General features: G+C 40.5%; 1 protein-coding gene across 1 annotated transcript; it reads right to left on the bottom strand.

Annotated features, from left to right (window-relative positions):
• Positions 1-45,527: 45,527 nt before the first annotated feature.
• On the bottom strand, positions 45,528-118,294 carry RNF144B (ring finger protein 144B). Its single transcript, XM_063451689.1, has 8 exons — positions 118,035-118,294; positions 95,431-95,630; positions 83,820-83,924; positions 81,020-81,080; positions 79,434-79,638; positions 67,109-67,253; positions 46,874-46,963; positions 45,528-46,103 (listed from the first exon to the last, which is right to left on the bottom strand). The coding sequence occupies exons 2-8, from the start codon at positions 95,596-95,598 to the stop codon at positions 45,960-45,962; spliced, it is 918 nt and encodes a 305-aa protein (XP_063307759.1). The 5' UTR covers positions 95,599-95,630; positions 118,035-118,294; the 3' UTR covers positions 45,528-45,959.
• Between the last annotated feature and the right edge of the window lie 16,807 nt (positions 118,295-135,101).

Here is a 135,101-nt window from a genome sequence, read left to right on the forward strand (position 1 = left end):
TAGTGAGATTGAAAGCACTATTAGCTTCTTCACCTTTTGTCACCCTTCTCAACTGTGACGGACCACCTGGCACCCTACCAGGTACCTCTGTAAATCGCTGCTTCCTAGTACTGACGAGTACCATAAGCACTGCGCTGGAGCACCATAACCACTGCAAACCCCACGAACCGCTGCAGCTTGGTTGGGGTCTCGCCGTCTCCTACCCACCGTGGACCTGCAACAAGGCTCCAGGTTCCAGTGGGTGAACCTCTCTCGCTCCAGAGAGTCAAGCAGAAACAGCTCTTACAAGAGCTTAGTGATTATACTCAGGGAAGTATAGTGATTATAGCAATCCCCAGAGTGTAGTTCTCCAATCCCCCAAACATGAGCCGAAACATCATGAAGGTGCAAGATGATCTGATAGTTTAATGGTACAGGTTGGATTTTTATACAACTTTTCAGGCCAGAGGAACACCCACTGGACCTGATGGGGCACAGGAAGACAAAGGACACAAACCAATCAGAACAAACATACAGTCTGTGACACGCCCATGTACAGCACACAATCCCTCCCCTCTGCTTGGGAGATAATTGAGTAAAGTCCTGTAAGTAACTCAATTATCTCCAGGCAGAAAAAACACATTTTTCCAAAGTTCAGAAAGTACCTCAAACATAACATATCCCCAAAAATGTTACATCACGGATAGCCCTGATCTGGGTGAACAACATATCCAAAAATCACCCAGCAGGGGTTCAAAAGTTTCATGGAAGTCTCTTTTTGACCGGCCGCAAGCATGGCTTCATGCCCAAAATAGTTCCAGAGAATTAGGCTGTGCAGCCGGTCTATTTCCAATGATAAAAGTGCATTTTCAAATAGTCAAACAGGTCCGTTTGTGCACAAAGTCAGGGTTGAAGTGTGTTTGGTATATTATTTCTACAGAACAGCGCTCTGTTCGTGCATGTTTAGCCGAACATAGATGGAGGCGGAAGTCCCAGCGGTGTTTGTGCTGTTGAGTGTCTGATTTCATTTCAATGAACTCGACGGCAAACCACCACTGACCACGTTCAATTAAACAAGATGGCCACCACCACGTGTTCGATTATACGAACGGCGACCACCCAGCCGTTTGTCAATTTGCCTGTGGTTAGCTCCCAGCGTGGGGGGTAAATGGGATGCACACACCATAAGTAGAATCCATTCGGTAGCCCCATATACCGAACCACAGAGGGGAAAAAGGCATGAACAAAGCCTGTCCACAGTGCTGAAACCAGGTCTAATACATGGGCCATAGTCCTGGGGCAAGAGGCTGGCAAACAAGCCCCTCCAAAAACTTGTGGCAAAATCACAGGAAAAGGGGAGTTTGTCACATCAACATATATGGATATCGGAGAAGTATGAAGACTACCTTCTCCTGGCTCCAAAAGACCTCACTCAATAATCATATATATATATATATAAAACCTATATATCTACACTCTACTCATTTACTGTGGTGCAGCCCTACCCTACCTTTGTGTTACCCATCTTGTGTCACTGTAAGTTCATTTGAGCAGGGTCCTCATATACCTATTGTTCCTGTGTCACTGTGTAATTATCTCATGTATTGTAAATCCCCCCCCCTTTATAATATTGTAAAGCACTGCGTAATTAGTTGGTGCTATATATATATATATATATATATATATATATATATACCAATAATAACGATAATGCTAAACCCAATTCTAAACCCAACCCTAATCCTAACTCTAAACATAGGTATTTTAGCCTCCAATGTTCAATTTAGGATTTAATTCTATTAAATTCTTTATTTATTGTCTCAGTATTCACAAGCAGCGTGTTTTGCTTAGAATGAAGGTTGGCATCCAGCAAAATGACATTAAGGGAAATTAAAAATGTATAAAGAAAACTCAACAATAGTCACATATGGAGTTGACTGTTTGCTAATAATCTCTAAGCAAACTTTGTACATACCACCTAATGTTCCAGCTAATTTCTCCTTGTGTCTGTGTGCCTTTTTTAGTTACTCTCTAACCTGACCTCCAGTTCTTCTCCTATCAGACTGTATTTCTCCCTGTCAGTAGCACTTACTGTCTCAATTTCAAACTCAACACTCTCCATACTCTGACTTTCAGACACAATTTCTTAATTAGCACTCTCATCCACACCAACTCCAACACTTGCATACCGCCCAACTGTTCAAATTTAGGTAGGACAGGAGCCTAAAATAAGGACTGCCCCACCTTGAGACCTGTGGACACAACAGAACTTTTCCCAGGCCAGTGTTGGACTGACAAATTATGTGACCCCCCAAGCAGAAGAAGGTCTAGGGGCACCCTTGTAACAAGCCACACCCATAAAAGACTTGTCCACATATATAAACTGCACACATGTACATCCTTGTGTTACAGAAAGGCAATGGTCTTCAAACCAAAAATATGTGATTACCCCTCCTACATTGAACCGTAAGCCGATGCTCCACTCAAGCGCTACACATTACCCTGCCCCAAGCTCCATCATGGCATATTATACAAATTTAACATCCCTAGTGATTCCCTGTGTGGTGCCCCTGAAACCATCTCTGCATGCTAGGAATCAGAAGAAAATAATGTGCCACACATTAATGAATATTGGGAACTGGTGCTGATCATCAGAAATGCAGATAAGGACCTTCAGCAGTGCTCTCTGTATGGTCTTCCACAAATGGGCTCACTTTGAGGAGGTCTGTTAGCCTGGCATTCTTGACATGCCCCTTAAGTGGTCAGATCAGCCTCCACAAGTTGTGTCACTGCCAATGCTGCACAGGGCTCGCCCACCCACATCGCAATCTCTTGCAGTTTCACTCATAACGCCCCATCTCACTCACACCACCAGACACTATCTATACTCCTTCCCTTTTTCACTGACATTCCCCATTCTGAAATAATTTAAAGAATACCACTAGCACCATAGCCATTATGGCTCCCTGTAGAGGTCATGGTGCCAGAAGTGCCCTCCATCCCCAATGTTATTAGTCAAATTGTTTAGTAACAGTTTTAATTATTAACTGGGGTGCTCTGGGCACCACTTCCTGTCTCGTCTCAGCTTGAAGGTAAAGATGGAAGCGCTTGCTAGGAGTTTCCATTAGTTTCCCTGAACTAAACTCTGCAGTGCATGGGCCACTGATTGGCTGAAAGAAATTGCTGATTGTTCTCAGACAATGAGCTGAGCCCTGCACCGTCATTCCTAGCTCAGAGTGGAGAATTTCTGGCTGAGAGGAGGCAGAGAACTTCACCTGGCAGACCACAGGTAATAAGTCAAGTTATTACTAAATGTAATTGTTATTAAATAAAATTATGATCACTTACATTAGGAGGATTACTGGGATTTACAGTCCCAAGTGGCAGCTGTGCAGAAAAGAGAGAGTGTGTGTGTGTGTATTTTTTGTTTTTTTCTGTTTTTAAACATTAAATTACATATTTATAACCAACCTTACTGTTTTATAATGATTACAAACTAGTATTACCAGCTGTATTGTTTATTCTTCAATTGGTTTACTTACAGTAATCCATTTACAAAGCGAAGTAAGGAATGAAACACATTTACACACAATAACAGCCACCCACAACGTCTTTGATCTGCATCCTCAGCAACACAATTCAGGCAAAGGATGGAGTGCAATTGATTTACAGCTGGCATTGAGGAACCAACTGGTAGAAGGGACATAACTGAAGAGACAAGGGAAGTCATTGTTTGGAATCTCATAATTAACTGCCCTGACACTCATAACTGTTTTTTCCAAAGTTTGGTGTTTACTGGTGTTTGCTGTGTTTCTCTTGTCTTTGGCTAATGAGCTGCAGCTGTTGCTAATCTGTGTTTCTGATTTCTTTTGATTACTATGTGTATTGATGCCTGTGGTAAACAGGCTTCTGCCAGGTGGCAGCTTAATCAAAAGAAAATATAAACGTCCCCTGTTTCAAATTCAGTGTGACACTGTCTGTGTTTGTAGAGGCAGCAGCTTGATTGTTAAGGATGTACAAGGATTATTAATGGCTTCCTGAGGTAGACATTCTTTGGGAGGGTGGGGGCACAGTTAGTGATAAAAAAAAGCACCATTTAAGACAAGTTCTGAATCAGATTTAAGATGGTAAAACTTTGACAGATTGAGTTGGATTGCCAACATTAAAACAGATCCATACGTTTTTTTAGAGTAATTTGTCTTGTTGCAGGGGAAGCCATGTTTGCCATCATGTATTACCATTGAATTCCGTAGTAAATCTGTACTATCAGACCAAAACATCATGCCAATGAGCTTGTTTGAGAATAATACAGGGAGTGCAGAATTATTAGGCAAGTTGTATTTTTGAGGATTAATTTTATTATTGAACAACAACCATGTTCTCAATGAACCCAAAAAACTCATTAATATCAAAGCTGAATATTTTTGGAAGTAGTTTTTAGTTTGTTTTTAGTTTTAGCTATTTTAGGGGGATATCTGTGTGTGCAGGTGACTATTACTGTGCATAATTATTAGGCAACTTAACAAAAAACAAATATATACCCATTTCAATTATTTATTTTTACCAGTGAAACCAATATAACATCTCAACATTCACAAATATACATTTCTGACATTCAAAAACATAACAAAAACAAATCAGTGACCAATATAGCCACCTTTCTTTGCAAGGACACTCAAAAGCCTGCCATCCATGGATTCTGTCAGTGTTTTGATCTGTTCACCATCAACATTGCGTGCAGCAGCAACCACAGCCTCCCAGACACTGTTCAGAGAGGTGTACTGTTTTCCCTCCTTGTAAATCTCACATTTGATGATGGACCACAGGTTCTCAATGGGGTTCAGATCAGGTGAACAAGGAGGCCATGTCATTAGATTTTCTTCTTTTATACCCTTTCTTGCCAGCCACACTGTGGAGTACTTGGACGCGTGTAATGGAGCATTGTCCTGCATGAAAATCATGCTTTTCTTGAAGGATGCAGACTTCTTCCTGTACCACTGCTTGAAGAAGGTGTCTTCCAGAAACTGGGAGTTGAGCTTGACTCCATCCTCAACCCGAAAAGGCCCCACAAGATCATCTTTGATGATACCAGCCCAAACCAGTACTCTACCTCCACCTTGCTGGCGTCTGAGTCGGACTGGAGCTCTATGCCCTTTACCAATCCATCCATCTGGCCCATCAAGACTCACTCTCATTTCATCAGTCCATAAAACCTTAGAAAAATCAGTCTTGAGATATTTCTTGGCCCAGTCTTGACGTTTCAGCTTGTGTGTCTTGTTCAGTGGTGGTCGTCTTTCAGCCTTTCTTACCTTGGCCATGTCTCTGAGTATTGCACACCTTGTGCTTTTGGGCACTCCAGTGATGTTGCAGCTCTGAAATATGGCCAAACTGGTGGCAAGTGGCATCTTGGCAGCTGCACGCTTGACTTTTCTCAGTTCATGGGCAGTTATTTTGCGCCTTGGTTTCTCCACACGCTTCTTGCGACCCTGTTGACTATTTTGAATGAAACGCTTGATTGTTCGATGATCACGCTTCAGAAGCTTTGCAATTTTAAGAGTGCTGCATCCCTCTGCAAGATATCTCACTATTTTTGACTTTTCTGAGCCTGTCAAGTCCTTCTTTTGACCCATTTTGCCAAAGGAAAGGAAGTTGCCTAATAATTATGCACACCTGATATAGGGTGTTGATGTCATTAGACCACACCCCTTCTCATTACAGAGATGCACATCACCTAATATGCTTAATTGGTAGTAGGCTTTCGAGCCTATACAGCTTGGAGTAAGACAACATGCATAAAGAGGATGATGTGGTCAAAATACTCATTTGCCTAATAATTCTGCACACAGTGTAGTGTGCTTACCAATGTTGCCAAAGCTTTTTAAAAACCTGTTACCCATCATTTGCAATAAAGTGCTCTATCAAAGTGTTTTAGGTCTAGTTGCTATAAGTCTCAGAAAATCATGTAAGTCTAGGAAAAATGTTCAGCTCAGTAAACTTTTCCCAGAGCCCATAATATGCAACATATTGGCTTACAGCATTATATTGTGATATAATTGGGCAAATTACTATTTGTGCACTTTGTTCGTGGCAGTTGGGATGACCATGGCTGTAGAAGTCATGGGCCAACTGGGGGGATCAGTTGATTCTGCCCAGTATAGTTTTATTTAGCTATAGTTGCCTCCTTCATCCCATGATTTGAAGGTCCCCCATGCAGATAAGATGGTACTGTAAGGTGGTCAACCAAGATTCCACCAGCATATTCTCTCTGCCAAGAGGATCCATCACAAATTCTATTTTATTCACTGTGGCCTATATCCACCTCCTATATACATAGAACATATGCAGGACCTAGTAAGTGTTGGCAGAGAGAGAATGAAGACAGTCAGCAGCATCCCAGTCAGTTCAACATAGCAGAGGTTTAACCATTTACCGAAAGCATCAGCATGGAAGGATAGACACAAGTATATGAGAGATGGAAGTGGAATATATGTGAGCGGGGGATAGAAAGGGAATATATAACTAGGGCTGGGTCAAAAAAAAGAGAGATACAACTGGAGGGCTGGAGTACAGGGGACAAAATATCAATGTTGAACCAAATGTTTTCACTGATACTCAGTACTATACAGGATATGGTATGGAAGTTGCTAATCATTGTATAATCTAATGCTAAATGAAACAAATGTTCCCTGACAATCATCAGAAAAGTACAACGTGTTCAAGAAATCTTAAACAGTTGAAATAGCACAGTGCATCACAATACAACACTGTTAAGTTTAACTGTAATATTAATTCTTGTAATTACCTTTTACCAACATCCCATCGAAACCAAACACTTATTCCTAAATCCTGATTTTGGAGAAGACAATTTCTGCAACTCTAGTTGTAGGACATTTACGCACCAAATATGCTGTTATGATGATGGAAAAAAAATATGATAAAATTACAGACGTGTCAAAATATACCCCCACTACCCCCAAAAAAACACACTAAAAATAAATATAACTAATTTTTTATTTAGCTGCAAATACTTCTCATCACAGCTCTACTTTTCCCCAGAAAGAGTGTACATGACAACATTGTCCCTATCTGTCCAAAGAAAGTAAGCAAAAACAAGGTGATTACAGCCAGTCAAATGTGGCGATTACCCAATAGAATGTTCCCCTATGGAGGAGTGGAAGCTCTGCAATTCCACTGGAACAATCACTCAAGTGGAGTGAACCACGCACTTTTATTAACTGGAAAAAGGGGGGCACACAGTTAATCTCTAACGCAAGCTAAAGTGTTTAGGGATATAAAGTGCCACTTTAAATTTATCATTGCTAGTATCCACAGTCTAACTAACTTTTAAATTTGGTTTCCAACTTTTACTCTAAATCTAATCTTTTTAACATTTACAATTTATATTAAGATGATCAACTTGACATTATAAAATAATATAATGTAAATAATGTAAGGTACAGGAAAAGAATGACCACAAATTTAAGCATTGCATCAATTATGCACAATAGAAATATGTTAGGCAGACATGCATCACATCAGCTTTCTACTAGACTCACAACTATTTCAATTTTACTTATCAAGTCATACCTCAAAGCCATTAAGGATATAAATGGCAAACTAAATAAAAAGTTGAAGCCCACTGTTCACAAAGGTTTGTGAGACATTGGCGAAATGCTATCCCATGTCGGTAGGCCCAAAATGGAGCACGTGGACAATCTCAGAGGAACTCGCCTTGGATACACTTGATAAGTTTCCACCTCACGTTGGATTATCAGTCATAGAGAACGACAACAGAGGTGCACCGACAACAAAGGGAGATATCCAGCATCTGTTGACAAAATCGAACTTCTGCGGCTTTGGCAGTGCTTAGGGAGGAATTACATACTTCGTATGAAGGCTACACAGGAGGATGCCACTGACTTGTGTCTGCAACAGACTGAATACACCTCGACCCTGACTTCCTCGCTCAAGCAACAACAGAGCCTCTCAATATAGATAGATACCCTGGAGGATGCTGCCAGACGACGAAACCTCAAGTTTAGAATTATTCCCGAGACATTACTACAAGGAAACTTCCTCAATATATTAATACTTATTATTTTGTCTCACAAGAAATCAAAGGCCTTGCATAACGATTTAGCATACCGCATTAGCAAGTCTCCCACAGCACTGCCTATTGTACCAAGGGATGTCATAGTCATCTGCAGCGCAATTATGGATAAAAATAAGGTCATGGCTGCACTGCAGGGGAAAACTCCTCTTACTTTTTTCTGTTACTCTCTGGTGGAGACCATCTTTAAGAGAGATTACAAAGTGGGTCCAGGTGATGGGCCTTTCCTACTGAAGGGGTACCCTTAGAGCTCTTTTATGAGGGCCAAATTATATATTTCATTGCAAGCAGATACCAGGGGGTGCTAGAGCTTTCCCCTCAACAGCTGGAATTGTCAACACACCTGGACACCCCTCCAGCGCCCTGGGACTTTGACTCTATAGTTCCTTTTGTGCCCTGAGCTGGCCCACATTGAATATGTTTTTTGGGACTCTGCCATTGAGTCTTTGTACTAATTAGCTTCAGAGATATTGGGCTTACATATTAGCACATACCTGTTTAGCATAATTCTCAGTAAGCCTTTATTATGATTTTTCAAGTAGATTTTTATTTTCAAGTAGATACCCCTACCCTTCCCTTGACCATAGAGGGATTGGGATCATTAACAGATGAGGGGGAAAGGGCTGGTTGGCTGAAAGGAGTCTGACACTCCTAAGAGGTATTTTTAAATAAAGCTTTGGTCCTCAGAATGAATATAGCACTTGATCTGTGTACTACTTCATCCTTTACTCCTGAAGAAGTCTAGAATACTAGGCGAAACGCGTAGAGTTTATTTTATATTTTTTTTATATTTTGTTTTGTATATTTATGGTTTTTCTGCCTATTATACCTGTGAAGATCCTTTTTATTCTACACTATTAAGACCGGGGAACGCAGAGTTGTATTGATGGGCTTTTGAAATTCTTGTATACTGTAAGTGTAACTATTAAAGCGTGTGATTATATTTTATATTAGTGCTGTACTATGTTTATTTATATCTTTCACATGCATCATTGGATATCTGAATAATGATGGATCCGTGGGATTCTCTACACTATTGATGAGCCCGAATACTCCTCCAATTTGTGAGTGCAACATTGAAATAGGGATTTTACTGTGATTAACGTTATTACCCTATGAGTTTTTCCTTTCTCTGTTTATATGTTTAGGCATATCATGTTTTTCCATAGAGGGATTGGCTTAAATAGTTTTTTGGTTTTTTTTAATACAGAAGATATATCTGGGTCACTGTTTGGGTCACACTATTAATGTTCGTTCATCGATTGAATCTCATAGCCTGATATATACGGTACTTACCTTTCACAATCAAACATGTTTATACGGCTATTTAGCAGCATCTGAAGTAAACCTGTTTTGTGTTTCACGCAAAAATAAAGAATATAAAAAAAGAAACATGTGTATCAAAATTGTGTGCATATACTACATAACATGGCATTGAACTGTCCAACACCAAAATATCTGGAGTGGCACAAATCTGGTTTAGAGGTGCTTGTGAATGTTCAGCTAAAGGGTGCACAGGAGATGTGAAGCTGTAATAAAGTGGGAAGAATTCCCAATGTGACCAAGAGGCAGTTACAGGGAGATTCTGAATATATTTGGCAGTTACTTACTGCAGTGGTGTATTTTGGATTTGTGCTGCCCTTGGCAGGATGGTGCTCAGGAACCCCCTTCGCCCTCCCCAACCCCAATTAAAATTTTCCCCACCCCTTCCTGTCAAGGACGCACTTTGACTGACAGACGCTCATTCACTGACAGACGCTCACTCACTGACAGACGCACACTCTTATATACACTGACAAACAATGACATACACACACAATCACTGATTTGCACACTGATAGACAGACACACACTATTACTCGGGGACACACTGCCAGACGCACTCACTGACAGACGCACTCACTGACAAACGCACTCACTGACAGACACACACACTTACAGACACATACACACACACATTTTCCCAACACTCACAAATTATTATTATTTTTTTTAATTTTAATTAAAATCCACTCCAGCCTCCCTGGGAGAGCTTTAGTGGATTACTTACCTGCGGTCCAGTGGGGCAGCTGGGCGGGCAGGCAGGGACAGACAGACTGAGTAGGCAGCGAGGGAGCGCTTCCTGCTCAGCTCCCTCGCATGCCACTTAGTGATGCCAGGAGTTGGAGTGACGTTATATTCCAGCTCCCGGCTCCCTCGCTGCCTGACGCCCATCGCCCGCCTGGGGGGAGGAAGGCTCAAAAGTGGCAAATTCTTGAGCCCCCCCAGGACACGAGGCAAACAAGGGATCTGCCTGGGCGTTTGGGGCGGCTTTTTTTGCCACTCCCTGCAAAGTGCTGCCCAAGGCAAATGCCTTGCTTGCCTCGTGATAGATACATCACTGACTTACTGGCCTTTGGTAACTCTGTATCTAAGCAAAACGCTTTTTTTTTTTTTATGAAGTGTATAGACTAAATGACCAGGGTCTCCTGAAAATAAAATTAGGGTTTATTCACTGAATTGAGAACTGCAGGGAATTCAGAATACATTTAAAATTTAAGGACAAATTAGTCAAACTGAAACAGAATTTAATTTTTCCAATTCTGTATTTTGGCTTAAAATTAGAAATTCACTTTCATTCACTTTGAATTCTTTAGTGAATAGCTGTGATTGTGTTTGATAGTAGAATTGCTATTTATTATGCTAAGTGCCTGTAAGAAGGGTAAGCTGGTTCTCAATGCATGCCATATCCCTTCTATTAGAATGCACATAAGTGGGGCTAGCTGCAACATTGCCGCTTCTAACCATCTACAATGCAGGTGCAAGATTTTGGGCAGAGTAAGTAGCCCCTCATCATCATTTGGCATTTTTGAAAGGTGGCTTGGTGAATGATTGGTTGGAATATTGTTCATCAGTAATTTAGCATTCCTAAGCTATTTGTTGGTGATGATTGCATTTTAGAGTTCTCATTTTAAGATTAACTTAATTAAGAACTAAGTTTTGATGATATTTTTATTTTTTGCCATTGATATATTTTCATAGTTCTATTTATTATTTTTAAAAAACCAAGGCAGGTTGGAATGCACCATCTGAAAAATTGCTTAGGAAATACTTCTGCACCATCACACTAATTAGGTCATTACACAATAGCCTTTAATAACAAGGAGTGAGTCAGGATTGGTTGCACCTTCTTCCATAAGTAGAGGATTAGAGCTGGGGTCTTAAACAGGGTATTGGTCTTGTCAACTTTATTTTGCGTGATGAAATACTTTACTGCCAGAAGATGGCACTAAAAGAACATTTTATAATTTTAGAATGCATATATACATACTATATAGTGCATGTGTATATGGGTTTTTCTTTTCATGTTTTATTCTATGTTTAAAAATACTCTACAGATTCAGCCAAATAATTATAATTAAAAACATAGATAAGAAAACTGTCATAAATTATAAAATGACTCCATAGCCTGCAACCATGTTGTCTGAGAGCAATTTTAAATGATAAGCCGCTCTGGACATTTAAAAATATTATTCTAGAGCCATCAAAATAATTTATATTTTTTTCTATGTGTTTAATAAAATTACGAGGGTATCACAAATAATAGGGCAGCAATAGGGTGAATGATATCGAAGGTGTGAATCTGTGGAGGCACGTCCAGAGGGCCACCTGGTGCAGTGCACCACCAGTTTTTTTATTAGGGGGATAACATTATTTGCAGTAGTTTAGAAACACTAAGATTATTTTTCTGGAGAAGAGGGTGGCAAGCCAAAATTATGGGGGGAAATGTGTGTCTCTTTAACGCTGTAATATGTTTCAGTTCTGCAGGACCCATACCTCTCATTGGTAGTTGTTTGAGAAAAGCTTGTTTGAGAGCATCTAGGCATGTAAAAAATATTCAGATTGAGACAGACAAGTAAGTACTGGTCAACCAACCTGACATCATGGTGGTAGACAAGGAACAGAAGACTGCAGTGGTGGTGGATGTGGCAATATAACATCAGGAAGAAAGAACATGAGAAGATGGACAAATACCAAGAACTGAAAGAAAAGCTAGAAAGGATGTGGACAGTGAAGGCAGTAAAGGTCCCAGTTTTGATAGGAGCACTCGGGGTAGTGACTCCAAAGTTGGGGGGAGTGGCTTCAACAGATTCCAGGAGGGACATTTGAGATAGTTTTTTAGAAAAATGCAATTATAGTAACAGCTAAGAAGAGGACCTGAGAATGAGGAATAAATATACCACCCAGGAGGGGTGAGAACATCAATTGTATTTATGTAGCACTTAGAATTCTAAACTTTTAAATGATCAAACAAGGTGTTTCAGACAAATCTAAGGGTGGAGATTTTCAAACAAGTTAATACAAAGTGAGAATTCAAAGTGAATTTCTAATTTAAGGTCAAAATAGCTAAACTGGAAAAAAATCACTGAGTTAGCTTTGCTTTCCATTCAGCAACTCTGGCTTTAAGTTTGAAATTTGCTATGAATTCACCCAGGGGGTGGATCCAGAACTGAATCTCAGGAGGGGCAATTGGAGATTATTACAGGGACAATCCAGGCACAATAACCACTACAGCTTTCTGTAGTAGTTATGGTTCCAGGAGCACTGTGTCACCCTCCCTGAGTAAGTAGTCAAACCGTCTAAGAACAGTTTGACAACTTACCTTAGTTGTGTGTGTGTGAAGTGTGTGAGAGATACAATGTGTGTGAGCAGTGAAGATTGTGTGTGAGGAGTGCAGTGTCTGTGTGTGTGGGTGCAGTGTGTGTGTGAGGGGCACAGTGTGTGTATTGTGGGGTAGTGCGTATGTATGGGGGGCAGTGTGTTTGAGGGGTGCAGTCCAATTCTTATGGGCAATGTCCAAATAGGCATGTAAAACCAAGGCAATATAATTACCAGGGTATCATAATAAAAACGATTAGAAAAAAAGACACTCACCTGTCGCAGTATGCTGCAGTATAATTCCAAGTTAGCTTGTTTCAACTGGAATGCTAACAGCAATGGGATTTGTAATACTCTGCCACTATTAAGGTAAAAATAGCTTTCATATTCCTCTCTAAGAAAAAAGAAATAAGCCCTATTTTGAAGAGTAACTTTAAAGATTAAATCATTCTCTAAAAATAATAATCATCAATGGGACAATAAAATATCCTAGGAAATGGCTAAAAAGTTAGGTCCAAAGTGTTCGCTCTGCACAAAGCTCTTAAGGTAGAAAAGAGAAGAAAGGTATTGCTGTTTGCATTCCAGCAGCAACATGTATTGTACATGTAATGTATTTGTCTTAAAAGCTCTAGAGCAGCGTTTCCCAAACTAATCCTCAAGACCCACCAACAGTCCAGGTTTTGTTTGTATCCCCATTGGAATAAAACAGGGAAATACATAAATCCTGGACTGTTGGTGTGCCATGAGGACTGGTTTGGGAACCACTGCTCTAGAGTGTAATAAAAATTATTTTATAGCTTTTGCTATAGTCTGTACTACTAAAATGTAGTCCTTAGATGGCGCCATACCCACAAAATCAAGACTTTTTCTTAGCATGGAAATGGAAAGATGGTCAGATATCCAAAAAATGTGCTTACTGATTGAAAGAGAAAACTATGATAATATCTTAATCAAGATAAAGCAATGAGTAGAAAAAGGTAAAGAAAGTATTTGCAAAGAGAACAGACTCCCAAATCCCACGTAGAATCATAAAATGTGATGGCAGATAAGAACCATTTGGCCCATCTAGTCTGCCCAATATTTCAAAATATTTTTAATTAGTCCCTGGCCTAATCTTATAGTTAGGATAGCCTTATGCCTATCCCACGCATTCTTAAACTCCCTCACTGTGTTAACCTTTACCACTTTAGCTGGAAGGCTATTCCATGCATCCACTACCCTCTCAGTAAAGTAATACTTCCTGATATTATTTTTAAACCTTTGCCCCTCTTGTTGTGGTAGTTTTGCTTCTTTTAAATATGGTCTCCTCCTTTACTGTGTTGATTCCCTTTATGTATTTAAATGTTTCTATCATATCCCCCTGTCTCGTCTTTCCTCCAAGCTATACATGTTAAGTTCCTTTAACCTTTCCTGGTAAGTTTTATCCTGCAATCCATGAACCAGTTTAGTAGCCCTTCTCTGAACTCTTTCTAGAGTATCACATGCATGAAAAAAAACTTTAAGGTAACTCTAGAGACATAGAGACCAGTTGTTAGGAACATCCTACATAACCTAAATCAGCAAATACAATTTTAATCTACTTCTAGTTAAGTATATACTAACAGAGTTGTGGTGGGGAAAAAAGTGTGGATGAAAACCCCTTCCACCTGAAGTAAGTGGATAGTTAATACATTGCTAAACACAAATACACACACCAGTCAAGCCATAAGACTTGCTTTGCCCACAGAAATCTCACTTTAACAGCCAAACACAAAGAACCACACGTTTACCTCATAATTCCACTTTATACATGGATTCTTTGGAGTATGTGTCTGCTGTATCCAACAGCTTTGAAACACAACTCAGGAAGAGGAGCAAAGCCAGTGAACCACCCACGGACAGCTGTTTCGTTGTTAATGCAACTCATCAGCATGAGGTTGGTTACCAGCAAATATGGTTCTTTGTTGAGCTAATTTGCATGCGCCTACCCAGAATCCCTTGCAGTAGTGAGAGCACTGTTAAAGTGAGATTTCTGTGGGAAAAGCAAGTCGTATGGCTTGACTGGTGTGTGTATTTGTGTTTAACAATCTATCTAGTTAAGTTAAGAATCATGCACCCAATGCAAGTTTCACCTCACTAGGCTCACCAGACAGGATACAATAGTTATGTTAGTGGTCTGTCATGATGTCAAGTCTATGTTGTTCCTTGTTTTTCCAAAGATGCCAGGGCATATAACCATGTTCCCCAAGTGCTTTATGTACAAAGCATAATTCTAATGATAAGCAGAATCTGCAGGGTTACATTGTGTCACAGAAAATGAGTCCAGCACAATATGTGATATTTTACCCCCTTCAGTTTAGGCACACCCTCTGTACACAATTAGGGAGACAAAGTGGGGTCTTTGAATTGTATACTTGCGCCTACCCTCATCTTGAATTACCTGTATCTGAAGTATTCTGTTAATTAGAGTTTAATATTTTTAATAACAGTACCTGTTGTCTGATGTACTTGTACCTGTAATTAAAATACCTGTTTTAAATTAGGCTCTATTGTTTGTGATTTACAATGTTATAATTGATTGAATTGTCCAATGAGCCTCTCATATCCCTGATTTTACTTTGGCTATATATTCTGTCTTAGAACCAGAATAAAATGAGTTTGTGATTTACCAAGAATGAGGTTGTCTCTTGCAGCATCCAGGTATATTGCTGTTTGTCATCCACTATAGAATAGTCACTCATAAAGAATTACCAGTGGACTAGATAGATAGTATATCCTATACAAACCAGAGATATCAGTACAGTGTATCCTGCATTGCGGCTGGATACAGGATTTAAAGTACCGGGTCTTAGTGCTTAGTATAGTGGTTAGCTGTGCAGGTTAGCAAAATAAATTCACAGATGATAACATGCTTGAACTGCTACACCTTCCGTAGCAGAGATTCCAGGGCTGAATCATCACACAGTAATACTGGATTTAAACCAATGTCATAGGATCTAGTTGCAGCAGTTTTTTTTTTTTTTTTTTTTTATAATCACTTCAGGCTTAGGTAGATCCCTTGTTACCAGCACAACGTAAAAATGTCAGTGGGCAGAAAAAAAGAGGATATGTGAATATCATTTGACTATTTTGTATTTGGTAAGTTGAAATTATTGAATACAACCCTACATGTTTACATATATTTAGGCGTATGAGAGGTAGCCATGGAGAATGTAAATGTTGACTTTTATCTTTTTAATTTTCATTATATTTTTATCATTTGTCAAAACAGAGTAACTGAAATGGATCACTCGGTAGCCAATCAGCATCTGGCATAGTCTATATAGTGCATGATCCCTCCTGCCTAAAACATTGAAGAGTGAGCTCCAAACACTGAAATATCAATACCTGCCATAGACATAGTTTGTCTTACGCATCTGGCTAAAGATGTAGAGGAGACAGGCAGAAAAGGTTTACGAAAAGAGATTAGCAATTGAGAGAAATTAGAATTTCTTATAGATGAGGTTTTAAGCTCATATGTTTGAAGACAACTGACAACACATAGAAGAAGATGGTCAGAAAAAGGATAGAACACAGAGCGGAGACTAGTTTTGGTACGTCTAACAATAGAAAAATTAACACCATCAGGAGAATTTTGTCTATTATTTAAGTCTAAAGCCTTAGCATCAGAACTCTTTTAAATGAAATAAGGCTTAGTAATGTAGTAAGCTTAAACAAAAGCAATTTTAAAGGATAATGAGTCATTGTCATCCCACGATTCTATTAACTGGAGTACCAGAGTAACATCCCAAGTAAAATTATATTTAGGGCATGCAGGGCGCTTAAATCTGATACCCTTCATAAGTCTGCAGACTAAGGGATGTTTGCCCACAGGGAAAAATTCAATAGGGTCGTGACTTGTGGAGATAGCTGATCGATAGACATTAATGGCGTGATGAGCCTTGTCTGAGTCAAACGAGGCTGACAAAAAATTTAGATTGTTTGCTAAATAAATGTACGGGATCCACAACCCGTTCCACGCACAGATTAAGCCAACTTTTCCAGGCTGATCTGTAATTTGCACGGGTACTTGGTGCCCATGCTTCGGAGAATGTCTCTAGTTGAGTTGAAAATTCACTACAAGATTCGTATGACCCGAAATGAGAGATGCTATTAAAAAGGTAGTTGGCCTGACAGTACTAGAGGATGAAAATTTCCCTCCAGATCGCGAAAAGCATCCCGACGCATCTGTATGAGTTGTGGGTAGCATGCTGAGAGAACCATGGTTGTGATGGCCAGAAAGGGGTTATTACCACTAGGGTTGATTTCTGAGACCATGCTTTCAGAAGTACTCGGAATATCATCGCAAATGGGGGGAAATGCATTATTGACTCCGTCTTTCCAGCATTGGAGGAATGCATCCTGATCTGCTGCCTCTGGATCCGGACGCAAGCTGAAAAATGTTTCTAATTGGCGATTGAGTCGTGATGCAAAGAGGTCATGTTGAAATGGACTCCACAGGGAAAATAGTCGTTGGAAGATGTTGGGATCCAACATCAAGTTGCTGTAATCCACTAGGAAACAGGAATTCCAATCTTCTACTGTATTGAAAAGGCCGGGAAGATATTCTGCTCGTAAAACTATGTTTAGATCGAAGCAAAAGTGCCAAAAATCTTTGGCAATGTCCTCCAGTTGCTTGGATTTTGTACCTCCTAAGCGATTTATGTATTGGACTGTTGATATGTTGTTCATCTTGAGAAGAATACAACAATGGGATTTTTTTTGCATAGAGTGAAAAATACTACCATGAGTTCCGGGCAGTTTATATGCATACTTGTCTCTTCTAGAGACCTTTGCCTACTGTGGAATTGACTCCACAATGGGTTCCCCAGCCTACTCGACTCATGTTGGATTCTATAATCAGACCTGGGAATGAAGTGAAAATGGCTTTCCCGTTCCAAATTTGAATGTGATCTAACCACCAGAATAGTTCTGTTATTGTCTCTGGAGTCAAAGAATGTAGTGAATGCAGAGTATGTATAATGAATGTAGTGTGTTTGTAGTAAGTGCAGAGTTTGCATAATGAATGTAGTGTGTTTGTAGTGAGTGCAGAGTGTGCATAATGAATATAGCATGTTTGTAGTGAGTGCAGTGTGTATAATAAATGTACTGTGTTTGTAGTGAGTGCAGAGTGTGTATAATGAATGTAGTGTGTGTGTAGTGAGTGCAGAGTGTGCATAGTGAATGTAGTGTGTTTGTAGTGAGTGAGGAGTGTGTATAGTGAAAGTAATGTGTTTGTAGTAAGTGCAGATTGTGTATAGTGTATGTAGTGTTTGTAGTGAGTGCAGAGCGTGTATAATGAATGCAGTGTGTGTAGTGAGTGCAGAGTAAGTATAGTAAATGTAGTGTGTGTGTAGTGAGTGCAGAGGGTGTATAGTAAATGTAGTGTGTTTGTAGTGAGTGCAGGGTGTGTATAGTGAATGTAGTGTGTTTGTAGTGAGTGCAGGGTGTGTATAATGAATACAGTGTGTGTAGTGAATGTAGTGTGTTTGTAGTAAGTGCAGATTGTGTATAGTGTATGTAGTGAGTGCAGTGTGTGTATAATGAATGCAGTGTGTGTTCTGGATGATTGTGTGTGTGCTGGATGATTGTGTGTGTGTGCTGGATGATTGTGTGTGTGTGTGTGTGTGTGTGTGCTGGATGATTGTGTGCGTGTGTTCTGGATGGTGTGTGTGTGTGTGTGTGTGCTGGATGATGTGTGTGTGTGTGCTGGATGATGTGTGTGTGTGTGCGTGTGCTGGATGGTGTGTGTGTGCGTGTGCTGGATGATGTTATGTGTGATGTGTGTTGGATGGTGTGTGTGTGTGTTGAGGGCAAGCATTTTTTTTTTAATTTATGTGTGTATAATTTTAATTTTATTCCCCCCTTCCTGTCAGGGAGTGGGGAGATCACATTCCCTTGTGGTCCGGTGGTATGGCGGAGGGAGCTCGCCGCTGCACACGGGGGCCCAGCACACTCTGTGTTCCCTCTCCAACTCCCTCTGTCTAACTCTCGTGAGACTCGCCTGCGTACTATGCGGAGCGTTGCCATGGTAACCCGTGGCAACGCTCTGACAGCCGCAGGACTTGCGAATGTGAGCTGCAGCTGGAGAGGGAACACAGTGTTCTGGGACCCCGTGTGCAGGTAGCAGGGCAGGTCCTGCAGGAATACTAGCGGGAACGGTGTTCCTGCTTTGGAAAAAGTGCAGGAACTCCGTTCCCATGAGTTCCTGCAGGACTCGAGCCCTGACTTTTTCAGCATCAGGGTTTTTTTTTTCAAAGAAAAACAAGTTACCTGCGCTCTCTCCTTAATCCCCATGTATTTTTATACAAATTGAGGTTTTTTAGTTACCTCCAATGGCCATGAGAGGTTAAGCCCACCTGCAAACGTCAAGGCAGACCCCCCTAGGTAGGTCCTAACTCTAACCATTCACCTTGCTTCCTTGAGCCTCTGGCTAATGAGACAGAAAGGGGTATTTTTTATATACACCCCTATATATTTATTAACCTTTAATAGGGAATACATGGGATGGGCGGCATCATTGTAACAAAGCTGTGTGATACAAAAAGTGGATACAAATGCAGAAAGATAGGTCCTGCGCTCACTCCCATCACTACTGGGCGGCAGCAAAGACTACAGTACACATCAGCCCCAATATATAGTAAAAACCAAAGAAAAACAAGTTACCTTCGCTCTCTCCTTAATCCCTATGTATTTAAACAAATGGAGTTTTTTTTTTTTTGTTACCTCCAATGACCATGAGAGGATAAGAAGGTTTTTTTTTTTCGTTTAATTTTTTTATGATCTCTGGGTTTTTTTTCAAAGTGCGACGGGTATTATGGTTATTTATTTGGCCTTTTTGGGGGCTGAAAAAAAGAAGATTTTAGAAAAAAGAAGACATCAAATGATAAGTTTTATTTCTTTTTTTACAGATACTTAGTTTTTGTTCCCCCCCCTCACTATTTTTAGGGTGAGGGGGGTAGGTAGGGGTTTATTATTTTTTTTAGGAGGGGGGTGATTAGGGGTTTGGGGGCCCCTAGTCACCTGGGGATAACATTTTTATTTAGCCCCCCCCCCCCCATATTGGTATTTAAGGTCCCCACCCGTCACTCAGGGGTGGGGGCTAGGGGGAAGGACAATAGGTCCCCCCCCCAATATTGGTATTTAAGGCCCCCACCTGCCACTCAGGGGTGGGGGTCAGAGGGGATGACAATCGGTCTCCCCCCCATATTGGTATTTAGGGCCCCCACCTGCCGCCCCAGGGTGGGGGCCCGGGGGACAATAGGTCCCCCCCTTTGAAGTAATGACAGGTTTTTTTTTTAGACATGCCCCTACTCGCAGTATAGCGAGTAGGGGGAGAATTTACTAATACTAAGTAATCTTTAGTTAGTATTAGTAAATTTGACTGAAAGACCAATCAAGGTCTTTCAGCCTTTTGGTAGATAACTCCCTAATACCATGGGAATTAGGGAGTTATCTACTAAGCGGCTGCAAGAGAACATATCTGAAGGGTCGAAGTTCCGAAGTTCTGTACTGAACCGAAGTCCCAAACTGATCCGAAGTCCCGAATTTCGGAATGCCAAACCGAACCGAATATTTTGCCCATGCACACCCCTAGCTAACACTAATACTGTTTTTATGCAACGGCTTACTCTTCATACTGTTTCTATACGATGAAAAAAAAAAGTGCAGAATTATTGTAATATTGCAATATGTAAACACCTATGCTTGACGATTACTGTTCATTAGTGATGCACCGAACTGTTCGAAGGCGAATAGTTCCTGGCGAACATAGCGTGTCCGCATTCGCCCCCTATTCGTCATCATTGACTAAACTTTGACCCTCTGCCTCACAGTCAGCAGACACATTCCGGCCAATCAGCAGCAGACCCTCCCTTCCAGACCCTCCCACCTCCTGTACAGCATCCATTTTAGATTAATTCTGAAGCTGCATTCTTAGATGGAGGGAAAGTGTAGCTGCTGCTCATTTGATAGGGAAATGTATAGCTAGGCTAGTGTATTAAGTGTCCACTACAGTCCTGAAGGACTCGTCTGATCTCTGCTGTAAGGACAGCAGACAGCACCCCAAAAAGCCCTTTTTAGGGCTAGAACATCAGTCTGCTTTTTTTTTTTTGTAATCTAATTGCAGTTGCCTGCCTGCCTGCCAGCTTCTGTGTAAGGCTCACAGTGGATACTGTGCCCACTTGCCCAGTGCCACCACTCATATCTGGTGTCACAATAGCTTGTATTTAAAAACAAAAAACATGTTTTCACTGTAATAGATTAATTAGCAGTTAGTTGTCTGCAAGCGTCTGTGTGTCAGGCCAACAGCGTGTACTCTGCCAGTGTGCACAGTGCCACTCATATCTGGTGGCACAATAGCGTGCATTTAAAAACCCACAAACTTTTTTTCACTGTAATAGACTGAATAGCAGTTAGTTGTCTGCAAGCGTCTGTGTGTCAGGCTCACAGGGGATACAGTGCCCACTTGCCCAGTGCCACCACTCATATCTGGTGTCACATTAGCGTGCATTTAAAAACAAAAATCTTTTTTCACTGTAATAGATTAATTAGCAGTTAGTTGTCTGCAAGCGTTTGTGTGTCTGCTGAGTCACACCGGACAAGCACTCCTGTCCGCCCTGAATGCACAGGTGGAAAAGTGGCTGACTCCGCAGCAACTGGATATCGGCAAAGTGGTTTGTGACAACGGAACAAATATGTTGGCGGCATTGAAGTTGGGCAAGTTGACACATGTGCCGTGCATGGCACATGTGTGTAATCTGATCGTACAACGCTTTGTGCATAAGTACACAGGCTTACAGGACGTCCTGAAGCAGGCCAGGAAGGTGTGTGGCCATTTCAGGCGTTCCTACACGGCCATGGCACACTTTGCAGATATCCAGCGGCGAAACAACATGCCAGTGAGGCGCTTGATTTGCGACAGCCCGACACGTTGGAATTCAACACACCTAATGTTCGACCGCCTGCTCCAATAAGAAAAAGCCGTTAATGAATATTTGTAGGACCGGGGTGCTAGGACAGCCTCTGGGGAGCTGGGATTTTTTTTGCCACGTTACTGGACGCTCATGCGCAATGCCTGTAGGCTCATGCGTCCTTTTGAGGAGGTGACAAACCTAGTCAGTCGCACCGAAGGCACCATCAGCGACATCATACCATTTGTTTTCTTCCTGGAGCATGCCCTGCGAAGAGTGCTGGATCAGGCCGTAGATGAGCGTGAAGAGGAAGAGTTGTGGTCACCATCACCACCAGAAACAGCCTTATCAGCATCGCTTGCTGGACCTGCGGCAACGCTGGAAGAGGATTGTGAGGAAGAGGAGTCAGAGGAGGAATGTGGCTTTGAGGAGGAGGAGGAAGACCAACCACAACAGGCATCCCAGGGTGCTCGTTGTCACCTATCTGGTACCCGTGGTGTTGTACGTGGCTGGGGGAAGAACATACCTTCATTGAGATCACTGAGGAGGAGGAACGGGAAATGAGTAGCTCGGCATCCAACCTTGTGCAAATGGGGTCTTTCATGCTGTCGTGCCTGTTGAGGGACCCTCGTATAAAAAGGCTGAAGGAGAACGACCTGTACTGGGTGTACACGCTACTAGACCCCCGGTATAAGCAGAAAGTGGCTGAAATGTTACTAAATTACAACAAGTCGGAAAGGATGCAGCATTTGCAAAATAAATTAAAAAGTATGCTTTACACAGCGTATAAGGGTGATGTCACAGCACAACGGGAATCTAATAGGGGAAGAGGTGAAAGTAATCCTCCTCCTTCCACAACCACGCTGGCAAGGACAGGACGCTTTAAAGACGTGTTGTTGATGGAGGACATGCGGAGCTTTTTAAGTCCTACACATCGCCACAGCCCTTCGGGATCCACCCTCAGAGAACGACTCGACCGACAGGTAGCAGACTACCTCGCCTTAACTGCAGATATCGACACTCTGAGGAGCGATGAACCCCTTGACTACTGGGTGTGCAGGCTTGACCTGTGGCCTGAGCTATCCCAATTTGCGATAGAACTTGCTATCCCCGCGTCAAGTGTCCTGTCAGAAAGGACCTTCAGTGCAGCAGGAGGTATTGTCACTGAGAAGAGAAGTCGCCTAGGTCAAAAAAGTCTAGATTACCTCACCTTTATTATGATGAATGAGGGATGGAACCCGAAGGGACTGACAGTGGGCGATACATTCGACTAAAAAAGGCCTGATGAGATGAGCTGCCTTGGGCTAAAAATGGTGACCCTATGTAGGAGGAACAGTCCCTATTCTGCTCTATGTCTATGTGTATCAGGGTCCCTGAGGACAGGTGTCAATCAATATCTGCCAAGTGACCCTATGTAGGGGGAACAGTCCCTATTCTGCTCTGTGTCAGTGTGTATCAGGGTCCCTGAGGACACGTGTCAATACATATCTGCCAAGTGACCCTATGTAGGGGGAACAGTCCCTATTCTGCTCTGTGTCAGTGTGTATCAGGGTCCCTGAGGACAGGTGTTAATCCATATATGCCAAGTGACCCTATGTAGGGGGAACAGTCCCTATTCTAGTCTGTGTCAGTGTGTATCAGGGTCCCTGAGGACAGATGTCAATCCATATCTGCCAAGTGACCCTATGTAGGGGGAACAGTCCCTATTCTGCTCTGTGTCAGTGTGTATCAGGGTCCCTGAGGACACGTGTCAATACATATCTGCCAAGTGACCCTATGTAGGGGGAACAGTCCCTATTCTGCTCTGTGTCAGTGTGTATCAGGGTCCCTGAGGACAGGTGTCAATACATATCTGCCAAGTGACTCTATGTAGGGGGAACAGTACCTATTCTGCTCTGTGTCAGTGTGTATCAGGGTCTCTGAGGACAGGTGTTAATCCATATATGCCAAGTGACCCTATGTAAGGGGAACAGTCCCTATTCTAGTCTGTGTCAGTGTGTATCAGGGTCCCTGAGGACAGGTGTCAATCCATATCTGCCAAGTGACCCTATGTAGGAGGAACAGTCCCTATTCTGCTCTGTGTCAGTGTGTATCAGGGATCCTTAGGATAGGTGTCAATCCATATCTGCCAAGTGACCCTATGTAGGGGGAACAGTCCCTATTCTGCTCTGTGTCAGTGTGTATCAGGGTCCTTGAAGACAGGTGTCAATCCATATCTGCCAAGTGACCCTATGTAGGGGGAACAGTCCCTATTCTGCTCTGTGTCAGTGTGTATCAGGGTCCCTGAGGACAGGTGTCAATCCATATCTGCCAAGTGACCCTATGTAAGGGGAACAGTCCCTATTCTAGTCTGTGTCAGTGTGTATCAGGGTCCCTGAGGACAGGTGTCAATCCATATCTGCCAAGTGACCCTATGTAGGAGGAACAGTCCCTATTCTGCTCTGTGTCAGTGTGTATCAGGGATCCTTAGGATAGGTGTCAATCCATATCTGCCAAGTGACCCTATGTAGGAGGAACAGTCCCTATTCTGCTCTGTGTCAGTGTGTATCAGGGTCCCTGAGGACAGGTGTCAATCCATATCTGCCAAGTGACCCTATGTAGGGGGAACAGTCCCTATTCTGCTCTGTGTCAGTGTGTATCAGGGTCCTTGAAGACAGGTGTCAATCCATATCTGCCAAGTGACCCTATGTAGGGGGAACAGTCCCTATTCTGCTCTGTGTCAGTGTGTATCAGGGATCCTTAAGATAGGTGTCAATCCATATCTGACAAGTGACCCTATGTAGGGGGAACAGTCCCTATTCTGCTCTGTGTCAGTGTGTATCAGGGTCCCTGAGGACAGGTGTCAATCCATATCTGCCAAGTGACCCTATGTAGGGGGAACAGTCCCTATTCTGCTCTGTGTCAGTGTGTATCAGGGTCCCTGAGGACAGGTGTCAATCCATATCTGCCAAGTGACCCTATGTAGGGGGAACAGTCCCTATTCTGCTCTGTGTCAGTGTGTATCAGGGTCTCTGAGGACAGGTGTCAATCCATATGTCAAGGTGTCAATATGTCATATGTCAGGTGTCAATCCATATCCATTGTGATTTAGGAATGTTAGGTGATTTATGCCCTTTATGGATTAAAACCAGACTCTGCATCAACTGTGTAATTTTCCATGGGAGTTTTGCCATGGATCCCCCTCCGGCATGCCACAGTCCAGGTGTTAGTCCCCTTGAAACAACTTTTCCATCACTATTGTGGCCAGAAAGAGTCCCTGTGGGTTTTAAAATTCGCCTGCCCATTGAAGTCAATGGCGGTTCGCCCGGTTCGCTGGTTCACGAACGTTTGAGGAAGTTCACGTTCGCCGATCGCGAACCGAAAATGTTATGTTCGCGACATCACTACTGTTCATGCAAAATGTATTATTAAACTCGCTTGTTCTACCTTGCACCACAGAAATAAAGAATATAAAAAAATAAAAAAGTATCATTATCATTAAAAAATATATTCACTGCTTAATTATTGAACCATATTAAGAGAAATTATCTCATACTTATCATGAATATGGGAAATATCTACTAAAATGTGTATTTACACTCAACTACATACAAAACATATAAAATATCATTGTTACTAATTAATCTAATAACCTATATTAAAATAATATTTAAAAAGAATAGGAAAAATATACATATATTTTATATTTTTCATAATTCCTGCAAGAAATGGCAAATTTCAAACTCTCCATTTATTTCTCTTGGGTAGAGCATTTTTCATTTAAAAATCTACCTCATCTTGCAATGACAACTTCTTATCAAAATCTTCATCCTTTAATTCCTAACTACTCTTTCTATCCCCCAAAAATCCAATTTATTGGGATTACTATGATGTTTATTTTAAAAGTGTGAAGATAATGGGTGTTCTTTAAAACCTCTCCTGATGTTCCAAATATGCACTTCAATACGGGTAGGTAAACTCTCTTGATGTTCCAAATATGCTCTTCAATACAGATATGTACTTGTCTTGTAGTTTTTTCCATGTATTGAAATTTTCATGGGCAACTTAAAACATAGGTAATATTGGTAGTTTGACAAGTTATCATTTGTTTAATCTTATATACGTTTCCCATGGATACACCAAATTTCTATGTCACATTCTTTTGTGCTGCTGTCAAACTACAGGCCAGTCAGAGTAATATTTTTATCTCAAATCCCTCATAAGTTACTTTGCTTGTTTCTCATATATAGTTAACACAGAGCATGATCGGGAATAGCAGAACCCGAAAGATACTGCATATGTTTGGCGATTTTCAACAATACTTTAGTGAGATTGTGGGTACCCTGTTGGAATACTCAGCACTTACTAAGTAAGCTGTTTTCATTGTATTTTATTGAGCAAAGAAGTTGGATATTGTACCATTGGGTTCCTGGTTTAGGTCACTTGGCAGATATGGATTGACACCTGTCTTCAAGGACCCTGATACACACTGACACAGAGCATGATCGGGAATAGCAGAACCCGAAAGATACTGCATATGTTTGGCGATTTTCAACAATACTTTAGTGAGATTGTGGGTACCCTGTTGGAATACTCAGCACTTACTAAGTAAACTGTTTTCATTGTATTTTATTGAGCAAAGAAGTTGGATATTGTACCATTGGGTTCCTGGTTTCTCTTGTGTTTTCCTGTTAAGTGCACAAGTTTAACATTCTATGTTCAAGCTGTGGGGCATATCCCCTCTAAAGTGGAGCCATTCATAACTAGAGGGTTGATATGTGACAGGACGATGTATGACCCAACAAGCAGAATTAAGTTAAATAAAAGAAATATATTACCGGGCCTTAGAATGGCCAGATTTAAGGTAAAGAGAATGGTCAGGAACAAGCCAAAGTAGGGGACACAGAAAGAGACTATAACGATAATACAATACACAAGATCCAGCGCACTCACCTATCCACTAAACAGCAACTTCCCATTAACCCACTTACTTGGGGAAAAAATTCCATCTGGGGCTCTCTGCAGTACAAGGCTAAATAGGGCCCTGGGATGAGGCACAGGGATGACGTTTTATATATATATACCCAGGCCCGGACTGGCCATCGGGCAAACCGGGCAAATGCCCGGTGGGCCGCGATGGCCATGGGCCGAGGCCGGCAGGAAAGATCAAGAGATCTCCCCTGCCGGCCCATGCGCAGCAGCACCGGCCCCAGGATGGAGTTCTATCCCATCATGGGCCGATGGGGAGATCGGGAAGGGAGCCGGTCTCCCTCCGCGCACGGCGAGCAACTTCCGTTCTCTCCTTCTCGCGAGCTCCGAGATTATCAGAGCGTTGCCATGGTAACCCGCGGCAACGCTCTGAAAAAACGGCGCTCGCGAGAGGGAGATGGTCTGTACCCTGCGGGGTACAGACTGAATTACCTGCCGCTGGACCGCCAGGGATGTGTGTGTGGCGTAGCCCCCCCCCCCTCACTGGACCACCAGGTATGTGAATGTTCCCTCCCCCACATAAAAGTTAAAAGGGGGAATAAATTGATTTTTTTTTTTTTTACTTTTTAATAATAATAATAATTTAAGGCCATATACACACACAAACACATTACACACATACAAACACACTACACACACTGCACCCCTGCACTAACACTCACTGCACCACTAACACACACACATTCTGCTCCCCTGCATTAACACACAAACACACACTGCACTAACACACAAACACACACTGCACTAACACTCACTGCACCACTAACACACACACATTCTGCTCCCCTGCATTAACACACAAACACACACTGCACTAACACACAAACACACACTGCACTAACACTCACTGCACCACTAACACACACACATTCTGCTCCCCTGCATTAACACACAAACACATACTGCACTAACACTCACTGCACCACTAACACACACACATTCTGCTCCCCTGCATTAACACACACTGCACTAACACACTGCACTAACGCTCACTGCAGTAACACACAAACACACTCTGCAGTAACACTCACTGCACCACTAACACACACACATTCTGCTCCCCTGCACTAACACACACTGCACTAACACACACTGCAGTAACACACAAACACACACTGCACTAATACACACTGCAGTAACACACACTGCACTAACACGCACTGCAGTAACACACAAACACACACTGCAGTAACACACAAACACACACTGCACTAAAACACACTGCACTAACTCACAAACATACTGCTCCCCTGCACTAACACACACTGCACTAACACACAATGCAGTAACACACAAACACACACTGCACTAACACGCACTGCACTAACACGCACTGCACTAACACACTAACACACAAACATACTGCTCCCCTGCACTAACACACTACACACACAGCACCCCCTGCACTAACACACTACACACACAGCACCCCCTGCACTAACACACAAACACACTACACCCCCTGCATTAACACACTGCATACACTCTATACCCCTACATACACACTACAGCCCCTGCATTAACACACAATACACACTCTATACCCCTATATCCACACTGCACCTCCTGCACTTACACACAAACACACTACACACACTACCCCTTATATACACACTATTCCCCTGACACTCACATACACACACTAAACACACTCTATACCCCATAAACCTACACTACACTCCCTGCACTCTCATACGTTATACCCCTATAAACACACACATCACACCCCCTGTATGCACCCACACTAATTTATATCCCCTATAAATACATATTCTGCACCCCTTGTACACACTACACCACCTATGCATACATTATCCCCCCTATACACATGTGCTCTACAGCTCCCATATGCATGCACACACTAGAGCCCCTAAATACACTCACAAACACACAGTACAGCTCCTTACATGCACACACTCCACAGGCCCTATATAAATACACACACACAAACACACATACTTTACAACCCAGAGACACACACACACACTACAGCCACTAGCCACATGTAGTACGCCACAAACAGACCTCTTCACACACACAATTGCTCTACACACATGCAACGTCCAAACATTTACAACAACACAAGGAACATCCCCACACATGCACAACACTCTTTAACAGTCCGGTTCCTGTTTTGATCTCTGGTATCCCACTATCGTGGACACCAGAGACAAATCGCCAGCAAACGCAGCACAAACCCACCCCCCCTTCCCCCCCCAAAAAAATCCTGGCATTTATTTTAGCCAGGAGCACTGGATGCTCTGGAGCAGTCACATTAACATACTCATTTAGTGGGGGGGGGAAGGGGGTGTGCGTGTCAATGGTGGTGACATGACATGCCCCCTTTCTGGCCCCGCCCCTAATGGTGGGCTGCTCTGCCTTTAATTGCCCGGGCTGAATTTTTGTCCCAGTCCGGCCCTGTATATACCGTGTATACTCGAGTACAAGTCGAGTTTTTCAGCACATTTTTTGTGCTGAAAAACCCCAACTCGACTTATACTCGAGTCAATGTCTGTATTATGGCAATTTACATTGCCATAATACAGACAAGGGGCTGTGTGCGTTTACTTACCTCTCCTGCAGCTCCTGTCAGCTCCCTTCTCCTCCACGCCGGTCCGGTCAGCTCCCCTGTCAGCTCCCACTGTAAGTCTTGCGAGAGCCGCGGGGTCATAGCACGGCTCTCGCGAGACTTACAGTGGGACTTGCAGAGGGAGCTAACCGGACCGGCGCAGAGGAGAAGGGAGCTGACAGGAGCTGCAGGAGAAGTGCTTCCTGCCAGCCCCCCTCCACTGAACTGCCAATGCCACTGGACCACCAGGGAGTGAGAGCCCCCCTCCCTGCCCTGTATCAAGCAAAAATAATATTAATAAAATAAATAAAATAAAATAAAATAAATAAAATAATAATAAAATAAATACAATAATAATATTAAAAATAATAAACAGTTTTGGGAGAAGAATCAAAGATGATAAACTTAGTATGACTAATAACTAATGAATATAGAGACAGATTAGAAAAATGTCTTAATAATTTTACATCTTAGAGAGCTAACACTGTTGATATATTCATAAGGTTGTAATGTTTCTATATTTTGCATCTCTATATAAAGCTGTCTTTTGGCTATTAATAGCGTAAATTTTATTTAAAAAAAAAAAGGGAGAAGAAAAGAGAGAAAGTAGCAGAAAAGGGAAAAGAAAAGGGGAAAATATCAAGCCCTATAGTAAGGCACTATCTGTCAGGATTTATAGATCTCGGCACAGTTGACTTTATATTTGTTTGTTTTTATGTTTTTATGGTTTGTCATAGACAGTGAATAGCTATTTAAGGTTCTTTCAAGTCGAAGTGAAGATACTAAATTTGGTATGTCGTCTAATTTATAAATAAGGTGATAATTAAGGGTAATAAATACAAAAAATTGGTATCTTAGAGTGCTAGAACTGTCAGATTGTATTTATTGTTCTATTGTCTTTTGTTTATATTTTTAAATGTAAGTCTCTTATTGTCTATTGTGATCCATTTTCGAAAAATAATAAATAATGAAATGAAAAAAAAAAATAAAAATAATAATATAACATAACGAAAAAAATTCTATTAAAATAATAATTTAAAAAAATAATAATAATAATAATACAAATGCCCACCCCCCACCAAGGCTCTGGAACACAAACACACACTGCATTCATACACTCACACTGCATTCATACACTCACACTGCACTCATATACACATACTGCACTCATACACACTGCACTCATACACACTGCACTCATATACACACTGCACTCATACACACACACTGCACTCATACACACACACACTGCACTCATACACACACACTGCACTCATACACACACACACTGCATTCATATACACACACTGCACTCATACACACACATACTGCACTCATACACACACACTGCACTCATACACACACACTGCACTCATACACACACTGCATTCATATACACACACACTGCATTCATACACACACTGCATTCCTACACACACTGCACTCATACACACACTGCATTCATTATATACACACACTGTAAATAAATATTCAATTAATGTAATTTTTTTAGGATCTAATTTTATTTAGAAATTTACCAGTAGCTGCTGCATTTCCCATCCTAGTCTTATACTCGAGTCAATACGTTTTTCCAGTTTTGGGGGGTAAAATTAGGGGCCTCGGCTTATATTCGGGTCGGCTTATACTCGAGTATATACGGTATATAAATTTGGGAGTCTAGCCAACTCCTTGGTTTTGCAACCCTCCCTGTCACAGGTGCCTCATCCCAGGGCCCTATTTAGCCTTGTACTGCAGAGAGCCACAGATGGAATTTTTTTTACACAAGTAAATGGGTTAATCTCATAAGAGCAGACATTAGGCTGTTAGAGTAGGACCTGCCAAAGATGGGGTACATTGACGTTGTGGCAGGCTTATGCAATGTATGACCCCCTTATGTTTGCCTAGAGTAGGTGTTTTTTAAAAAAAAACTAATAAAATCTGTCAACATTGAAGTTGCTGTTTAGTGGATAGGTGACTGCGCTGGATCTTGTGTATTGTATAAATTGGCCCCAGCAGCACCCCATTTATGCACGTTTAGGTGAGTGCAGCCCATATATATATATAATGATAATACAAGCCAAAAGGTCAAGGATGCTGGAGTATGGCATAGTCAAGTACAAGCCACAGTCAAAATATCAATAGAAAAAAACAAGATAAATGCACTCTCTGATAACCACATGTGGAAACCACGACATGGCACTGAAAAACTGACAGAAGAAGTTTAAATACCTTAATGATGGTTGTGATAAGTAGGTTCAGGTCACCTGATGTCGGAATGTGTGTGCGTGATGTAAACGTGATGACGCACACACATCCGTGTAATTTTCTAAATTAGGATCCACCGTGTGTTTAAAGATTCCTGGCGTACAGCAGCCAGCATCATACGCAGGCAGGCCGCAAGGGCTAGAGGCTGCCGGAGTTCCAGACTGCCACAATATGTCGTGACAATAGGGCTCTGGCACATGTAAGTGAGACCCCAAGACAGATGTTTTTTCACAATATTTATAAGTATTAGAATCATATGTCTGCACTATATATGTTTGTGTTATTATTCACATATTCTAATTTAAAGAAGACTATCTGTTGAGTATATTTCTGAGTGCACCATTGTTTTTTGGTTTAGCTGCATATCACTTGGTGAAGGGTGCTCTAGGATTACATATACTTGTTTTATTGAGTTTGTACATGTTTTTGCACATTTGCATACATTTCTTTTTGCATTTGAGCACTTTCCACTTTTTGGTTATTTGTTTTAGCCTTCTTCCATTACTCCATAGTTCAGTTTTGATGCTCACTTCTCCTTCAAAGGCGCTTTTTGCGATGGACAGGTATCATCATGGGCACTCTTACCAATCTGCCACTACGCAGCCCCATACACAGCAAAATGTGATGCACTGTGTATTCTGTCATTTTCTATCACAGCTAGCATTTTTGGTAGGTTCTAACAACTGCATATTGGGAACACCCTACAAGACTTGCTGTTTTGGAGATCTGATCCAACCGTCTAGCCATCACTATTTGGTCCTTGCCAAAGTCACTCAGATCTTTCTACTTGCCCCTTTTTTCTGACTGCTTGTTCACTTCCTGCCTATTATTTCCCACCCTTTGACAGGTGTCATTGTATTGATGTAATCAATGTTATTCACTTCACCTGTGAGAAGTTTTAATGATGTGGCTGATCATTGTGAATGCTAGTATTTTTTTTTTTTAGTTGTATTCAAATTCCACCTATCAATGCTTCCCTTCCCTCCACACTCTAGTGAGCCAGCCGATCACCAGTCATGTGACTGACACTTTTGTTTTGGGGCCACTTTGGAAAAGTCTTTTCTCCCAAATTCCAGAGCATCCTCATCCTTGTTTCTACTCTTCTAAGAGACAAACAACATCACCATCCCTTGCCTTTTTAATATATACAGTTTTCATAGTGTTTTTTCTATTCATTCATGCCGAACTGAGAGTCATGTGACCTGCACTTCGGCGCTATATGGTACACCTCCAGCTTTTCTTTTGTTCATTTGGTGGGGTCTCTAATGCTGTAAGACCTATTTTTACTTGTTCTTTTGTAATCTGTTGACGTTTGTTGACATCTTATTTTTACCGCAAAATTTTAATTTGTTCTCCTGTTATATAAGCAGTAAGCATCAAGTTACTGTACTGTAACTGCGAAAGCCCTGTTAGTGGTGAAATGTGTTGTTATAAGTAATGCTTTACTTTGTTTTAATACATTTTAAGATAGATTTTGGACTATCCTGCTTTATTCAATTGCTTTCTGGACACTATTTTTATTGGTGGGGAACTTACCACCCAAGCTTTGTGGATTGAGCAAAACCATTTTGGGTTCTGGATCAGTAAGACCATTTCCATTTGTTTGCACTAATTTACTGTAGAATGTGTACTATATCTTTGTTTTTGTTCTCTTTCACATAACACGACAGAGAGGACTCCAGCAAGATACTACTCCACACTGTAAATTAGGAGCCATTGGTGGGCTTCACTACATGAGTGCAATTTCATTTATTTACTTACTCCATATATGTTGTCATAATATACTATTTCGGTGTCTATTCTGTTTTTTATGACATACTCCCTGGCTTGCCAAATCTAGGTCAAGAGTTACACCATAGACTCCTAAGCTGGGATTATTCCGGCTCACAGAGTAGCTCCAAAAATTGTAAGTGCATCTCTTCTTTTACATGCCATACTATATGTATACTACCCTATATACTCCTCATTTGTTCATTTCTCTCATTCTGTATTATCATCTGAGGACACTCCAAGGCCCTACTTCCACTTCTTGTATGCATTCCTTATCTGACCAGAAAAGATAGACTCTAAACTGGGTTGTTGTGCTGCCTTTCCCATGACACTAGCACTTCCCATGGACTAAAGCGATTGTATTTTTGTGATTAGAAATTCACCAATGGTCAACGTATCATAGATCCTTCTTGCCTGCAGTGGCAAATAACTTTATAGACCTATTTAGTAATGTAGGGCTTCAAATTTTCAATTATAGATATGGTATAAAAAGAAACTCACAGGGGTGGAGTTAGCGACAGAGCTGAAAAGTGCAAAATTCAGGCGAAAACTGCAAATTACGTTTATTCCTATTGCTCTACTGGTGGCTGCTGAAATGGGGAAGCACATTAAACTTAATTGAAGCAGAGTGGTCACATGATATTGGAAATCTGTTGCACTCACCTCCACAGCCAAGGACTTCCAAGATGCCACCTATACAGTTCACACTTGATAAGTGTGATATTAATGACAGGTGTCCCTCTACAGTCTCTATAGCCTATAACACCCCTTTTGAGAAGCAATGCTATTCTGCACTGCTGTGGTCCAAGGCAGAAACTGACAGTCGTCCATGATGGACAGCGAGTTCAACTTACCGATATGTCAGGAGCCAACATGTTTGCCAATACCTGGAAACTAGCATTATCATTTACTTCTCAAAAGCGAAACGTACCACTCTAGTGTGGAATGTCCCTAAAGTTAAGCTTTACTACCTATGATCAGTCTAAACAGCAGACAGTCACTTAATACATTTCTATAGGGGCACACCTTGCGGCAGCTTATGGTTCTTGGAATATCTGGCTTTAGATTGATATCCTTTGAATTTAGTTGCATGTATTCTTTGATGTGAAACCTTTCCTTTACCATTTTATTAAGCTTGCTGCCTATACTCATGTAAGTATATTTTGACTCTTATATAATGCTAATTTTTTCTCTCGAAACCTATACCCCAACCCCCTCCCAAGCATAGCATATGGATTCTCACAGTTCATGGATAAAGCTGCATATAACATATAATTGTGCAGTATGTTGTCTTGGCAGTTGAATTACCTTAAAGGGACACTATAGTCACCTGAACAACTTTAGCTTAATGAAGCAGTTGTGGTGTATAGATCATGCCCCTGCAGCCTCACTGCTCAATCCTCTGCCATTTAGGAGTTAAATCCCTTTGTTTATGAACCCTAGTCACACCTCCCTGCATGTGACTTGCACAGCCTTCCATAAACACGTCCTGTAAAGAGAGCCCTATTTAGGCTTTCTTAATTGCAAGTTCTGTTTAATTAAGATTTTCTTATCCCCTGCTATGTTAATAGCTTGCTAGACTCTGCAAGTATGTGATTAAAGTTCAATTTAGAGATTGAGATACAATTATTTAAGGTAAATTACATCTGTTTGAAAGTGAAACCAGTTTTTTTTTTCATGCAGGCTCTGTCAATCATAGCCAGGGGAGGTGTGGCTAGGGCTGCATAAACAGAAACAAAGTGATTTAACTCCTAAATGACAGTGAATTGAGCAGTGAAATTGCAGGGGAATGATCTATACACTAAAATTGCTTTATTTAGCTAAAGTAATTTAGGTGACTATAGTTTTCCTTTAACCCCTTAAGGACACATGACATGTGTGACATGTCATGATTCCCTTTTATTCCAGAAGTTTGGTCCTTAAGGGGTTAAAGGGACACTATAGTCACCAAAACAACTTTAGCTTAATGAAACAGTTTTGGTGTATAGATCATGCCCCTGCAGTCCCACTGCTCGATTTTCTGCCATTTATGAGTTAAATCACTTTGTTTAATAACCCTAGTCACACCCCCCTGCATATGACTTGCACAGCCTTCATAAACACTTCCTGTAAAGAGTCATCTAATATTTATCCTTCCTTTATTGCAAGTTCTGTTTAATGTAGATTGTTTTATCCCCTGCTATCCTAATAGCTTGCTATACCATGCTAGAGCCTCATGTATGTGATTAAAGTTCAATGTACAGAGAAAGAGAAAAAATTGTATAAGGTAAATTACATCTGATTGGAAGTGAAACAAGTTTTGTTTTTTTCATGCAGGCTTTGTCAATCAGAGCCAGGAGAGGTGTGACAATGGCTGTATAAACAGAAACAAAGTGATTTAACTCCTATATGGCAGTGAATTGAGAAGTGAAACCTGAGAGGCATGATCTATACCCTTAAACTGCTTCATTAAGCTAAAGTTGTTTAGGTGACTATAGTGTCCCTTTAAGATCCAGAATTTTTTATTTTTTTTATTTAACTGCACTAAATAGATCAGAATGAATTCTGTTATTACAAGCATGCATCTGGGCTTTGTACTACAATAAAAATAAATAAATAGAAACTCACATTAAACAGTCACACTTGGCACAGCAAGCCATACTTTTACAGACTATTCTACTAAAATCTGAACTGGCTAAATCCATGACCTTGCTGAACCGGACAGAAAGATTAATTTGCACAAGCACATATATGACATCATGTGGTAAAATATATTATATATAAATAAATGTGAATACATGCTCATCAGATGCTGTAACATGTCTTCCCATTCACTGGCTATATGTCAGAAGCTGTCCTAGAAAATTCATATATACATACAGAGCATGTCCTTGCATATTCCTTTTTATATTAATCTACCAATTGCTGCAGTCATAATCTGCCTGGTAATGGCACGATAATCATCATCACCAATGTTACCATTTTGGAATCAAGGGCCAAGATTTCCATAGAAGTTGTCTCATATGTCCTAAATGATGCCATTTCTCCTGGGGTATGTTCACATCCCCATCCCATTGGCATTCCTAGATCTTATAATGTATTTGGTGATATTAACTAGTATATAATCAGCCAGATAAAGGCAAGATACTTAAAAGGTCCAACAGAAAAGGGAAAAAAAAGCTTGATTTATCATTAGAGAACACTGAATTGCGTGATTCAGATCACAGTATTTTGTAGGTTAAAACTCACATTTGTATCAGTTGAAGTCCCAAGTACTGCTTAAATTAAGAAATTAGTTGTACACCGATGTATGTCATCAACTAGAAAAAGTAATTGGAAAGACTGAATTCTACGCGTCAGTTTATGTATTTACATGTTTGGGACGCTTGTTGTATTACACAATTACAGTAATAATGCATTTTATATTTTCATTGACAGAATTCCAATTTAGTGTACATTTTAATTTGCACTTAACTGGCAGAATTTAGATAGTTCATTCATTGATTTTGCAGGGGCAGCTACTCACAAGAAGATTTATGTGCAGTTTTAGATCTGTTGCTGACCATAAGAATCTCCAAATAATAGGGATAATTATATTTTTAACCATTGTTTGACATGGTTCAAAAAACTGTGCAAACACCATATTTCATACAAATTGTTACTAAATCTGTGGTAAACTCCAAAGTAAATTTTCCAAAATACTGCTGTATCTACATATTTAGCAGCTCTATGCAATTTCCACAACTCTACCAAAGCACTATGACAATATAAATATTAACAAAACAAATACCATGTGAAAATAAGTATAGATTATTACAGCCATGAGTGGGTTAAAATTGGCATTAACCTAATGCATGCAATGGCCTAAGAAGCTGTTTTGGGAGCAATCGCTGCAAATGCGTCGTACAAAAAAAAATGCAACAAATCTGGAAAAGTGAATGCTGTCTGGAAATATTTGCATATTTTGCAAGGTATTCTGGGAGAGCTGTTACAATACATTGTTAAGGAATGTTTTTAAGATTTGTCTTAGGATATTTATAGACATTGTACAGGAGTATATTTGAGAAGCAAATACATGTAACATAATTTACATAGTCACATTTTGCATTCAGATTTTCTTCCTCCTGTCTTATCGAACGCCAGTAGATAAAAAGGCCTAGTCTACCACCCCACCCATGTAATGTACGACTATCTAGCTTGGCATAGTCTTTCAAACAAGTTATAAAGGGGAATATGACAATTGAACTGGCTCTAATATGGAAAATTAATGCCCTTACATCTGAGAAGTTATTAATGCTTAGTTCACATTATACTGGCAGGTTTGTGCATGCAAAACTTCAATAATTTACATGGGAGTTGTTCTGTTACACCTTACATGATGTCTGCTTTCCTGTTAACCGTTTCTCTGCCAGAGGGGTGCACTGTATATTGCAAAAAAATTATACTGCAAGCGATGTAGTCTTTAAAATTAGGGAGAAAGCAAGGAAACGCTGTAATATGGGAAATTAGAATAATATACTACATATTCAAAAATTAAAAAAATACTACGGTGCAATCTTATTATTTTGGTAGAAGTTTAGAAGTTTTGTTTTATGGAAAATAACATTTCTGTAAAAACATATCACATGATTTTAAGCATTCCAAATTTCTAAAAAAGTTGGAAGAACATGAAAACATGTTTAAATGGTATCATGGTTACCGCAATACAAAAGTAAGTTAACAAAAAAAGAGCTTCAGCTACAAGCTGAGGGGCATCGTTTATTTCTGTACAGATAACAAAACAAGCATTTCCTCCATCTGTTTCCCTTTTTTAATAACATTTGTAAACCTATAATGAGAAAAGGCAAAGCGGCGTTTATGCACACAATAAATATTATACAAGTAGTGAATCCATATGTGGAAATACAACCCTTAACATAGTTTAAAATGTAACATCAGAGACCAACATTTACATATGCACATTACATTTTATACAGAAAACCAAACATTTGCATGATGAATCTTACAAAGATCAAAAGTGTCCTTCTGATTTAAGGATTAGCAAAAAAAAAACAGCAAGTGCAGAAATTAAAAAAAAATAAATAAAAAAAAGACAAACATTAAATAGTTTATTAAACTTTTTGTCACAACTTTAGCAATGATATTTGAGAAGTATGATAATCCCACAAAATGCTGTGCAAAAAAATGAAATTAAATTAAAAAGAACATTTCTAAGCAATGACCTGTTAAATGAACATAATTCCGTGTATTCAAGGTGGACTAATATATATATGTTTAGATATAAACACCTGGGTTTTTAAAAATTGTCCGTTCATCAGATTTCTATCAATAGGTCACATTCTGACACATTTAATGGATGTGTGGCATTTACAATAATAATAAAAATAATTTATTCTGACTATGATACTTTGTCCTGGTTCTGAAAAGTTGCAAGGTGTGAGTGAATTTGCTACATATTGCTTGAGACGGTTTCAGATCAAATATTCAAGCCCTCATACAGAAACAAGATAATCGTATAACTGCTCAGTTACCTTGCATATTTTGCAAGTCTCCTGAAGGTGACATCCATGCTCTGCCCAGGAGTGAAGCTAAAAGTTGATATACTTACCTAAAGCTGCTGCTGCCCCCTTCTTTTCATCTCTTGGCACTTCATCAACCAGGAGCCGGTGCTGTACTCTTGTGCATGATCAAGAGTAAAGCACAGAGATGAGGATCCCTTGTGAGACCAGGGCATCTTACAAAGACCTAATCTGAAGATGCATGAGAAGATGCTTGCTTTTTTTTAATGCAACATCTTTTGATTGATTTTATCTTTATAAAATACTCAGAAATTATACCTAGTTGACAGAGCTGCTCTATGGAGAATCATGGGAAGTGCTAGTCTACAGAAAATGCACATGACTGGATTTTATAAAAAAAAAAAAGCCCCTGTCAGAAGCTTTTCATAAATCCAGTGGGTCAAACTAAGCTTGTACTAAATTAAAGGCTTTTAATTACATTAGGTGCTCTAATTGTTGATCAAGAGTCTTACTTAGAAGATATACGAATGGAAAAGTTGTCCATTCAGTTGCCAATTTTACAGCTGCTTGGCACAACGTGGCTAACTGCTACACTCACTACACATAAAACCTATATTAAGATCACCAGGGTTCTGGCTGACAACGTCAACTAACACACCCACCAGACTTTCACCAGGGTTAATGACCTTGGAGATGCCTTAGGAATAAATTCGAATGGTATAAAATAACAATTACATGGGTACGCTGCTTTTTAATAACAACAACATTTTTTTATATTAAATACAGTTTTTATAAACAGTTTCTAATGTTGCCTAACATGCTAAAGAAATGTTATATTAAGATCTGTTTTACTTATATAATTGAAATGTCTTTCTGAACTTTAATTCCAATATTTACTTGTCCAGCCTGCAAATGATTCTCATTACCAGCAACAGATCTCAACATAATATAAAAGAAGTGTAGGCCAAGAAGATCCATATTTAACTGATGGGTGTCCTGGGGACCTTAACACGTTTATTAAAGCACTTAGTCTGGGTGCTAAATCCCTATTGCACTTAGTGCTGCAATTTAAAACATTGCAGTTCCAGAGAAACTGCAATGTTTACATTGCAGCTCTAAGTCTGCCCTCAGTGGCTGTCTACTAGACAGCCACCGGGGGCACTTCCAGAATCCAAATGGACTTTTGGTCCGTTATCTGACGCTGGACGTCCTCACGGATCTCCAGCGTCAGATTTTCCCCATAGGAAGGCATTATTTAAGGTCTAGTGCGCGCACAGCCATTGCCCCCCATGCGGATTAGGTCTCCCCTGCCTGCTGGGGAGGAGCATGGGTGGAGCCTGACCCAGCATCGAGGGACATCGGCGCTGAATTCAGGGAAGTAGCTGAAGGGGTATTAACCCCTTCAGCCCCGTGGGAGGGGGGTGGCGTGAGGGAGGTGGGCACTGTAGGGACCTATATTGCCAGGAAAACGGGTTTGTTTTCCTGGCTCTATAGGATCCCTTTAAGTGTGATGCATCATTGCAAAATGTTTTGCTTTGTAACTTAAAAAGTATATGTAGTGAGTCTTATACATTTCTATTCAGTTCACACTACGGATGAATGACAGGAAGTTAAAATAATTTCAGGAGCAGCAACTACTGCTTCCGCTTTGCTGTATACATTTTCATTAGCTTTCTGAAACAGGTTTTGAAAATGAGTGCAAGTTTAATTTATTTTTAGTACAACTCTAAGACAGTGAGCATGACAACTCTAAAATGATACACTTCCTGTGCTATGAAGAACAGTTGCAAGGATGCTTCCAGCATATTTTATATGAAAGCAACACTGAGCAGTAATATTTGAGGCTCAAATGCATATTAATAGCAGAACGAAAATGTAGCCAGTAGTTGAATAACATACACATTTTCCCACACAGATTCCTACTGTGCTGCACGTGTAGCTGTCAAAAAGGAGCTTACAATGGTTTTCTGAAAGGGGAATTGTCACTTCTCTGAAATATTCACCATTGAATAAAACATTGAAAAATCAGCTATAACTTGTAGTAACATCATTTCAAAAGATGCACCATTTCATTTTAAATTTCTATCAAAGATTTATCAAATAATATCCAAATTCAGTTTGCAAAGTATGAGGAGACATGGAAACATTCATTCTTTTTTTTTTCTGTTAAAGGGGTATTCCACTCCCCAAATTCCACAGAAATACATTAAAAATAAACAACAAAACACTATTTAGTAGATGGACCTCCAATGAAATGCATGCATGCATTTAATTTTTTATGCTTTTCAATTGGGGTTATATCGAAAAACAGCCTGCAAAAGCTGCAGATCTCTCCAGCCTAGACTTTCCAATCACAGACTTTCTAGCGCAGCTCAATGAGGCAAGTGCTCTGGGAAAATTGCTGCCTTTTGAGTTTAGCTCCACAGAGCTAACCAAACCAGGACCAATTATCTGGTTGATAGCCAGGGGAGTGTAACAAGGTTACTTTATAAAAGTGTCAATTTTTGGGGGGATGGGAGGAGAGAGGGAAAGTAAGAACACATGCTTCACAAGCTTAAGTGCTTTCGGTGTTACTTTAAATATCAGGATAATTAAACAGAATATTAAAACTACCCGGAAGTGGCAGTTCCACTTTAATGTTGGCTGGGGTGTTCGCATCCTATCCTTGGTTCTTTAAGGACAGCAGTTAAATGGCACGATAGGCAGTAAAAATCAGGGTCTTGCTAAAGTACAAATTGACAACTACAGAAGAAAAAAATAAAATTATAAATGATATTGCATTAACCAGCTACATGCACATAAGAAAATATTTTAAGATTTCTCTAAGAGTGCAGAGACAAAGTTGAAAATAGTGCAGAAAAAGAATAGAAACTGTAAAGCTAACTAAATTAACAGAATGGAGTGTTTTATTAAAAACTGTGTCAAATACAGACAAACCATATAATAATAATAATAATAAAAAAATAAGAAAACAGTAGCTTCAAAAATAATTGCACTTGGGCTTGATTGCTGCATGCATGTGGGCAGGTTTTATATAAATTATGGATTAGTGTAATTTGAAGATGCAGTAAGAAATGTCCTCAGTGCATATAACATCTAACATGAGCAAACAAATACTTTTTATGGATTGCACACAATGTGAAGAACAAGGAGTACAGAAAACTTGCAACATACTCAAGTGGTTATTTCATGACATAAAGTGAGACACAACATCTGGAATTCCAGCTGCTCCAGAGTATAAAAGTTTAGCAAAGCTCTCTTGGAAATCCAGAATGAATGTATTACAATATAAGGGAAATGTTTACCAAGACTCTTATTACTTTGACCAAGTGTTGACAATGTGACCATGGATTTGTCTGCCTGGGTGTCTAATGGAAAGCAAAAAAATAAAATAAAGGATCATCCTGAATCTGTATCAGACAAAGGGGAATAAATGTCTCAGCTTGGAAATAAATGTTCTTGACAATTTGCCAAAATAAATCTATTTTCAGCGAATGCCTATTTTTCAGAGCTTTTGAAAAGTCTCTAGAACACATGTACTTCTGTGGAATGCCAGAGAAATGTTTGGAAGTTCAAATTCATGTTAACCAGCATCTTTTCAAACACCTAAAGGGATACTTCATGAATACAAAGTATAAAAGAATGATCCAATATAGAGCTATGATCCCTAACATGATGATTGGTGCATGGATTTTACAAGACTGTAAACACATCTTGCGCCATAGCTCACCTTGTAAAAATACTACTTCTAAGAGAATGTTGGGGAGACTTCTAGTAACAACCATACAGCTTGACATTCTCTATCAGTCCTTTTTTTTCTGGGGGAGGGAATTGGCTGCAAAAAAAGGGATTTTTTTAGAGTTGATTTTCTTTTTCTCTTTCCGATACTTCCTCAAATTCAAAGTCTTTCTAAAACATTAAAAATGATGGAAAATAAACCATGGATAGTCCCTTTAGTAAGGAGGAAGTATAACGGAGAATTTAAAAAAGTACATTTATCTAGATGAAATGGATAAGGAGATAAAAACCACATAGCCTTACATGGCTGCAATGAGGAAGCACGCACGTGGCATGGCCAGCCACTAAATGAGCCCTTAAGGGTCCAGTGCCAGGCAGCCAATATGGATTTAGGATGTGGTGAATGGTTATTCTCATCACTCTCAGCCAAGTTCTACTGTAGTCAGAAGCGAACCTAGATTATCTGGCACCCGGTGGCTAAAATGTAAATCCCCCCCTCCCCCCCCCCCCCCTTCCTACCCAAACAAACTCATGCTCACATCACCATACAAACACTGATCCATATGTACACACATGACCATACACACCACACACAAAACACATTTATAGACCACCAGTAGTCAGTTGCTCTGGAGACAGAGGAGTGCTCTTGCACCCCCGTACTGACTGTCACCAAGGGAATACCAACCTGGGTAAGTACGCTTCTGACTGCAACTTCATGTGCTGTAATGTCTGCCCATAAGGATGCAACATTAATCCTAACCCAGTAGTGCAATAATGAGTGCCATTTTAAACTGCAACATTAAGGCGATGCTTTTATAAGGGCAGCACCATTATAGCATCACTGTATGGACCCTGGGTATTATGAAAGGTTAATGGTGACATTTTTTATGGGAATTGTTTTCTAAAACAACAATTTTCTTCATTTTTAATATTTCCAAACCAGCATGCAATAATAAAAACTGCATTTCCTATATATAACCGCTACCTAAAACAATTGCCCAACATAACTGGGCCATATTTAGTACTGCACTAGCAATAATGCATGCAGTACGATTAAAGTACCTTTTGCATATTTGTACAATAAAACACCAAATTATAGAATATAACCGACCCCTGCTGCAGCTGAATGGTTAAGAACCATTAAAAATATCACAAGGTGATTGAGAGTCATTTCTCTCCAAAATATTGTGCAACAATCCTCCAGCAGCTGTCATTTTGATGTGTAGCCAGACTATGAACTAAGCAACATGGGAAACATTACTTTGTTGTCAAAGGTTAGCCATTACTGGTTAGAAGTTATTATCAGAATAGACAGCATATACAGGCAAACACTATTTATGTAGGTAGGTACGTAGCAGCTATGGAGCATCCTTTTTGCCGTTTTACTTTTTTTTTTTTTTTTTTATCAAGTGATTATGGGGGTTTATTGTGATTTAAGTATATATCATCTGCATGTTCAGCATGACAAGTGTTAATAGCGACGGTCACATTTTTAGGAATATCTTTGAGGTTCGAATATGACAATGTATCAATGCTACACAAAACGATAACGGTGCGGGATAATCAGAAACCAGAAAATGATGTCATCTAGTAATTAACTGCAGGACTGGCTGTAATAGAATCCAAATGTTTACATTCCTTAAATATCTTCCATGATACTTAAAAAGTAAAAGAGAGCAAATGACTGGGTTTGCTCTAATCGTACATTATAGCAAGCATATTGTGCTTCTATCACTGCTGTCAATGATAAACCTTCACCACATTATCCTGATTACTACATCACTAATTTCCAGGAAATAGCCTATTTGCAAAAGAACAGAACTAAGTCTATTCCATTCCTATGAACAATGTCCAGGTAACAATATCTGCTGATCAGTTGAGCAGAGACACAGCACAAACGTTTTATTGTAAAAGTTTTAAGCTGGAAAACCCAATTCCTACTGAGTATATATAGAATGTAACCATAATTATTCCAATAGTTATTCTGAATATTGTAATAACTTGGCACAGCATATATCTTCCACAAAAGCCCCAAGAATTTGTACCTTTAAATGCAGTTTGAAAATCAGCATACACCCCTACCTACAGTACATATCACCAACATTAGTACCGACCCCTGCACACTAGTACTAGGTCAGTGATTGCATATCCAATCCTATGAGTGACTGGCAAGATATTATACATATATGGCAACGTCAGCAAAGGGAGATAAGCTAAACTGAACTAGCCACACCTTGACACGTTTTAAAAATAATGTGGATTCCAGCATTTACATGAAACCCTAAAAAAAATAATTAATTAAAATATTAAATAAAAATAAAAAAAAACAACAACAGCTAATAAAAACAATAAAAAAATATTATATATATATATATACATATACATATATATATATATATATATATCTTTACATTTACCATAGACAGTGCAATTATATTGTGATTATTTATTCTATGTACATTATCTCTAGTGGAAATATATGATGTTTTTCTTACAAATATAGATTTGATTCATTTGATAAATTACACAGTTACATTATACAGTCGGCAGGTTATAAAACCATTGCACATTTTAGCAAATAAGTGCATTCATCTTCGCATGGGAGGGAAAAGCTAGATTAATTTTTTTTAGAATTAAAGAAAAAAAAAGAAAAAAATATATAGTTTAGTAAAAAAAAAAAAGGGGGGGGGTTTACATTTTTAGCACAAAGTTTTTCTTTTTGGTGCTACAAGATTTCCTTGACTTGAGCCCATGTTTTAAAGGAACAGTAATGCTTTATTTTAAGTGGAGTTTATATAAAAGTGCATTTAGAAGAGTTCAAAAATATGCAAGAGGCAAGGAGATATTCTATCTTTCATTTTATTTTCCCACCAAGTCTACAACAGCAAATTCACAATTCTCCACCACACTGCAGTAGATAATGAAGGCCCTCCATTTTGAGATCCCAGACAAACAATCAACATATTGGCTTCTCCTGAAGCCGTTGTCAAGCTCCAGTCACTACTGTGATTATTCTGGACTATTTGCCTCTGTATTTTAATCGGTTAAAAGTATTAAACAGCCAGTTACAATACAGTTTTTATATCACATAAGTCACTTACAGTGGTTCTCTCTTTCTATCACCCCCACCTCCAGTCTCTTTTTAAAGTTTATGAATTTGTGAAGCAATAAAACATGCAAGACAAATGTTACACATTTTGCATACATATTTGAACTTATCTCAGTGTGCTAAATCATATAAAAGCTATTTATAATTAGGCATTACTGATCCTTTAAATATGGCATAGCGGTAAAGATTTACCTATAAGGGTTTAGGTTATTTTTCACTCTTAAGTACCAGTATTCCCTATACGAAATATATTTTGCAATGGTCCGGCCATTTCTTTCCATAGTGACGTGTCAAGAGTCAAAGAAAATTTCAAGGCTATATGAATGTGGTGCACAATGCTTTATACCCAGTTGTGCTTCCACATGGACACGTGAACACACTGCTAGGTGGTGGGGGACGGGCTCTGTTTCTTCTTCTTGCTTTTGCATGATTTGCAGACGCAACAGATAATGCAAGGTGATGCCAAAAGAAGCAAAGGTGATGTCACAATAGCAATGATCCCCAAGCCAACAAGGATGCCCACAACCTGTAGCAAAACAAAACAAAAAAATAATAATAATTTAAATAACATATACAATTAAAAAGAACAACCTAAACACCATAACCACTTTAGCTCACTGTAGTAGTAATAGTGTCAGGAATGCCTAGTGCCCCTCTCCCTCCATTGTAATAAGTCAAATCGTTTTTGAAGGGTTTGACTTCTAATCTGGGGTCTTCCAGAAGATGCTCTGTGCCTCCACTACCAACGCCTGGAAAGAGACACAGAGTTTCCTAAATTGGAATTTCTGTTAGCTTTCCTCAACTAAGCCATGCAGTGCAGCGCTAGCTCAATAGCAGTGAATGCCAGACTTTGTACAGAGAACTTCTGACTCTGATGATCTGATTAGTTACACTGGAGCACCAGGGGACTCCTTGCACCATAACCACTACAGTACGAACCTTTAAATCTATTAAGTCTTTCTCCTAAGAGAAGATTTGTTTAAATATCTTCATGAACCTCTATTTGGAGAGGGATTGATCTATTTATTTTCAGTACAGAACAATGGCAGGAATATAGACAGTGAAAGTAACAAATTAAAAGATTATGAAACAGATTTATTTGACAATGAATCGCTAAACGGTTTATCAGACAGTTACAATAATAAAATGGCTATATTGACCAACAGGGTCATTAAGACAATCCAAAGGTCATTAACATTTACTGAACTAGCTCTGTGAAGCAAGGACAACCAATGGAGATAAGGACATGGGACAAGGTTCATTATTTATTCTGATGTCCTTCTGCAATTCACCTACCTGTGTTCTGTTCCACATAACAGATGCTCTTGAATGTCCAAGCTTGTTCCTACAGGGACCTTTGTCATAATGTCGCAGAAAAATATCATTCTGAAAGAAAGAAAAATTAAATCAGCACTTGTTTCCACAAAGTGATTAGCTGAAGTAGTTTTATATAAACAACACAAATATTCATGAATAGGTTCAGATGGTTCAGTGTTTTGGTTATCCTATTACTCTCAATGTTCTCTGCTCATAATTATTACACTTAGGAGATGAGCAATATAACATTACTTGTCTGAAATTGTAATCCATGTCTATATATTTTTTTAAAGCAAATATGATTGTATTGCAACATTGAATTGTGCAATAAAAATAAAATATTTAAAAATAAAGAAATTTTTGAAAAAGTCCTATGCATTATGTATTTTTGGAATAACAGGAGCATCAAATGTCAGAATTATTTTTGTAAAAAGAACTCCAATATATAGCATATTGAGTATACTGGTTTTTATTTTCAGCAGACTGTTACTTCCTTGTTTCAAACATTCTGTGCAGAAGTAATGTATGTTTTTTTTTCGAGCTGAATTAAACCAGAAAACAAATATATATATTCTCGTAAAAAGGAGTGCTGGTTTTCTAGTTTTTCACTTTGTGGAAATGTTAAGCTCTTCCAAATATGCATGGTATTAGGCAATCATTAATATTTGTTTGCACTAGCTGGCATGCTAAATTAATCTCTAGGGAGTAGAAGAAAATTTTACAAATGTATCGCAGCCACTTTTGCTTTGCGATGTGAAGAAGTTATATTTCCACATCTCTTAATCAAGAAATGTATGTATAATATATTAATATATGTTCCCATCCCTTGTGGGTGGTATTTTTTGGGGGGGTTATTCCTCATTCTCGGGTCCTCTATCAGAGAACTGGGAGTCTGAGGGTTCTGTGCAGTTTATTAGCTGTACTCTTCTGGACAGCAATCTCAGATGTTCCACCTGGAATCTACTGAAGCCACTCCACCAATTTGGAGGTCACAGTCTGAGTGTTTCTTATCACAACTGGAAATACTGCCTTCATTTTCCACATACTTTCTAGCTCTTCTTTCAGTCCTTGGTATTTGTCCATCTTCTCATGTTTCTTCTTCTGAAGTTTTCCATTCTTTGTTTACTACCACAATATCAGTTTGGTTGGCCACTACTTGCTTGTTTTTTTTTCCTTTTGGTATGTGGGCATAGTGAGGTACAGTTAATTATCTAATCAGCAGCTCAGCAATTTAGAGCAAAGAAACAAATGTATGTGTTTGGGATCTTCCTTTTTCTGATAAATCAGTCAATTGCCGTTTTCTCTCTCATTTTTTTTTTTTCTTTTCAGTGTAGGGCTCTATTGGGGACATCTGCATAAGACGTTCCAAATGTTAATTTTTAAATTGTTTAGAGGCCCAACAGTTTAACATTATAAATGTTGAAAAGAAAAAACACACACACATTCACACACACTAGACACATTTAGTAAAGGTCTCTTGAGGCTTGGTGATCGGAAACAGATAATGTTTACTAACAATGGCTGTATCAGGTTGCAGATATGCTCTTAACCCCTTAAGACCGCAGGACGTACTATGCCGTCCTTATTTTGGTGGCTCTAAACGCCGCAGGACGGCATAGTACGTCCTGGGCGGTCTTCAGCCCCACGTGGCCGGCGGAACATGGCCGCTGCAGATCGCGGTCGGGGGGCATGCCTGGCCCCCCAGGCAGCCCCCCTGTGCCTGGGGACCGCGGTCTGCAGCTTCCGATCGCAGTGACAGGCTGTCACTGCGATCGGTATTTACCATGTGTCAGCCGATGGGAAATCCGCTGACACATGGAGCCGGCCGCATTCTTCTGCAGCAGATCGCGGTCGGGGGACATGCCTGGCCCCCCAGGCAGCCCCCCTGGGGTCAGTGACCGCGATCTGAACTGTCAGGCTGCAGTCTGATCACACTGACAGGCTGCCATAGCCTGTCAGTGCGATCAGTGTTACTATGTGTCAGCCCATTGGCTGACACATGTAACTGCAGCCATTAGCCCCCTACAGATCGCGGTGGGGGCATGCCTGTACCTCCCAGGCATCCCCCTGTGGCCAATTACCGCGATCTGTAGGAGGTGATCACAGTGACAGCCAGTCACTGTGATCACTGTTAGTATGTGTCAGCCAATGATCTCAGATCACTGGCTGACACATTGTCTCTGCCCCTCTCCTCACCTCACTTCGATCTGAGAGAGAGAGGCAGAGAGATCGTGGTTTTTGCAGCTCCTGTGGAAAAAGAAAGTTTAATTTTTTTTTCAAAGTTTTAAAATTTATATTTTATTTAACCCTTTCAGTGCTGATCACAGCATATTACTGTGATCAACCTGATTAGGGTATTTATTTATTATTATTTTTTTGGATCAAAAAAAAATTATTTCTAATTTTTTTTGATCCTTTGTGTCAGTCGCAGCAACCCAAATCTCCATTACCCTTTCCCCGCTGCCGTGATCACTATACTGTACAGTATATCTGCTGTACAGTACTGTATCAGTGATCACTGTGATCAGAGGGCTCTCTGATCAGACTGACCTTTTTTAGGGTTATTTTTACATATCAAAAAATAACCCTTTCAGTTTTAAAAACTTTTTTGGGTCAAAAAAATTATTTCTAATTTTTTTTGACCCTTTGTGTCAGTCGCAGCAACCCAAATCTCCATTACCCTTTCCCCGCTGCCGTGATCACTATACTGTACAGTATATCTGCTGTACAGTACTGTATCAGTGATCACTGTGATCAGAGGGCTCTCTGATCAGACTGACCTTTTTTAGGGTTATTTTTACAGATCAAAAAATAACCCTTTCAGTTTTAAAAACTTTTTTGGGTCAAAAAAATTATTTCTAATTTTTTTTTACCCTTTGTGTCAGTCGCAGCAACCCAAATCTCCCTTAACCCTTTCCCCGCTGCCGTGATCACTAAACTGTACAGTTTATCTGCTGTACAGTACTGTATCAGTGATCACTGTGATCAGAGGGCTCTCTGATCAGACTGACTTTTTTTTAGGGTTATTTTTATAGATCTGAAAATAACCCTTTCAGTGTACTGATTGCAGCTGCCTATACTGTGATCAGTACATTTATATTATTTTTTGAGGGCGGGTAGTAGGTGTTAGGCAGGTAGATAATTAATTACCCACTTTAGTATATAAATTAATTAATTTGTCCCCCTAGAATGGCACGTCGCTACTCAGCCGAGGAGGCGTATGCCATTCTGGCAGGCAGTGATAGTGACACTCTGCAAGACAGTGACACTATCACTGCCTCTGACATTGAGCCTCTGAGTGAGACCTCAAGTGATGGTGCCCCACCACCACTCACAAGAGGACGCTCAGCAAGCCCAATGCCAGGCGGAGACTGGGTGCCTCCAAATATGATGGCCCCAGAAATACCGCCGTTCACTGTTACACCTGGCATCACTGTAACAGTGGACGACTGCGAGCCAATTCGTTTTTTTGAGCTCTTTATGTCAGACGATATATTTGAGCTCATGGCTCAGCAAACGAATTTGTTTGCTATGCAGTATCTCTCTGCACATCCGGGGTCCCATCATGGTCGCAGGAATATGTGGAGACCCACGGATGTCGCAGAGATGAAGCGGTTTTGGGCTTTAACCCTAATGATGGGTATTGTAAAAAAGCCCAGTATCAGGTCCTACTGGAGCAAGCAACGTATCCTGGCTACACCTCTTTTCCCTGAGGTTATGTTGAGGGATCGCTACCTGCAACTGCTGCGATTCCTTCATTTTAATGATAACTCGCTGTGTCCCCCTAGAAACGACCCACTGTTTGACAGGCTATATAAAATTCGGCCCTTTATTCAACTCCTGTCAGACAAATTTTCTGAAAATTATGTCCCCGATAAAGATATTTCAATTGACGAGTCCCTTATGAAATTTAAAGGTCGACTGCTATTTAAGCAATATATTCCATCGAAGCGGTCCCGATATGGCGTTAAATTTTATAAATTATGTGAATCCTGTACTGGTTACACATGGGCGTTTCGCATTTACCAGGGGAAGGATAGCCATCTTGACCCACCAGGATGCCCTGATTCTGTGGGTACAAGTGGCAAGATTGTTTGGGATCTAATCCTTCCCTTGTTGAATAAGGGATATAGGCTATGGGTTGACAATTATTATACCAGTATAGAATTATTTAAAAATTTATATTGTTTTGAAACCCTAGCCTGTGGCACAGTGAGGAAGAATCGCAGGGGTTTCCCCCAAGCCCTGGCAAGTGGCAGAAGCAGTAGAGGTTCCTCTTCAGCTCTCCGCCAGGATGAGTTGCTTGCTCTTCGCTTCAGAGATAGGAAAGATGTATACATGCTGTCTACGATGCATGACGAAAGTACAGTGCCAGTGTCTGTGAGAGGTAGCACTGAGCATCTGGAAAAGCCGAAGTGCATTGTAGACTACAGCAAGTTTATGGGGGGAGTAGACTTGGCTGACCAATGCATACAGCCCTATCTGGTGAACCGAAAAACTAGGACCTGGTACAAGAAAATTGCAATCTACGTGAGCCAGATTGCAATTTTCAATGCCTATGTCCTCTATACAAAAGAGGTCATAGGTAGGCCCTGCCCTTTCCTCGAATTCACATTAAGCATTTTGTCCCGTATGTTATTTACCCAGCCCCCCAATCCCACTTTGGAATCAGGAGATCTCCAAAGACTTTGTGGCAAACACTTCCCTTCCCGAATCCCATCCACCCCTAGTAAAAAAGCTCCCCAAAAAAAGTGCCGTGTTTGCTACAAGAAAGGAGTCCGAAAGGACTCCAGTTTTTATTGTCCAACCTGCCCATCTCTACCCGCCCTCTGCATAACAGACTGTTTCAAAGTCTACCATACAGAGCTGAATTTCTGAATCACTCTGTATGGGACTTTGGCAGTTTGTTTGCTTGATTTACCTGGATTTCTGACCTCGGCTTGTCCTGACTACGCTTTGTTAGCTGCCTGTACCGACCCATTGGCTTGTTTTACCGACTACTCTGAATTCTGGATTCCCCTGACCTTGGCCTGTCCCTGTTTACGCTAGCCATTCTAAAGTGGCTACACCAAACAACTCAAAATACTACATTTGTAGTACTTGAAATGTGACTTCCCAATAAAAAACTGATCACAGGGTTAATGCTGTGATTAGCACTGAAAGGGTTACAAAAAATAGTTTTTTTTTTTCGTTTTTTTTACTTCTCAAACTTTTCGCACAGTGACTCTCTATGTGATATCAAAGATCTATCTGCCTCCCTCTGCCTTCAGATCAAAGTGTATGTGGGGTACTGTTCTATTCATGTGATATAATAAAAACCTGGAAACATGGTACATGTAGGTACTGTTATATTCAAAAGACAGTGTTAAATCAAAATACTAAGTCTCTAGTGCACTAACTAATATCAGGATTATGACATTTCCAGTGAAAATGCTATTTATCTGATTAAAAAGACAAAAATCAAAGTAGAAATCACTACATGGGCCCAGCATTTCTGTTAAAATGGCTAGACCTAACATCTCAAATTATGCCATTTGTTATACTCTGGGGTGCCTACTTTTGAAAATGGTTTGCCATAACGGTGGGAATGTTATTACCCAGGCTGCCATACTCTCTGAAAAGCTACATAGGCCCAGAAAATAATATTGGCAAACTTACAAGCTGAAAGGGCATCTAATATATTTCGCCCTGTGACTTATCAGTAAAATCTGAAATAATAGTACGTGGGGGTACCGTTATATTCAGAAGACAGTGTTAAATCAAAATACCAAGTCTCTAGTGCACTAACTAATATCTGTATTATGACATTTCCAGTGAAAATGCTATTTATCTGATTAAAAAGACAAAAATCAAAGTAGAAATCGCTACATGGGCCCAGCATTTCTGTTAAAATGGCTAGACCTAACATCTCAAATTATGCCATTTGTTATACTCTGGGGTGCCTACTTTTGAAAATGGTTTGCCATAACGGTGGGAATGTTATTACCCAGGCTGCCATGCTCTCTCAAAGGCGAGATAGACCCAGAAAATCACTTTGTTAAATTGCCAACTTTGAAAAGGACATCTAATATTTTTGTCCCCATGACTTCCCCCCCAAAACAGAGAATCTAGTACATGGGGGTACTGTTACATTCAGGAGACAATGTTAAATACAAATAGTGAGGCTTTGTTGCAATAACTCATATCAGGAATATGAAATGTCCTGTGAAAATGGAGTTCATGTGCGTGAAAAAGCACAAATAAAGCTATAACCCCTATGTGGGCCCTTCATTTCTGATAAAGTGGTTAGACCAAACATCTTGCAATGCACCATTTCTTATACTCTGGGTTGCCTACTTTTGAAAATGGTATGCCATAATAGTGGAAATGTTATTACCCAGGCTGCCATGCTCTCTCAAATGCGATATAGGCCCAGAAAATCACTTTGCCAAATTTCAATGTAATAAAGCCTAAATGGATAAGCCGTATATATGACCGTGTAACTTTCCAAAACACCATAAAACCTATACATGGGGGGTACCATGGCGCTCGTGAGACCTCACTGAGCAGAACTAGGAGTGTTTCAGGGCAGTAAACTATATACTAACAATAATATTATCAGTGAAAGTACAGATTTTATGTGAAAAATGCAAAAAAACCAAACAAACACTAAATTTGGCTAGGGTTTGTGCCCAAGTGGCTACTAGAAAAGACTGGGCATACCCCATTTTGAATACCCTGGGATGTCTACTTTTTCAAATGGTATGCCATGATGGGGGTAATTTTCATTTCTTGGCTGCCATACGGTCTCAAAGGCAGCCTGGACACTGCAAACTAATCTGACAAATTTCAAGGTGAAAAAGCATAAATGGATAAGCCGTATATATGACCCTGAAACGTTCCAAAACCCCATAAAACCTATACATGGGGGGTACCATGGCGCTCGTGAGACCTCACTGAGCAGAACTAGGAGTGTTTCAGGGCAGTAAACTATATACTAACAATAATATTATCAGTGAAAGTACAGATTTTATGTGAAAAATGCAAAAAAAACAAACAAACACTAAATTTGGCTAGGGTTTGTGCCCAAGTGGCTACTAGAAAAGACTGGGCATACCCCATTTTGAATACCCTGGGATGTCTACTTTTTCAAATGGTATGCCATGATGGGGGTAATTTTCATTTCTTGGCTGCCATACGGTCTCAAAGGCAGCCTGGACACTGCAAACTAATCTGACAAATTTCAAGGTGAAAAAGCATAAATGGATAAGCCGTATATATGACCCTGAAACTTTCCAAAACCCCATAAAACCTATACATGGGGGGTACCATGGCGCTCGTGAGACCTCACTGAGCAGAACTAGGAGTGTTTCAGGGCAGTAAACTATATACTAACAATAATATTATCAGTGAAAGTACAGATTTTATGTGAAAAATGCAAAAAAAAAAAACAAACACTAAATTTGGCTAGGGTTTGTGCCCAAGTGGCTACTAGAAAAGACTGGGCATACCCCATTTTGAATACCCTGGGATGTCTACTTTTTCAAATGGTATGCCATGATGGGGGTAATTTTCATTTCTTGGCTGCCATACGGTCTCAAAGGCAGCCTGGACACTGCAAACTAATCTGACAAATTTCAAGGTGAAAAAGCATAAATGGATAAGCCGTATATATGACCCTGAAACTTTTCAAAACCCCATAAAACCTATACATGGGGGGTACCATGGCGCTCGTGAGACCTCACTGAGCAGAACTAGGAGTGTTTCAGGGCAGTAAACTATATACTAACAATAATATTATCAGTGAAAGTACAGATTTTATGTGAAAAATGCAAAAAAAACAAACAAACACTAAATTTGGCTAGGGTTTGTGCCCAAGTGGCTACTAGAAAAGACTGGGCATACCCCATTTTGAATACCCTGGGATGTCTACTTTTTCAAATGGTATGCCATGATGGGGGTAATTTTCATTTCTTGGCTGCCATACGGTCTCAAAGGCAGCCTGGACACTGCAAACTAATCTGACAAATTTCAAGGTGAAAAAGCATAAATGGATAAGCCGTATATATGACCCTGAAACTTTCCAAAACCCCATAAAACCTATACATGGGGGGTACCATGGCGCTCGTGAGACCTCACTGAGCAGAACTAGGAGTGTTTCAGGGCAGTAAACTATATACTAACAATAATATTATCAGTGAAAGTACAGATTTTATGTGAAAAATGCAAAAAAAAAAACCAAGCACTAAATTTGGCTAGGGTTTGTGCTCAAGTGGCTACTACAAAAAACTGGGCATACCCCATTTTGAATACCCTGGGATGTCTACTTTTTCAAATGGTATGCCATGATGGGGGTAATTTTCATTTCTTGGCTGCCATACGGTCTCAAAGGCAGCCTGGACACTGCAAACTAATCTGACAAATTTCAAGGTGAAAAAGCATAAATGGATAAGCCGTATATATGACCCTGAAACTTTTCAAAACCCCATAAAACCTATACATGGGGGGTACCATGGCACTCGTGAGACCTCACTGAGCAGAACTAGGAGTGTTTCAGGGCAGTAAACTATATACTAACAATAATATTATCAGTGAAAGTACAGATTTTATGTGAAAAATGCAAAAAAAACAAACAAACACTAAATTTGGCTAGGGTTTGTGCCCAAGTGGCTACTAGAAAAGACTGGGCATACCCCATTTTGAATACCCTGGGATGTCTACTTTTTCAAATGGTATGCCATGATGGGGGTAATTTTCATTTCTTGGCTGCCATACGGTCTCAAAGGCAGCCTGGACACTGCAAACTAATCTGACAAATTTCAAGGTGAAAAAGCATAAATGGATAAGCCGTATATATGACCCTGAAACTTTCCAAAACCCCATAAAACCTATACATGGGGGGTACCATGGCGCTCGTGAGACATCACTGAGCAGAACTAGGAGTGTTTCAGGGCAGTAAACTATATACTAACAATAATATTATCAGTGAAAGTACAGATTTTATGTAAAAAAAAGAAAACACAAAAAAAACCGCTAACTTTGGCTAGGGTTTGTGCCCAAGTGGCTACTACAAAAGACTGGCCATACCCCATTTTGAATACCCTGGGATGTCTACTTTTTCAAATGGTATGCCATGATGGGGGTAATTTTCATTTCTGGGCTGCCATACGGTCTAAAAGGCAACCTAGGTCACTCAAACCAATCTGTCAAATTTCTATGCAGAAAATAAAATAATGGACAAGCCGTATATTTGACCCTGTAACTTTCCAAAACCCCATAAAACCTATACATGGGGGGTACTGTTTTACTCGTGAGACATTTCTGAATACAAATATGTATGTTTTATTGCAGGAAAACCGAATAGTATTCTGACATTAACAGTTAAATTGCCATGCTGAAATTGAAAAATAACAAGATTTCATAATTTTTTCAAGTTTTTTAGATTTTATACATATAAAATGGAGTTCCATACATGAATGTTTGATATTAAATGAAAGCCCTGTTTCCCCTGAACAAAATGATATATAATAAGTGTGGGTGCACTTAGTATGAAAGAGGTAAATTATTGTTGAACAGACATATAGTAAAATTCTGTGGTTTGTTTACATTTTTTTTGGATCACAACTTGTACATTTGGCTGCGGTCTTAAGGGGTTAAGGTACTAGATACTCAGAACTACGAGCTAGGAAGTTTACCTTTTACTTTTAGTCACAATATCATTGTTTAAGAATCGTTAAACCAAACAAGCTAAAACCTCAAATTAGAATTGCCTCTTTTTATTATTACTTAAAACTGGCCAGCTCCGGACAGCTTGAGCAAGTTTAAACCAGACAAAATCCAATGAAGACTTGTCCAAAGTCACTTCACCACTTCACCTTGCAGGTCACATGTGGCATAACGGAAAATTTAAAGGGATTTTGGCTCTGCATGATTGAGCACAACAGTGTTATATTTTAAGGTAAAGCATAGGAATGTATGACACAAGGCTGCAACAAAGTCAGTTTTACTGACCAAATAAAAACATTATTTAATTTTTTTCCACCATAGTAAAAATATCATAGACAAGCACATATTGATCAATGCTTGCAAGAATGGCTCTCATAACTCATGTAAATAGGAATTGACACTTTCAAAAAATAACCTTGTCAAGCCTCCTTGGCTTTCAATCAGAAAATTGGCCTGGTTATATCCTGGTTGTTTAGCTCTGTGGGATGTAATGCAAGAGAAAGATAATTGAGAACCAACTTAGCACCAGAGCGCCTGTCTTGCAAAGACTTCTCATTGAGCTGCATTGGGAAGTCTGTGATTGGAAAACCATAGAAATTCTGAGCTAAGAAAGAATGTGATGGCTTGAAGATGCTTCAGACAAGAGACCTGCAGCTTTTTCAAGCTGTTTTAGATATATTACCAATGAAAAAATATATCTACTTAATAGTGATTATTTTTACTTTTGTCCCTTTCACAGAAAAAAATGAATTAATCAATCTTTCTATTTCTCCTCATCATTTGCAATATTTTCCCTTGACTGAACTAGATTGTGATTCCATTTGATACATTTTTTTTATATAAATTTAAAAGAAAATGGCGCCCTGCATTGCTTGCCAGTACTTTAACACTATTATTAAAAGGAACACTGTAGTGGTTATGGTGCTATGAGTTCCTTAGCACCATCCTATAGCAAGTAGTCAAACCCTATTAATACAATTTAAGAAAATATTGGGTCCAGTGGCATACATACCAGGGTGGCAGGGGTCGCGGCTGCGACCGGGCTCGGCCCACCAGGGGGCCCGGCCGCCCCTGCGACCCTGTATGTACCCACTGGGCCAGCCTCTTCTCCTGGGGGGCCCTGAAGCCGGCCACCTCCGGGCCCCCCGAGGCTGGCCCTGCTTACACCCGGCGGGCAGTCAGGCTGGCCGGTGCGCGAGGGAGCACTCTCCCCTGAGTGCTTCCTCTTCAGCTCCCTCGCGCACCGCACTGATGCCGGAGCCGGAAGATGACGTCATCTTCCGGCGCCGGCATCCCTACGCAGCGCGCGAGGGAGCTGAAGAGGAAGCACTCAGGGGAGAGTGCTCCCTCGCGCACCGGCCAGCCTGCCTGCCCACCGGGTGACCGGCCCCCCAGGAGCCCAGCAGCACCACTGGACCCCAGGGAATCCCCTCAGCACTCCAAAATGTAAGGAGGCTGGGGGGATTAAAAAAAAAAAACATGTGTAAGTGTGTGTGTGTGAGTGTTAGTGTGTGTGTGTGAGTGTTAGTGTGTGTGTGTGTGTGTGTGAGTGTTAGTGTGTGTGTGTGAGTGTGTGAGTGTGTGTGTGTGAGTGTTAGTGTGTGTGTGTGTGTGAGTGTGTGAGTGTTAGTGTGTGTGTTAGTGTGTGTGTGTGTGAGTGTTAGTGTGTGAGTGTTAGTGTGTGAGTGTTAGTGTGTGAGTGTTAGTGTGTGTGTGTGTGTGTGAGTGTTAGTGTGTGTGTGTTAGTGTGTGTTGGTGTTTGTGTTAGAGTGTGTGTGTCTGCTAGTGAGTGTGTTACTGTGTGTGTCTGTTACTGAGTGTGTTTGTGTTTGTGTGTTAGTGAGTCTGTTTGATGTCTGTTAGTGAGTGTGTGTTTGTCAGTGAGAGTGTATGTTTTGTAAGTGAGTGTGTATGTATGTCTGCCGCTGAGTGTGTCTCTGTCAGTAAATGTGTGTGTCTGTTAGCTAGTGTGTATGCATTTGTTCGTGAGAGTGTGTGTGTGTGTGTGTGTCTTCAGCACTTAACTTTCTCCAGCGCCGGACTCCCATGGCGCTGGGGATCCCTCCGCCTCTCAGCTCCGAATGCGCATGCACGGTAAGAGCCGTGCACGCATTCAAACCGCCCATAGGAAAGCATTACTCAATGCTTTCCTATGGACGTTCAGTGTCTTAAAATGGCGGAAGCGCCTCTAGCGGCTGTCAGTGAGACAGCCACTAGAGGCTAGATTAACCCTCAGTGAAACATAACAGTTTCTCTGAAACTGCTATGCTTTCAGCTGCAGGGTTAAAACTAGAGGGACCTGACACCCAGACCACTTCATTGAGCTGATGTGATCTGGGTGTCTGTAGTGGTCCTTTAAGTGTGTGTGCATCTGCATGCACTGGCGTACATACCGCGGTCGCAGCCCTGCAACCCCTGCGACCAGGTGCCCGCCGCCATGTGTTGCTGCCCCGGCCCGCGCAGAGTAAGCGCGAGGGGGGGGGCCCACGGATCAATTTTCGCACCGGGGCCCCATGTGTCATGTGTACGCCACTGATTGGGTCCCACAGGCATTCGCATCCCCAGAACCTACCTACATCTTCTCCTTCAGGAGAATCCAGCTAGCTTTACAGAGCCAAGCACGGCCACACAGGGCTGCACTCACTGATTCAGAGCATCAGATGAGCTCTGCCAATGAAAGCGGTCCTAGAACTGCCATCCTTTATTCTATTCTTTTGCAGAAGAAGACTGGATGCAGCATTGACCCAGAGAGTTGTCAAACTGTACTATAATGGTTTGACTACTTACAGTGCGGCATCACTGAAACCACTTATCATATGCTCTATCTATTAAAATTACTTTTCTGATGGAAATCTTGCAGTATTGTAAATCCCCTTAATTAAACTAGTCACACACAGTTTAGTAGAATCGGACTGAATGGAAACAGAGCGGTTAGGGCAAGGTTATATCATATTACTGTAAATCACAGTACAAATAGGAAAAAATAGAAACAGCTCAGGGATTAACATTTAAGATGATCAACATTCAAGGTTTAGACAGGGATATTGTAGCACTGAAAAGGTCATAACAAGCACAGTTCTAAAAGTGGCATCAAAAATATATAATTTAAAAAATAAGTGTAGTTATGGGTCTTTGCTGAAAAAATAGTTCTAGACTTGAGTTTAAACCACCTGCTAAATTCTTGTACAGTAGTAGGCAGATCAGATATTTTGGATTTGAAGATAACATGTAACATGAATTCAGTCTCAAATGAATACAATAACATTCAAGGGTCAATATAAAAACTTCAAATCATTCCAAAGCTGGAAGAGTACCTTGAGAATATTGGTAATAGTAATAATAGTAAAGGTATTTTGAAGGAGTTTTTTTTTTTTGTGGGTATTTTTTTTTTATTATTCTTTACTATAAATGATCTGACCAACTTGAACAGGCATTTCTTCCAATCAACTCTCCAGGTCTACAGAGAGCTGAGCTGCAGTTGCGGATGTTCACGATTGGCTTGGCATAGACATAGAAACATAGAAACATAGAATGTGACGGCAGATAAGAACCATTCGGCCCATCTAGTCTGCCCAATTTTCTAAATACTTTCATTAGTCTCTGGCCTTATCTTATAGTTAGGATAGCCTTATGCCTATCCCACGCATGCTTAAACTCCCTCACTGTGTTAACCTCTACCACTTCAGCTGGAAGGCTATTCCATGCATCCACTACCCTCTCAGTAAAGTAATACTTCCTGATATTATTTTTAAACCTTTGTCCCTCTAATTTAAGACTATATCCTCTTGTTGTGGTAGTTTTTCTTCTTTTAAATATAGTCTCCTCCTTTACTGTGTTGATTCCCTTTATGTATTTAAATGTTTCTTTCATATCCCCCCTGTCTCGTCTTTCCTCCAAGCTATACATGTTAAGATCCTTTAACCTTTCCTGGTAAGTTTTATCCTGCAATCCATGAACCAGTTTAGTAGCCCTTCTCTGAACTCTCTCTAAGGTATCAATATCCTTCTGAAGATACGGCCTCCAGTACTGCGTACAATACTCCAAGTGAGGTCTCACCAGTGTTCTGTACAATGGCATGAGCACTTCCCTCTTTCTACTGCTAATACCTCTCCCTATACAACCAAGCATTCTGCTAGCATTTCCTGCTGCTCTATTACATTGTCTGCCTACCTTTAAGTCATCAGAAATAATCACCCCTAAATCCCTTTCCTCAGATGTTGAGGTTAGGACTCTATCAAATATTCTGTACTCTGCCCTTGGATTTTTACGTCCAAGATGCATTATCTTGCACTTATCCACATTAAATGTCAGTTGCCACAACTCTGACCATTTTTCTAGTTTACCTAAATCATTAGCCATTTGGCTTATCCCTCCTGGAACATCAACCCTGTTACATATCTTAGTATCATCAGCAAAAAGACATACCTTACAATCAAGACCTTCTGCAATATTACTAATAAAAATATTAAAGAGAATGGGTCCAAGTACAGATCCCTGAGGTACCCCACTGGTGACAAGCCCAAGCTTCGAATATACTCCATTGACTACAACCCTCTGTTGCCTGTCACTTAGCCACTGCCTCACCCATTCAACAATATTGGAATCCAAACTTAAAGATTGCAGTTTATTGATAAGCCTTCTATGTGCAACAGTGTCAAAAGCCCTACTGAAATCTAGGTAAGCAATGTCTACTGCACCACCCTGATCTATAATTTTAGTTACCCAATCAAAAAAATCAATAAGATTAGTTTGGCATGATTTCCCTGAAGAGAAACCCATGTTGTCACTGATCTTGAAATCCATGTGTTTTTAGATGTTCAACAATTCTATCCTTTAACATGGTTTCCATCACTTTCCCCACTACTGAAGTAAGGCTTACTGGCCTATAGTTGCCCGACTCCTCCCTATTACCTTTCTTGTGAATGGGCACAACATTCACCAACTTCCAATCTTCTGGGACTACTCCTGTTATCAATGATTGGTTAAATAAATCTGTTAATGGTTTTGCTAGTACACCACTAAGCTCTTTTAATAGCTTTGGGTGTATTCCATCAGGTCCCATTGACTTATTTGTCTTTACTTTTGACAGTTGAAATAGAACCTCTTCCTCTGTAAACTTACGTGTAATAAATGAATAATTTATTCTTTTTATTAACTGAGGTCCCTCTCCTTAATTTTCATCTGTAAATACCGAACAAAAATATTCATTGAGGCAGTCAGCTAGACCTCTATCCTCTTCTACATAGACCTTTATCCTCTTTTACTTTTCTTTTCTCATTTATGTATCTAAAAAAAGTTTTGTCCCCCTTTTTTTACTGACTGTGCTATTTTCTCTTCTGTGTGTGATTTGGAAGCTCTTATAACTTGCTTAGCCTCTTTCTGCCTAATCTTATAGGTCATTCTGTCTTCCTCACTCTGTTTTTTTTTATAATTACTAAATGCTTTTAGTTTTTTACTATTTTGGCCACATCTGCGGAGTACCACAGTGGTTTCTTGAATTTTTTGCTTTTACTGACAAGCCTAATGCAATTTTCTGTTGCCTTCAGTAGTGCAACTTTTAAATAATCCCATTTCTCTTGGACGACATTTAAATTGCTCAAGTCTGATAATGACTCCTTTACACATATTCTAATTTTTAGAAAAGTCTGTTTTTCTAAAGTCTAAAACTTTTGTTTTGTGTGGTGTGACTCAGTCACTGTTCTTATATTAAACCACACTGATTGATGATCACTGGATCCTAAACTTTCACCTACAGTAATATCGGATACCAAATCTCTATTTGTTAACACTAAATCTAGTATGGCTTCTTTACGAGTTGGCTCCTCAACGACTTGTTTTAGAGACAATCCCAGTAGGGAGTTTAGAATATGTGTGCTCCTGGCACAAGCAGCCATTTTTGTTTTCCAATTCACATCAGGAAGATTAAAGTCACCCATGATGATAACTTCCCCCTTCATTGTAATTTTAGCTATTTCCTCAACTAGTAGATTATCTAACTCTTCAATTTGTCCTGGGGACCTATAAATCACACCTACACGAATTACTGTGTAATTACCAAATTCTAACGTAACCCAAACGGACTCTATGTTCACCTCACTAACTTTTATTAGGCTAGATTTTATGCTATCCTTCACATACAGGGCCACCCCTCCCCCTTTCCTGCCTTCCCTGTCTTTTCTATATAAAGAGTACCCTGGTATTGCTATGTCCCAGTCATTTTTCTCATTATACCATGTCTCAGTAACAGCGACTAAATCTACACTATCAGTTGCCATTATTGCCACAAGTTCATGGATCTTATTCCCTAAACTGCGAGCATTTGTAGACATGACTCTAAGCTTATCATTTTTTAACACACTTGCTACAGGCACCTTCTGTCCTTGTTTTGGGGGACTATTGGATTGATGTTTTATCACCCTTTTGCCCCACCCCTTTTAGTTTAAATACATCCTAGCAAAACCTCTGAACTGCTCACTGAGAACATTTGTTCCCTTTTGAGAAAGATGCAAACCATCTTTTTTGTACAGTTTATTTCCATTCCAAACAGAACTACCATGAGAAATAAAGCCAAATCCTTGCTCCCGACACCATTTACCAAGCCACAAGTTAAAGTCCCTAATACGCATCCGCCTGTCGTTCTGAGTGTTATGCACAGGCAGAACTTCAGAGAATGACAGTGTGGAAGCAACCTGCCGTATATCATTGGCAAAAACACTAAAAACTTCCTTAACCTCTGAAACCTCATTGCAAGCTAAGTCATTTGTCCCTAGATGGACAAGTACATCCAATTCCCCTTCCTGCTTTGCTCGCTTAACAATATTACAGATACGTTTCCTGTCTCTGTGAGCAGTAGCTCCGGGAAGACACCTCACAAGACCCCCATTGTCCATCTCCACACCTCTTATGATGGAATCCCCCAACAACAACTGCTTTCTATTGGGCCTCACCATAGTCTCGAAGCCTCTCTCCACAACATCACTAGCCTCAGTGCCTCTCTCCACAACACCACTAGCCTCAGTGCCTCTCTCCACAACACCACTAGCCTCAGTGCCTCTCTCCGCAACACCACTAGCCTAATTTCCTCTCTCCACAACACCACTAGCCTCAGTGCCTCTCTCCACAACACCACTAGCCTCAGTGCCTCTCTCCACAACACCACTACCCTCAGTGCCTCTCTCCACAACACCACTACCCTCAGTGCCTGTCTCCATAACACCATTAAACTCTGAAAGTGCAGAAAATGAATTATGTAGAGCAACAGACTGTGCAATATGCCTTTTATCCACAACTCTAAGTCTACCAGATCCTACAGTGATCCATCTGCCATTCCTATTATGTCTCTGCGGCAGTGGCTTTGCAGCAGTTCCAGCCTGAGTTTGTTTACCAGATAATTTACAAATCTCAGACTTCAAAAATACAATCTCCTGCCGCAAGATAGAGAACTGTCTACAGATTAGACAACAACAAAACCTCCAAAAAGTGGAACGTGAAACAAATGCATAGCAACTATTACACTGAACTAAGTCTGCCATTCCAATATGGCGAATAATTTAAATCAAACAAATCTTAACTTTTAATTTATACTCCTGAATACCCCAGATTACCTCCAGTTTCTCTCCAGAATATCTCCAACCACACACACTTAGAAGCAACACTTAGATGAAGCAACCAAGCTATATTAGCCAAGCTAATTACAGCAACCCTTATATACTCCTAAAATCACCACCCACTAGGAATGTTTAACACCTGGGTAGGCCTCTGCTTATTTGCAAACAATAGCTAATTTACACAGCAATCAATAGCCAGTAGCTAACTAATCAAATCAAATGCCTTATAATTACCAACAGGAAATCAAACCTTGTGCAATCAGTAACCTTTTCCTACAGATGAATCTTACCTGTAACAGTAAAAAAGAAAACTCTTAGCACAACTCTTAGACAGTTGAAGCTTCTGTAAAACTCTCCAGAATATCTCCAACCACTCACACACTTAGAAGCAACACTTAGATGAAGCAACCAAGCTCTATTAGCCAAGCTAATGACAACAGCCCTTATATACTCCTCAAATCACCTCCAACTAGGAATGTTTAACACCTGGGTAGGCCTCTGCTTATTAGCAAACAATAGCTAATTTACACAGCAATCAATAGCAAGCAGCTACCTAATCCAATCAAATGCCTTATAATTACCAACAGGAAATCAAACCTCGTGCAATCAGTAACCTTTACCTACAGATGAATCTTACCTGTAACAGTAAAAAAGAAAACTCTTTTTTAGCACAAATCTTAGACAATTGAAGCTTCTGTAAAACTCTCCAGAATATCTTCAACCACACACACTTAGAAGCAACACTTAGATGAAGCAACCAAGCTATGTTACTATGAATGTGTGACAGCAACCACTGTAGCTGTGATCGGCTTATTCATCAGGCCCACTTATTCCATGAGCACAACTGTACATGGAGCTAAATTAAATTGCTGGACAGGGGTCTGTGTGTTAAGAAAAAAAAAACTCAAAGTCCAGGATAAATTTCCCCTTTTTCAAAACAATACATGCAGAAAGTGAAGCACTAATCTAAGAAAGAAAGAGGAAAATAGCTTTTTCCCCAGTATTTATAGTCTCTGAAATGTCAAATGCCACCACCGGATAAGACTGGACAGTAATACCTGTTATTCTCTGCTAGGCTACAGAATTTCTTGCTTTGATATATTTTTTTCCACAACACTGGCCTATCTGGATACAGTGTGGATATTATGCCTTCCAATTACAACATTGGTCAAGCCATAAATACAACATGCTTTTTACATAAAGACCTTCCTGTGATGCTTTGTTGCCGTGTGCACATCATTTCCTTGATTAATATGCCATCCAAAGAATTGAACAAACCATTTTTGCTCTGACTACTATAAGTACCGTATATACTCGAGTATAAGCCGAGTTTTTCAGCACATTTTATGTGTCTGTGTCTGTATTATGGCAATTTACATTGCCATAATACAGACAATGGGGCTGTGGGGGCTGCAGAGATCTTACTTACCTCTCCTGCAGCTCCTGTCAGCTCCCTTCTCCTCCGCGGCGGTCCGTTCAGCACCTCGGTCAGCTCCCAGTGTAAATCTCGCGAGAGCCGCGGGGTCATAGTGCGGCTCTCGCGAGACTTACAGTGTGAGCTGACAGAGGGAGCTGCACGGACCGGCGCGGAGGAGAAGGGAGCTGACAGGAGCTGCAGGAGAGGTAAGTGCTCCCTGCCAGCCCCCCTTCTTCCCCCACTGAACTACCAATGCCACTGGACCACCAGGGAGTGAGAGCCCCCCTCCCTGGCCAGCTAGCAAGCAGGACGAAAATAAATAAATATAAATAATAAAATATTAATAATTAAAAAAATAATAATAGTACAAATAAAATAAAATACAAAATAATAATGAAAAAAAATATTAAAATAATTACAAAAATAATAATTAAATTAAATAAAATAATAAAAAATAATAATACAAAAATATTAAAATAATTAAAAAATAATAATAAAATTGCCCACCCCCCACCAAGGCTCTGCAACACACACACACACACACACACACTGCATTCATACACACATACACACACTGCACACACTGCACACATACACACACACACACGGCATTCATACACATTGCACTCATATACACACACTGCACTCATACACACACACACACTGCACTCGTACACACACACTGCATTCATACACACACTGCACACACACACACACACACTGCATTCATACACACACACTGCAAATAAATATTCAATTAATATAATTTTTTTAGGATCTAATTTTTTTTGAAATTTACCAGTAGCTGCTGCATTTCCCACCCTAGTCTTATACTTGAGTCAATAAGTTTTCCCATTTTTTTTGGTAAAATTAGGGGCCTTATATTCGGGTCGGCTTATACTCGAGTATATACGGTAAGTCATTTTTTATCAGCCCTATTTTATTATATGGTGTGTACTACATTGTTTTTTTATTGCATTTTTCCATAGAAAGGACTCCAACCACCTACATATGCCAGAGTGAGGTTTGTACCACTCTATGCTGTCCATTAGGAGCCAATTTAATGCTCCATAATCTGTGAGTGTATATATCTAGCAATCTTTTGGTGAAAATACTACACCATGTTGCTGGTTTGGTCTTTTTTTTTTTTTTATATATATATATATCTTACGTGATGTTGCATTTAAACCGAGCACTCCAAATATACAAGCATGGATTGTACCGCTTAGGGTCATACATTTTAAATTGCTGAATTGTAGCTAAAAAAAAAGTGTAAGTTCAACTTTCTCCTCACTTGGACACTGTACAATTATTACACTATAAGACTTAATTTTTGTCCCAATCTTATTGTTCCATGTGACCACAATTACTCCGGATCAGGCTTAGATCTTACCAGTATTTGATTGTCCTGGAGCAGCCCTTGTTGAGTGAATGCTTGTCATAAAGGGATTTATATATATTTTTTGGCAATGACAAATAACTTACATCAAGGTTTTGCAAGCAGTACCAGCAGAATGTGTGCTTGCAGTTTTTGCACATCATTTGGGCGCAGCCTTCATTCCTCTCAATGTAGATCTGACACACAGGACACTGCTTGATACAAGCATCTCCATCTCCATTGATAAGGACACTAGGAAATAGATGAAAATATATTAGCATACTTCCCAAGGACACCTATATCACAAGGTTACATCACAAAGTCATAGTAAAAGGGCATATGCCATTATTTTAAAAACCGTTTTATATCAAATGAAAATTCACAGAATTTTTCATTTAAAGTGAATTCCAAACTGAAGACCACAATTCTGAACTTGTAAGCATAGCTAACTTGGAGATTTTATATCAATTATCCATTGAATTCCTGACATTTCTAACTATAGTAAATAACCCTGTCAGCGTGGGAAACCTCTAACTCTCCATCCTCAGTTTCCTGAATACATTTTATATAGGGTTCAGACATTTCTCTCAAGCACCCATTCTTCACATGAAACATGAATGGTACTATAAACAATAATTATTTTCACTTCCCAACTCTGGACAATTTTTTTTTTTTCGGGGGGTGGGGTGGAATTAGGTAAAAAATATTAAAGGGTCATTATTAAATTTAATAAGAGGTCCTACAAGAACAGCTGGATCATATATAGAAAAAGCAAAGGCACTCTCTATAAAAAAAAAACATGAAACATAAAAACAAAAAATTAACCAGACATCATCGTGAGCAAACCCTCTCTAACAGGAAAGTCTGGTTTTAAAGAAAACCATACGCCCTAATTATTATACTAAACATAGTGTAGTTACCAAAACACAGGTATTGCACGCAGTACATGTATGATATTTGTTATTATTAGGAACATCAGAGTGCCTTGAATGTGATCAATGTACTTCTAAGAACAAAACTTAATATTAATTCCAGGAACCACACATTATTCACATGAGAAAACTACACCCAAAGTCTGTTCACAGATAAATGAATTTGTATAATTATGCACTGGATCAGAGAATCCGAAATAAGGTAGGGAGAGGTTTCATAGAGAAACAAACTAAAACTGTGGGGATGGATGGCTTATCCAGACAGCTTTAAACATATATTTAAATAATGTAGGTCAATGTTTCCTCAGCTACTTAATACATAAAATTTGACATACAATGTGTTCTCTTTAAAATGTGTAGATAGATACTGGTAATGAAAGCATAAAAAAAAAAAAAAAACATCAATTGAAACAGACAGAACTAGAAATGCCTTCAGAGGCCTGGGGTTCTTGCAATGGTCTCAGGATTTCACTGCCATCAATCAACTCATTTCGAAACTTGTCCCCAATAATATTTTGGATTAATTTTTTAAATGATTTATATCAGTGGCGTACACATGACCTATGGGGCCCCGGTGCGAAAATTGATCCGTGGGCCCCCCCCGCACGCTTACTCTGCGCGGGCCTGGGCCGCAACACATGGCGGCGGGCACCTGGTCGCAGGGCTGCGACCCCTGCGACCGCGGTATGTACACCAGTGCATGCAGATGCACACACACTTAAAGGACCACTACAGACACCCAGATCCCAGACTACTGCAATCCCCTTCTCACCGGTCTTACATGTTCCCAGCTTGCACCGCTGCAATCTATAATGAATGCGGCTGCGAGGCTTATTTTCCTGTCCGGTCGCACCTCCCACGCCTCCACGCTCTGTCAGTCCCTGCATTGGCTTCCAGTTAGATATAGGGCCCAATTAAAAATTCTGGCGCTTGCTTACAAATCCCTACATAATGCTGCTCCAACATACCTATCCTTCCTCATACACAAGTATGTCCCGTCAAGACCCCTGCGCTCATCCCAAGACCTACGCCTATCCTCTGCCCGGATCCCCACCTCTGACGCTCGCCTTCAAGACTTCTCTAGGGCTGCACCTATTCTGTGGAACTCCCTTCCCTTCTCAATCAGACTTTCACCCAGCCTCCACTGGTTCAAAAAATCTTTGAAAACTCACTTCTTCATTAAAGCGTATCAATTAAACTGTCAGCAGGCTTCTCATCCCCCACTCCATGACTCCTTTCCTGCAACTGTCAAAAATGACCTACCAAGCACTCAATAAACCCTTCTCTAACAAACTATTTAATTCCCCTACTTTAACCCTTTGTGTCACTATACCCCACTCCCTCTAGCATGTAAGCTCATTGAGCAGGGCCCTCAACCCCACTCCAAACCCGAGTACCCCCTCTATACTAAATCCCAGTCTTCCGCTTCTACTAAAACCTGGCCCTTGTTAAAAAAAAAAAAAAAAAATCGTCCAACAAGCAGACTCCACTCACATTGCAGCTGCCAGTATGCGACTCCAGAGTCCAGCCTCTGGTATACTCCCAATGGTGCTGTCCACACCCTGTGCCAAAGCGGATCCTCCCACTACTCCATGAAATCCTGTGAAGGTGAAGCACGTTGACGTCACGTGACGTGACGCTGCGTGCCTCCGTACACCTCCAGGTCCTCCACTGTCCAGCCGCGGCCATCGCAACACTGAACAACGCACACTCTCACCAACCCACAGGCCGCTAGTTTGACATGCTTGCTTTACAGAGTTTTGTGCCATATGCAAACACTGACACTCACTGTGATCACTTCCAGGCAGTTTATTGCAATGTTTCGACCTGAAACCAGGTCTTTATCAAGCTTTATAAAGACCTGGTTTCAGGTTGAAATGTTGCAATACACTGCCGGGAAGTGATCACAGGGAGTGCCTGAGATTTTTTTCATTTTTACAGATAGTTTGGGGTTTGCTGACCCAATGCCCAGTGCACCCTATGTTAAACCTTGTGATTGAGTGCAACTCTCCTTTTCTCGTTATATGCAAACACTGAAACATGACTTTTAATGCCTATTTTTATGCCTTCAATGCCCATTTCAAGGTCATTTAGAAATATGTTAAATAGAAGCGGTCCCAGAACAGGACCTTGAGGGACACCTCTTACCACTTTTGTCCAGCTTATAAAAATACTATTAATGCCAACTCTCTGTACTCTGTCATTTAACATGTTCAAAATCCTGATTCCCCTTGCTGTACTACTAGTACCTCTATCCCAATTTATGTCAGGGTAATTATATCTCCAATCATTAAAGTGTTAGCCAGATGGGCAGCTCTTCCAATTTGCTCTAATAGCTTTTCTTTCTCATCAATATTAACATTAAGTGGTTTATAACATATCCCAACTGTGGCAGACCGCCTGGCACCCGACCGGTTGCCTCTGCCAATCGGTGCTTATTTAGTGCTTACCGAGTACCACAAGCACCGAACCAGACACCATCAGCACTGTAGTCCCCACTTCCAGCGTTACAGCTTGGTTGGGGTCTCACTGTCCTCCACCCACCCTGGACCCAAGACCAGGATCCAGCTTCCAGTGGGTAGACCTTTCCACCAAGAAAGTGTAGAAATTTGCTCTTAAAAGAGCACGTGATTATAATGCAAGCGGAGTATAGTGATATAGCGATCCCCAGAATGAATACAGCTGTCCCCTCCACACATGAGACGAGGCTCTATGTTGAGGGTGAAGAGGAACTCCTTTAATGGTAGCCACAACTGGCCTTATATGCAAGTCCCCATGCAAGGGGCACTCCCCTCTGGATCTAAGAGTAAACCACAGTAGAAACAAGAACACAATTACATTGGCTCTCAGATTGAGGACACTCCCATACATAATAAGACAATCCCTCCCCTGTGCCTGGGAGATAATTGAGTCATGAACTGAACTAAGCTCAATTATCTACAGACACAAAAACCACACATTTCACACCCCAAAAATACCTTAAAATTCATAATAACCCAGGGTGCAGGGCCTGGCAGCCAAGATGGCCGGTCGTGCTCTCTGAGAGCTTTAGCACCAGCGGGCACAAAAACGATAATCCAGAGCGATCCAACAATGCCAGCAACACACGGTGCCCAGAGAGAGACGCAGGACCACATGAGGCACAGAAAGATGCCAGATACACACCGAAACGCAACACGAGCACTTGAATCGTCCACGAGGCCTAAACCGGAGCGGGGCCTGAAGCCAAGGGGAGGCGGCCGCTCACCAGGCACGGGACCCGCTCACAAGCGAAAATCTGACATTGCCATGCTACCCCCCTCTGGACCGGCGGGGGTTATCCCGGTACTCATCGGGGATGATCAACCCCGCATCACAACTTGAACAAGCGACACAGCCTGCAGGCAAAAGGGACTGTCAGGGCCCAACCAATATGGCGGCTCAGGCCCGACCTGCAACAAACCGTGTCCTCGCCAAGCCACCCAAGCACACCCTGGAGTTTTTCAACCGGCTCTACACCAGCCTATGGATAGAACTCCGCACCAAAAGTCGGCTCTTCAAACAAGCGCTGAGAGAGGTGGCGGCGTGGATCCGTCCAGCTACCCGGCGCCACCTGGGTGGGAACCCACTATGAGCACCCAGAGGGGCCTCCCAATGGAGGCGATGTTGGAGATCCAGGTGGCGGGAAACAACATTGGGCCCCCCAGGAGCCAGCACTCACCCACACACAGACTGGAGCAGGACCAATCAGCAGGCCCGATCTATTTACCACTCAGCAACACCAGAGGTCTTCGACAGGCGAAGCAAGACCTTGTACTCACGGACTCCTACGGACAGCCAAGAGGATACCCGAGTTATAGCACAGCCTCCCACCAGTACTCACAGGTGGAGAGCCCCTCCGGAACCCAACGGAGACGGAACCTCACAGAGGAACCAACGCTGCCATTATCCTTGGCCTGCCTGTCAGACCTCCAAAGCAGGCGTCATTTGATCGGAATGAACTGACCCAGAGGTGGACTGTGCTCCTGCAAGCCCAAACGCAGTGATAATCCACGAGACCGCTGCATAATTCATACCTATTGTAATGTTTTCATTTGCTCCTGTGCCAATTTGCTCTGCCATCACTTAATGTTTAGACCACTGCCTAGCCATTGCATGCCTATATATTGTGCAGCTGAGTATAACAAAGTTTAAGTATTCTCATATGCAGACATGCACCTGAATAACAGGCTAGCACTACACAGTATAATGTTACTTTAATTCGTTCCCTGCCAAGTTAATTTAACCACTGTACCCTTAACACCCATGCGTCACACCGACGACATCTCCTTAACTAATATTTGACCTACACACCGGCATGGCACCTAGCAGACGACATAGCGCAGCAGTCATAGAAGATCCCAAATTTCCGGAACGCACCAGCTACCAGATGACTGAAGAGATAGCCCAGCTTGTATTGAACCCTGTTACCAATCGACAAAGTAATCCATTATGATAGATGTAGTTACCCAGCTTGAACTTAGCAAATATTATTAACCTAAAAATTGTGCGTATAATCAGAATGCTATACAAAAGTTGACAAATTTGTGTTTATAAACTGTTTGCGAATGCTGTTGTGACATTGCTGACATGCGAATGTTATTTCATGCACAGCAAAAATAAAGAATTGAAAAAAATCATAATAACCCCATAAAGCGGATCCTCCCACTACTCCATGAAATCCTGTGAAGGTGAAGCACGTTGACGTCACGTGACGTGACGCTGCGTGCCTCCGTACACCTCCAGGTCCTCCACTGTCCAGCCGCGGCCATCGCAACACTGAACAACGCACACTCTCACCAACCCACAGGCCGCTAGTTTGACATGCTTGCTTTACAGAGTTTTGTGCCATATGCAAACACTGACACTCACTGTGATCACTTCCAGGCAGTTTATTGCAATGTTTCGACCTGAAACCAGGTCTTTATCAAGCTTTATAAAGACCTGGTTTCAGGTTGAAATGTTGCAATACACTGCCGGGAAGTGATCACAGGGAGTGCCTGAGATTTTTTTCATTTTTACAGATAGTTTGGGGTTTGCTGACCCAATGCCCAGTGCACCCTATGTTAAACCTTGTGATTGAGTGCAACTCTCCTTTTCTCGTTATATGCAAACACTGAAACATGACTTTTAATGCCTATTTTTATGCCTTCAATGCCCATTTCAAGGTCATTTAGAAATATGTTAAATAGAAGCGGTCCCAGAACAGGACCTTGAGGGACACCTCTTACCACTTTTGTCCAGCTTATAAAAATACTATTAATGCCAACTCTCTGTACTCTGTCATTTAACATGTTCAAAATCCTGATTCCCCTTGCTGTACTACTAGTACCTCTATCCCAATTTATGTCAGGGTAATTATATCTCCAATCATTAAAGTGTTAGCCAGATGGGCAGCTCTTCCAATTTGCTCTAATAGCTTTTCTTTCTCATCAATATTAACATTAAGTGGTTTATAACATATCCCAACTGTGGCAGACCGCCTGGCACCCGACCGGTTGCCTCTGCCAATCGGTGCTTATTTAGTGCTTACCGAGTACCACAAGCACCGAACCAGACACCATCAGCACTGTAGTCCCCACTTCCAGCGTTACAGCTTGGTTGGGGTCTCACTGTCCTCCACCCACCCTGGACCCAAGACCAGGATCCAGCTTCCAGTGGGTAGACCTTTCCACCAAGAAAGTGTAGAAATTTGCTCTTAAAAGAGCACGTGATTATAATGCAAGCGGAGTATAGTGATATAGCGATCCCCAGAATGAATACAGCTGTCCCCTCCACACATGAGACGAGGCTCTATGTTGAGGGTGAAGAGGAACTCCTTTAATGGTAGCCACAACTGGCCTTATATGCAAGTCCCCATGCAAGGGGCACTCCCCTCTGGATCTAAGAGTAAACCACAGTAGAAACAAGAACACAATTACATTGGCTCTCAGATTGAGGACACTCCCATACATAATAAGACAATCCCTCCCCTGTGCCTGGGAGATAATTGAGTCATGAACTGAACTAAGCTCAATTATCTACAGACACAAAAACCACACATTTCACACCCCAAAAATACCTTAAAATTCATAATAACCCAGGGTGCAGGGCCTGGCAGCCAAGATGGCCGGTCGTGCTCTCTGAGAGCTTTAGCACCAGCGGGCACAAAAACGATAATCCAGAGCGATCCAACAATGCCAGCAACACACGGTGCCCAGAGAGAGACGCAGGACCACATGAGGCACAGAAAGATGCCAGATACACACCGAAACGCAACACGAGCACTTGAATCGTCCACGAGGCCTAAACCGGAGCGGGGCCTGAAGCCAAGGGGAGGCGGCCGCTCACCAGGCACGGGACCCGCTCACAAGCGAAAATCTGACATTGCCATGCTACCCCCCTCTGGACCGGCGGGGGTTATCCCGGTACTCATCGGGGATGATCAACCCCGCATCACAACTTGAACAAGCGACACAGCCTGCAGGCAAAAGGGACTGTCAGGGCCCAACCAATATGGCGGCTCAGGCCCGACCTGCAACAAACCGTGTCCTCGCCAAGCCACCCAAGCACACCCTGGAGTTTTTCAACCGGCTCTACACCAGCCTATGGATAGAACTCCGCACCAAAAGTCGGCTCTTCAAACAAGCGCTGAGAGAGGTGGCGGCGTGGATCCGTCCAGCTACCCGGCGCCACCTGGGTGGGAACCCACTATGAGCACCCAGAGGGGCCTCCCAATGGAGGCGATGTTGGAGATCCAGGTGGCGGGAAACAACATTGGGCCCCCCAGGAGCCAGCACTCACCCACACACAGACTGGAGCAGGACCAATCAGCAGGCCCGATCTATTTACCACTCAGCAACACCAGAGGTCTTCGACAGGCGAAGCAAGACCTTGTACTCACGGACTCCTACGGACAGCCAAGAGGATACCCGAGTTATAGCACAGCCTCCCACCAGTACTCACAGGTGGAGAGCCCCTCCGGAACCCAACGGAGACGGAACCTCACAGAGGAACCAACGCTGCCATTATCCTTGGCCTGCCTGTCAGACCTCCAAAGCAGGCGTCATTTGATCGGAATGAACTGACCCAGAGGTGGACTGTGCTCCTGCAAGCCCAAACGCAGTGATAATCCACGAGACCGCTGCATAATTCATACCTATTGTAATGTTTTCATTTGCTCCTGTGCCAATTTGCTCTGCCATCACTTAATGTTTAGACCACTGCCTAGCCATTGCATGCCTATATATTGTGCAGCTGAGTATAACAAAGTTTAAGTATTCTCATATGCAGACATGCACCTGAATAACAGGCTAGCACTACACAGTATAATGTTACTTTAATTCGTTCCCTGCCAAGTTAATTTAACCACTGTACCCTTAACACCCATGCGTCACACCGACGACATCTCCTTAACTAATATTTGACCTACACACCGGCATGGCACCTAGCAGACGACATAGCGCAGCAGTCATAGAAGATCCCAAATTTCCGGAACGCACCAGCTACCAGATGACTGAAGAGATAGCCCAGCTTGTATTGAACCCTGTTACCAATCGACAAAGTAATCCATTATGATAGATGTAGTTACCCAGCTTGAACTTAGCAAATATTATTAACCTAAAAATTGTGCGTATAATCAGAATGCTATACAAAAGTTGACAAATTTGTGTTTATAAACTGTTTGCGAATGCTGTTGTGACATTGCTGACATGCGAATGTTATTTCATGCACAGCAAAAATAAAGAATTGAAAAAAATCATAATAACCCCATAAAAGTTACATCGCCTGATAGCCCTGATCTGGGTGACCAACATATCCAAAAATCACCCAGATCAGTTCAGGGGTTCAGGAATTTCCTGGAAGTCATAATTTGACCGACCCCACGCATGGTCCCATGCCCAAAACAGTTCCAGTAATAAGTTTCCAAACTAACAAAATACCGAACATAGTCAATATTCATACCGTGGAGCTTGTTCACCTCATTCAGATGAACGATTCCACCGAATAGTGCTCTTCGAGGATGTAAAGTACCAAACGTAGGCTATGATGGATGTCCAGCAGTGTCAAACACCGCTGCCTGCATCCTGGGAACAAGATGTCCACCACCTCGTGGTCGACCATGCGAACTGCGGCCACCCATACGAACAATTAGAACGCTGCAGTTAGAATCGTTAAGAGGTGATGATAGGGCTTAACAAGTTCCTGGGTGGCCCATAGTCCTGAGGCAGGAGGCTGGCAAAAAGGCCCCTCCAAAAACCAGTGGTGAGGTTACTTTCGCCACTCCAATCAATAACAGATTTCCATTCTTTTGCCTCAAGCAGATATCTACCCATAAAGTTTCCACATTTTGTTCACCACATTCCACTTGTCTAATATTTGGCTTTAACTCATGGTTGACATACAAAAATACCCTACCACCTTTCCTGTTTTTTCTATCCTTCCTAAATAATGTGTGACCATTTAAGTTACCTGCCCAATTATGCATCTTATCCCACCAGGCTTCTGTTATACCTGTCATGTCATATTAGCGTTATTTGGACTCCTTGAATTAGTAAGCATACATTTGATATGATCATGACTCGCTTGTAGTTTATGTGAATTTTTATCACTATTATACATACCTCCTCTGTTCTGATTTTGCCCCCTCCCCTCGGCTCCACACCCTTTTGCTAAGATAAAGTCCATCTACTTTCAGTCCTATCTCCATTTTGTAGATAACTATGTCCCTTCCCTCCTACCACTAGTTTAGAAACTCCTCCAACCTTCTATCCAACCTTTCACCCAGCACAGTAGACCCTCTTCCGTTTAGATGCAATCCATCACGCCTATAAAGATTGTATCCAAGTGCAAAATCAGCACAGTGCTCTAAAAATTCAAAACCCTCCTTCCTACACCATGACTTTAGTCACGCCTAATCTCCCACTGCCTTTCTATTGTAGCAGATTACCACATCTACTCTCTTAATAATAGCATAGAATGCTCTATCACTACAACCTGCCTAGCTTTTCTTACATTCTCAACCCTACTCGTACTAGAGGGGGCTTTTGCTCGACTATTAGAAGGAACAGTTTCGTCAAGTACCGCTACTCCTGAGACTATGCTTCCAACATCTTCACTCAAATGGGAAAATCTGTTAGGCTGCACAAAGTCAGTACTAGCTAAACCTTTCCTCATCCCTTGCCCCCCAGCTATCATGTGACACAGTTACCCAGCTGTCTTATCACCTCACACTCCACTAAATACCCCCACTAAACTCTACTCAGTGAGCAGCAGACCCTTTTCCACATTGTCAATCTGTCTCAATGTTGCAATTTGCTTCTCCAGATTTCCAATACAAGCTACTCACACATGTCACAGAGTTGTAGACCCTGGACGGATACATGTTACAAGATGTCCGATGAGTCAAACCTTTAATCTTGCCAACACCCATTTCCACAGTTTCCAGAAACTACAGGTAACAATTATCTTGTTGGTTTAAACTCCTACTTAAAAGACTACTTTAAAGTAACTCCAAGTGAGCAAGTTCAGTGCGTCAGTTGTGGGATCATAAAGGTATACAAAAACCCACTCAGGTAGAAATTTAGAGACCACTCTCCTAGTTAACTCAGCTGCAAGATCACACAGGGAAAAAGCAAACTGCTTTTTAACCCTTTCAAGTTAAATAGATTCACTAAGTAACAAACATACCAACCCCTGTCCACAATTTTGCAGTTTGTAAAGGAAACTCCTGGTTTTTAACTCCTACTTAAAAAAATCCTCCTTAAAGAGACTACTTTTAGGCAACTCCAAGTTAATTTTCGTGTCCAACATATTTTTATTGGAGGGAGAATAGCAACTACAATCACTTAAAAGGGTATAAGGTTTACAAACTCATAAGCAGGAAAGTGATGATGGTCAAAGTAGTTTATTGTACTGTGGCAAAAAGGGTACTAGAATGGCACAGGGTTGTACTGAACAGTAATGCTGTAAAAATGCCTAAACTATCCCCAAAAAGATTCCAAAATCTTTACCCTCAAAAATCACAGAAGGTTATAACATTTATTTTTTACATTTCTAAAGGAGAGATATACTAAGCTATGCAAGAATTAGCATATCTGTTACTTGAAATGCTTTTGAGGACACCTGGCTCTCAAACTATCTGCACAGAACAGGGTAACTAAACTGCCATAGTTAACCATCTCAATATAGTCTCGAGCATCAATTCCAGCTGTAAAAAGAAAACCAAGTTGGTGCCATTTACATAACTATTAGAAAAAGCTAACCAAAATCAAAAATTGGTAAGGAAAAGACAATACATTGCAGAAAGCCATAGAATCCTAATGTACATTTTGCTGACCAAGCAGTTTCATATGGGCCAAATCTGTATGTAGTCTATTGGTAAGGAAAAGACAATACATTGCAGAAAGCCAAAGAGTCCCAATGTACATTTTGCTGACCAAGCAGTTTCATATGGGCCAAATCTGTATTTAGTCTATTGGTAAGGAAAAGACAATACATTGCAGAAAGCCAAAGAGTCCCAATGTACATTTTGCTGACCAAGCAGTTTCATATGGGCCAAATCTGTATTTAGGCAAATGGATAACCTAGACACCTTGCTAACTATGCCAACAGTATATCAGCCACATCTGACTGAAGAGGCCTACCAAGGCCAAAAACAATTCATGCAAAGGGAACTTATCAGCTTCTCAGATCTGGGATTTCGATGTGATCTGTCTGATATGCAAATGTTTTCTGCAATGCTACAAGTGAGCTTAAACTAACGAGACCCAAGCTATTTAAGTAGTTGTCAGTTCTCAGTGTTCTCTTGTAACATGATATGATATTCAGTGCCACCCAATAAGTGACACGTCCCTTTAAATGTATATGTCTTGAATCAAACATCAATTACAAAAATATATATATATATAATAATAATTGGGAAAGAACAAGACAAAGATTTCACAATATGACCCCCAATGCAATGTTTGCTTGTTGTTTTGTTTTTCTTTCACTTACGTGGCGGCTATATTATTTACTATCGCAAAGACATTTCAAAAACCCCACTTATTTATTGATGTAATGCTTCACAAAGAAAACAGTTTAATTAGTGTCTGTCTACAAGCAGTAAATGATTACTCCATGCTGTATTTAAAGAATTTTCCTAGCAGGCAGCACACTACTGGAAGAATTTTAATGAGCTCCATCCTGGAACTATACGAGACTATAAGACTGTACTTTGAAATATTTATAACCAGGTAGCATCCATTGATAGGAAGCTGAAGGTAAAGCTTGGCCTCAACAAAATGACCTGGGTAGCCTGTACGGAGACCCCCAGCTGCTTCAACCGTTCTGCTGATAAAGTAACATGGGAGTTTTAGTTATGAATCAACCTTTTGCCAACACTGACCAAAGATATGGATTGGACAACATACAAACAGGACGGGAGAAGTACACATATCGAATATTTGATACATATCAGTTACCAATGGATTACATCATAGAAAAAAAGAACAGTACGTACTCTTTTTCAGGGGGTCCAGCAACTGGCTCACTGTTTTGACACAAATGCTGAAGCTGCCATGTGCTTTTGCAGGCAGAACAAAATTGTAGGTGGCAAACAGTGCAGTCAACTGGCACTGGTAAAGCAGAGTCTTTGGATTTCACCTGGCATACAGTATAGCAGTCTGCGGCAGGGCACCATGTTCTGCAAGGGTCCAGATGGACTTCTGAAACAAAAACGATGAAAAAAAAAAAATATATATATATATACACACACACACACACACACATATATACACACACACAGACAAAATAATAATATTGCATGAACAGTATTTAACTGACACTCCTTTCTTAGGGAAAAACATGTACTTATGCAACTAATTAACATGAAAACAGTGAGCAGGAGGAGCTGCCCCTTTAAGGAACAAAACATCAGAAAGGTGAATGTTGGCAGGTCACTTGTTCAGTAGGCCAAAAACAATACGATGTTATGGAACACTCACAACGTTTGTAAACATAGAGCTGATCTGGTTATTGATGTACTTGGCTTGTTTTGGGTTGATAATTAACTCACACATGCAATACTAGACTTTTTTTTTGATCATTGGGAACAAATTTGCATCTTTGAGTGTGTGTAAAGAGGAAAAAACTATTGGAAAAAGATATGAGAAGCAAATAATGTGTTTTGAAGAATGTATTTCTGCTTCACCTTCATATGTCAACACCAAGGTACAAAATTATTTCATTAAACATGTGCCTAATGTGCCATATTCCTATTGCCTGGGCATCTGAAACAAAGACTCGTAAATTAATATTAACAAAACATTACTTCAATAACAAAATAAGTAAATCAAGTATGGGAGAGAGTGGGTAAAAAAATGTAGAAGCAATGGGTTGTAGGTAAGCACTGTATAGATAACTAACTCCTATGGAGAAATGGTTAAATCCATAGAGCAGTACATTATAACCCAATAATTAAAACAAAATTTAGGTCATAAAATGTATATTGCATGATAATTTTTATCAATATTTTGTGTAGAATACTTCCACTGGGAGCCACTAGACAGGATCTTCTGTTAACTCTAATGAGGTTTAGCTCACCGGCTTGCTCGTAAGGGTAAGCTCAATGGCTAGCTCGTCTGATCGTATTTTGAGGTAGTAGAGGCAGGAGCTGGCCCCAGGTAAGAAGTCGAACCATTCTATAACAGTTTGACTTGTTACATGGGGTGGGAGGTACTCCAGACTCTATAATCATTACAGCAGCATTTTGTCTGCAAATTTGTCTGCTACCAGGTTCATAAAGAATTTATTCTGTAAAATGTGTTATTTGTTAAATATGCGAATCATTTATTTCATATAGGATTTGCGCCAGAGAATTACCCGTTTTAATGAAGACATCATATGCTACCAACTAAAGTGTTTTTTGAAACAATTGAATTCCAACTGAATATGCCTTAATACATTTGAGAATTATATATCCAGTTGAACTTCAGTAACTGTGAAAGAATATTGTACATCTGGCCAAATTTGGACCGTTAATATGAATCAAGACCTGTATCTCTACAAACACTTTAAGGATGAAACCAAGTGTTGTCTTAAACATACCTTTTTCAAGTTTTAGCCTTTGATATAAGTGTAGCTGATCAATGGAGACCAAACAAGCAATCTGAAAGAGAAATAATTTAATTAATAATAATACATTTGTACTTAAGTGGATAGTTACCACGTCATAGTATATATGCCAGAATTACAAACCCTGTGCACAAAAGGCAGCAATGAAATGCACTTCTGGGTAAAGAATGCAAAAGCAACTTACACCCTAAATGATGAGTGAATTACGGATAACACAAGAAAAGGATTTGGGGACGGTTATATAGACATAAACTAAGCACCAATGTACAATGTCAATTGGCAGTATCCATCCCATATGGTTCTCTGCATCCTATATACTAAAGTTTATAAAAGGACTACAAGATTGAGTTATTAGGATCTACAATGCTCATGAAACTTGTCCAATAAAAGGCATACATCTTTCTTTTAGGATTACTTGAAAGGGTCATATTGTGTTCTTTCACAGCTGGAGAGATTATGATCTCCCATTGTCTATTTACTATGGCTAATTTAATAAAACTAATCAAACTTATTAAGATATAGAGAAATTAAACAGTATGTGGAAATAGGGGAGAAAGGTAGCGCCAGTAGTATTTATGCTATCAAAAATCTATAAAAATATAGTTACAGGCAGGTAAACATGTGGGAGAGAGCCTCATTGATCTAGGTTTGCTGCTTGTATGTATTTATTGGAGTTGGAGAGCGCTGATCCCTTATTTTATTCTTCATAAATAAATTTAAATATGCATACATACACACAGGGCAGGTGCAAGGATTTTTGGGTACACAGGCGAAGATGACTTTGGCACCTCCACCCCCCCCCCCCCCCCCGCCCCATGTTCCTTTCAACCCCCTCTTAGTGTTCCTTCTCTCTTCACTTTTAGTGGCCCCTCCTGCCACAGTGTTCCTTTTCTCTTCCCTGTACCTTAGTGCCCCCCCCTTAATGTTCCTCACCTCTCCCTCTTTTTTAGTGTTCTTAACCCCCCATAGGGCTCTTTCCTCCTTCCCTCCCCTGTCCGTAGTGTTCTTTCTTTCCCCCCTCCCCTGTCCCATAGTGTTCTTTTCTCCCTCCCCCTCCCCTGTCCCATAGTTTTCTCTACTTCCAATCCCTCCCCCCCACCCCCTTCTGGTAGCATGCTCAGTGAGCACTTCCTTTCAGTCAGGCCGGGTACAGGAAAAAGAATATATCGCTGTCCCGCCTTAGTTCCCTGCTATCCAACTTTTGGGGACACCAGGGAACTCTCCCCAACAATCATAGCATAACTGCATCATTAGACGTGCTCATGCCCTTTACCTCCCTCTCTCCGGTATCTGATTCTCAGGATGTCAGAGTGGGGAATTATACATACACACATAATTATTGCAGAATAACATAGCAAGCTTGAAGGATTTCCTGTCAGGGCTAAAACTTCTCACACGTTGCACATTGCCAAGGTAAAGGTAATTAAAGTAACACTACAAGAACCATAATCACTACAACACTCTGTAGTGTTTATGCCGCCAGGAGTGCCCTGGAACCATCCACATTCTGAAATTAGTCAAACTATTCTTGAATGGATTGACTGGGACCCCTGGGTGCCACTCCACGCTTCACAGTTAAAGGATAGTCAGAACACTCAGAAATACAGGTCTTAGTTCCTTGACTAAAAATGATCAGCTGATGCTCTAAGCCAATGAACTAGCCTTCCACTGCAGGGCTTAGTTCAGGAGAACTAATCAAAGCTCCTAAGCAGGCACCTCTGATTCTCCTATAGCAAGCAGCACCCAGCTGTAGTGTTATGGTGCTTGAAGTGTTCCTTTGATTTTGCTTTAACCCATACTTTTCTTCCGTAAGACGCCACACTATCCGCTTAGTGGTAAAATTACTACAAGGAAGAAGGTCTATAGCAATTTCTCTTGCAGCTGCAAATTCACCAAATGGTAAACCGGGTATTAAAACCTACACATGATCATACCAACTTATACCAAGCTGAGACATTAATTGGCTGAGAGCCATCAGCTAATGCTATCAGCCAATGAAAAATATCTAAAATTGATGGGAACTTCATTGGCCCAAAATTGAAGATGGTGGTCAGTGTAGATTATTGAAGACAAAATTCAGGCCATAATAGCATAGCTGGGAAAATGTTACTGAACTACAACTACCATGATTCTTTAGTCATCTATTGCATTCACAGTATTATTCTAGGAATTGTAGGTCAACATCTGGTGGTCCAGAGTTTGAGGTCCCTACTCGTAAGTATCTTGCTGCAGTTAATTGAAACACAAGCAAATTCCATATGTTGTACATACATGTCTGACCCTCCCTCTTGACAAGTCACAAACATTTCATGCTGTTGTGATATTATTCAACCAAGACTAAAATGGCCCCAAGCACTCCATGTTACTTCATATGAATACCATTGAATAAAGCACTCATGACTGTACAAACCACAGAAATGAGAGTCTACAGAAAAAACAGAGCACACAATTATGAAACAGCAGTAAAGGGTATGTCAAGCCTGGTTTAATAGTTCATAAATGTAGAAGGAATGGAATATTTAGCTGTACAGTGAAATATTGTACACTTGAACGGACTGATACAAAGTAAACATTACCTTAAGGCAGCTTGGGAGGGGAGGGGGAGTTGGGAACAAGAAATCTATTGCTTGTGGCTTACCCAGCATAGATTGGTACCAGGTGCTTATTAGTGGAAAGCAGAACAGCTAAAAAAAAAAAAAGTAACTTTGTAAAAAGAAAGTTACTGATTGAAAAAAAAAAGGGAAAAAGTATAAAGTATTAAAGATTTCATTACCTCGGCTTCCTGAAGGACACCATGGTTTGGGCAGACCATGTCTGGACAAGTGATTGCGGAACCAAATCCTTCACGAACTGCCAACTGCACATACTGCTTGAGGCACTAAATAGGGGACACAAAACAAGTCACTTGGTCACAAACAGTGCACATAGTACAGCATCCATCTGTATTGAAAAATAAATAAATTAATAAAAAAATGTACGGATGCATTTTGGGCAGAGCATTTTTGTTCCTAGGAGAAACCTAGTTACCGCTTTCAAGTCAATGTGTTTTTGAATGTTTTTTTCCACAGCAGAATTGGAAATTACTTAAAAGGGCACTTATTTAACCTTTGTTTTGATGTTCAGACACAAGAGTGTCAAAGACTCAACTTGATTTACTAAACCCCCCAATAGTCTGTAAAGTGTATCCTTACTACAGTATATTAAACAGAATTATCTACCTCACAGAGCTTAAAAGGACACTAAAGTAAGCCAGACCACCTAACCTACATGAATATACTAACTAGAATATGCCCCACACATCACAAAGTACGTATGCATTGGAGTTTTAACAGAATTTAAGTCTTCACATTGTTAACATTTAACAAAGAACATTACATTTGTTCCATCTACTAATACAATTTGGAAGAGGCCATAATTACTTCATGAAAATGCATCTTATTTTGTGCAACTTTAAGCATGTTGTTTGGGGACAGATTTTGAGAAAAACTAAAGAAAAGCTGTAGCTTCCTGGCAACTATGGATGAAACTCTCATCATGCTCGGTCAACATGAAGTCTGCAACAAATATAAGGTTGCTGACATGAGAATTGTGGCTCACATTAGGTGAGTGAAGTGCTGGGAGTTGCAATCATGCTTAATGACACAAAACAAAGCAACATTGATTCGATTTATTGAATACCCTTTTTCACCAACATCAAATAATATATGATCCAAGTTAAAGAAAAGCCATCCAATTTCCCTAAATGTTCTTTGTCAATCAATACCGAGCGTATTTCATGCTGTGTCAAGATGAATTGAATAAGGACATTTGAAGTGCATGCTAAGAGCAAGCTGATTCAATGCCATTGTGGTTTTTCAACTCAATGTTCTCTTTTCATTAATAACTACTAGGATGTCAAGTATGTTTTAACACAGTGATGTTCAACCATCACAAAATCGCTAGGAGTTCAGTATGTGTTCACATTCTAATCTAGAAAATCACAGTATTATGCAAGTCTACATATCATGCAAAAATAACCTACATGATTCTTCACCAAACTCGATTTTGTCAAAGGAATTACAAATTTTAGAAATAGATCAACTGGGAAAAAAAAATCTGCATCTCACTGTGTTTCCAGCCAGCTATTTTGTTTATAAGGGAGTTTTCTAAAAACATAAAAGTCATAAAAACAATTTGATGCCATTTTAACAAAAAAAATAAAACAAAAGAAAAAAAAAGAAACACACATAATGCCAGCATGATGGAATACAAAAGTGCATAACGAAACTTGCATACAAAAAAAATTGCCGCATCCCATCTAACTGAACCACTCTTGCTAGTTTTCCTTTAGACTTGAGGTGATACACACCTGACTGGTGCTGAAGTGGCACAGAGGAGGTGCAGGAGAAGAGCAGTTTACAGATTCTAGGTGGGGGGGTCCAGTGGATGATGTCAATTGCCGAGTGCCTACTGTGCCATGGACTGCACCAGTAGGGGTCAGAGATTTCCTTGGGTACCTGGGAGGGCTAAATGCCATGAGGGTGAGTTTATGCTTCAACACTGTGGATAGCCCTGATACACCAGTGTACCTGTCCAATATCATTCTGAGGTTTTGCTTTCTCAGGGGGAGGAGGGTCCCTTGGTCGGAGTTGCAATGAAAAGTATGCTTCTTCTTCATGTTTTGTGTTTTTTTGGTTTTTTTTTAAATATATTTTTGACATTCCCATAATGTCTGCCTGAACGTGCTTGGTCCAAGATCCCTGGGAATTTTGGGAAACACTCCCAGACACACGAAAGAGGGTCTTCACGTAATAGGCCTCACTCAATTTTTTTTAACTCGTCTGTTTCGCAGGGGATCTGTCACTATAGAGGTGCAGTTTTGTTTTGTTTTGTTTTACACTCTGGCCAAAAAGCCCTGCTACATACTGCATGTCTTTTGATCTGGGGGCACATGATTTCATGACATCATCTAACGCCTTTGAGATTTTAAGTATGCGTAACATATATTATGCTGTAATACTGTTAGACTTTATTCTGTTCTATATATGTATTCCTGCCTACATAATGATTTGGTGAGCATAACAGCGATATCGTAACACTATGATATATTTTCACTCACTACAAGATTTGCCTTTAACCACCGTTCGTATAATCTACCTACATGTGGCTAGCCTGTCTGTTGGCAAATCTCTACATGGTATGAAATCGGTTTTGCCTACATACTTTTACTTGTCTGCCTAACTAATTGGGAAATACGGGGATCGCAATAATATGCCCTAGCGAATATAGTCTTATTAATATCCCTACTGCTATGTTCATCCATTATCTCAACTGTTACTTTTAACTGTAAGGATGATTATTTTGCTGCTTTATTTTATCACACGTTTCCGATCCAACTGCTTGATGTTCTGGTAATTTGGGACCCATATACCATACAAGTCACATACCTAGCAATGACACCTGCTCTAGCCACTATCACGCTACACTACAACATAGTCTCACCTGTAAGATACGATTTTCTCGCCTCTGTTTCCAAACACAGGCTTATGTTGCTGGTTCACGTCTATAATGACGAGTCATTACAGGCTCCCTTGAATGTCTGCAAGATTTTATATGGGGCAGTTAAATATATTTACGCTTTGTCTCTTATTATTGTTGTCCTTAGCCTCTGCGAAGGCTCCTCAAGACGGTATTGCATAATGTTGACTTGCTTTTCTCTTCGTAGGCAACCAAACCCCTATTTTCACAGCTAGAATGTATTACCCCATATGGCATTTCTAAATAAAAACTATTTAAAACAAAAAAAAATGAAAAAATGATCTATGTATATAGATTTATACTTTGCAATTTTAAAATCAGAAAAAAAAATTAAATAAAAAAAAAACAGAACATTTATTTCTCAAGTCTAGTCTTGTATTCAAGGTGTCTCACACATAACTCCGAATTCCACACACAAAAAGAGAGTTAATATTGCTGAGTAATTAATTATCAAGTATGTTCATTCTGTATATTCTATTAGCTTGCAGCATTTGTAGAAACCCAGCAGATGTTATAAGTGCATGAGCCCTTCAATGTGAATTAAATGAAAAACTAGAAAAGGTAAATGTATTTAATATACATATATTATTATTATTTATAATAATCTCCAGCGCTGTACAATGGGTGGACGAACAGATATGTATTTGTAACCAGACAAGTGGGATACACAGGAACAGAGCGATTGAGGGCCCTGCTTAATGAGCTAGAGGGAGTGGAGTATAGTGACACAAAAGGGAAAAGCAGGGTAGAAAAGAAGGTTGTTAAGTATTCACTGAGGGCATAGTGTTTTGTTTTGATGAAAGTTGGAGAAGAGGAATCAGGGTGCGGGGAGGGAAAACTGTCGACAGTTTATTTGATAAGCTTTCCTGAAATAAGCTTTCAAATATTTTTTTGAAGGAATGGAAACTGATAGAGAGGGGAAGGGTGTTTTCTAGGAATGGTGCAGCCCTAGAGAAGTCTTTAAGGTGAACATCAGAGGTAGGAGAATGAATAGAGGTTAGAAGTAGGTCTTCGTCAGAGCGTACAGGCCTAGATGGAACATATTTGTGTATTAGTGAGGATAGATAGGTAGGAGTATGAATAGAGGTTAGAAGTAGGTCTTTGGCATAGCGTACAGGCCTAGATGGAACATATGTGTGTATTATTGAGGATAGGTAGGTCGGCGTATCACTGAGATTTGTAAGCAAATAGCAGGATCTTAAATTGAGCCCTATCTATTACGGGAAGCCAATGTAGGGACTGACAGAGGGGGAGGCGTGGGAGGTGCGGGTAGACAGGAAGAGGAGAATCACCACAGTATTCAATATAGACAAAAACAGGGCAAGTTGGGAACACATAAGACCACTGAGAAGCGGATTGACGTAGTGAAGGCGAGAGAGGACAGCGGCATCTACAAGCATCTTAGCCACATCACGCGTTAAATAGGGGAGGATGCACACTATGTTTTTGAGTTGAAGCTGCAGGATTTGTCAATTGACTGGACTTGAGGGGTGAAAGAGAGGTTGAAGTCAAAGAGAACATCTAGGCAGCTTGGAAGGAAACAGACAAGGGAGTAGCAACACTTGAGGGATGGAAGACCAGAAGTTCTGTTTTGGACAGGTAAAGTTTAAGGAAATGAGCAGCCATCCAGTTGGAAACAGCAGAGAGGCAGTAAGAGACACAAGTCAGAAGGGGTTGTGAGAAATCAGGGGATGATAGATGTCACGGCAAAGGTACATAATTCATTGTTGTATATTGTCATTTATTGTAATTTGTGTAGTGCATAGATGAACTGCCTGCTTGGTAGAGGTGGTATCTTCAATTCCAAAAGGTTTTAATTTGATTGTATGAAGCGGAGACCCTAACAGAGCTACTCTGTGAGGTGTGAGAAGTCACACATAAGTGGCCTGGAAGTCTGGTTTAAATATAAACCAACTCTCTAATTTGCCATATGTCTAGATTCCCTCTTAGACAGGGGTTCCTTTGATATGTTAATGGCCAGTAGCCTTGTGTTCCAGCAGCTCTATAAACTATAAAGTATAGTTAGGTGTGAAATGTATTCTGTGGGTTAATTAAGTTAACCCACAGAATCAGTGACCACCTGCTGTGGGAGCCAGCAAGTCAATCTACTACAGCAAAGGGCTGTGTTGATGTAACCAGAGATTGCTCTGAAGGGAGAGTGGGTCCAATTAAGATAACCTTTTGTTGTCATGGTGTGTTGGCACAGGGGAAGGTGGTAACTAGTGTAAGGAATCACTTTGTTGCTTTGTAGTTCTTTCCCTGTGATCTGTTCTGTATTGCCATTGGTAAATGTTTTGTGTAATGTTTATTTTACTGAATGCTGTTATCTTTGTAAGCTGGAGCTGGATACAATAAACAGTCAGAGTGAGTCTGAGTTCTAAGAGTTGCCAAAAAAGAAGCTGGTGTTGTCTCTTCCTTGAGGTCTCACAAGATATGGCTTATATCCTCTATAGAGTAATTACTAATGAGAGTATTGCCAGAAGACTGGATGGATAGAATATTACATAGTAACCAAACCCTGCGTACACTAAGAGGAGTCCTAGCATTTATGTGGAGCAGTTTAGTGCTGCAAGTTATGAAAAAAGAATACCTACGGACAATATATTAAGGCTGTATCATAACACTTCTAATCAAGCCTAAACATGATTTGCGTAACTTAACTATAGGGGAAGGGATTGTGATGTCCGCTATATTGGGTCACAAGTACGGATTGTGACATATATATGGAATAGAAAAATGGTAACAAATTCATAGATGCAATTATTATTTCTGTGGCAAGTACATAAGAGGAGATAGAACCAAATGTTTCCATTTGGATTGATGTTGGTCTTGAACACAAGGGGGTGGTCCCTTACAGTTACTATAGGTATGCCTTATCGCCACCTCTAGGCAAGGTTCGGTAATCCACAGGGCATATATCTAATGATACTGAAGTGTGTATTGTACTTGAATGGGGCCAAAATCTAATTTTGAGTGAATCACAATCTTCCTTGCCATAGATTAGGTTGTGATTAGGGCTTCTGTTATTTTATCCCTTTTGTTTTTATCTGTTGCTAGTGTAAATAATGTATAATCTATTTGTTGTATGCACTGTGACTATTTTAATAATAAATAATAATAAATATTCCTTTATTAAGATCTGCCTTTGTCTGGCTAAGAATCACGCTACCTGAAGAAACTAATTATCAAGTGTTTTGCAATTGCATAGGTATTGTGCTAAGTTGTATTTGGTGGGTTTTTAGCATTAAGTTACCTAGGGGACCAAGGCAACCTATTTATATATTATTATGCTTAAGTGTGGGTGGTGTTAAGGGGGATTTTATCATTATTTCCAGTCTAGAGCAGACAAATACGTTAACCCTTTCACCACCACAACTACGTCACGCACACTCTTGAAGTAGGGTGCGTTCATGACAACAGGTAGATTTGCATGTCATCCATAGAGAAATGATACTGAAAGCCAAATAGTTTACCAAGTATAGATCAAGAACAATAGGGAACCAAGGACGGACCTTTGGTGAACACCAACAGAGAGGGATTGAGGAGATGAGGCAAAGCCAGAGAAAGAAACACTGAAAGAGTGCTGGGAGAGGTAGGAAGAGCACCAGGAAAGAGCAGGATCTTGTAGACCAAGATTACGGGAGTTTGTCAAAAGAAAAGAAAGGCCAAGGAGAATTAGGATAGAGTAGTGGCTATGGGATTTTGCAGCGATAAGATCAGTGGATACTTTGGTCACAGCTGGTACAACAGAGTAACGAGCGCGGAATCCAGAAGCGGGTCAAGCAGAGAGTTGGATTCAAGGAAGCTGTCAATATCGCATACACAACTCTCTCAAGGATCTTGGAGGCAAATGGCAGTAGTGAGATAGGGCGGTAGTTGGATGAGGAATTAGGGTCAAGTTGGGCTTTTTCATAATCAGGATTACATTTGCATGTTTAAAGAGTAGAGGAAATATGCCAGAGGATAGGGAGAGATTGAAAATTTTAGTGAGAGGCAGAGCAAGAAAAGGAGTCAAAGTACGGATGAGATACGAGGGAGCAGGTGGTGGGGCAGGAAGATCTGAGCAGAACAGAAATCTCTTCTGCTGCAATGGGTGCAAATGAGCAAAGAATAGCAGAAGGAGTGGGGTTGAGGGAAAAATTGGTAGGGGATAGAGAGAGAGGAGAGATCTCTACCCTGATTGTAGAAATCTTCTCAGTGAAGTGAGTTGCAAAGTTTGTGGCGGTCAAGTTGGTAGGAGGAGCAACAGGGTGAAGAAGAGAGTTTAAAGCATGAAATAGAGGGGGGAGGGGGGGCTTTGACCTTTATGGCAACTGTACGTAGTTTGTAAGAGCTCATGTCTTAGCCACCAATTCTCTAGAGTTTCTTGCCTCTCTGAGCCTTTGTTCAGCACTTGTTGAAAACTTACCTCATCCTGCCAGGCATGGACACAGGTGAAGCGCTCAACAGCAGTTCATGCCACCACAATCCTCCTGCTACCCTCCCTTCTCACCTCCCAGACTGGTGGGGGTGATTCCAACACACACCTCGGAGGCTCCTCTGCTCATTTGGAGAATATCGGCAAAGTTGGAGACGGGGTCACAAGACCAGGAGCATCCCCAATGCAATGCCACGTGCACCTTGGGGCTCCATGACAATGGAGATCCCATCATCATTAAGCTACACTGCACCTTTGCACAATTCTGGAAAAGGCTGCAACAGAGAATGAAGCCTCCTGCACACCAAAAGCTGACAAGCGGATTGCCTCAGTGGCTACCAAATTGAGCCATCAAGAAGAGGGCAGTTGCAACCTTAGCAAAAGTTCCACAACAGCGCTGGAAGACTCCATATCGCCTGAAAGGAAAGGCTGAATTCAACAAGTCCTCGGGCCTAAGGGACCGCAGCTGGGGCACTGCATGCTGCTGGTGAGGTCCTCATCGGTGCAAGGGGCAACATCCTGGAATAACTTATGTGGAGAAGGGACAAGCTAATATGGTTCCAGCGGGACTGTAAGCTGCCCTTGAAGGGCATAGGTTGAGTTGACACTCCCTACATTGATTTCAAGCTATGGCAATGCTCCCGCTTTAATACTTCTTTCTTTCACCCCAAGCTAATGGGTTACTGGGTTCAAATAGTCTTAAAGGCTTATGTTTATTTGTCTCATACTGCTCTGTCAGACACCAGATCGCTATTAGATCATAACAATGCCTCCTTGGATGGCACACATATTACGGTAAGCATTTATTAAGCAACTAACCTGTAAATGTGTATTTAACTTGTGCATTTTATCTCTGTCCTTGTCATCCCACTGTCTCTACTAGCATCTGTTCTTATAACCCTCATGCTCTAGGACATGAAGTTTACCTTGTTTATTAAGCATGTTTTATAAAAATAAAATAAAAAAGTGCGACAATCCTGTATGACATAGTTGGAAAAGCGGTATTCTCATTTTCTATTTATGTTACCATGTCTTTATAAGCCTGTAAAGTTATCATTGCACTGCAAAGATAAAGAATTATAAAAAAAAAAAATGTAAAAAGCATTAAATGGGCATTTGGGTATGCGGGAGAGTGTGGTTATGAGCGTATTAAAGTAATTTTCTTTTGCAGAAGAAAGAGCCAGATTGTAGAAGTGCAGCATAAATTTATAGTGGAGGAAGTTAGACGTAGAGTGAGACTTTCTGCAGCAGCGTTCATCAGTTCTGGAACATTTTTGGAGGTATCGGTTCAGTTTGGTGAGCCAGGGTTGTAATTGGGGAAGATTACTGCATTTTAATGTAGGAGGTGCCACGATGTCTAGTTGAGAGGAAAGAGTGGATTTATAGAGGGAGGTTGCAGCATTAGGGCAGATGAGGTTTGAGATAAAACCAGCAAAGTGCACCCAGGGATTTGGCTATTGAAACACCTACTTGTTTCATGCCTGGCTCATCTTATTATTCAACGGTCACTTTTGAGTTTTCATAAAGACAAAATTATGGAGAACTTATAAAAACTTTGTAAGAATATCGTTGACATGGTCACTGAAATTCCAAAGCAGTAAAAAAAAAAAAAAAAAAAAGTAATTTTTTTTTTTTTTTTAATTAACATTTTTAGAAAAATGTACAAATACCAGTTGGGTTCTGACAGCATTCCTTATCATTTTTCCATAGCATTCCATAGCATTATGGAGGTCTAGGGCATCTCACTACACTTGCGCAAGTTCATTTATGGTTAATCCTAAACTCTAGATTGACATCTATGGAATCCCATAGACCCCGATATTGTTCTCCAAATGTAATACTGCCAAAAAACAAACAAACAAAAACATACTTGTTAGCAGTTGTTTTTGTTGACAATGAAGGCTTAATTAATTTCAGCACTAATGTTGCAAGGCTAAAGCCCATATTTTCTTCTATGATCTGTAAATATTTGTATATTCACGTGACTCGTTTTTCCAAGTTGGAAGAAATTAGGTATCTGCTATTTGTTTTTATGTATAATAGTCGTACAAGGTGTTACCTTTACAGGTATTATTTATTTCCATGGAAACATTTATTACTTTTTTCCATGACATTTTAAATGTGATTGTAAGTTCGTTGTTAAATGCTTCTATAGTCAAATCCACATGACAAGCAAGTTTAATCTAAACAGTGTTACAATAAATTGTGAAAACCATATTAATTTGTAGACTTGTGGTAGTTCGAAATTCGTCCATGTGGCTGCTCAACTCAGTCTATTTTCGTCCATGCAATTTATTCAGAAAAATAATTGCAACAAAAACAGCACAAAAATGTAATTAGTTAATTAGTGTTTATCTCAGTGCTCCTCCCTCCTCCCCCTCCTCTATTTGTCACTTCTCAATTGATCTGAGAATAAATAGGTAGGTAACTAGGGTGACTCACATATATGAGGACAGAGTAAAAATACATCTAGTGTGATAATACTAGATAGATTCCTCAACAATACTGCATACAGTAAACCCAATAATATATAATATTGGGTTTACTGTATGCAGTATTGTTGAGGAATCTATACAGTCACCCTAGTTACCTACCCTCTAAATAGCATTACCTTTACTTAAACAGCAAGTGGCTCTATCCCTTCTGTTAAATTTTCATTCTAGAACTATAAGAAGGGAGAGACCATCTGAACTTTACTCTATCAATTCATTAGAAACTAATAACACACAGGTTATAGCATCCTGAGTGCATATCACGCATTTGGAGTCTCTTATCAACTAGCTTCACTACAGGTCATTGTCAGATATTAAGTCTTGATTTTGTGTCCTTAAGCAGATACCATTTGGCTAATATGCTAACTGCATAGGTTAATTCACCGTATATACTCGAGTATAAGCCGACCCGAATATAAGCCAAGGCCCCTAATTTTACCCAAAAAAACTGGGAAAACGTATTGACTCGCGTATAAGACTAGGGTGGGAAATGCAGCAGCTAAATAAAATTAGATCCTAAAAAAATTATATTAATTGAATATTTATTTACAGTGTGTGCATATAATGAAAGCAGTGTGTGTGTGTATGAATGCAGTGTGTGTGTATGAATGCAGTGTGTGTATGAGTGCAGCGTGTGTGTATCAGTGTGTGTGTGTATGAATGCAGTGTGTGTGTGTATGAGTGCAGTGTGTGTGTATGAGTGCAGTGTGTGTATGAATGCAGTGTGTGTATGAGTGCAGTGTGTGTGTATGAGTGCAGTGTGTGTGTATGAGTGCAGTGTGTGTATGAATGCAGTGTGTGTATGAGTGCAGTGTGTGTATATGAGTGCAGCGTGTGTGTAGGAGTGCAGTGTGTGTATGAATGCAGTGTGTGTGTGTATGAGTGCAGTGTGTGTGTGTATGAATGCAGTGTGAGTGTGTGTGTATGAGTGCAGTGTGTGTATGAGTGCGGTGTGTGTATATGAGTGCAGTGTGTGTATGAATGCAGTGTGTGTGTGTATGAATGCAGTGTGTGTGTATGAATGCAGTGTGTGTGTATGAGTGCAGTGTGTGTGTGTATGAGTGCAGTGTGTGTGTGTGTGTGTGTGTGTTGCAGAGCCTTGGTGGGGGGTGGGCAATTTTATTATTATTTTTTTATTATTATTTTAATAATTTTTTTATTATTATTTTTTATTTTATTTTATTATTATTTTTTATTTTATTTTATTATTATTTAATTTTTTTTCGTCCCCCCTCCCTGCTTGATACATGGCAGGGAGGGGGGCTCTCACTCCCTGGTGGTCCACTGGATGGACTGTGTAGGAGGGGGGGGTTGGCCGAGAGCTGTTACTTACCTCTCCTGCAGCTCCTGTCAGCTCCCTCCTCCTCCGCGCCGGTCCGGTCAGCTCCCTCTGCCAGCTCACACTGTAAGTCTCGCGAGAGCCGCACTATGACCCCGCGGCTCTCGCGAGATTTACACTGGGAGCTGACAGAGGGAGCTGACCGGACCAGCGCGGAGGAGGAGGGAGCTGACAGGAGCTGCAGGAGAGGTAAGAGCTCCCTGTCTGTATTATGGCAATGCAAATAGCCATAATACAGACAATTGACTCGAGTATAAGCCGAGTTGGGGTTGTGCTGAAAAACTCGGCTTATACTCGAGTATATACGGTACCACTATTGACTTATAGTCAGTTATATATATTTACTATTATTGACTTATAGTTAGCTATATATATACTATATAGGCTGCATTGAACCTTCCCCATGTAATATCACAAGCACGTTTGTTTTCTTGTTTCACTATTATTATTTTTTCACTTTTTTATCAGTTTAGATGTGTTTAGAGACATTTACTAATACAATTCAATAAAGGTATTTTTTATTTTTATTTTTATTTTACCTTACATTCATTTGAAAGAATTTCTTAAGTGCTATTCTAACACAGATATTTTATAAGCACTCTTAAAGCTTAATTCTCACCGTGGTGCAGAAAATGCAGCTGCATTCTTGAAGGGTTGTCATCATGTCGAGAGAGTGCTCACACAGACACAGTTTGCATGTAATTAAAGGCTCCAGAGCCAATTCTCCAGTAGTCAAATTTCCAGTCATCATGGAATGATGGCAGACCTTACTGGAAGAAGCCATCATTGCTTTAAACTCAGCCACATTGTGAACATGAACTGAAAGAAAACAAAAACATGGAAACTTGTAGGTACTGTATACTAAACATGAGACAAACATGATGGTGAGCAAAGCTATCGAAAATTTACAACAAATTAAACATTACACAAGCCAGAGCACAGAGAACAGGTTTTAGGAAGGCACCAATGTTTGTCAAACCACTAAACAAAGGCTTGGCACAGCACCCAAAATCCACAATGAGCTGTAATCTTATGGTACTTAAAGTACCCTTTAAAGAATGAGCTGAAATGCATTTTTCTTCCTTTGCTGTTGTATTAAAAAGGTTTGGGGTTGAATAAAGGTCATATAGGCTCACACAGATTTATTCACTAAAATTGTAACTGCTGAAATTAAAATCTAAAAGGAAAAGTTTAAACTAATAGCAAATTTAAGCTAATTTCAAATAAGGTATTTTTGCCTTAATGTTGCTACTCGGATTTCAATTTAAAACAATTCAGAGTTTATAGAATACTCCTTAAAGAGTTAGACACTGAACAGCCTAGATCAGGCTTTATGTTGACCAGTTACACAAAAAAAATTTAAAAAAATAAATAAAGATAAACTACATAAATTAACAGAACAGAGAAATACCATATTCATATCACAACATTTAGAGTAAGATTACAGTATTAGAAATACAAACATGCAATGCTATGGTTTATATTTTACTGTATTAAAGTCCCTCCTGCTATATGAGAGTTGGAAGGGTGAGTTTTATTTCCCTCGCAGCCCTTGCCATGCCATTTTCTACAGTGAAGCTGTCTCCTTGGCTCAGATTATGGAGATTGATTATCTGAGCCAATCCAATGCTTTCCCATATGAAAGCATTGTGAGACTAGTATGCATGGGCAGCAAAAAGCTGCGCTGCCTTAACCAGATGGTCTCTATGATGGTGACATCACCACTGGTGGTCCGGTGGACAGGATAGGGGCTGCTACTCCATTTTCTCCCAGCTGGTCCTCCTCTGCTCCTGGCACTTCAGTGGAGCCAAAAATCAATGGAGGGTACAGCATTGAGGTCTATGGAGGATCCTGCTGTCATTGGTAAGGTCTGGGAGAGTGACACTTCTAGACGGCAGTAGCTTCGTCCAGTGTCTAGAAATGTCAGGCGTAGGATAAATACTGAGACAAAGTAGTCTCTATTGTCTCATCTTTTGACTGGGTTGGAATTTCAGAGAAATTCAGAGAGTATGAGTATTTTACGCAGGATGGGGAGGGGTGATAATGCTGCTTTAATGATACTCATTTTATAGACCTCTTAAAGATGAAAGTTTCAAATTAGCTTTTGTGTTTTTAATCATTAAATACATTTAAAACCTAGCACACATTTAAACCTTTCAACCTACAGGTCACGATGGCTTTGTAATATGAGGGACACACTGGAGGTTATATATGAAAGACAAGGAACAATGACTGTGATAATCAATGCCGAATCAACTCCTTGGAAACAAAGAACATACACAATAAGCAACCAATCAGAAAGAGGATAGGTGCGTGCTAGTAAATACTATGTGCTAAGCCCATGAGACACACAAGGAACATTGTAAAGGTGCATAGTGTGTTTCCCGGGTGTGATCCCACTTGATTTAATTGCTTGCTACTGGGTAAATCGTACGCATACTGCAATTACACTAATGGGATTGGTATTATTATACCATACATACCATGTGTTACAGGGATTTCTTTGTGCACTTTCACATGTATTTTAGATTATCTGTTGGTATGGTTTCATATACTACTAAAGCTTGCCAGTTTCTTTCTATATTTTTGTGTGAATTCAAACTGTTCTTATACACCAACATATTTACTGTAACTTCAAAACACAATATTCACATGCAATAATTTGTAGACTTTACAAAATACTATGGAAAAAAAAATATATATATATATACCGTATATATATATATATATATATATATATATATATATATATATATATATACGGTATATATATATATATATATATATTTTAAAAACTGGATATTTGGAAGGTTGTCAGTATGAATGGTTTCCTTCACACCACAAGTAATCATCATAAATATTGGATTACCAGTGTTCCTCTCGGGCACCATAACAGGCTGAGAGGAGGATGTATTTGTTCTAAAATACACTGGTCAAGAATAAGACCTCTAAAATACAGGATTACAAAAATGAAATAAAAAAATAAAATAAAATTATTGGATCTTATCAATCTATTCTATTAAAAGCTACTGAAATTTTGACTTGTGTGCCTGGACCTTGCTTTGGATTTAAAAAAGAATTTATTCACAATATCATACATATTAAATGTATATCATTATATAATGATCCAATCACAATAAGCACTGTGATTAGGAAAGCCAACAAAAACCCCTAGCAGGAGCTTCAGGCTGTGAATAAAAGAAAAGGGGCAAGGAACATCAGACCCTAGGTAGCAAAAGGTTTAACTATTTACATGGTGGGGGGTACCAGGACATTCCTTGCACCATAACCACTACAGTGATGGAGCATGTCTAGTTGCTCCTTTAGAACGCACCAGACAAGTTTGATATCCTTTATGTCATTATATAGAGGAAACCTATACTATTAGCATATTAGATGGAACCCACTCACAGAATAATACCAGGTCCTCTCCATTAGTCTGAGATTTATTGTTTCAGGCTGTTACAGGCTTCATCAGGGAGGTACTGCTGGTAAACAGCTATGTACAGTGAGCAATAGTTCCCCATCTGACATACCCTTTCGATTTAGGGAATAGCCTTTCGACTTAGGGAGAAGAAGGGAATATCTAAATAAAAAGGCTATGTTTCAAAGAGATAGAGATTTAAAATAACAATATGGCCAGTTTGCATTGTTTTGGTTTGTTACAAGAGAACAGAACTAGTAATGTATGTGTCTTTCCAACACACAGCGAAGATTATCAGAATGTTAGACAGCAGTACACAGGAGTACACAAATTATTTCCTAGCTCTGCACAGGTAATTAGTTCAGAATCTATACAGAAAGCACTTTGTTGACTTGTTGACTTGTGAAAATAGCAAAGCTGTCAAGATTTGTTTATAACCTGGACTGAACTGATGGAGTTCTTATTACATTCTCAAAGTCTGGCAATATGTGCAAATATTACTTCCCCCACCTCCACCCTTAGGCATGTCCCAAACCCCTCCTCTGTCAACCCGTTTTTTTTTCCATTTTAGTGTTTTGTTTTTGTTTTTTTTAACCCCTTAACCCCTTAAGGACTGGACTGTTTTTGCGATGTTGTACATTTGCGACCAGGCCTCTTTTTACACTTTTGAGGTGTTTGTGTTTAGCAATAATTTTCCACTCTCTCATTTACTGTTCCTATACAAATTATATGTTGTTTTTTTTCAGGACAAAAAAGGCTTTCTTTACATACCATTATTTATATAATCTCATGTAATTTAATTTAAAAAAAAAATAAAAAAATATGATGAAAAAAATGAAAAAAATACATTTTTTTTACTTTTACTTGAAAAATCTTTTACTCATCTACAAAAGCGAATAAAAAAAACTGCTAAATAGATTCAAAATTTTGTCCTGAGTTTTAAAATATCCAGTGTTTACATGCTTTTTAGCTTTTTTTTGCAAGTTATAGGGCTATAGGTACAAGTAGGATATTGTGGTTTCAAAACATAAATTTTTTCAAATTTATCAATAGTGACATTGTAACACTATTATCTGTCAAAATTCTCTGAATAACACCCCACATGTACATATTTTTTTTAAAGTAGACAACCCAGGGTATTCAATATGGGGTATGTCCAGTCTTTTTTAGTAGCCACCTAGTCGCAAACACTGGCCAAAGTTAGCGTTCATATTTGTTTGTGTGTGAAAAAGTAAAACTCTAAATTGAACGCTAATTTTGGCCAGTGTTTGTGACTAAGTGGCTACTAAAAAAGACTGGACATACCCCATTTGCAATACCTTGGGTTGTCTTCTTTTGCAAATGGTATGCCATCATGGGGGTAATTCTCATTACTGGGCTGCCATACGCTCTCAAAGGCAACGTAATCAACCTGGCCATTTTCAATGTAAAAATATTTGACCCATATATTTGACCCTGTAACTTTCAAAAACGCTATAAAATCTGTACATGGGGGTACTGTTAAACTCGGGAGACTTTGCTGAACACAAATATTAGTGTTTCAAAACAGGAAAACGTATCACAACAATTATATCATCAGTAAAAGTGCTGTTTGTGTGTGAAAAATTTGAAAAAAGTCACTTTCACTGACAATATCATCGCTGTGATAGGTTTTACTGTTTGGAATCACTAATATTTGTGTTCAGCAAAGTCTCCCGAGTAAAACAGTAATACAGTGCTAGCAAATTAAATTCTCTGCAATTTCGGACTGGGTTGGCAGGCAGGACCCTCAAATTGCAATTAATACAATTATTTAATTATGTAAAAATATTACATAAATACGCACGTAGAATTTAAATATATATGCACATTTATATATTTGAAGTATACGTGTATATTTATATAATTATTTATGTAATTTTGTATATAAACAAATGTATATTTCGTATTATTTTTATTTATTTAGATATACATAGATATATATACAATTTCATTCTAAGTGTATTTTGATATAAATGTATATATTTTAATATCAAAATACAGTTAGAATAAAATTTCATATAGATATATAATTTTTTTTAATTTAAAAAAAAAATATTTTATTTAATTTACTTATTATTTGTATTTTATAATAATATATATATATATATACAATATATATAATTATTATATATATATATACGTGTGTAATTTAATTATAAGTGTATTTTTATATTAATATATGTACATATTAATATAAAATACACATAGTATGATATTATATATATGATATATAGACATATATTATATAGATATAATATATGTCTATATATCATATATATACACACATATATATAATTTTTTTTTATTATTAACATTAACTCTTTGATTTTTACACTAGCAGGGAGACTGCCTGTCAGCACAGACAGTCCCCCTGCAGGCAGACACATGGACACCTATTGTGACCATGTGATCGCTCTGTTGAGCGATCACATGGCCCCAGGGGTCCTAATTCACCATGAGGAGACTGTCTGGGCTGCAGACAGACAGTCTCCCCACAACGGGAGCACCGCCGATCGCCGCCGGGGGAACAACGGCGATCGGGTAAGTACATCTTAAAGTTAGGACGGTTCAGGACCGTCATCGGTCGGCAACGCAAAAATGCCGATGACGGTCCTGAACCATCCTCAGTCCTTAAGGGGTTAAGGACTAAGCCAAATGTACACGTTGTGATCAAAACAAAATGTAAACAAAACCTTGAATTTGACTATATGTCTGTCCAACCGTAATTCACCTTTTTCATATTAAGTGCACCCATACTTGTTATATATAATTTTATTCAGTGGAAACAGGGCTTTCATTTAACATCAAATATTTAGCTATAAAACATAATATAATATGAATAAAATATAAAAAATGGGAGAAAATAAGAAATTGTGTTATTTTTTTAGTTGTACGTGACATTTTAACTGTGAATGTCACAATACTGGTTGCTTTTACTGCGATAAAATACACATATATTTGTATTCAGCGATGTCTCACGTGTAAAACAGTACCACCTACGTACAGGTTTTATTGTGTTTTGGGAAGTTACAGGGTCAAATATAGCATGTTACATTTTTCCGCTTTTTTCAAATATAAGGCTTGTGTTTCAGTTTTTTCACATTGAAATTGGTTACATTGCCTTTGAGGCCGTATGGTAGCCCAGGAATCAGAATTACGCCCATGATGGCATACCATTTGCAAAAGTAGACAACCCAAGGTATTGCAAATGGGGTATGTCCCATCTTTTTTAGTAGCCACTTGGTCACAAACACTGGCCAAAGTTAGTGTTAATATTTGTGTGTGAAAAATGCAAAAAACAAATTTGAACGCCAATTTTGTCCAGTGTTTGTGACTAAGTGGCTTCTAAAAAAGACTGGACATACCCCATTTGGGTTGTCTACTATTGCAAATGGTATACCATCATGGGGGTAATTCTCATTCCTGGGCTACCATACAGTCTCAAAGGCAATGTAACCAATCTGGCGAATATAAATGTGAAAAAACTGAAACACAAGCCTTATATTTGACTCTGTAACTTTTGAAAACACTATAAAACTTGTACATGAGGGGTACTGTTATACTCTAGCGACTTCGCTGAACACAAATATTAGTGTTTGAAAACAGAAAAATGTATCACAACAATTATATCGTTAGTGTAAGTGCCATTTGTGTGTGAAAAATGCAAAAAAAAATTCATTTTCACTGACGATATAGTAATACATTTTACTGTTTTGCAACACTAATATTTGTGTTCAGTGAAGTCTTCAGAGTAAAACAGTACCCCCTATGTACAGGTTTTATAGTGTCTGGTAAAGTTACAGGGTTAAATATAGTGCTAGCAAATAAAATTTCCTGGACTTTCGGCCTGGGTTGTCAGGCATGTCCCGCAAATTGTGATTAATAAAATGACCTAATTATGTAAAAATAACACATAAATATATACACGTATATACATAGATATATCATTTTTTACACATATATATATATATATATATATATATATAGTGATATATACGTATATTATGTATATAGATATATATTATTTTGTTCTATGTGTACTTTGATATCAATAAAATATATATATATATATATATATATATATATATATAATAACAACATCTAAATACAGTTAGAACGAAATGACACAAATATATATTTTAATTATTCAAATTTTTTTATTTTAATTTTTTTACGTATTTACATATTTATTTTATATTATATATATATATATATATATATATATATATAATTATAAATGTAATCAATATTCTACATGTATATATATATATATATATATATATAGTTTTTAACTTTTATTTTACTTTTTACAGGCAGCAGGGGGACTACCTGTCATTACAGGCACTTCCCCTGCTGGCACTGCTATGGACGGCTATTCCGTCCATGTGATTGTGAGGCCCTCGCAAGGACCTCGCGATCATATGGCCCATGAGGACCAGAACGGCAGAAGGTAAGTATAGCGGGTGGTATAGCACATCCCCGTAAGTACATAGGAAGGCGGGGACGTGCTATACCACCCGCCGGCGTTTAGAGCTGGGTCCCCAAGGACAGCATAGCATGCCCGCTGTCCTTAAGGGGTTAAACAAAGTCTATTTGTAAAAAAAAATGTTTTTCAAAATTCTTATACATAAGGCAACATAGGGCCTACGGAGGTCGGAGGGCTATAGGGAAACGTCCCTAGGTTGAGGGAAAATCATTTTTTTTTTTTTTTTTTTTTAAGGGTGACAGAGCCCATTTAGAAAAATAACTTCCCTAGTAATCCGCATAAATGAAAATGCTGTGACCTGGCTAATTGAAAGAAAAGGGCTTCTGTTGATTATGACGTTACAATAAATATGGCTAATATGGAGGCTATTCCTGTGGATAGTCAGTTGCCATAACTCAGTGCTAAACTATTCAGAAACAGTTTAAAACTAAACCGTGAGATGGCTCCAGGGGACTCCAGGCACCATTGCTACTTAATTAGTTATGGTGCAGAGGGTGTCTTTTTAATTCTACCACTCACACATTTCTCAAAATTAATTGGGTATGGTTTTTGATGGTTCCAGCTTTGGCAGGAAATGATTCAAAAACATAATTACTTATTAAATACCTACGCATTACCACTTTTGGGTTTTTACTTGAGGATGAGACCCCTGCTTTCCCTCTTGGCTACGTCTCAGTGTGAATACCTAGATTGTTAAATTTACTCGCTGATGCTTCAAATACCACTTCACCAAGTGCCCACATCCTTAATGTTCATCTGTCGTTAGATTGAGAATACCTACATGGCAATCTCATGGTGTCAACAGCTCTTCTATATCCCAACAGTCTACATTGCAAGTTTATGACATGGGGGAACGGGGTGTCAGTCAATATGTACATTAGTCATTCCTGGAATGTGGAGGAGATGTCAGCATGGAACTCCACTATGTTGAGATGACAGGTACATTGTCAGACAACCAGATGATTTTCATATGCAGCAAACGTTACTAAGTTTTAGGGAAATTCTTTGGTGCACACAAGAAGCAAGACTACTTGAGTAGAGAAATGCCCAAGGCTATCAGAGAAGGACTCATAAATAAGGTAATATTTTTTCCAAGTAAGAAAGCTTGAGTGTGAGAAGGATGGTTTGGATGGTATTTGTTAATTGCACCGTGCATGCATAGAGAATGGTGGCACATAATAAAGTATAATGACAATTATAATTAACGTATTAAGGTAACAGAAGCCAAACAAATAATGGAACTAGTTTACTTATTCAAATGAAATTGTTTTTATATGAAAACAAAGTGTTATTGTGTAAGAAAGGGTAATCTGGATGAGATGGTACACAATTACTGAGTACAAGGGAAATACCCAAATGTATTTATATTATAATATATAAAATATACATGTTAAAACATTTTGACTGGCTCAGGCTATAAACAGATGTGTCAGAGAGAAACTTCTGGCCACAAAATGTTTAGAGCAAATGAAATACTGTCCATCCTCAACACTATCCCTACAGTGAAGTATAGTGATGGAAGCATCAAGGAAATTCGGGGACAGCAGGGCCTGGGAATCTTGAAGGAAGAATGGATGGAGCAATACAGCTAAACATCAGCTAAAAAGTTGAACCTTAGGAGAAAGTGTACCTTTCAAAAAGGACAATGACCCCAACCATAAGGCAAAAGCGATTTTGACTAGGCCACTGCAGGATAATTATGATTTTAGTTTAGGAGCCATTTCAAAGTCCTGATTTCGATCCTACTGAGAATCTGAGTCACCCCAACAACCTGAACTACTCGTAGTAAACTCGGCAGGAAGAAGAATGGGCACAGATTACTCCAAGCTAGTGTTCCAAGCTTATAGACAATTCCCCCAAAAGATTTAAAGCTCGTATTACAGCCTACGGTGGCTCAGCTAAATATTAACAAGAAGGGTTTAATATATTCTTCTATTAGATATCTCCTTGGAAAAACATCATTTTGACTTTAAAATTCTTAAAGCAGAAGAATTTGATATTTCAGGACTCCAAACTGTCCTGTTTTTGGTGGGACAGTCACGATTTTGGTGCCCTGTCGAACCGTCCTGATTTATTTCCCTGGTGTCACCCAACCGAAACAGTGTGCGTACATCATTAGACACGCTTGTGCTCTGCAGTAGGCATGCAGAGAGCTCTTCAGCAGCACTTTCTTTATGGTACTGTAAGTTAGCGTCAAGCCTGGTATGATTAAAGTCATATGCGTGCCCCCTTTAAGGTCCTCCCACCACTTCAGTTTACATACCTCCCAGTGTTGGGAGGTATGTAATACTTTTTGGTATGTTTCATTTGCAATTAACAAACAAAAAATAATAAAAACATTTCAAGGGATCTGAATAAGGCACAGAATATGGCTACACCTGTATTTAGAGTTGCACATGCAAAGAGTTTTTCTTTGTCATGCAATAGAATTACTTATTTTAAAATGTTCTGAAACAGATATACTATTGTGAAAAGCAATAAAGAAATAAAGGTAAGGTTACAAACTACTTCCAAAACTTGGCACCACACCTCAAGATAAATATAATAAATGCAGATGTGATTTCACCATAATTTCCTGTTTGCTGCCCCAGGTTTTTTTTACTGTGAGTAAGCCTTTTAAGTATGTGACAGCATAACACCCCAGGTGAGCCCATGCACACACAAAAACACATTTTACATCCTCATTCATCTGTTCTGGTTTTCTATCAAAAGTTACCTTTTTTTTTTTTTTTTTTTTTTTTTGGAACACCATTTTAACAGCAATAAAAGTCATAAAGGTCTTTCATATTGACCTAAATTACTTTTTTAACAACATAAAATGGCTATTAGCATGTCATGAAATCACATAAAATGATATGATGAAGACCTTACTATCAGATTACACATCTAGTAACTCCCAATAAAGTAAGTACCCAAGTTAGAGTGTGCTAGGTTTTGCAAACATGGGGAAGAAAAATACAAGAAACTTGTTTGAAATTTGTTTAAAAAAAATACAGTTGAGTAAGAGCAATTATCTATTATGTAATTAAAATGAAAATATTTTAAAGCGATCTATTGCTACATTTCCTTCTATCTCATTTAAAAATGTAAATTACCATTGTCATTTTCTACAAAATGAATACAGTCACTGCCATCTCTTCCAAAATTTGGAAAATAATATTTTCTTGTCTCCATCCTGCCAATTTCTTGGTAAAACATTGGTTTCCTGAATATTTATTCAGTAAAGATGTGTAAGAAGCAAAATCAACAATGGAATGCGATGCAGAACATATGTTCTAGTTGGACAAAAATGGTTTCTATAATTTCACAGTATTGAAAAGAGTTTTATTAAACTAGGAAATTTAGGAAATAAACAAATGAATGGCAAGTTTAGTCCAAAAAAGCTGATAATGATAAAGGGACACTATAGCCACCAGAACAACTATAGCTTAATGCAGTTGCTCTGGTGAGTATAGTCAGACCCTGCAGGCTTTTTGCAGTAAATACTGTATTTTCATAGAAAAGGCAGTGTTTATATTAAAGCCTAGGGATACTTCCAGTGGCCACTCCTCGGATGGCTACTAGAGTTGCTTCCTGGGGCAGTGTTGCAAAGTGTTCAGCACTGACATTTAGTGTCTCTACTCTCTGCATGGAGACACTGACCTTTCCTCATAGAGATGCATTGATTCAACGAATCTCTATGAGAATATGCTGATTGGCCAGGGTGGCATTTGGTCTGCCTGGTCTGCCTGCTTGGCTGAGATCATCAGACTTGACAATCTCAGCCAATCCAATGCTTTCCTATGGGAAAGCATTTTGATTGGCCGACATCATCACTTCTGATGATGTCAGCAAAGGAGGCATATCAGGGGCAGAACCTGCACCAATAGACTGGAATAAAGGTACGATTTACGTTTAGTGTGGCAGGGAGGCTAGATAGTGTTTTTAACACTATAGAGTCAGGAATACATGCTTGTGCTCCTGACCCTATAGTGTTCCTTTAACAAGTTAGATTATTTTTCTAGAGTAACTGAAAAAGTTCCACCTATGTAGGGGGGACCTAGCGAGCTAGGATCTGTCCTACTGGTGGAAGTACACCTAGATGGACACTCCAGTAGTGTCCTGGGGCATAACCCCTATTAGGGATATAATGAATATGCTCAGAGAGTTGGAAGAACCAACCTCACTGAGTAAAGACTGGAGTATAATGTAGATTTGATAATGCAAATAAATATATCAATGTACCGATATACTGTATATCTATAGAGATTAGCTAGAAATGTGAAAGAGACACTGGTGAAGTGTAAATCTTAGCCTTAATGGCTTACCTCCCAATATCCCAGTGATAAATGCGAACTCATTAGGCTCCTCCTTAGCGGCTGACTAGAGACTTTAATTAACTGTATATGATCAAGTCTAGTCGCTCTGAGATTGTGAGGTCGGTCACTGGGAAACTGGTCACTAAGCAAATGCCTGATTCTTGGAGTGTGCTGTGTGAGTAGTGATGGCGTGATAAGGGCTAATCGCCTATATATGCACATCAACTATCACAGTGTTCAGCAGTATCCAAAGACTGGCTTATTGGAACAGGTAGCTGCATTAAAAATTAATTTTATTATTATTATTATTATGGTATCTGTAATTAGTGGGTAGTGCACCTTTAATAATGGTGCATGTCCTAGTCCACTAAACAGTTGTAACCTCTGGATAGCGTGCAACAGACAATCAAAATTAATGTCCCAAAATTAGCAATGTCAGAGAATATCTGGACAGAGAGCTAGTGACCAGTGGGGAGGTACAAAAGTGAGGAAAAGAAAAGTTAGAGTGACTCTATGTGCAGAACCATACTTAGGAGGTTGGTTGCCTGCACATAGTGATAGGTAGCCCTGATGAGAAAGGAAAGGGAGAGCTTAGAGCCCTATTAAAAAAATTATTTTTAATGCAGCTACCTGTTCCAATAAGCCAGTCTTTGGATACTGCTGAACACTGTGATAGTTGATGTGCATATATAGGCGATTAGCCCTTATCACGCCATCACTACTCACACAGCACACTCCAAGAATAGCCCTGATCCAGGTGACCAACATATCCAAAAATCACCCAGATGAGTTCAGAGGTTCAGGAACTTCCTGGAAGTCTGAATTTTGACCGCCCGCCCACATGGTCCCATGCCCAAAACAGTTCCAGAGAATCAGGGCTTGCGTTCGGTCTAGTTCTGTAGTTTAAAAACAAACTACCGAAAATAGTCAATAGCCTGGAGCTTGATCCCCTTGTTCGTGGGAACGTTTCCACCGAACAGCGCTTTTCTAAGTGTTGTGGAACCGAACGCAGGCGATGCTGGAAGTCCAGGGGTGTTCGGGAGTTTCTGTGTTTCTGTTTGGTAAGAGGCTGGCCAGCAGGCCCTTCCAAGAACACGTGATGAGGCTCAGTTCGTCACGTGTTCTTGGAAGGGCCTCAGAATGGTCTAGATTTCGGCATTCTGTTCAGGTCAATATGTTGGCTTTCAACTGTCCAGTTATAAAACCTGTCTCAAAGTCACTTTTTCTTTTTTTGGGGGGGGGGGGGGGTGGGGTTCCTAGAAGAGAACGTTTCTAAGTACACTTGCAGATGCACAACACTATTGCTGGGAAGTGTGTGAACTTCAAACAGAAGCATACCCCACAACTAACTAGCATCACTTTCACCAGACCCACGTGGAGAGTGATTATGCTTAACCTGATATAAGGGACTTTACACACACATATATAAATAAACTCTAATGTGCCTAATGGGATAAACAATATTGAGTAAACATAAAACGCAGACTGGCAAATGTCTCTGTCAATATGTTGTTTGTCAATTACTTTTTTTGTCAGATAACCCCTTCTACAGTTGTAAACTGATGTGGAATATGTTGGAACTACATAAAATGGTAATAAATGCAAAACAAACCTATCAAATTATATAAATGTTATTACGTACGTTACTTACAGAAGCCCTCAGATAAATATTTGTTTCGGTTATTTGTATCGTTTTTGTTGGGGATGACTCAGCACAAGCTATTTTAATCAGGCGTGATATTATTTTATTTTGCTAGAAGGACAAGATACATGTTTGTTCACAGTCCATGTCTTGTTTCAATTGATGTATACATTAAAAAAAAACTTTACTTGTTATTGTGGAGTTAGAACGTCAGAAAAGGTTTGAGAAAATAGAAGGGATTAGAAACCGTGAACACATTTATATTTGCAAACCTTTACTTTATCAGTTATCCCAAGTTACAAACAAACACAGATGTAATATGTTCTACTACAGATATTTATTCGAATTTACTTATAACTGTTGATGACGTTTATTGTGGCAGCCTATGTACGTCAAACAATGAAGGAAAAAATATTTTTAAAAAGACATAATAGGGTGCTTAGATACATTAGCCATGAGGTGGCTCAGCCAGCTGGATTAGGAAATTATAAATGAAGTAAAATATACTTATACTAGCATATTTGACTAGAAAATATATCTTAATAACATGGAGATAACTGAAAGTCAAGCAGGACACTTTATCATCATGTAACAATGTTTGTAAAAGTGTCACTAATCTTTTAGTAGTTATAAACTGTATGAATACACAGTGGCCCACAATGGTTCTGGGTCAAGGGCCAGCTGCGTTTATCTGGAGCATCTAAATTAGGATTAACCAGTCAAATGTGAGTGGGTCGTACAGGCTTGTGCTGCGTTTTTTGCACGACTTTACTCATTCACCAAACCTAAATTAGCAGAGGCCCACATAACAAAAACTGTTATAACCCCTTCATGTTGTGGCCACACTGCTTCACAAGGTAAAGGGAGAGGGCACAATGCCCAGGTGTGTGCTGGTCTGGGCTAAAATTTACCTGGGTCAAATCACAGTCTTAGTCCTTTACAGATCTACACCAATGCACATAACTGGATACAAAAAAACACACATGCCATGGACACGGTCTAAACCTTAAAGAATATGCTGTATGCATGTTTGAGGCGGCGAGTAACTAATGGCATGGCAAAAATATGAGTATTATATTAAGTAAACTACAGTTAGATTTTTTTTTTTTTTTAATCCTTATTTTGGTTGCATAAGAAAGACCATAATAAAGGTAATACAATAGTACATTTGCTCAATTCTTTTAGTATCCATTTCACAATCTCCCACAATGTGGGAAGATGAGGAAGGGAATTGGTAAAGGTGTCTCCCATAGCAGATCCCTCCACAGGACAAACATGCTGCACAATCCCTCTGCCTAGGGCATCTGACTCTCCTCCCAGGGCTTTCATACCTTGTTAAAGGTGTTGAGAAAGTTTCTAACTTGGGTGGTGAGCTTACCTATTAAATAAGCATCTTTGATTTTATTCTAACACCATACCGACCAAAGTTTTTAAACCCCTCCAGCCTCTTATCAATAGAACTGCATTCGACCCGTGTGAGATAAATATATTCCAAAGGTGCCATTTTTGAGCATGCTTTTTGCTATCATTATGTGCTGTTGCAAACCTTGATTCAGCAGCTTCAATCTCGCTCACTTTATCCAACCAATTCCGTTGGTTGGAGAAACCTTAGTCTTATAGTACATAGCCGCATTTTAAAAAAAAATCTAACAATTGATTTTTTTATATTGAGTTACTGATAGACTTGTGTGGTGTAAGAGGACATTCTCAGGTTGGAATGGTGGAGCTTCCCCCCCAATTTTTTTCCATAGTTGCCCGTACAACCTCCCAGAAGGCTGTTAAAACACGACAAGACCACCAAATATGTAGGTGTGTCCCAGGCAGTTCATTGCAACGACAGCATAATGGTGATTGTGTTGGAAAAGTTTTATGTAAACTAGTAGCTGTATGATACCAAAATGAGAGTATCTTATAATTTGTTTCTTGAAATTTGGTGCATACTGTACTATAATGATTCAGTGTCAAAACCTTTAACTACTGTTCCTCTGAGAATGATATCTCCAAGGTGTCCTCCCATCTCCTCTTAAATACTTTACCGCTAATATTATCTTTTGTAAAAAGTAATTGGTACGTTACTGATATCCCTGCCTGATTGATTTCCCTTTGCTACACAAGTCTTAAACTTTTGTAGTTCCTCTGCTCAACATATGTTTTTTTGTTTGTGGATTCATAAAAATGCTTAATCTGAGCATATCGATATCGCTACATAGATGTAGGCATTTGATTAATTACCAAATCCTCCAATACCCATAATCTCAAAAAAACATCATCCTTTGGATCGGTATTACCTCACCTGGCCCTAAAAAAGCCAACTCCGTTTTGTGAATGCCTTCCGCTAATTCTGAGTTATATGTATGCGGTAGTAGAAGGCTAGTACAGGTGCGACTAATGTACATTTTTTAATCTGAAACCATACTCTCAAGGTTGCAGAGATAGGGCTGTTAAGGCAGTTAATGACAACGGGCAACGGGCAGTTAATGGCAACAGGCAACAGGCATTTTCCAGAGCAAGCCAGGGCTCATTTAGGTTAGGTCCGTGGCATGCCATTCTTGGATTCTCAACAGATATGCCGCTTGATAATTTTGCTTAAAATTTGGAAGTGCCAGTCCCCCCCCCCCCCCCCCCCCTTTGATTTCAGAAGGCATAAAATTTAATGTCTAAGTCGTGGACATGTTCCTCTCCAAACAAAAGTTATAGATGCTCCTCTTAGAGAGGGAAAAAAGGAACGTGGTAACTCAATCGGGATTGTCTGAAATAAATATAAAATGCATGGTAAAATATTCACCCTATCCAAGAGATATTTTGTATGTTCCATTAACGGAGATCTGTTTGTATGTTGTTTAATAAACGTAAATTATTTATAATAAATGCTTGAGAGGGGTCTGTGGTTAACCAGATACTCAAGTACTTAATTTGGTCTTTACACCATTTAAATGGAAATTGGGTTGTCAGACTATTATTTTCTTGTGATGGAACTGTAATATTTAATACTTCACATTTTGATGTGTTTAGCTTAAGATTGGATAGCAATTCATACTTCTTAAAGTCTGAAATTAGATTTGGCAGCTTAGTTCTTGATTTCGTAATAAAAAACAGCATATCATCTGCATAGGCTACTGTTTTATGTTCTGTCCCTTTAAAATTATAGCCCCTAATATCTATATTTCTCCTAACCCTCTGTAACAAAGGCACAAGAGATAGGACAAATAAAATTGGGGAGAGTAACAATGATGGACAGGAGGCCAAGATAGAGACCCTCATCCAGTCCCAAGATTGGCCTAATACAGTGCTATGGATTCTTATCTCTAATTCTATTTTTCACTCTTTAAAAACACATATTTGTGGGGGCGGGGCCGGGCGGCCATGCCAGCAGGATGCAAGTAACTATGGCTCCTGAGGAATTTTGATATTCTGCAATATATACTCTCTTTTCCCTGCTTGTAAAATGCTGAAAGCCCATGGCACAAGCTCTTGGAGTGTCCCGGTGCAGCTGGAACGTCTGAAAACGGGCAACTCCTGGTCCCGGTCAGAGACACTGAGAAATGGAAATGGAGGCCTACCCAGGAGCCAAGTATAAGGGAAACCAAATATCAGGATAACGATAAGGAATAGCCGAGTCAGGGAACCAGAAAACAGGATGAACGAGAAAAGGAGCGGAGTCAGGATACCAGAACGAAGAATAGTCAAAAAACACAAGCCGAGTCAAACTACCAAGATACACAGACAGAATAAAGCTAGCACTAGAGAGAACAACCAGGGCACTGAACAAAAGCATAAGGCGCCCTTTTATAGTGGACCGTCTAATGCTTTAAATCCACACCCCAAAACATCAGGGAGCGTGAAATATTTAGCATTTTCGTGGCATAGCCGCTATGACGTCGCAGCATAAGAGGGGGCGTACGTGGAGCGGCCGCCGTATGACATTCCGTGCAGTCGCCTGGAGGAGTCGGCACCCGGAGCTACACCTCGTGGGTCCCTGGGAGAAAGGTAAGGTATCGTGACAGGATGGATGAATAAGATGATAAATAAAATTGTTACTAAAACATGTAATAAAAGAATTAAACTCTTTCTTTCTATGTTTACTTTTAACTTATTGATCCCTCCAATTCCAACTCCACTTCCGATGCTTATTTACAAATTTTCTTCAGCTCTCTGAAATTTACATTGAAATCAAACACTATCGGAATCTTACTGGTGGATACATTTCTACCTTTCTTTTAAAATGTATTTCTATATATAATATTTTCACCTCTTTATAGACTTCTAAAATAATCTTCTCAAGGTATTTTGTTTGTTTAAATCTTTCAATTAAAATATGTGATTGTGCCTTAACAACAGCATTAGCAGAACAATTCCTTCTAATCCTTTATAACCGTCATTAAGGAATATTATTAAGCCATGGGGTGTAAAGCCCACTCTTGTATAGCCCTCCTCCCCCCCTCCCCTCCCCCCCCTCCCCCCCCTATGTACTTCCTTCAATGTAAATTCCCAGGTCTAAAAAGTTAGTATTAATTTTACTATAGTGGCTAGTTAATTTGATTCCTCAATCATTATCATTCAATTGCTTTAAAGAATCCTCATTGACGCTGATAGGACCTTTCCAATTTAAAAATAAATAAATCACCAATAAATCTGCAGTAGGTGACAAGGTTTTTCTCCCAGTCAACCATATATAAATTGGTATATCACATTCAAACCCGCCCATAGGAAAGCATTACTCAATGCTTTCCTGTGGGAATATTTTTTGACACTGGACTCCGTGAGGACGTCCAGCGTCAAATAAGTGTGATTTACGCCTTGTAAATCGCGGAAGCGGCCTCTAGTGGCTGTCAGGGAGACAGCCACCAGAGGCTGGATTAACCCTGCAGTGTAAACATAGCAGTTTCTCTGAAACAGCTATGTTTACAGTTGCAGGGTTAAAACTAGGGGAACCTGGCACCCAGACCACTTCATTGAGCTGAAGTGGTCTGGGTGCCTATAGTGGTCCTTTAAGGACTTGCTAATATGGTTATATATAGTGAAGATTCATCTTTTTGGGGCGAATTCCTACAGGCAAAGTTGTTAAAAAAAAATTTATGTAAGTACCAGCTACAGTTACAATTTTACTAGTTTCAAAGAGAAGCGAATGAATCCCTGCAACTATGTCACCAAACCAGATGCTTTAAGCTCTAAATTATATAGTTATCTGCATATTATAATGATAGTCTAGCATGTTATGTATCATTTGGTCCTTCAACAAGCATGGCTGCGTTGCAGTCTGTAAATGCATTTAACCCCTTAAGGACCAAACCTCTGGAATAAAATGGAATCATGACATGTCAGACATGTCATGTGTCCTTAAGGGGTTAAACAATGGAAAGAAGTAATTCGAATATTTTCAATACCTAATGGAATATCCAGTTAATTCTGGAAGTGCATGGAAACATGTAGTAGTAAACAGATCAGTCTGGATATACAGTGAATGAACCAGATGCATTTCATTCCAAAGTAGATATACTTGCCAATTTTGTAAATTCTCACTCTCTAATGAGAAACCGATGTCTGTTTGCTACATTCTGTCTAGAATAAAACCAGTCATTTTCCAAGCAACTCATGCAAGCAAATAAAGTGCCCTGAATTTAACAGAACTGCGGTGGTCCTGAAGACAAAATAACTTGGGACTTAATTAGTTAAAAATGAATTCTCCTGTCACATTGCTAGTTGTTACTGATCTATTATCATTTGGACATGTGATACAAACTCTTTTTAAGTCAAAAGTCAAACCCTTCTTTACATATTCTATGAAATAGTCACTTTTAGGTACACAGAATCCATATCACCAAAAATCAAAGCGTCCAATCTGGAGTAAATTGGAAGGGTTACTATGCTAAATATATACACATTTTGGGGTGACTCTAAGCACAATTATATTAACAAAACAAAATTATTATTTAGTTTGCCGAATCGAATAGCACTGGGAAGTCTGTGATCAAACCACAACAGAATCTCAGGGCTTGGTTAGAAAGAGAGGGCTTGCATAGGCTTCAAACTAGTGACCTGCATCTTTTGCAAGCTGTTTTCAGATATACCTCTAAATTAAAAAAAACATTTTTAACAATACATAATTAAATGCATGCATATCTCCTCTGGGGGTATTTCTACAAAACAGTGATTGTATTTATTTTTTGTATTTGGCTGTGGAGTGTCCCTTTAAGTCTAGGGTAAATGTGTGAATGGAAAACAAATTGTTTCAAGCCTTTAAGTCAGTTATTCTGTAGATGAAATGATTTAATTAATTCTCATTCTAATTGGAAAAGAATTTCTCAAACGTGATAATTTTTTTTTTTTTAATTTACTGACTGTCTCATAATTTCTTTGGGGAGGTGAAGACAGTCGCAAAGGGGGAAAAAAGTTATTACACGGGGGAGTACACCAAAGTTCACTGAAGAAGGTACAATATTAACACACAGGGTTATTAGCGAAAGTGAGAATTTTGGAGAATACCAATTACATTTTTTATTTATGTTCAAAGCAGCTGACCTAGTATAGCTGACTTGGAGATTAGTTTCCCAGTTCAGCTATTTGGTCCTTAAATTTCAAATTCATTTTGAACTTCCGACAATGCTTTCTTTAGCAAATAACAGGGTAATTCACTGAACACCAGATTTTGCCATTAAGGCGACCTGGAGTACATTAACATCCAGGAAGAGCCTCTAGTGGCATTCTGATTGACAGCCACTAGAGGCAGTCTCAGTCCTGCAACGATTTACATTGCAAGGCTAAGTGGGACATGGACATTGCACCCAGACCACTTCAATGAGCTGAAGTGATCTGAGAGGCTACAGTGTCCCTTTAAAGGAACACTATAGCGTTAGGAATACAAATCTGTCTTCCTAACACGATAGAGTCCCTCTGCCTTAAAGTTATTGACGGGCCCCCACTGGGTGTTAAAAGGGTAAAAAAAACTTACCTCTTCCCAGTGTCCATGATCCATTTCTCGGTCAGCAATGGGGGGATACTAATGTGCATGCTTAGCAAGAGCATGAGGCCTTCCCCATATTAAGGTAATGCAAAGAGTGAGGATGTCCAGAATTGATTCACGGAGTTAAACTCCAGGAAGCGCTTTTAGTGGCTGTCTGGTAAACAGTCCCTAGGGGCAGTCTTAACCCTGCAATGTTTTACATTGCAGGGCTAAGAGGACTGGAACACTGCAACCAGACCACTACGATGAGATGAGGAAAGATGATCGCCATACAATTCCCCAACTTGTCATTTCCAGATTCAGATAGTGTCATGCCTCCACATGTAACTGTTCCATTTGAAGGTGGAAAACACCAACATAACATTTATAGAACCATCAGTAAGTTAAGCAGACCTGCAGTTATTCCATTCATCCACGTTTTTGAATGAGACTGAACTTAATTTCCTACTTAAGGAGTCTCTAACGGCACCATAACGACTACATTCCAATGTAATAGTTATGGTGTCACTAGGATGCAGGAAAATGACCCACAGTTCTTGGGAAAACCATTTCAAAAGGTTTAACTAAAACCAGAGGTCAAACAGGCACTCATGGTCCAGATCCCTTTTTTTCTATTGCGAACGGAGAGGTGGATTAGGTCAGCTGTACTTATGCACCGGCAATAGACTAGCAAGAGATCAGACCACTGTTGCTGCTCAAAGCCAGATTGATCAAGAACTGACGTAGGACCATAATCACGACAGCTGCACACACATCTTCCTCATCCCCAAAAGATGTATGTAGTAGTGTTATTCGAATCTTAGTGAGCTTTGTAGCCCTTACCATCAGGTATAAATTGAAATATTACAATACTCTCTATGAAGTGACATCATCAGGATAATTTTCTCTCATTTTTTCAATGGTGTTCTTTCCGAGGTTTCCTGATTGAAGCTTTGGACCTGCATAGGGCAGAGCGAACTGGTGTTTTCATGCAGACTTTGGTGTTTAACTATTTATAATGGTTTCAGCCCTCAAAGTAAGGAAATGCCATTACTCACGGTGATGAAATGCATAGAGTGGTCTTTTAACTCTTTATTTTGGGGCAGCAGAGGGAGGCGACTCAGTCTAGATGCTACCCAGTGTTACAAATCACATTTTTATTTGTAATGTTCCGGTGTTCCTTCAAGAATTATTATTTGCACAAGTGACTCATCAACATTAGATGCAATGCAAAACTGCAAACAGTAATCCTCATAGGTCTTCCCTAGAGCTGCATATCAAAATAAAACATTGTGCGCAGAGAAAACCTCAAGTATGCACATAGGAACCAAAAAGGTATAATACATTTGCTAATCTGCATTTCATTATTCCAACAATTAAAATGAAAACATTTCAGCAAGTACCGTACATGCCAACATTAAGCATTTGGCTGTCACAATATTACACGTCAAAACGTCAGTGTTGTTTGAGAGAGATTGTAAGGGCACAGCAATAAGAGAGCGACATTAAATTTTCCTTTAGAACTATGATACTATTGGAGTCACATCTAAGATTAGGGATTATTCAGAATTATCAAAGCTTGGTTGAGCGTGATAGGAATTAAAGAACACAGCATCTCCAGTGTGCCCGTATGTTAGTGGATACACTGATGAATCCATAAACACTCCAAAGATAAAATGTTTACATTGAATGGTACATAGATGTGCCCCATGCTGTAATGACATGTGAAATTCATACAAGCATTATAATGGCACAGCAGCGTTTACTGTCTTACTATTATAACATTTAACATTTGTTAAATACATATTAGATATGCAACTGTTAACCAAGGCTGAGATGCTCCTAACAATGTCAAAAGATGCAGTAAAACCCATCATTGGTAACTGTGGTAAATAGGGTCAGATTATATTTATTAAAGCAAATACAAACACAAGTCAATGCAAAACACAACCATGTTGGCCATTGCCTGTGTAAACTGGATGATACTTGTCTGTACAGAATATCTGTGTCCACATATAGTAAGGAGAAGAAGGTATTCATGCATGCAGAGGATGTTAATCAGTATCAGCAGGGCTTGCTGTAACAATATATACACACAACACAACGAACAAAATAACCAGTAGCAAAAACTACTTCTCCCATTCATGCACTTCAACACCCAAACCACACAATGACAGCACAGAAAGGGGAAAAATAAGCTTGGCTGGCCCACCTGAAGGCCTGAGACTGTTGCTGGTCTCAAACTCCCATAATCCAAACACAGCCAGGACGCGATATGTGGGTGATGGGAGTCAGAATCCAACAGAAGCTGGCATTCGCAAGATGGCTGGGGAATTGCAGATGGATCACTGGCTGCCACATATGCAGAGAGAGAGGGAGATTGTGGATTTAGCTAGCTGTAAATAAGCTTACCTTGTTAGATAAAGAGTGGGGAAGCTCCAGCCCCTGTTTCCCCCCCAGTCCAAGCTCTGTGTACGGATTCCTATAGACACATCACTGCAGGCACAGCCAGGATTCCCCTCTGTAGCCAGGTCCTCTCTGCTGTCACACCTTCCTAGCCAGGAGAACCTACAGCAGCCAGCCTCCCAGTCTGTACTGCCACCGAGATAATCTCCTCCTCCCTCCTATTCACTGCAAGTTGCCATTATCTTCAAAGCACGTCACGGCTTGTGTTGCAGTGTCTCAGGGAGAGCTCTGTGTGTTATTATACAGGAAGCTGCCTGAATGCTGCCCTTCCTAATTTTTCCATCTGGAATTCCTCATTTCAGCTTCAGGTGATTACATCAACTCTGCTACTGGCTGACATGCTGGAAAGCAAGCTTCCCTCCTCTGCTGAGGTTATTCTTAGAATGGTTTGTCACTTGGGGAGCCTTGCTGTCTCTACAATGCACATTATTAAGTGTTCTTGCATAGCAAGACCACTTAATGTTATCTCACATATATATTATTATTATTATTATTATAGCCAAATTTACCATCCTAACTCCTCCCACAGTTTTTACACTACATAATAATATACTGATACCGGAGCAACTGACGGGAGCCAAGCACAGAGAGATGGACACAGGTTTCTTCAGGAAGGAAGAGATTCTTTATTCGGTTCACCGATCGGGACTCAGAGGGACTAGTGTCACCAAAATACAACAAGTTCTGAGCCCCGGACAATAGTGCAGGCTCCTTATATAGGCACATAACTCCTCCCATATTAAGCTCCACCCGCACATTCTCATAACCAATCAAAACGAACAAGAACTAACTTCCTGCTTGACCGCATGGCATGTCCAGCACAATGGAGGAGGGGAATACTACATCCGGTATTCTCGCACATGCTCCGTACACTACTGATCGTATCTTTGCCACGTGCAACCAACCGACCGATACATCAGCATATGCACGTACACATGCCACGTGGTAATCTCGGCCTACTAAATTTATTTTTACCGAGATTCCACCACATTCCCCCCTTTGATGCCTCTGATATTTCACAATTACGGAGGCATCACTTAACCTTGGTTTGCATACACCTCAGGTTACCATGAACCAGACCAGACTTTTCTATGATGTGAATCCCTCAACACTCCTCTTCCTGCATTGGTTCTCCCTGATTTAGAGCCTCATATTTATATATGGCCATTATCTGTGCTGCAGCCTTTCTCTCTGCTATATTTTCTATCAGGCTCTGCACAGACCTAACTACTAAAGGAATAAGACATGGCAGGAGTAGACACAACATTAAAATCAGTATGACTCCGCCTACCAATGCCTTAAGCCCTCCAAACTGCTCATACCAGTTACCAAATCAACTACTTGGATTATACCCTTTCCGTACCTGAGTAGGCACATGCGCTAGCTTAACCATATGGCTAGTAAGCTCAGCTATTGCTTGCCCTTCGTCATCTATTTAAAGACAGCAATTGCTCAGGTTAAACTTCCCACATACACCTCCCTCTACTGCCAATAGGTAATCCAAGGCTAATCTATTTTGGTAAACTGCTGTCTTCATCCTGGTATTATGATTCGCTAGAAGATTGAGCGCTTGTGAGGTCTCATTAGTAATTATCTCAACCACCGCCTGTAACCTTATAATGCGGTTGAGCATATATATTGGGGTCCTATACCCGAAAGTACCATCCTCTGCCCAAGTGGCTGGCCCATAGTAGTCTATAATACGCTGGGGAGGCCATTCATCATCTTCCCAGGCGCCTATCTCTATGGGTCCCCTTTTCTTCCTATGATTCACATCATACACTTTAACTCCCAAAGTCTCACCTGTTTCAATAGGCAACAAGAAGAAGGATGGTTTGAGCATACCCAACACACATGCCCCTTCCCAGTCCTGTGGCAATTCCGAATAGGCCTTCTTACCACAGATCCAGTACAAATTTGCTGGGGCGTTCCAACTAGATGTGATAGATAAATCAAACCATACGTCCTTTAAATTGGCATATCTTGCAAACGGGTTAGATGGTTCTGAGACATTTGAAGCCAACCACCACGTTGTATTCTTTGTATCATCATCATAAGCTTTTTGCCCTAGACAAGTTAGTTCTCCTACAGAAGTATTAAACATCATTCCTTTCCTTGCTATGCAAACATAACCTATGATGGAGGTTTTTAATCTCCACTCAGATTTACCTCTAACACTCATCTGATAATCGGCTTGTGTAGATATTAATTGTTCAACTGCCTCAGAACCGGACATTACCTCCTTTGCTTCCCAAGGCCATTGGTCTCCCATGTTAGTACCTCCACACACATAGCAGTTGGTTACATTAAGACTACCAGCAATACTCTCAGCTAAAACTATGAACAGGTTTTTGGCGTTATGGGGGATCTTATTATCTACACTCATCTCTTCATAAAAAGAATGGAATACCTGATGAGTTTGGGATGTTACGGTATCGGTCTCTATCCCTATAAACAATATTGTCCCAGGGTCTAAACCCGTCCCATATATTTGAAACCCAAATAAGTTACCATATCTATCTAGGAATTGGTCAGGATTATTTATAAGAATATGGACTGGGTTGCATTCCATAGACTTACAGTATGGTTTGGTAGGCAACTTAGTAACAATCATATCCTGGTCTGCTGTCTGTCCCCAAGTTGCCCACCCCACACAAGACCAATATGGGCAATAATTATATTCCCTATCTGGGCATCTTGGACTTACATACTTGTTTTTACTACTGGGACAGATATATTTATCGTTAGACCCATACGTTCTCTCCCACCTAAGATCCCCACATACATTCCACGGCTTTCTACCACTTGATATTGCTTTATATGCATCAAATAGCAGAACGCCCAAAGAATGTACGGTTTCTAACACAGTTTTATTTATTAGGGTCCCCTGAGGATCTCCATTCCTGAGGGTCAACCAAATTGTACGGGGTTGATACTCCGGATTGAAGCACCTAGGTTCTCCTACTCCTAAATGGCATACACTATATTCTATACTTAGGTATCTACACCTAGACACATCACCTTTACATTCATATTGTGAATGCCAAATTAGGGTCTGGGAAATATGATTACCTGTTCTAGTAGTCTTAATGCAAACCTTACAGCTAGGAGTGTCGGTACCTCTACCTTCCTGAATATAAAAAGACATATAAATAAACATTATCATTAGCACATCTTTCGTCGGCTGCATCCTCAGTCTTCGTCCGTGCGATGGCACCTCAGCTTCCAGGATGTAAGGGCTGCAGGGAATGGAGTTCTGCTCGTCTTCACAGGGGTCCCTTCGAGACTTTCCTGACTTTTAATAATACGTTGGTGAGCGGACAGGCGTTATTATGGCCGTCTAAACACTCACTTACCAATCTCTGTAACAACAATAATTTGTAATCCACAAGGTTTCCTCGTCACTCCGACTGAGTCGTGCGCTTTAACCGGATCTTGCAGGGATTCTCTGGATCTGTTGTAGCTTGCCAAGAATCTACTGCTGCTGGTTTAACCCTGGAGTGATGAATCCACGGAGTCACTTCGGCCACTTTTATTGCTGTAGGGGTAGACAAAAGAACAACATAAGGACCCCTCCACTTAGGCCCTAACGGTATATTATTCCACTCTTTAATCCACACTAGGTCTCCTGGATGGTAACTATGAACAGGGGGATAAATATTCACAGGTAATCTATCTTGTACCCATTTCTGTACCTCCTCCATAGTTTTACCCAACTCTACAACCTGCTGCCGAGTAATTCCTTCTCCCAACTGACTCAAATCCCCCCTTAAGTTACCAAGTATGGGAGGTGGACGTCCATACATGATTTCAAAAGGAGAGAGACCCATCCTTCTGGTAGGTGTACTTCGAATACGCAACAGAGCTATAGGCAAAAGCACATTCCACTTAAGTTGGGTTTCCTGACACATCTTTGCCAACTGATTCTTAATAGTTCTATTCATTCTTTCTACTTTACCAGAACTCTGAGGTCTATATGCTGTATGAAGTCTCCACTTAATACCAAGCATATGAGTCAGTTGTTGTAGGCACTGATGAACAAAGGCTGGACCATTGTCCGATCCTATAGAGCAGGGTAGTCCATATCGGGGTATTATTTCTCGTAGCAGGAATCACACAACTTCTCCTGCTTTCTCTGTACGAGTAGGACATGCTTCTACCCAGCCTGAATAGGTGCACACAACTACTAGTAGGTAGCGATGTCCACCAGATTTAGGCATAACTGTATAGTCAATTTGTAGATCGGACATAGGGAGTCCCCCCATATACTGAACTCCTGGTGGTTTTACTGGCCCTTGCCTTGCATTATTTTTAGCACATGTTACACATCTTCGTACAATGGCTTGAGTTAAGTTGGACAATCTTGGTATGTAGAAATGTTTTCTGAGAGATTCATCTGTACTATCTCTTCCAGAATGTTTCCCGTTGTGATAATTTTGGACAATTTCTACCGCTAGTGATGCTGGAATAACTATTCTCCCATCTTCTAACTGATACCATTTGTTCTCCAGGTACTTTCCAGGTTCAGTCTTTAACCACTCTTCTTCTTTAGCTGTATAAACTGGAGTCCATTGAGACAGTGGAGTCGGTATAAGAGCAGCTATATGTTCCACATATTCCTGTCTTCCTGATTCAGCGGCACGCTTAGCTGCATTATCTGCCATCCGATTTCCTTTGGTTACATCGCCATCGCCTCACAGATGCGCTCGACAATGTATAATACCAACTTCTTTTGGTTCCCATACTGCTTCCAATAGTTGTAGTATTTCAGCTGCGTACTTGATTTCTTTGCCCTCTGAATTCAATAGTCCTCTTTCTTTATACAAAGCTCCGTGGGCATGAGTGGTTAAAAACGCATACTTGGAGTCCGTATAGATGTTCACTCTCAAACCTTCAGCCAATTGTAACGCTCGTGTTAGTGCTATCAATTCTGCCTTTTGTGCTGATGTTCCTTTTGACAGTGGCCGAGCTTCTATCACCTTGTCTATCGTTGTTACTGCATATCCTGCATAGCGAATCCCTTCTTTCACATAACTACTGCCGTCTGTATAATATTGGACATCAGGGTTCTGGATGGGAAAATCACGAAGATCTGGTCTACTTGAAAATACTTCATCCATCACCTCCAAACAATCATGTTGACTTTCAGTAGGTTGCGGCAAAAGGGTAGCTGGATTTAAGGTATTGACAGTCTCTAAATGCACTCTTGGGTTTTCACACAACATTGCTTGATACTTGGTCATACGGCTGTTACTCAATGATTGCCTTTGTAATCCAACAACGTCTGTACTGCGTGTGGGACTCGTACATAAAGTTCTTGACCCAGAGTGAGTTTGTCGGCTTCAGCTACCAGCAGGGCGGCTGCAGCTACGGCTCTTAGACAAGGTGGAAGACCACTGGCCACTGCATCCAGTTGCTTAGACATATAGGCAACAGGTCTTTGCCATGATCCCAAGTACTGTGTCAATACTCCCACAGCCATTCTTCTTTGCTCGTGTACATACAGGTAGAATGGTCGTGTGTGATCAGGTAGACCTAATGCTGGGGCACTCATCAAAGCCTTCTTCACATCTTCAAATGCCTTTTGCTGTTCTGGGGTCCATAAGAAGGGGTCGTGTTCTGTACCCTTGATAGCTGCATACAGAGGCTTTGCCAATATCGCATAACTGGGAATCCATATCCTACAGAAGCCTGCTGCCCCCAAGAATTCTCGCACTTGTCTTCTATTCTTGGGTATTGGTATTTGGCACACAGCTTCTTTTCTCTCTGGCCCCATTATTCTTTGACCTTCAGAGATATGGAATCCCAGATATTTGACAGTTGGCAGACACAACTGAGCCTTCTTCCTAGACACCTTGTATCCTGCCTTCCAGAGAATGTGTAGTAGATCGTGTGTTGCTTGCTGACATATTTCCCTTGTGACTGCGGCTATCAACAAATCATCTACATATTGTAATAGTACACACTCTCCTGGGATGGACTTGAAATCCAGTAAGTCTTGACTTAAAGCTGAACCAAATAGGGTAGGTGAATTTTTAAACCCTTGGGGCAGTCATCTGGCGTTTCGAGCCCGTTACAGCATTTTCCCATTGGAAAGCGAAGATACATTGGCTTTCTGCAGCAATTCGGAGGCAAAAGAAGGCATCTTTGAGGTCTAAGACTGTAAAATAAGTAGCCCCACCCGGAATTAAAGTAAGCAGGTTATACGGATTGGGCACAACTGGGTGTATACGTACAAGCGCATCATTGACTGCTCTCAAGTCCTGCACAGGGCGATACTCATCTGTACCGGGCTTTTGAACAGGCAGCAATGGGGTGTTCCAGGGGGAAGTACAGAATTTTAGGATACCATACCGTATGAACTTATCCAGATAAGATTGAATATTCTTCTTAGCCTTCTGCGGGATATGATATTGCCATAGGCTCACTGGATAAACCCCAAGTTTTAGTTCAATTCGAATGGGTGGAATATTGCGGGCCAGTCCTGGTGGGTTGTTCTCTGCCCAAACTCCTGGTATGTTGAATAAGGATTCATCACTCTTAGGGTTTTGGCTAGTCAACGCTGTATAAAGTCGCCACTCTTCTTCCTTTGGCACGGATAATGTCATAATACCTGAAGGTCCATTAAACTTTAAGGATGTTGTTCCATTTGGTAGGAACGTTATCTGCGCTTGTAATTTTGATAGCAAATCACGTCCCAGCAATTGGACTGGACATTCAGGCATATAAAGGAATTGATGTTTCACTACGTGGCCTCCCAATGCACATTGTCGACTTTTAAGAACCGGTTTTGCAGCACTTCTTCCAGTTGCTCCTATTACGGTGATAGTTCTTCCAGATGGAGGAGCAACCAGGTCAGTCACCACCGAATTTTCAGCACCAGTATCAATCATGAATGCACTCCTTTTTCCCCCTATTGATACTTCGACCATAGGCTCCGCTCGGCCAAGGGGGATGGAGCCCGGTCGGTATCAATAGTCATCCATGACCGTGTCAGCCAATCCTACAAAGTCCCTGTCTTCTCTATCGCGGGACCTTTGCGCTGCGGGATAATATCTATCTTCTCTTACACTTCCTCTATTACCATTACTCCCTCCGGGACCTCCTCTACCTCTCGCTCTACCTCTAAAGTTTCCATATCCTGCCCTGGGTGGGTCTCTCTCGTACTGCTCTCTTTTTGGACACTCGCTTCTCCAATGCCCTTCTTCTCTACAGTATGCGCACTGATTCCTACTCAGGGGTTCCCTATTCCACTTGCTATCGCCTCTATCCGGGCCCCGTCTATCTCCGCCTGCGATCGCTACCGCTAGCATATCCGCCTTTTTACGCATCTTGCGCTCTTCCTCTTTCTTACTCTCTGATTCCCTATTCATGTAAACCTTATTAGCTACCTCCATTAGTTGGGTGATGGACATTCCTACGAACCCTTCTAACTTTTGTAGCTTGCGCTTAATATCTCCATAGGCTTGGCTGACAAAGGCAGAGTTTACCATTTGGGAATTCTCAGGGGCTTCCGGATTAAAGGGGGTATACAAGCGGTATGCCTCCAATAATCGGTCATAAAAGACACTGGGCGGTTCATCACTTTTCTGTAACACCTCAGCCGTCTTAGACATATTTATGGCTTTCTTCCCTCCGGCTTTCATACCAGCAATTATAGCGTCTCTATAGGCTTTTAAATGAACCATATCTGCGCCATTAACATCCCATTCGGGATCAGCGTTAGGCTGTGGCCCATGCTGCTGGATTAGCTTGGTTTAATGTACGGGCTTCTTCTTCCAGTGCTTTAATGGCCGCTTGGTTTATCCTAGTCCTCTCCTCGTTGTTAAACAATGTCATTAGTAATTGCTGGCAATCAGCCCAAGTAGGATTATGCGTCTGGACTATTGAGGTGAACAGGTCGGTCATGGCTTGTGGTTTGTCAGTGTACGAGGAATTATGGGTTTTCCAATTTAAGAGATCGGTAGTTGTGAACGGGACGTATACGAAGACTGAGTCAGCATGTACCATTTGACCTTCATCATTAAGGTATGCTGCGCCGGGAGTCAAACGAAGTGGCATTTGATAATGTCTAGGTTTTAGGGTACCAGTCAGTTGTCGGGTTAGTATAGGGGTTCGTTGAGGTGCGTCGGTTAGGGGTTCCAGTCGAGGGGTAGTAAGGCATGGGGATGTGCAAGCTTTATTGTGGGGAAGGTCGTGAATAAAATATTCCGAGCCGGGCTAGAGGAAGCCTGACCGGAAGCTTGATATGGCGCCAAATCAGGATATGTGGTTTTAACGGGGGTTGGTACCGGAAGGGGATGTTTAGCAATGAGGGGGATGGATTCTGAACTTGAGGAGGAAGTAGATGGGGACAACGGGGAAAGGGGTGTATTGCTTCCTGTATCACTTCCTCTTCCTCTTCCTGAGGAGGAGTAAGTGGGAGGCATAAGGATTTCGGACTCAGGAGGTGTGTCCAAAATGGGCGTAACCATGGCCCTAGTGGACAAACGAGTCCTGGCCACCATGAGGCGACATTGCTCCTCGTGGCATATTCGGATCCATCTTGGCGAGTCGTTTACGGCCTGCCTCCAACAATCAATGTATGGAAACTGTCCGTAAAGTTCAGGCCTACCTGATACAGCCACGTGTACACGCTGTACCAGATTTGGATCTAAACTGCCACGTGGCGGCCATGCGGCAACCAAAGTAGGCCATTCCCTAGTGCATAATGTAATTAAACGTACAGAAGACATTTTAACCCCAAAATCACATTTTGTAAATCCCTTTTTAAAATTCTTTAACATGCATCCTAAGGGATCCAAAATCGTCGAGTCCGACGCGCCCATACTTAGCAATGGAGCGTCGTTTCCAACGAATACTATACACGCACTCTATTCAATGGTCACACCCGTTCCCTTGGCAACAGCACCACGTGGTACAGTTACCAAGTGAAATGTACACAATAAAAAACACTCAAGGAATTCCCGTACACACACAGCTGTTACACCAGTCACTAAGTAACTAATACTATGCCCTTTGGCGAAACTATACAGTCACCCATGCTATAATTCCCTATATATGAATTACCCGTCTATAACATACCCCAGTAACATCGTCTTTACAAACAGCAGTTACAGTACGGTTAGCATAGGTCAAAGTACAATTTAAGGTCACAGTACAATGAATAGTGGTTATGGTGTTAGACATGCAATAGACGACAATTATTAGTATTCATATACAGTGTCAGTAAATATACAGGGTTATGGTACCGTGCACTATAATACAGCTACACACTATTAACACTCTCGCTAGACGGCAGAGCTCACGCTATCTAGCAAGATATACACGCTACTAAATAATCTTTAACACATATACAATTCCCAACTAATCTATTGGCCAGTACCTTGATGGACTACCTAAAACTATCTACATCCGTTTTGGTTAGCCACACTGCCCAAGCACCACATATAGCGAACTAGAGGGCGGAATTTACAACAGAACCCTCTTAGTCTATCTACTCTATCAAAAGTCTAGTGGGTTCCAAATTTACACGCCTTCCCACTTAGCCAAGATAGGTTGAGAGCTAGCAGACCGTTTTAAAAAAAGGGGCCGCTTAGTCTCCCGGTCCCTCCGACCTAGCGAACAAAATGTACACCCTAGAACGCTAGTCTAGACAAGACACCGGTGTCCGGCTAGGGCTATTTACACAGAACCCCGCCTGACTCCAAACCAAATTAAACGGTCTTACTAAAGAGCGTTCAATTGAGCGGTGCGCCTTCGCTCCTTCCCTCCACTGGAGGGGGCAGATTCCAAATAACCCCTTATGGGCCTACCGCACAATCGGTATACCCCTAGTGGGTCCGCCGTCTAAAACAGCGGTCGTCTTACCTCCTCGTTCCTGAACCTGAGTTCACACTCATCGACGGGGACACCCCAGCACTTACTACGTAGAGGTCGATGATCTCCTGGACAACAGACCAGTGGCGCCGAGACGAAGGGAGGTCCACGCAGAAGTTCAGGGGTGCAGCCGTAGAGAACGTGGGCAAAGATAGACCGTCTCACGCCTCTGCTTCTCAGCTACCGTTGAACGATGAGCTTCCCGGCCAATGCACCAAATGATACCGGAAAAACTGACGGAAGCCAAGCACAGAGAGATGGACACAGGTTTCTTCAGGAAGGAAGAGATTCTTTATTCGGTTCACCGATCGGGACTCAGAGGGACTAGTGTCACCAAAATACAACAAGTTCTGAGCCCCGGACAATAGTGCAGGCTCCTTATATAGGCACAAAACTCCTCCCATATTAAGCTCCACCCGCACATTCTCATAACCAATCAAAACGAACAAGAACTAACTTCCTGCTTGACCGCATGGCTTGTCCAGCACAATGGAGGAGGGGAATACTACATCCGGTATTCTCGCACATGCTCCGTACACTACTGATCGTATCTTTGCCACGTGCAACCAACCAACCGATACGTCAGCATATGCACGTACACATGCCACGTGGTAATCTCGGCCTACTAAATTTATTTTTACCGAGATTCCACCACAATACCGAAACGTGCGGATTGTTCCCGATTGGATTGCTATTACTTTGTGGAACGTTTTGCCAAATGGTTCACGGAATATTGTCGTTTTTGTGGCGAAATTGGTCCCATAGGAATGAATGGCGGAATGTTTTAAAAACTAGAGTGGGAGCTGGCAAAAGCTGAAAAATCAGGACATGATTTCTAAACTGCCACCACTCCCTCATTTTCAAGCCCACCTACACAAATCTTACATCAAAACGTTCAGCTATCCCTGCTGCCACTAAACATGTCCATGGCTAAGCCATAGTCCTGATAGTTTTTCACAATATGACCATTTGTTAGCAACTCATGCCGTCCATTGACATTCATTTAAACTCCACTCTAGCCACCTAAAATTTGAAGGGCAATATCTAAACTGCGACTGTGCCTTCATTTTAAATATTTCAGAGACATACTATGCATCTGGTTCTTGTGATTCTCACAATATAAATCTCTTCACTGTAGGATTTATAGTTTTTAAAATACGACCATTTGAAGATGGCAACCGCCAGTGAAGTGAGCAATTTGGAGCAGTTTGTTTTTAACCGCTCTTCTCTGCCCTATTTGAAATCTATTAGTTCCTGTTGGCAGTTGGTGGAATGTTCGAGGGATTTGAAATGGCGGCTGCAGAAACCCTGTGTAACAAGGCTGCAATATGAAGATGCTGCTATATATGTATTTATAAAGTGAGTACTTTGTTATACAGGAATTATTGACTGATTTGTACAAACTATCACAGTGGCAGCAGGGATAGCTGAACGTTTTGAAATAAATTGGTGCATTTATATCCCTACATGGCAAGACCACTTACTATTATCTCACATATATATTATTATTCTCATTGAGCAATTTGGAGCAGTTTGTTTTTACCCGCTCTTCTCTGCCCTATTTGAAATCTATTAGTTCCTGTTGGCAGTTGGTGGAATGTTCAAGGGATTTGAAAGATTTGAAAGCTCTTCTCTGCCCTTGCTGTAGAGTGAGCGAACCACACTCAAACCTTTCCACAGTTACTCTAGCCACTCCAACCATACTACAGTTACTCCAGCCACTCCACCCAGTTACTCCGCCCACTCCAGTTGTAGACTACTGGTGGAGGCAAGAACACTTCACACAATTTCCCCAGAAATTGTAGCTTTTCTAGTTTTCTTTTAGAACACACATATTCCTCAGAACTGCATAAAACGTATATAGGAAACAGACATAGGAGACAATACCAAACAACATCGTCAATTGGGAACTGGAAGTAAGAAAGGGCCTGGACAAACACGTTCACGATTTAACCTGTTAAAGGGGCACTCCGGGCACCAAAACAACTTCAGCTAAATGTAGGTGTTATGGTGCCAGGAGGACAATGGGTGTCCACTCTCACCTTCAGGGGTTAAAACTGGCTTGGAAAGAAACGTACCTTTTCCAAGCCAGTTTTGTGATTGGGGAGTCTGATTGGTTGAGAGCATCAGCTGACTGCTCTCAGCCCATCAGAGGCACCCCTGCCTGATGGCACTCCGTGCTTCCTGAAACTGAAATTTCAGAAGCTGGATGCTGCCTAGGGGAAGGGGAGATCAGCACTGGAGGACGCTTTGGGGTTCGGTTTAACTCCTGAAGGTGAGAGTGCACCCAGGAGCCAACGGGCACCATGACATCTTAATTTGTATGAAGTTGTTATGGTGCCTTAAGCAGCCTAAACTGTCCCTTCAAGGATAGAGCAAGTTCTGACCAAATAAAAAAAAACTAGAATGTGAGCTATATGTCTGTTCAACAATATCTTACCACTTTCTTATTATGTATCATTTTGTTCCGGAGAAAGAGGGCATTCATTCACATCAAATATATGGACAGTTGTTTCGTTGTTAATGCATCTCATAAGCATGAGATTGGTAATGGCTAGCTATTGAGACTTAGCATTACTTGTGGAGGACAAACCAACACAGTCAGGGCCGGCCTTAGGCCTTGTGCAAAAAATCTTCACAACCCCTCCTGTGTGTATAGGAGCATGGCCGGACTGGTAATGAAAAGCAGTCCTGGAAAAAATTCTATACCAGCCCCATAAATGCATCGCGCCAGCATAGTGTGCAGATATGGAAGCGGGAAAAAAATCCTTAAAACTAAAAACTATCACTCAAACATGAAAGAAAGCACTCAATGATTCAATGCATCTCTATGAGGAGAAGCTGATTGGCCAGGGTGGCGTTTGCCTCTGCCCCCAGGCTGCCTCCTTGGCTGAGAGCATCAGAACTGACAATCTCAGTCAATCCACCCCTCACCCCTCTGCCAGTCCTTACATTTGCTTCCTGTATGCTATAGGAGTCAGTTCAAGGTACTAACTCACACCTATAAAGCACTGAACAACTCTAGCCCCTCTTATATCTCCTCACAGATCCATAGGTATGTCCCTTCTCGGTCTCTCCGCTCTGCCCGTGACCACCTCCTGTCCGTTGTCCGCACTCGCGCTTGCAGGACTTCTCGCGGGCGGCTCCCTTCCTATGGAATAGCCTGCTTACCGCCATCAGACTCTCCCCTAGTCTTGCATCTTTTAAGAAGTGCCTTAAAACCCATCTCTTTAGGAAAGCTTATGGCCTCCAAGACTAACCCCTACCTCACATACCTGTCTCTTGCCCTCTCCTAAAGGGCCGCCCACCTTATTTGATTTCAAATTCCTGTCCTAATGTGTTTTACACCCCACCTCCTATAGAATGTAAGCTCGATTGGGGGGGCGGAGCCTAGCCACGAATCAAGCAGGACGTGTGTTCCATGGGCTCCCGCGACCGATACCTTACAAACGGCATAACACCCGAGCCAATAACTTACCCAACCGCAGAGCACAAACAAGCGTGTGCCCGACCTACCGGTGGTGCTGGGGATACCTCACAGGAACCTCTCAGACACTGGAAACTATACCTCGAGGCTCTGCGGCCTACCAGTGACCAGGCGGGGGAGAGGCGGCCGCTCTCCTACTGCTTGGCCTTGCGGTGAGACGCTCATACAAGGTACCCCCCCCCCTATGGACCGGTGGGGGTCATCCCGGTCCCTACTGGCTAGTACAGCAAACACACGCTATAACCAAAAGACCGACATCTACCACATGGAGACTCCAACTAATGCACCCAAGATGGCGGACGAGTTCCCTGAGCAGAGGCAAGTACTGCACGGACAGGAGCTGTTACAGCCCAACTCCACAGTAGACATACTGCAACGCATAGACAGGGCATTCGAGAGATTTTGGCAGCAACTTGAAGTTAAAATGCTGCCCTCACAGCCCACGCTGCATCGGAGACAATGCATTGACGGGGACCTTGGAAACCCTGACCTCCTAGGGGGGAAATCAACCCAGAACAAACCTGAAAATAACCCACGAGAGAGAAGGGCCACAACCGCTGCTGCTGTGATGCCCAGGCTACAGCAAAGGAAACCAGGTACCCGCATCAAGCGCAAGGCAACCCGAGCTCCACGCGGCACTAGGACGAAGATGACGCCAACCCCATATATGGCTCCGACCCGCAGAACCCAGCGACAGATCCCCAAGCAGGCCGAAAAGAAAATAGATGGTGCTCTGAGACACATACTGCGTGCCACAAGATGCAGAGACTCTCCCGCAATCCCGAACAGGGGCAGGGACTGTAGATGCTACACCCCACTGCAGCCCAGCGGACATGTTACAGATCCAGAATCTGTACAGCCCCAGATGGGCATTGGTTAGACATGATTGCGGACCCTGACTCGGCCATAGGCCTCCCTACACGTTAGGCCATGCACAGCAGCACTAAAGATTAGCTAGTCTAGCGTGATAGTTACATCACCTGGCTGGGCGGACACCCAGCACAATTTCCAATTTCCATGCTCCATAGCGTGATTTTGCTTTATTTTGCCTCAGCTTGCTTTATCTACGAAACCCACATGGCATAGAGCTACAGTGAGTCCCATCATCTCACTCCCATACGCATAAAATTAAAGATGAAGACCAGTGGTACAAAACCTACAGTTATACTATGCATGTTATACTATGTATGTCTTAACCTTACCTAGCTCCTACCTAGCATATAACATGCTCCAAGCAATACCTTACGCTCCTATAAATTTGTAGTTACTCAGATCTTACATTTAGATCCAAAGTTCAGCCTGTTTTGTTATACCCAAAAAAGTGCAGAATACTCACATGCCATGACACGATATTTTGATGTATGTACCTATAATGATCACCGCTGCCGTCATGGCATCATATGCATGTATGTCAATCAATGCACAATAAAAATAAAGAATTTAAAGAATGTAAGCTCGATTGAGCAGGGTCCTCTTCAACCTATTGTTCCTGTAAGTTTATTTGTAATTGTCCTATTTATAGTTAAATCCCCTCTCATAATATTGTAAAGCGCTACGGAATCTGTTGGCGCTATATAAATGGCAATAATAATAATAATAATAATAATAATAATCCAACGATTTCCTATAGGAAATGATGATGTCAACCAAGGAGGCAGATCAGGGGCAGAGCCAGCACCAACAGACTGGAATACAGGTAAGATTTTACTACATTTAGGAGGGGGCAGGGGGCTAGATAGTGTTTTAACACTATAGGGTTAGTAATACATGGTTAGAGGTAAAGTTGCTTACAAGTAGTTGGTCATTGAGTAGGATTTTGTCATAAACTTACCAGAATTTCACATTTTAGGCCAATTTAGCCAAATTGGGAAAATTTTAAACTTAAACATATTTTTAAGCTCCACTATTTTGGCCTAACAAGTTCATGTCAATTCACAGTTCAGTGAATAACCCTTCATTTTTTATTTTTTAATGTTTTTTATTATGTTTTAGTACACATTGGGCAATCATGGACCATGCAGGGCCACTGATGATGAATCATTTTAGTATGTTGAGTTACAGTTATTGCAGTCGTTCATCTTTGTTATAGAGCAGGGGTTCCCAAACTGTGTGCACACAGGGGTGTATGTGTGTTTATACGTCTGTGAGTGTATGTATGAGTGTGTGCATGTGTATGAGTGTATGTGTGTGTGTGTATGTATGAGTGTGTGTGTGTGTATGTGTATGAGTGTGTGTATGTGTATGAATGTGTGTATGAGTGTGAGTATGAGTGTATGTGTGTGAGTGTGTGTGTGTGTATGAGTGTGTGAGTATGAGTGTATGTATGAGTATGAGTTTGTGTGAGTGTCTGCTTATGAGTGTGTGTGTGTATAAGTTTGTGTTTGAGTGTGTGTTAGTGTGTGTCTGTGTCTGAGCGTGTATGTGTATGAGTGTGAGTATGAGTGTATGTGTATGAGTGTGTGTTTGTGTATGAGTGTATGTATGTGTGTGTGTACGAGTGTGTTTTTATGTCAGTGTGTGTATCTGGGTCATGGTGTGGGCATGTATCAATGTTTGTGTGTGTCAGGGTGCATGTGTGTATATGTCGGTGTGTATCTATATGTGTGTATGTGTCAGGGTACCTGTAGTCTCTACCCCTGAGACGGGTAGAGACTTAGACGTTTTTCCATCCAGACGGCATGATTCTCCCGTTCCTCGCGGTCCCCTCGCGCATGTAAACGCCGGCCGCGAGAGAACTATGCCTTTTTGTAACGTGACGCTCAATAGTCGACGTCATGACGCTATTCTAGCCCGACCTGTCAGTCAAATCCCGGACACGAATCAGGTCTCGGCGGAGGCGTGATTAGTCTCTAGAACCAGGGTATTTAAGGGAGCTCTCAGCATTTGCTCATTGCCCTGTCGTGGTTCTAGCCAGCCTAGTAACACAGTGCTCTTGTATTCTCTTGTCTTTTGGTTCTGACCCGGCTTTGTTATTACTTACCTGTCTTCTCTGTTATCCTTGACCCGGCTTGTCTCTCGCTTACCTGTCTTCTCGTTCCCTCGACCTCGGCTTGTCCCTGACCATTCTATACGTAGTATTACGTTAAGTCCGGCCATTCTAAGGTCCGGTATACGTATCTGCTACTCTTTGTACTCTGCGTGTTGGATCCCTGTCCCGATCCTGACACTCGTCTCATGTCTGTCGAGAACAGCTATTTCACTGCGTTTTAGGATTATCGCTTCCAGGATTATTGCAGCTCTACTCACACTGGGGGGAAAAGAACATCTTTGGCGGTGGAACCCCTCTTTCCTTCAGGGTGTCCGCCACACATGGTATAAATAAAGGAGGGAATATATTCATCTTAATAATGATAATTCTACCAAACCAGAAGAAGGTGGGTTTGCTGAAAATTGGGTCACCAGTGGGGATAGTTGGACTGTTCTGGAGGTGAGTGAAAATCCTAGTATTTTATGGACACAGTGGCTTCTCTAACGGTGTATTTGGAGTGTATTCTGTCACTATTAACATGAGTTGACTTTTATAATAGTTTACTTTTGGAGAAAGTTCAGTATCTAGTGACTTATTTTAGCAGAAGAGGTAGTGATGAGTCTGCATCTGTGATTAAAAAAAACAGGTCATCTGCATAGGCAGAGACTTTGATTTCTTC

This window comes from Pelobates fuscus, chromosome 4 (genome assembly GCF_036172605.1).
Source record: "Pelobates fuscus isolate aPelFus1 chromosome 4, aPelFus1.pri, whole genome shotgun sequence".
Taxonomy (NCBI): domain Eukaryota; kingdom Metazoa; phylum Chordata; class Amphibia; order Anura; family Pelobatidae; genus Pelobates; species Pelobates fuscus.

What these genes read in the sequence shown, in the direction of transcription:
- RNF144B (XM_063451689.1), bottom strand. Translation starts at nt 95,598, where the DNA reads ATGATGGCTTCTTCCAGTAAGGTCTGCCATCATTCCATGATGACTGGA. An exon ending in GCTGCATTTTCTGCACCACG is followed by an intron (nt 83,925 to 95,430) that starts GTGAGAATTAAG and finishes TCCCCTATTTAG; the next exon opens with TGCCTCAAGCAGTATGTGCA. An exon ending in GTGTCCTTCAGGAAGCCGAG is followed by an intron (nt 81,081 to 83,819) that starts GTAATGAAATCT and finishes TTTCTCTTTCAG; the next exon opens with ATTGCTTGTTTGGTCTCCAT.